General features: G+C 32.8%; 7 protein-coding genes across 15 annotated transcripts; 1 reads left to right on the top strand and 6 right to left on the bottom strand.

Moving 5' to 3' along the window:
* Positions 1–19,928: 19,928 nt before the first annotated feature.
* On the top strand, positions 19,929–22,927 carry LOC132804168 (uncharacterized). Of its 8 annotated transcripts, none has more exons than XR_009639332.1 (4): positions 19,981–20,429; positions 20,578–20,677; positions 21,080–21,992; positions 22,126–22,662. XR_009639332.1 is itself a non-coding variant. In XM_060818271.1 (3 exons), the coding sequence occupies exons 1-2, from the start codon at positions 20,362–20,364 to the stop codon at positions 20,663–20,665; spliced, it is 177 nt and encodes a 58-aa protein (XP_060674254.1). In that variant the 5' UTR covers positions 19,929–20,361; the 3' UTR covers positions 20,666–20,677; positions 21,080–22,662. The 8 variants fall into 8 exon arrangements, 1 of the variants encoding a protein (XP_060674254.1); XR_009639331.1 differs by having other exon boundaries at positions 19,986–20,429; positions 21,851–21,941; XR_009639329.1 differs by having other exon boundaries at positions 19,996–20,429; positions 21,851–21,903.
* A 364-nt stretch (positions 22,928–23,291) lies between these two features.
* LOC107430413 (aldehyde oxidase GLOX1) lies at positions 23,292–25,765 on the bottom strand. The gene has a single exon (XM_016041246.4). The coding sequence runs from the start codon at positions 25,249–25,251 to the stop codon at positions 23,539–23,541; it is 1,713 nt and encodes a 570-aa protein (XP_015896732.3). The 5' UTR covers positions 25,252–25,765; the 3' UTR covers positions 23,292–23,538.
* A 9,240-nt stretch (positions 25,766–35,005) lies between these two features.
* Positions 35,006–38,020, bottom strand: LOC107430415 (beta-amylase 3, chloroplastic). Its single transcript, XM_016041247.4, has 4 exons — positions 37,399–38,020; positions 36,920–37,130; positions 36,194–36,304; positions 35,006–36,011 (listed from the first exon to the last, which is right to left on the bottom strand). Exons 1-4 carry the CDS (start codon positions 37,926–37,928, stop codon positions 35,220–35,222), a joined length of 1,644 nt encoding a protein of 547 aa, XP_015896733.3. The 5' UTR covers positions 37,929–38,020; the 3' UTR covers positions 35,006–35,219.
* A 5,743-nt stretch (positions 38,021–43,763) lies between these two features.
* LOC107430408 (uncharacterized) lies at positions 43,764–47,411 on the bottom strand. Of its 2 annotated transcripts, none has more exons than XM_060818373.1 (8): positions 47,097–47,411; positions 46,892–46,972; positions 46,727–46,774; positions 46,518–46,577; positions 46,151–46,225; positions 45,133–45,738; positions 44,449–44,520; positions 43,764–44,165 (listed from the first exon to the last, which is right to left on the bottom strand). In XM_060818373.1, the coding sequence occupies exons 1-8, from the start codon at positions 47,208–47,210 to the stop codon at positions 43,932–43,934; spliced, it is 1,290 nt and encodes a 429-aa protein (XP_060674356.1). In that variant the 5' UTR covers positions 47,211–47,411; the 3' UTR covers positions 43,764–43,931. The 2 variants fall into 2 exon arrangements, with proteins under 2 accessions (XP_060674356.1, XP_015896728.3); XM_016041242.4 differs by having other exon boundaries at positions 45,133–45,735; positions 47,097–47,407.
* A 518-nt stretch (positions 47,412–47,929) lies between these two features.
* Positions 47,930–94,713, bottom strand: LOC107430407 (uncharacterized). The gene is made up of 64 exons (XM_048464611.2): positions 94,383–94,713; positions 92,334–92,437; positions 91,965–92,099; positions 91,833–91,883; positions 90,624–90,718; positions 90,422–90,539; positions 89,877–89,978; positions 89,574–89,762; positions 89,326–89,486; positions 88,637–88,807; positions 87,841–87,933; positions 87,411–87,735; positions 87,205–87,309; positions 87,029–87,124; positions 86,105–86,172; positions 85,506–85,626; positions 85,208–85,414; positions 84,841–85,044; positions 84,582–84,691; positions 83,389–83,485; positions 83,191–83,289; positions 81,898–82,062; positions 81,745–81,819; positions 81,175–81,666; positions 80,749–81,096; positions 80,471–80,602; positions 79,424–79,537; positions 79,165–79,349; positions 78,920–79,028; positions 76,773–76,916; positions 76,028–76,315; positions 73,671–74,321; positions 73,397–73,588; positions 72,695–72,798; positions 70,352–70,641; positions 70,171–70,255; positions 69,753–70,088; positions 68,952–69,314; positions 68,335–68,824; positions 66,442–66,605; positions 65,223–65,385; positions 64,827–65,114; positions 64,500–64,694; positions 62,628–62,670; positions 61,932–62,056; positions 61,285–61,788; positions 59,562–60,335; positions 59,388–59,461; positions 58,938–59,286; positions 58,760–58,858; positions 58,528–58,683; positions 56,188–56,369; positions 55,468–55,989; positions 54,126–54,303; positions 53,877–54,013; positions 53,086–53,212; positions 52,145–52,366; positions 51,707–52,066; positions 50,952–51,110; positions 50,584–50,868; positions 50,295–50,510; positions 50,142–50,194; positions 49,165–49,273; positions 47,930–48,689 (listed from the first exon to the last, which is right to left on the bottom strand). Exons 1-64 carry the CDS (start codon positions 94,477–94,479, stop codon positions 48,342–48,344), a joined length of 13,143 nt encoding a protein of 4,380 aa, XP_048320568.2. The 5' UTR covers positions 94,480–94,713; the 3' UTR covers positions 47,930–48,341.
* A 17,288-nt stretch (positions 94,714–112,001) lies between these two features.
* Positions 112,002–115,994, bottom strand: LOC112493297 (cation/H(+) antiporter 2). Its single transcript, XM_025078700.3, has 4 exons — positions 115,676–115,994; positions 114,303–115,295; positions 112,738–113,657; positions 112,002–112,372 (listed from the first exon to the last, which is right to left on the bottom strand). Exons 1-4 carry the CDS (start codon positions 115,826–115,828, stop codon positions 112,090–112,092), a joined length of 2,349 nt encoding a protein of 782 aa, XP_024934468.2. The 5' UTR covers positions 115,829–115,994; the 3' UTR covers positions 112,002–112,089.
* Positions 115,995–118,261: 2,267 nt separating this feature from the next.
* LOC107430409 (FCS-Like Zinc finger 2) lies at positions 118,262–119,996 on the bottom strand. Its single transcript, XM_016041243.4, has 2 exons — positions 119,495–119,996; positions 118,262–118,925 (listed from the first exon to the last, which is right to left on the bottom strand). Exons 1-2 carry the CDS (start codon positions 119,818–119,820, stop codon positions 118,739–118,741), a joined length of 513 nt encoding a protein of 170 aa, XP_015896729.2. The 5' UTR covers positions 119,821–119,996; the 3' UTR covers positions 118,262–118,738.
* Positions 119,997–144,179: the final 24,183 nt, after the last annotated feature.

The following is a 144,179-nucleotide window of genomic DNA, read 5'->3' as shown; positions in this document are numbered from 1 at the left end:
GAAATTTTGCAGATTTGTAGATCGTGAGGAGAGCAATCCAACGGGACCGACGGTGAGCAAAACGGAGGTCGGACGGCGGAGAAATCACCGTTTGAAGATTTTCGACCCCTCGCCGGAAAACGCTCCGATCCCGGCGCGTCGGTGGTCCGATGGCCGTGATTTTTGGTGGGTAGGCCGGACTTGAGGAGAGGATGCTGGGTGTATGGCGCGTGTACTGTACATCGGCCGGAATAGTGCCGATTCGCGGTGGCCGGCGGTGGAGGGGAAAAATCGCCGCCAAACTTCGGACGTCCGATCCGGGCGCGTCCGGCGGCCGTTCGCCGTGAAATTTGGAGGTTTTGCCGGAAATGAGGTGGGCAATCTGGCTGGCCGGCGCGTGTACAGTAACTAGGCCGGAAAAACGTGAAAATGGCCGGCGGCCGGCGGGTCCTCTCTCTCTCTTTCTCTCTCCTCTCTCTCTTTCTCTCTCTTCTCTCTCTTTCTCTCTCTTCCCCGAGAGTTTTTCAAAATTAAAACCCTGCGTGACACTGTTCATGCCACGTGGACCAATCAGAAACTGACACGTGGCGTTTCACTGTTCACCGACCCAAAAAAAATATTAAAATAATACGGTATCCGGTAAACTTCAAACGTCCATAACTTTTTAACCGGATGTCCGTTTTGAGCGTGCCGCTAGTCTGTGAACTCGTATCGACGAGCACTTCACAACCATGCATGAGTCAAAGCTCAATTCCCCATAAAAAAAAAAGTCAACTCCGGCACCCCTTGGACAGTTTGGACCGCAACTTGTTTCGTCCATAACTTTCAAACCGTAGCTCCGTTTTCGACGTGCTACCAGTCTACGAACTCGTGGCATCGTGCACTTCGCCACGGTGCCCTAGTCATCTTGAAATTCCCACCGAGTCTAAAAGTCAACTTTTGACCCTCTTCGGTCAACGGTCAACGGTCAACCTCGATCAACGTGCACGGATTCCGGTGCGATTTGGGACGGGGTGTTACAGCCTTCCCCCCTTACAAAAATTTCGTCCTCGAAATTTCCACGCGTCACTGGAACAAACAAGGGTTCTGATCACGCACCTGCGCTTCGGGCTCCCATGTCGCTTCCTCGACTAAGTAGTTCCTTGCCAACTAATCCATGCCCAACACTACTTCAAGTCCGGATAGATCCAACAGGATCAGGTCTGCTTCCATCACTTGATCTGTGAAATCGTCGGGCGTAGTCCTGGCTCCCTGCTGCGTCATAGCAAACACCCGACCTTGACTTGTCTGTTGGGGTCTCCTTCCTCTACCTCGACTCGATCCTGCAGACGGCTGGACTGATCCCGAAGAAACTTCTACTGGCTGACTCCCCTGGGAACTCTGTCCTGGAAATATCCCCGTATGCTGTGTCCGTCGACCTGCTTCTAGCACACTGCTGCTACCATAAGGGCAATCCCTCCTTATGTGGCCTGGCTGCCCACACCGAAAGCATAAACCATCCATCTGACACTGCCCAGAATGATTCCCCCTACAAAGTGGACAAATCCGCGGAGAACTAATGCGTGACTGCTGATACGAGCTTGTATCCACACTGATCGAATGGCGAGCTGGCTGGGGCATACGATAACTATCTCTCCTCTGGAATCTGCCTCGTGGGCTTAACCCATCACTGTCTGAGCCTGAGCTATGGCCTTTCTTAGCTGCCCCCTGTCGAGGTACTCCGCTATACGAACCTTCGAAAGATCTGCGCCTTGAGGGTCTGTGTATCTCCTCCTGTCTCTCTAGCTCGAGCGCTGCATCCCTGGCGGACTGATAGGTGGGATGTACTGATCCGGAAAGGGTGTAGCCGATGCTCTCTTTCAATCCGTCTATGAACCTCACCTTCTTCGTGTGATCGTCGGGAATCAGGTGCATGCAGAATTCTGATAGTTCTCGGAATCTCCTCTCGTACTCGATCACTGTCATGTTCCTCTGTCGCAGTTCCTCGAACTCTCTCCTTCTTGCTTCACGGTAGGCAGGAGGACAAAACTCTATCAATGGCAGTTGTTCATCCCAGCTACCACGAAACTGCATAATGCAAGACCTTAGCAGGTCTTCTAAACTTCTCTCTTTATACCAATCCACCAATAATACTTAACAAGCGTCCGGTACATCTTGGTACTCCCAGGATGCATCGCATACATCGAGCTGTGCGCCTCCTCTAAAATCTCCTTCTTGAGTCCTGGGATATCCGGAACGCAAAGTCGTCCTTTATACACGAGGGCTCCATCCCTCCTTATGGAAAATTCCGGATCAAGACCTTCTTGTACCTTGCCCTTAATTGTCCTCAACTTAGGATCTTCCATTTGGGTCTCTACTATACGATCCACCAACACCGGTCGTACCTGGAAGCTAGCCATAAGAACTCCTGAAGGGTGCATATGCATTAACACCCCCATCTTCTTCAACTCCACCATGAGAGGTAGTTGGATGACTTGGATGTGAGCAAGGGATCCAGTAGCCTTCCTACTCAAAGCATCTGCCACTACATTCGCCTAATAGTGACTTTAACTTCCCTCTTGTGCAACTTTCCTTCTCATGCCCACTAATTAAGGATAGTCAAATTGGTCCACGAGAACACGATCTACAAGTCTTGGTCATAGTCGAACGCTAACCATAAGGTGCTTCTAAAGTATGCATCCTTAAACCAACAACCAACTCTCGTGACTCGATCAGCACTTTAAAAGGTTAGATTAGAACTTAAGTCTAATTTCCTCAAATACTGGTATCACCAAGTTAAGGTTGAGATTAATTCACTTATCTTCGATTACCCTCCTAGTACTTACAATTATAAAACCCTTGCTCCTCATTGATTAACCAATAGTCTTAACCTCGACAAACATCAATCTTTCTTTTAACTAAATTCATCAAGGTCATGAATAAAATTCTCAACATCCAAATATCATTCTTGAAAACCCTAAGTTTCCCTTATTTCAAATAAATTCCATGAATCCACACCTCAAGCAATAAGAAATTTAAATCCTAATTCTAGCATCACCACCAAGACTATGAACAAATCACTAGATCCTTAACCCAATAAAGTATTCCACACTTCTCAAATTCTAACTACGTCCCAAAAATCATACTCCTGATCATTGTAAATTATCACCAACAATATCAACCACCTTGAATCGATAAAGCACCACCAATACGAACCTTAAATCTCCAAGGAAATAAGATATCAAGATCTTAGCTTCTAGAATGAAAAATAACCATGCTTAAACATCCAACCATGCCTAAGGAATCATCCTCATCTCATTAACCTCATCAACCACCAAGTAGAACTTTAATCGCTATCCGGATCTTGCTTGATTCTCTAAACGCTGTCGTACCTTCTCTTTGTGAATGATAGTTTAAGCACGAAATCCATGTTTACATCTCCCTACTTTTACTTATCGGTGACCTAAGTACCTTTATTCGGATCTTGCAACTTCCTTTATCGTGCCAAACCACCATGTCATCCAGTGAGCATTCCATACGTCTTGGTACCCTTGGGGTGTATCGCATACTTTGAATCGCGTACTTCCTTTAAGATCTCCTTTTTGAACTCAACGATACCCTGCTTTGGATTCTCGACTGGCGATACTTAACCCTTAAGTCGCTCTTGGAAAAACCATAACATAAAACAAATAATAAAATATATTTTTCAAATATACCTAACTTGCATAGGCAATTGTTAAAACTCCACATTGAAATTCATATCTTAAAATCCATAGCATAAAATAAAATATGCACGCTTGTAATGGAGGTACGTACAACACCTTCTACATGTTACGTAATCCATGATTCCAACTGTCGCCGACACTCTGCTACCAATACAAACCAGGGTGGTTGCCTATATTGGCCGTCCAATTCCCCGGGCTCGTAGGCAACATGATCATGGGGCTAGCTCTACATGGACCACATTGGTTCGCCGCCTCCATATGGTGCAGTATAATATCAAACAATATAGCATACAGATACATGTATGAACACAAACCAAAAATACTTGAATAAAACACCTTTAATTTCAAATACCACTTTGAAAAGCATTTAAATTATGATAATCGATCGGGAAAATATTTTGACGCCTTGAAATCGATCGACACACATCCTTAGGCAATTATCCTTCTTCTCCATGAACGAAACGGATACCATTCACGATGATAAGCTTGACCTTCAAAAAGAAAAGGCATCCTCGACCATCGACTAGGCCATAGGAATTCCCCGTTAGGCTAGATGATCCTAATTGACACCCTCGAAGATTAGAGTTATTCAAACTCGGGCAACGAATTTACTTCGAGACAAACAGAAAGAACGCTTCCACGCGGGTAAAACGAGAGACTAGACATGGATGGGACACACAACAATGCACAGTCCCTTAGGATTACAAGAACCTATGCTCTGATACCAACTGTCAGGACCCGTCCAGAATTCCTTCCCCGGAACCCTAGACAGCCCTGATCCCAGGGAAATACCACCGAACCTTCCAACGGAAAATCCGGCAGCACCTCCCCTAAGGGATTTACTTACCACAAATTTACCTGCACTGAAAACACACTTCAAAAATATCCCCTTATTCCTCCCACAAACTACAAATTGGTTCCACAAATTGCAGTACTTAAAAAAAATAAATACAGTAATCCAGTGCAAAATAAATACAACAAGAGTGAAAGAAATATTACAACTGCAATAAAAGAATAACAGGGTACTGCCGAACTAAAACAGCGAGGAAGATCAAGTCCGCTCCGAGTGAACACCGACAACCTGGTACCTAGAGGAACGGAATTTAAGAGTGTGAGATGCTAATCATCTCAGTGAGCGACCCTACTACTATACCATATATTATCACAGTAATAAGTATAAATAATAATTATTTGGAAATAATAATATTTTCTCTCAAAACCCTTACAATTCTCTCAGTTGGAAAGGTTCCCCTTTTAAAACAATTTCACAAAAACCCTTTATCCATATGCCCCGAAAACCAAGACATCAATTAAATACCAGAAGCGGTAACAATTATATTTTTAATTCCAATTCAGTTTCCAAACATTTTATTTTTAAAACACAGTTCTGAAAATCATTTGATGCACCCACTATATACCAGTGGCGCCAACAGTACCCAGCGTCCCAAGGTACCGCCAGACAGGAGGTTATAGAGAGAAACCGGCATACGGTCGCGTGGCGTCCCACAGCGCCGCTGCTAACCTGGTGTCCCGGCCAAAGGGGGGTGGCCGCCCTCTCCGATGGCATCCACAGGACACCCTCATAATATCAACCGCGCGCTACTCACACCCACCTGCGCGCTAATCACATCACCTGCGCGCTAATCACACCCACCTGCGCGCTAATCACAACCGTGTGCACACTAACCATATCACATATACCATATCACATAATCAGAACACCAGTACGTGCACGGTGCATCTAAAAATCATAAAATCCACAATTTAAATTATAAAACAAATTTCACATTTTTCATAAGCATAGCGGGCATAATCCATCCGCTTGAACCGGGAATTTTCCCACAATTTCTTTGTAATCAATGCCATAAATTCCATGATTTTCAAATCCACCAACTCCCAAATCCATCAATTCAAATATCCACATTTTTTCCAAGCATAAATAATTTCTCGAAATATCATAATCAAATCCCATAATATTTTATGGGCATATTTCATAAAAATTGAAATCACCAACATAACCAAATATTTTCCTTGAAATATTTGAAAATCGAATCGTGCCCAATTTACCATTAAAACCACACCAATTTCAAAATCCTCAAAACCATAAAATAATTCCACATGGCATAAATTGATGAAATACACATTTTCTTAAATCCGATAAATTCACAAATAATTCCACAATAATTCAAATAAATATTTGGCACATAGAAATTAAATTCCAAATATTTAAATCACACATTATATATTCACCAATTAAATTCCCAAAATTAATTTGAAGGTGGGTCACTCACCTTGTGCACGTATCTCAATCAAGATCCTCCGTAGGATTGACTCCGCTACTTGCACGTGCACCTAAAACATCCACAGTACCAAAACCACAAATATTAATATTTTATTCGGGTAATCCCTAAATGGGTACCCGGGGAGCGAACACCAAACGATAACTAAAATTTACGAATTATATACCGAATCGAAGCTCGAGTGATGCTAATCACAGATCCGGTCTTAATTTCCGATGATCGTACCCGACGGGGTCGGAATTTTATCGGGAAGCTTTTCGGGTTTCGGCTCCGCAATTCTCCCAAACCGTCGCGAATTGGTGGAAACGGAAGTCGGATTTGGGTTCAGGAGGTCGAACACTGCGGACTGGAGCTGGCCGGAATTTTCGGGGTACTCGCCGGAACAGTGATTTCCGGCGGCCGCCACGTCACCGGCAACCGTCGCCGGAACAGTAATTTCCGACGGTGGCCGTTTGCTGTGAAATTTTGCAGATTTGTAGATCGTGAGGAGAGCAATCCAACGGGACCGACGGTGAGCAAAACGGAGGTCGGACGGCGGAGAAATCACCGTTTGAAGATTTTCGACCCCTCGCCGGAAAACGCTCCGATCCCGGCGCGTCGGTGGTCCGATGGCCGTGATTTTTGGTGGGTAGGCCGGACTTGAGGAGAGGATGCTGGGTGTATGGCGCGTGTACTGTACATCGGCCGGAATAGTGCCGATTCGCGGTGGCCGGCGGTGGAGGGGAAAAATCGCCGCCAAACTTCGGACGTCCGATCCGGGCGCGTCCGGCGGCCGTTCGCCGTGAAATTTGGAGGTTTTGCCGGAAATGAGGTGGGCAATCTGGCTGGCCGGCGCGTGTACAGTAACTAGGCCGGAAAAACGTGAAAATGGCCGGCGGCCGGCGGGTCCTCTCTCTCTCTTTCTCTCTCCTCTCTCTCTTTCTCTCTCTTCTCTCTCTTTCTCTCTCTTCCCCGAGAGTTTTTCAAAATTAAAACCCTGCGTGACACTGTTCATGCCACGTGGACCAATCAGAAACTGACACGTGGCGTTTCACTGTTCACCGACCCAAAAAAAATATTAAAATAATACGGTATCCGGTAAACTTCAAACGTCCATAACTTTTTAACCGGATGTCCGTTTTGAGCGTGCCGCTAGTCTGTGAACTCGTATCGACGAGCACTTCACAACCATGCATGAGTCAAAGCTCAATTCCCCATAAAAAAAAAAGTCAACTCCGGCACCCCTTGGACAGTTTGGACCGCAACTTGTTTCGTCCATAACTTTCAAACCGTAGCTCCGTTTTCGACGTGCTACCAGTCTACGAACTCGTGGCATCGTGCACTTCGCCACGGTGCCCTAGTCATCTTGAAATTCCCACCGAGTCTAAAAGTCAACTTTTGACCCTCTTCGGTCAACGGTCAACGGTCAACCTCGATCAACGTGCACGGATTCCGGTGCGATTTGGGACGGGGTGTTACAGCCTTCCCCCCTTACAAAAATTTCGTCCTCGAAATTTCCACGCGTCACTGGAACAAACAAGGGTTCTGATCACGCACCTGCGCTTCGGGCTCCCATGTCGCTTCCTCGACTAAGTAGTTCCTTGCCAACTAATCCATGCCCAACACTACTTCAAGTCCGGATAGATCCAACAGGATCAGGTCTGCTTCCATCACTTGATCTGTGAAATCGTCGGGCGTAGTCCTGGCTCCCTGCTGCGTCATAGCAAACACCCGACCTTGACTTGTCTGTTGGGGTCTCCTTCCTCTACCTCGACTCGATCCTGCAGACGGCTGGACTGATCCCGAAGAAACTTCTACTGGCTGACTCCCCTGGGAACTCTGTCCTGGAAATATCCCCGTATGCTGTGTCCGTCGACCTGCTTCTAGCACACTGCTGCTACCATAAGGGCAATCCCTCCTTATGTGGCCTGGCTGCCCACACCGAAAGCATAAACCATCCATCTGACACTGCCCAGAATGATTCCCCCTACAAAGTGGACAAATCCGCGGAGAACTAATGCGTGACTGCTGATACGAGCTTGTATCCACACTGATCGAATGGCGAGCTGGCTGGGGCATACGATAACTATCTCTCCTCTGGAATCTGCCTCGTGGGCTTAACCCATCACTGTCTGAGCCTGAGCTATGGCCTTTCTTAGCTGCCCCCTGTCGAGGTACTCCGCTATACGAACCTTCGAAAGATCTGCGCCTTGAGGGTCTGTGTATCTCCTCCTGTCTCTCTAGCTCGAGCGCTGCATCCCTGGCGGACTGATAGGTGGGATGTACTGATCCGGAAAGGGTGTAGCCGATGCTCTCTTTCAATCCGTCTATGAACCTCACCTTCTTCGTGTGATCGTCGGGAATCAGGTGCATGCAGAATTCTGATAGTTCTCGGAATCTCCTCTCGTACTCGATCACTGTCATGTTCCTCTGTCGCAGTTCCTCGAACTCTCTCCTTCTTGCTTCACGGTAGGCAGGAGGACAAAACTCTATCAATGGCAGTTGTTCATCCCAGCTACCACGAAACTGCATAATGCAAGACCTTAGCAGGTCTTCTAAACTTCTCTCTTTATACCAATCCACCAATAATACTTAACAAGCGTCCGGTACATCTTGGTACTCCCAGGATGCATCGCATACATCGAGCTGTGCGCCTCCTCTAAAATCTCCTTCTTGAGTCCTGGGATATCCGGAACGCAAAGTCGTCCTTTATACACGAGGGCTCCATCCCTCCTTATGGAAAATTCCGGATCAAGACCTTCTTGTACCTTGCCCTTAATTGTCCTCAACTTAGGATCTTCCATTTGGGTCTCTACTATACGATCCACCAACACCGGTCGTACCTGGAAGCTAGCCATAAGAACTCCTGAAGGGTGCATATGCATTAACACCCCCATCTTCTTCAACTCCACCATGAGAGGTAGTTGGATGACTTGGATGTGAGCAAGGGATCCAGTAGCCTTCCTACTCAAAGCATCTGCCACTACATTCGCCTAATAGTGACTTTAACTTCCCTCTTGTGCAACTTTCCTTCTCATGCCCACTAATTAAGGATAGTCAAATTGGTCCACGAGAACACGATCTACAAGTCTTGGTCATAGTCGAACGCTAACCATAAGGTGCTTCTAAAGTATGCATCCTTAAACCAACAACCAACTCTCGTGACTCGATCAGCACTTTAAAAGGTTAGATTAGAACTTAAGTCTAATTTCCTCAAATACTGGTATCACCAAGTTAAGGTTGAGATTAATTCACTTATCTTCGATTACCCTCCTAGTACTTACAATTATAAAACCCTTGCTCCTCATTGATTAACCAATAGTCTTAACCTCGACAAACATCAATCTTTCTTTTAACTAAATTCATCAAGGTCATGAATAAAATTCTCAACATCCAAATATCATTCTTGAAAACCCTAAGTTTCCCTTATTTCAAATAAATTCCATGAATCCACACCTCAAGCAATAAGAAATTTAAATCCTAATTCTAGCATCACCACCAAGACTATGAACAAATCACTAGATCCTTAACCCAATAAAGTATTCCACACTTCTCAAATTCTAACTACGTCCCAAAAATCATACTCCTGATCATTGTAAATTATCACCAACAATATCAACCACCTTGAATCGATAAAGCACCACCAATACGAACCTTAAATCTCCAAGGAAATAAGATATCAAGATCTTAGCTTCTAGAATGAAAAATAACCATGCTTAAACATCCAACCATGCCTAAGGAATCATCCTCATCTCATTAACCTCATCAACCACCAAGTAGAACTTTAATCGCTATCCGGATCTTGCTTGATTCTCTAAACGCTGTCGTACCTTCTCTTTGTGAATGATAGTTTAAGCACGAAATCCATGTTTACATCTCCCTACTTTTACTTATCGGTGACCTAAGTACCTTTATTCGGATCTTGCAACTTCCTTTATCGTGCCAAACCACCATGTCATCCAGTGAGCATTCCATACGTCTTGGTACCCTTGGGGTGTATCGCATACTTTGAATCGCGTACTTCCTTTAAGATCTCCTTTTTGAACTCAACGATACCCTGCTTTGGATTCTCGACTGGCGATACTTAACCCTTAAGTCGCTCTTGGAAAAACCATAACATAAAACAAATAATAAAATATATTTTTCAAATATACCTAACTTGCATAGGCAATTGTTAAAACTCCACATTGAAATTCATATCTTAAAATCCATAGCATAAAATAAAATATGCACGCTTGTAATGGAGGTACGTACAACACCTTCTACATGTTACGTAATCCATGATTCCAACTGTCGCCGACACTCTGCTACCAATACAAACCAGGGTGGTTGCCTATATTGGCCGTCCAATTCCCCGGGCTCGTAGGCAACATGATCATGGGGCTAGCTCTACATGGACCACATTGGTTCGCCGCCTCCATATGGTGCAGTATAATATCAAACAATATAGCATACAGATACATGTATGAACACAAACCAAAAATACTTGAATAAAACACCTTTAATTTCAAATACCACTTTGAAAAGCATTTAAATTATGATAATCGATCGGGAAAATATTTTGACGCCTTGAAATCGATCGACACACATCCTTAGGCAATTATCCTTCTTCTCCATGAACGAAACGGATACCATTCACGATGATAAGCTTGACCTTCAAAAAGAAAAGGCATCCTCGACCATCGACTAGGCCATAGGAATTCCCCGTTAGGCTAGATGATCCTAATTGACACCCTCGAAGATTAGAGTTATTCAAACTCGGGCAACGAATTTACTTCGAGACAAACAGAAAGAACGCTTCCACGCGGGTAAAACGAGAGACTAGACATGGATGGGACACACAACAATGCACAGTCCCTTAGGATTACAAGAACCTATGCTCTGATACCAACTGTCAGGACCCGTCCAGAATTCCTTCCCCGGAACCCTAGACAGCCCTGATCCCAGGGAAATACCACCGAACCTTCCAACGGAAAATCCGGCAGCACCTCCCCTAAGGGATTTACTTACCACAAATTTACCTGCACTGAAAACACACTTCAAAAATATCCCCTTATTCCTCCCACAAACTACAAATTGGTTCCACAAATTGCAGTACTTAAAAAAAATAAATACAGTAATCCAGTGCAAAATAAATACAACAAGAGTGAAAGAAATATTACAACTGCAATAAAAGAATAACAGGGTACTGCCGAACTAAAACAGCGAGGAAGATCAAGTCCGCTCCGAGTGAACACCGACAACCTGGTACCTAGAGGAACGGAATTTAAGAGTGTGAGATGCTAATCATCTCAGTGAGCGACCCTACTACTATACCATATATTATCACAGTAATAAGTATAAATAATAATTATTTGGAAATAATAATATTTTCTCTCAAAACCCTTACAATTCTCTCAGTTGGAAAGGTTCCCCTTTTAAAACAATTTCACAAAAACCCTTTATCCATATGCCCCGAAAACCAAGACATCAATTAAATACCAGAAGCGGTAACAATTATATTTTTAATTCCAATTCAGTTTCCAAACATTTTATTTTTAAAACACAGTTCTGAAAATCATTTGATGCACCCACTATATACCAGTGGCGCCAACAGTACCCAGCGTCCCAAGGTACCGCCAGACAGGAGGTTATAGAGAGAAACCGGCATACGGTCGCGTGGCGTCCCACAGCGCCGCTGCTAACCTGGTGTCCCGGCCAAAGGGGGGTGGCCGCCCTCTCCGATGGCATCCACAGGACACCCTCATAATATCAACCGCGCGCTACTCACACCCACCTGCGCGCTAATCACATCACCTGCGCGCTAATCACACCCACCTGCGCGCTAATCACAACCGTGTGCACACTAACCATATCACATATACCATATCACATAATCAGAACACCAGTACGTGCACGGTGCATCTAAAAATCATAAAATCCACAATTTAAATTATAAAACAAATTTCACATTTTTCATAAGCATAGCGGGCATAATCCATCCGCTTGAACCGGGAATTTTCCCACAATTTCTTTGTAATCAATGCCATAAATTCCATGATTTTCAAATCCACCAACTCCCAAATCCATCAATTCAAATATCCACATTTTTTCCAAGCATAAATAATTTCTCGAAATATCATAATCAAATCCCATAATATTTTATGGGCATATTTCATAAAAATTGAAATCACCAACATAACCAAATATTTTCCTTGAAATATTTGAAAATCGAATCGTGCCCAATTTACCATTAAAACCACACCAATTTCAAAATCCTCAAAACCATAAAATAATTCCACATGGCATAAATTGATGAAATACACATTTTCTTAAATCCGATAAATTCACAAATAATTCCACAATAATTCAAATAAATATTTGGCACATAGAAATTAAATTCCAAATATTTAAATCACACATTATATATTCACCAATTAAATTCCCAAAATTAATTTGAAGGTGGGTCACTCACCTTGTGCACGTATCTCAATCAAGATCCTCCGTAGGATTGACTCCGCTACTTGCACGTGCACCTAAAACATCCACAGTACCAAAACCACAAATATTAATATTTTATTCGGGTAATCCCTAAATGGGTACCCGGGGAGCGAACACCAAACGATAACTAAAATTTACGAATTATATACCGAATCGAAGCTCGAGTGATGCTAATCACAGATCCGGTCTTAATTTCCGATGATCGTACCCGACGGGGTCGGAATTTTATCGGGAAGCTTTTCGGGTTTCGGCTCCGCAATTCTCCCAAACCGTCGCGAATTGGTGGAAACGGAAGTCGGATTTGGGTTCAGGAGGTCGAACACTGCGGACTGGAGCTGGCCGGAATTTTCGGGGTACTCGCCGGAACAGTGATTTCCGGCGGCCGCCACGTCACCGGCAACCGTCGCCGGAACAGTAATTTCCGACGGTGGCCGTTTGCTGTGAAATTTTGCAGATTTGTAGATCGTGAGGAGAGCAATCCAACGGGACCGACGGTGAGCAAAACGGAGGTCGGACGGCGGAGAAATCACCGTTTGAAGATTTTCGACCCCTCGCCGGAAAACGCTCCGATCCCGGCGCGTCGGTGGTCCGATGGCCGTGATTTTTGGTGGGTAGGCCGGACTTGAGGAGAGGATGCTGGGTGTATGGCGCGTGTACTGTACATCGGCCGGAATAGTGCCGATTCGCGGTGGCCGGCGGTGGAGGGGAAAAATCGCCGCCAAACTTCGGACGTCCGATCCGGGCGCGTCCGGCGGCCGTTCGCCGTGAAATTTGGAGGTTTTGCCGGAAATGAGGTGGGCAATCTGGCTGGCCGGCGCGTGTACAGTAACTAGGCCGGAAAAACGTGAAAATGGCCGGCGGCCGGCGGGTCCTCTCTCTCTCTTTCTCTCTCCTCTCTCTCTTTCTCTCTCTTCTCTCTCTTTCTCTCTCTTCCCCGAGAGTTTTTCAAAATTAAAACCCTGCGTGACACTGTTCATGCCACGTGGACCAATCAGAAACTGACACGTGGCGTTTCACTGTTCACCGACCCAAAAAAAATATTAAAATAATACGGTATCCGGTAAACTTCAAACGTCCATAACTTTTTAACCGGATGTCCGTTTTGAGCGTGCCGCTAGTCTGTGAACTCGTATCGACGAGCACTTCACAACCATGCATGAGTCAAAGCTCAATTCCCCATAAAAAAAAAAGTCAACTCCGGCACCCCTTGGACAGTTTGGACCGCAACTTGTTTCGTCCATAACTTTCAAACCGTAGCTCCGTTTTCGACGTGCTACCAGTCTACGAACTCGTGGCATCGTGCACTTCGCCACGGTGCCCTAGTCATCTTGAAATTCCCACCGAGTCTAAAAGTCAACTTTTGACCCTCTTCGGTCAACGGTCAACGGTCAACCTCGATCAACGTGCACGGATTCCGGTGCGATTTGGGACGGGGTGTTACATACGACCTGTAGCTGCTACTTCAACCTTCATCGCCACCTGCTGCTTCACAGCCGGCACCACCTGCTGCAACAACACAGTTGAGCTCCTCGTGCTGCTGGCAGGATCTCTCTTTCCTTCTTGTTTTTTTATTCTTGTAAGAGCTTTCTCTATCATTGTTCTAAATCAGACATTTTGTTTTTTACTTTTCCGTTTGTGGGGAGGCGTTTGGGGATTGGGATTGGGGGTCTGGGCCATCTGATATTTAGGAAGGGGCGACCAGCTCGAGTTAGGAAGATGGAAAGCTGTTGATTTTTTGAAACCGGTCGGGGGCACTCTATTTCTATTTTATTACTTTCCATTTTCTATTTTTCCTTTCTTCTAATTATTTCATTTTCTTACTTTTTATTTTTCATTTTTTATTTTGCCTCTATAACAAATAATTCTAATCCAATTTTTCCTTCTTTTTTTTTCCAAAATAATAATTTTAAAACATTTCTTCTTTAGTGATTGGATCATAGCATTTCTTCTTTATTACATTTCTTCTATTTATTTTTATCCTCACAAAATATTTTAATTTTATATTTTGCATCCGATTTATTCATTGAAGTATACTTGTTTAATCCCCTTTAATGCTATGAAATCTTTGTCTCCATGACAAAACTATATATATATATATAATGCATTTGATCACTGCGGCAAAACTGCCTTGAATATGTAATTGTTTATTTTAATTTGCTCTTACACTTGTTATCATTCAACAAAAAAAAAAAAAAAAAATATGGCCAAAGTATGTGCACTTGCTTTTTATTTTTATTTTTTATTTTTGTCAGCATCATCATATTGTGTTAATAATTAAACATGGTCTTGCTAACACTCATTGCATTATGGAAAACAAGATTGACTCTTTAGATTTTCCAAAATCATTCATGCAAGACCATAATAATTAATTTGTTTGGAAATAATATATATATCAATTAAAAAGGGAGAAAACCGCCCCGTAGTCTCCACCCCGCAAAATCTCCGTTCCCGCCCCGTATCTAAAGAAATGGGAAAAACCGTGGGGATGAGATGTAAAATTCCCCGCGGGGATGGGGACGGTATTTTAAAAACCAACCCCGTCTTGTTCCGTTGACATTCCTATCATTATCGGTGTCGGATATGGTGTTTTTTTGATATGGTTAATGATATTTTCATCACTGAATTAATAATTTCTCTTTATAGAAAATAATTTAAACTCTTTTAATTGAAAAAAGTAATGGTAACACCTAGCAAGAACATGAATGACAATATTAATAAGTTTATTATTATTATTATTATATAAATAATAAATCTTCTGCAAATAAATTAAATAATTGGTTATTCAATAAACTTTCAAGTTCTTGTATCTCGAATTTTTTAAATATTGGAATTTATGGTTAAAAGTTTAAAATTTGACATAAAACTCAATAGTACATATGATAGTTAAAGTTTTTTTTTTTTCGTTTTAATTATATTAATAATTGATATTATAACAACATATTCCTCATATATGTTATTTATTATTTGCTTCTTATTTTATAAAGTTTGTTCCCTGCAAAAGATGCATTATTAATACATTTAGCGTTTTTAAATGGTTTCAATAAAAACTTTTAACATTTTGGTAAATATAAGATGTTTCCAAAAATTTTTCAAAATGTTCATCTGACATTTGGGTCCTTAATATCTTTAATGATATCGACATTTTCTTTCTTGCACCTGACTATATATTATATAATATATAAAACCTCTCATACAGATCTAGAGCTGTGTTGGATCATCTATATCTCATTAGAAGTATGGTTGGAGCCAGTGAAACAAATATCGTCGAGACAGGCAATAAGCCTGTGACAATATCGGGTATCGAAGGTCGTCGATACCGATAAAGGGGGGGGGGGGGGGGAGGGGAGTTTTTGTCACCAGTGCTGGAGAAATATCGCTGGAGTTTCGGATTTAGGGTGGAAAATTATGGAAAACAAAGTGGAGAAGCTGGTTGTCAGTGGAATTATCGGTGGAAATCTCGGCCGGCCCTCCCTCATGATCTAATTTGGTGTGTGTGTGTGTGTGGGAGAGGAGCTGTCTGAACTGGTGAAGAAGAAGCAGAAAAAAAAAAGAAAAAAAAAGAAGAGAACGAGTGGGAGAGAGATGCCATCGGAGAGAGAGAAAGAGAGAGAGGAAGAAGACGAAGGGAAGAGAGGAATAAGAAAGAAATCTTTCTTCCCAAGTGGGGGAAAAAGGAAAAAGAAAGAAGAAAAAATAATAATAATATGATAATATTATATTGTATAAAGAATGATATATGACTTTTTATATTGTAGCATATCAATACACATTCTTTTATCTTTTTTATTTTTTTGTCTTAGTTTTTAATTTGATTTTTTCTATTCAAAAATAAATAAATAACACTGTTAGTTTTTCTGTTGTATAATATATAGGATTTTAGTATATATGGCTAATTGGATGAGTATTTTATTATTATTATATTTATATATTATTTTACTTTATTAATTATCTCATACGTCAAAATTTTTATTTTAAATTAAAAATTTACAGTTTTCATAACTTTATCGATATTTCTATCGATATTGACATTTCCATCAATATTTCTGCAAATTCATATCTTTGATATTTTTATTGACACCGATATTTTCTTAACTGGTTGTAGCTACACACAAGTTAGTGGAGCAGTGCCTAAGCAAATAAAAAAACAAATTGGTGGAGGGGACTACAAAGGCTGTATATTATTGGTCTGGACTCCTACAGGGTTAGGATAGATAAGCAAATATTGTGTTGATCCAAATAGTTTCTGGGTCGATGATCCTCACCATAAAGTCAATTTCTTTGAAAAAAAAACAAAAAAAAAATGTATGGTTGGAGCTGTGTTGGATCATTCCAAGGATGGTTGTTTTTTGCAAAAGCTGATTGTCTGCTGAATTATAATCTGCTTTCCGCTACCAAGAAGTAGAGGGAGCTCATGATAAAGTTCTACATGTTGCATCGTAGACAAATCCTTGTTTGGAATCTTTTATCTTTTGAAGTTGTTGCAATTTTTCATTCCACTTCTGGTGGTTTTAATTATGCAGCCTATGTGAAATATGTTGATGAATGCTGAACCTATTTGAAAAGCAACAATCGAGGATGGATCTTTTTTAAGTTGTCTGTTGAAATTCTATAAAGGTCAAATTCTTGGTGTATTAGATGGTTGGTCAAATGGTGTCAATAGCGGTAGATGGTGGTTGCGGTGGTAGCGGTGTTAGGACCAGATTAGAGAGAATTCCACATTACTTGGATGATGGCAATTTTAGTTGTTGTTCTCATTGGTCTCTCGTGGAACCACCAAGGATGTGCGTGCTGCAAACGGTATTGCCATGTCCCAGGAAGGAGTTATGTGGTTTTCAGAGTCCATTGGATGTTGAATTAAGTTGCCGATATCATAGTTTAGTAGTTTAATTAATAAAGAATGAACAAATAAAAAAAATGTATTTACATCTTATAAATGTGTCATTTAGAACTCTGATGATGTAATGAAGAACCTTTGTGAGAGTTTTAACTTTTAAGGCATACTGAGATTCATATTAGAAGTTCAAAAGAGAATTCGTAATCTTTTTTATTTTTATTTTTATTTTTTTTATTTTTTATTTTTTTTTTACAAATTTGATTCTTGAGAGGCAGGGTAGGTAGTAGAAACTTAAAGTCTTGTTTGGAGCATGAATTTCATTCATTAAAATTTGCCATTTTTTCCATGGACGTGGTAAGAGAGGTCTTTATTTTAATTCTTGACAAATAGTATTGGAATATGCCATTTTTCTTCAATGCTTTGAGATATCGCTTACAAGTTACTAAACCACTCAGCTACTATCTTTCAAAATAAATACATAATTAAAGTCGGTGATTGTTTTGACTAGCATTCTGATCTCTGTTCAGAGCACTTACTTTCTGGGCTTGGCCCATCTTTCATTGGGCCTTCATGATTTCTTGTATCATCCTCCTTAAAATTTTCTGTCACTAATTTCTTCTAAATTTTCCGGGAAGCCTTAATTTCTTTTTTGTTAACTCTATGGTAAATTTGTTGAAGAAATTGGCATCCCATGATTTCTGTTTCCTGGGATAAGAAAATAATAGATAAATGAGAAAATCTTTGAAAATCAGGAAGCTAGAGATTAGAATTGATAGAAACAAATGAATTTTCACTGAATAAAGTGTAACAAATTAGATCGATTAAACTACAAATTATAAGAATCTTCAATGAACCCTTGAATTAATGTCTAGTTTGAATGAACATTAGCTAACAATTCATTCTGTAGATATATAAAGTACAGTAAACTTTTGGTGATTTTACAATTCATTCTTGTTCTCAATTTTCACTTGCCAAATTGTACTTTGAATACACTTGACAATTCGCTCTTGCATTCTTTTGAAAGTGCTGTATCGAGATTTTAAAATCCTCAAATGTTGGTAACTGGATTGACCATAATCTGAGTGGCATATTATAAATTATATTACCGTAAATAGTTACATCGTAAATTAAATATTTAATAGTGTATCATATGCATAATAATTGTTAATTATCCCCGTCAGTATTTGAGTTAGAAACATGCATAGGGTTTAGCCACATTCTTAATCATGCTTTATTACTATTTTAATTATTTTTTATTTATTAAAATGTAGAGATTTCAATTCTAAATTATTGTTTTAGGAAACAATAGCTTTGTCATTAAATTATTTTCAAAATGATCTAATAATAATTTCAGAGGATACAAATCTTTAGTTTACCATATCACCATCATATTTTTCAATTTTTGTGGTTGACGCTATGGAATTTTTGATTTACTTGTTATATAAAATAAGATCAATCTTGATAGGTGTTGAGAAAGAAGAACAATCGGTTAAGGGACAGTGAATTTTATGTTTATGTATTAGTAAAAAATATATATAGGTCAAACTTGAATTTATTTTAAAACCAAAACAGGAAGAACAATTAACTGTATTAGTTAACTGCTAGAAATCATAAGGAGATGCAAATTAAGCTATTAGTTTTGCTTTGGATATTGTTTCGGTTTGAAGATTGGAAAAATAGGCAATGCGAAATTGTTACTCAAGTCTTTGCTCAAATCCTCTCTTTAAAACTGTGCATCACCTGGAAACTCTCTTGTATTTGGTTTGATGCTTATGTTCGTGGTTTTGACAATATTATTTTCAGCAGGGTGCCTAGGAATAGATTGCTCACCACATTCTAAACTAAAGTTTATCATATTCAATAATATATATCAAAATATTTAATAAATCTATTTATAAAATGATGTGACATAATAATATTTATTTGATTTATTTTTTTATTCACATTTTCTTTTATGAAACCATTTATTTATATTTTAGTTAAATAAATATGTTAACTAATAATATTTAATAATATCATTCAATAAATAAATTTAATTAATATTTTTTATTTGTTTGTAGTATTATATTTACCAAAAGAAAAATACGAGGATACTGAATAAATGTATCTGTGTACGAATTATCATGTATTAATATTTGATTGGTTTATATTTAATTATATTTATTTTTAAATGTTTATTTATTTATAATTAAATTATAATAATATATTAACTAAAATTTCAATTTTTGCAACAGTTGCATTCTTTTATTTTAAGAAGAAGATTTAGATAAAACAAACAAATTTGGATGTGAAAAAGTATGCTGATGGAGTTCCATCGTTGAGCACGACAAGATGAAGAGGAATTTGTATACTTTGAACTACCAATTTTACATTTATACACATTCATATATTTATTTGGCTAGCATTTTTTTTATTGCTAAACTATTTGGCTAGCATTACTCCTTACCAAAAATATCTTTTATTATCTTCGTCTTTTTATTTTATTTTTTATTTTTTGAAATATAGTGGAGAGCTGGGTTTACATTATTGGGCCCATTAATCTTATGGATTTTGTTTGATGCGCCGAGCTGTTGAGGGGTTCTGTTTTTTTTTTTTTTTTTTTCGGCTGTAGTACTTGTTTTGGATCCAGTACCCTTTTTTTATTTATTTATTTTTTTTTTTTTTATCCTGTACTTATTTTTCTTTCTTTCTTTCTGAATTATTACTTACAAAAAATAAAAATAAAGAACTATTTATTTCTTCAGCAGCCACAAAATAGACATTTCAATGATGAGCATCTATCTCTAACAGGAATATGAATAATAAACATTAAATTATTATTTTCTTAACTAATTTTATTTTTTTAAAAAATCTTTATAATTTGGTAATTTCTAAGAAACAAATTGACCCAAAATAAATAAATAAATTCCAAGAAACAAACAAAACAAGTGACCTGTATGTAAAATCAAATTAAAGCCCTTTAATTTTGCAGCAAATTTTTTTAAAAAAATAATAATTAAAACCCTTTGAAAACACAAAGTTGAATTTTTGTGTAAAAGCTTTGGTTCAAGTTTTGAAACCCCGGTGCGAAGGGAAAAAAAAAAAAATGGAGAAAACCTTCACTTTGCTTCACACAGTAGTCACTGCTGGAGTATTCTCTGCTGTTTCCTTCTGGTTTCTTCCTCACTTTCTCTATTGCTTTCTTGGATTTTTTTTTTCTTTTTTTCTAAAGCTTTCATGTCCCTAAGTTTTCCAATTATATATATATATGTATATGAACTAATTATTCGAATTTTCTCTGGTATGGATTCATGTTTGGTAGAGAATCTGCTCGACAAGAGCTAGGCAACCTAATCGAAGATCTTCGTCGAGGAAATCCCAACCAAAATCCACCTCCATCTCATTCTTGAATCCAATGGGTGGTATTTAATCCCTTAATCTCTTTTTCCCGCTTACTTATTTTAAAGTAATTTGTTATTGCTATTCTTTAATTCTGATTTTGAAGCACATAAAAAAGCTTCAATTGTGTGGCTTTTTATTTTTATTTTTATTTTTATTTTTAATTTCAGATATGGAGATCTTGTTTGTTTCCTGGGATAACCAATGGATTAGATAAATGTGAAAAATCTTAGAAATTCATACCTCAATTAACCCTTGAATTTTCAATGTCTGGTTTGAATGAACACTAGCTAAGAATTTATTCTATGGAAATTATGAATACAGTAATGATATATATATATATATATATATTTTTTTTTTTCGAATTTTCTAATTTTTCAGCAGACAATGCCAAATTATGGGTCAAGCATAGATATAAGTTTTAGCAGACAATGCCAAATTATTGGTCAAGCATAGATATAAGTTTTGGTTCCCTCCATTCTCCTTTTTCTTCACTTTATCCCTACAATGATTCCCGCAACACTCAAGAAAATAAGTTTTTAATTTTTGTAAATTTTAGTTGTCCGAAATGTTGTTTCTGCTAATTTTTGGTTATGTTTTGATATGACTGACAGGAGAAAGAATAATCTCTGTTAATTTTAAATTATCTGAGCATTTAGCATAAGCCTGTAAAACTCTAGAAGTTTGAGCATGGAGGAACTACCTGCAACTTTTAAAGTTAAAGTTAGACATGGGAGTTGCCTTGTGTTTGAGACAAATATATCTTTGATATCTATTACATACTATTTGTGAAAGTATGAAACTATACAGCTAAATTACAATTTTTTTTTGGTCACCCATACACACATAATTATTGTGGATGGAGGTAGCTTACAACTAAAGTCTTCATAGGATACTAATAGATTCATTCAGTTTGGGGGAAAAGGAAATGTAAATTTCTATTTGTTATTATGTTGCTTAATGCTTAAGCTACATGTCTGATGGAAGTGTGTATATATATATATATATATATATATATCCACTTGCCTTACTGGTATGTTGGTGATACGGTTGCAAGTGATAAATCTGGGTTCAGGTCTCTTTGTTCGTTTGGATACCTATTTTTGCCTTCTGAATATTGTCTTGCTCTTCGTTTTCACTTGCCAAATTGTACTTTATTTATGCAATTAACCATTCATTCTTTGCGTTCATTGAAGGTGATAGTTCGACATTCCAGATCCTCAAATGTATTGCTGAAAGAAAATCTCAGGTTTTCGGCTTGTTTGAAAAGGACGAATCTTGTTATTTGTATGCTTGGATGAAAATCTCTCAGTTTTACTTCTTTTCTACACTCTTGCCGTTAGTTTCCTTGGTTTCATTGAAAATCGATAATTCCAGAAAAAAGAAAAATTTGTTTGCTGAGTTCATATCCTCATCTTTATTTTGAAAGAGGGCAGTCACAATGCTTATTAATTTTTTGGACTTTCACCAGGTGACAACATTGGTAAACTGACGGCAACAGATAACCCTAATGGTGCTATCTCCTGAAACTATTAAGAGCTTGAGAAATCCAAATACTCTGGTTGGTTTGCATTACGATGAGACCTAGCCGATCATGACAACAATTCCCTCACTTGGAATTTCTTGATGAAGCACGAATAAAAGATGAAACCAGGAGGTCCAACGTTTCTAAAAGCCGGTGTGGTGACCTCAACTTCATACAAGTTTTGTACAATTTGTGCTACTCTTTCAGGGTCAAGTACTAACTCGTTATGATTTATTGAGAATGACTTGGTGGTATACGACGGCAATACCATCTGGGATGCGTTGCAGTTCAGTGTTCCTACTGCTGCTATCTTTCCAGCTGCAATTGCACTTTGGTAAATATCACTAGTGTTTTCTTGTGCTATCACTAACAGCAATACTTTTATCACAGATTATATAATGCTTGAATGCTTCTTATATCCAAATAGATAAAACTCAAAAATCACAGGTGTAATTATGAGCACTAATTCTTTCTTTTTCTTCTCCTTTTTTTCTTTTGATAAATCACCCGATATCTTGTCACATAGATCCAAAGAAAAGTTGCGTCTAGAATAATCAGGAGGCATTACATGCACTTAATATTGCAGTTAATTAATACGTGGATACTGGTTTCCTAGCAAGTTGAATCTAGTCAAGGCCGTGATGTTTGACCTTCGAGGCAATTTGATGCCTATACTGCTCTGAAAAGAGAGAAAAAAACAAATTCATGAAGCTAATATCAAGTGGTTAAGATAAGGCTTTTCTTTTTCTTTTCTTCTTCTTCTTCTTCTTTTTTATTTTTTTATTTTTTTGGGTGTGAATTAAGTTGAGCCTTTTAGAGTTGGTAAAGCCTCAGCATTTGTTTAAATGTGAATCCCTCTGAGCAGGAATTTTTAAATGAAAAGACAATTCAATGGTTGCATTATACTATTTTCTGTTTAATGAAAAGACAATCCAATGTATCTTTCTGTTGTTCTCTTTTTCATAAACCGCCTATGAGGTATCAATTTTTCACCAGTGAGACAGGTAGTAGGACAGACAGAGAGAATTTGAGATAGGGAATCGTAATCCCTTTATAATATTTATAATCCATTAAGTAATGATATTTATATTTATCATAAAAGAAAAAATAAATGAAGAAAATATTGAATTTATTAATAATTAAGAGAAAAGGAAATTAAAAAAATTAACTAATCAAACTTTAAAACATTTTTGTTTTGTCTAACAAACCAAAAGCAAACAAAACCCCAAATACTTAGCCTGACTAAACACTAAATTAAAATTCTAGCAACTCTAATTGTGCTTTATTTGTGCTCTCTCCGGAAACTATTAAGAGCTTGAGAAATCCAAATACTCAGGTTGGTCTGCAGTACGACGAGACCTAGCCGATCATGACAGCAATTCCCTCACTTGGAATTTCTTGATGAATCACGAATAAAAGATAAAACCCAGGAGGTGCAAGGTTCGTAGAAGGCGGTGTGGTGACCACAACTTCATAGACGTTTTGTACAACTTGTGCGACTCTCTCAGGGTCAAGTACCAACTCTCTATGATTCATTGAGAATGAGTTGGTGGTATACGACGGCGATACCATCGTCACCAACACAGAATCTTTTGCTATCGAACCACCACCACCACCACCATTACCGACCACTGTAAACCGAATTGTCAGCTTCTGTCGATAACCAAGCTTTGTATCATTAGGCGGGTATATAATAGTGGGGCGAAGATTCGAAAGCTCTTCATCCAAGTACCAGGGACTAAAGGCTTCCAATCTCAGCTCCGTTGGGAAAACCACTCCTGATGAGAAATTGTAATTCATACTTGGATTGCTTCCGCCAACAAGGACTCTGCCATCCCTGAGTAGTATTGCCGTTGAAAGGTACATCCTGGGTATGGAGCTCGGGTTCTGCAATTTGAACCCCGACCCGACTCCATATTTGCTATTTGGCCGGTAAATAACAGGCTGGAAAACCGGTTTCCGGCCCAAATTCGGGCCTGCAGTCCCAGCTTCTGCTCCGTTTATGATCAGGACGTCGCCGTTCGGAAGCAATGTCATATCCGCCATGACTCTGGCTTGAGGCATGGTTTCAATAACCCATTTAGGTTTCGGGTCGGTTATTTTGATTCGGGCACAAGTGTTTGAAGCTCTGATGAAGTTACCTTTAAGTGCCTGAGAGTATGAACCTTTCGGAGCTCCACCACAGATCAATACCTCTGCTTCTACCACCATGTTCGATGTGAGATTATTCAATGGAAGAAGAACAGCAGAGCTATAATAAGTCCTCGGATCCCCTCCACCCGGTATTTCTGGGTAAATCTTCACGACCTTATTGTTCACGAAATCGAACAGGATTGCGCGATTGTTGTTGAAAATAAATATGTTGCCATCCGTGTTGAGAAACATGAATGGGTAGACATTATTGTTGTTGTTGGCAAATGGAACCAAATTGTAGAGTTTCGTTGAAGATACCGATTGGGTTTTTGGAAAGAACTCGTAAGTGAACAGGGAACCACGACCACGACCGATGATGATGTGTCTGCCAGATGGACGGACATGATTAGTGGGATAGAATCGACGGTGTCCTCGTGCCGCTAGTACCACATCCATCACCTCCCAAACGCAATTAGAGTCAGAGTTAGAGACAGAGCAAGGGTTATAGTTCCTAACCCTGGCTTCTACACCATTCCCATCTCCGTCAGTTTGTACAAACCGTACAAAACCTCGGCCATCTGACGTCACAGCGGCGGAGGAGCACCAAACGCCGTCGTCGGCGGTGTTGATCATCAGCGGTCGGATGGTATTGGTGGCGACGTCGTACTCGGCCGAGTGTGCTGTGCAGTCGACTTTGTTGCCACGACGGTGACGGCGACAGTTTCCGGCGGGCACTGTTAAATTGGATGGACCGAAATGTGCACCGTCAAAAAGAACAACGCGATCGTTGTTGAGCAGTTGCATGTGAGTGGCGGAAATACCGATATTTTGGTGCAAAAGTCGCCAGTGGCCACCGGAGGCCTTCGTTAGAGATGAACTGGCTCCGGCGGATAGGTGGAGAATGAGGAACAAGGGAATAAAACTTTGGCACTTCATCATTTTTTTTTTTTTAGGTTTGGCTAGCCATCATCATAGCATAATCTTATACACATTTTTGGCTGCAATTTTTCAATATTTTCTTTCTTTTGACCGACGGGTTGTGGTCCAAGATCAAATCTGGGTAATGGGTCCTACGAAGCACGCGATTACGTGAGCTTGTCCATTGAGCACTTTCATTCCTTTTTGGTCCTTTCCGAATATTCACGTTCCTTTTGGAGGAGAAGTACGTGTTGCATTCAAGATTTGAAAGATCTATCACTAAGTGGGTGGCAGCCGGCAAACGGAAGCTCAAGGCATCCACGAACAAATCACCATAATTTATTTATTTATTTATTTTTATTTTTATTTTTATTTTTTGCTAAGACCAATATAAATATTACAATAAGATTCGACAACCTTCTTTCCATAGGAGAGATTTAGGCCAAAAAGATATAAGGTTGAATTAATGTACCTGTATTAGGACCGGTTAGCACAATTGCAATTTTTTTTTATCATAACAATTAAAATTAGAGAATTTTTTTTTTAGATTCATATTTTTAGTGAGAATGGATTTTTAGCTGTAAGATGACATTATCCACAGGTTGGCAATCATCCAAAAACCCATTTACCTCCAACTTTACTGCATTGTTGTTTATTCAATAATTCTATTAATATATATATATATATATATAGTGAGCGATTTTGATGATCATTTAATAATTCTATCAAAATAAAAAAATAAAAAAAAGAAGTTAAAACTTTAAAATTTCAATAACTTACAAAATAAAGATTTAGTTCCATGTATGTATGATTGGCCCATATATAACATGAAGTCATGAACGAGTGGGGATAGATGAATCCTAGTCATTGAAGAACATATAAACCACTAAGCGTTCACATCATGACTATGACTGGTAAACTTTTTTGTCTTAGTTATAGTGTTTTGGCATAGGCTTCAAAAAGGAAATCATGGCTTTTGACAAATGTCAAAAATAATAATAATAACAATAATAATAATCAATTCCACACATGTGGGCATGTAGTCGAAATACATATTGAAAAGCTTCTCCTCCGTAACTTTTTTTAAATGCATATAAACATTATATATATTGTCATATTTGATATCAATCCTCCTTAAATTATATATGATTTGGTATTTTGCAATGCATCTTGAATTTTGCTTTTTCCACTTTCATAATTTTTTTTGTTTAACTTTTTAATAGTCTTGTCACATACTTGGCATATGGAACAAAAGACAAATGGATAAAATAAAATTTTATATAGTTTAAAATGTAAAATGCAAAATTTTTTAGATGAAAATAATTAAAATATAAAAAATATGAAATAATATTATTACTTTTTATAGATGTTTATAAAAGAATAAAAAAAAAATAAAGGTGAAATTCAGTTTAGTACTTTCACAAACTTGCATAGAAAGGCCTGAAGTTTCGAACAACTTACATTGAGCCTCCAATTAATAGTTTGTGCCAAATTAGGTCTCTCTCTTCAATTTAACAAATGGAAGATTAACGTTGCCATTTTCAGTTTGTACCACATTAGGTCCCTTTGTTCAATTTAACAAACCGAAGATTAACGTTGCCATTTTCGTGCCTCTCATATGTCATCTCAGTTGAACCTAAGTCACCAAAACGACATAGTTTTTATTTTTTATTTTTTATTTTATAAATATATAAATTAAATGAAAAGGAAAACAATGCCATAACCGAATTTTAAGAGAAAGCAAAATGTTAAAGTTTCTCTTTAATCGATTCAAATACATACCTAATCCAGCCATTTAAAAATCATGCCATCCAACCACTAAAAACCATTCAATCCACCATCTTTCTTATTCTCACATCTGTTTTATCTTAAGACCACCAACTGAAGCCTAAAAGTATCAACTGACAAACAAGTTTTGACATCACCCAAAACCCAAAAAGTTAAAGTTTCGATATTTATACTTTTGACAAAAAATGGAGTTTTGGTTGGGTTTTTTTAAGAAGAAAAAGAAGGTGAGGGTTCCAAGGCATTTGGGTGACATAAAAATTTATTTTCAATATTTGGTCTTGCTTTACATAAAGGTATAAATCTCAAGCCTAAAATGTTGCTTTATGGTGATTGAGATGTCCTTTGTACATATGTGGTAATCTTCCTTTTTTTATTTTTTAATTTTTTATTTTTTTTAAATATTTGAAAATTGAGCGAAAACCTATTGAGTATGACATAGGATAGAAACCAACAAACTTTTAGATACTTTATGTGTTATTTGAATTATTACATATGCAGAACAATGGGATCCTTAAAAATTTTTGTTTAAAGAATTGATTTGTTTGAACTAGTGTGGTATCGATTGTGGACTTTAATAAGCATTATTTAAGTTTTTGAGATTGTGAATTTTTTATTTAAATTATTAAGAATTATTGTGGTCTCCATGTATGTGTCTATAACTATTTAGATTGTGATTTTTTTTTAACTGAAATATATTTTTTATTTGTTTGACTCACTGTTTAATTATATAGTGAATGATTTAATGATTGTTTTCAACTTTAAATTTCTGGGTTCACTTCATATATTTAATTACAGTTCACTTTATGCTTTAAAATTTTACTCTTTTTTACACATATATATATATATATATATATACACGAAAAATGTCATGGATTACCATTCAGATTCATCATGGTGGTTGAAGAATTACATAGTTTGATGATTATGATATTGATGATTTCAATATGATAGAGTTTGATAGCATGATAAAAGAAATAGGCTATAATGGGCATTAGGTTTTGTAGTTTTTACCCCCTAAGACCGTAATGGAATATGGATTGGGGCCTTTAGAAATTGATTTTACTGTGTTTGATGTGTATGTTGAGCATCACGAAAATTATGTAAGTGATAACACCAATGCAGTTGAAAATGTGTTTATAAACATAACTAATGATGGAGATGAAACTGTTGAGTTTGATGGTAATGAGCTAGTTGATGATGACATATTTGACACATATTACGATATTGCTATGCATGATGCTGATGAGATTGATGTTGATGAGAATGAAGTTGAATTGAATGATATTTATATAAATAATGCTGCTGTCAATGATATTGGGGATAATGAAAGGGTTGGAAACATTGGGGGAAATGAGGAAGTTGGAAATGTTGAGGGGAATTGAGTGGATGTCAACATTGAAGGAAAAAAAAAAAAAAAAACTGACTTTTTGCAGTATGATTCAGATGAGTTGCAAAGTTTGTAAGGGTCTGATGATGGTGAAATATAGGTGCTGACATGTATCCTATGGTAGAAGAGGGAGAGGGCAATAATAAATATCCATTCTCACCGAAAAAAAAAAAAAAAATCCATTGCATAATGGAATAATGTTTCCTACATGTAAAGAGTGTAAAGAATATGTGATTAATCATGCTGTTGTAAATGGTTTAAATATTAGGTTTAAGAAAAGTGCCTTATAGAGACTTACTGTTGTTTGTGAAGAAGGATGTCCTTAGAGGTTACATGTATCCAATTTCCAAAATGAGAAAACATTTCAAGTGAAGACCATGAATGATGTGCACATATGTAGTAGGACACATGACATCAGAATGGTAAACACCATATTGCTTTCTTCCATATGGCTTTCTTCTAGATATTTTGATGATTTCAGGATGAATCCAGACATAAAGTCAACATCTTTTCAAGAGAAGGTGCAAAAAGATTTAATGGTAGGCATATAAAGAATCAAACATATAAAGTCAAAGTTAAGGCATTGAACAAAGCAAAAGGTAATGTAGTGGAACAATATGGTAAAAGTCAGTATTCAAAAGGATATATATATATATATATATATATATATGCTGAAATGGTTTTAAAGAGGGGTTTAAGTGGTTGGAACCGATAATTGGATTAGATGGATGTCATTTAAAAGGTTCATGTGGAGGCCAGCTTTTATCTACTATAAGAAGATACCTTAACAAACAAATGTATTCCATTGCATATGTTGTGGTTGAGTCTGAAAACAAAGACTCTTGTAGATGATTTCTGCAGATTCTACTTGGTGATATTGGACACAACAGTTCAAGTAGGAATTTCACATTTATTAGTGACCAACAAAAGGTTTATACTGTGTTTAAATTGATATTAAATTATATGTTTTTCCTATTATTCAATTTATACTTCTATAAATATCAATTTTTCATGATAAATATTATTATGCAGGGTTTGGTACCTGCCTTGGAAGAATTGAGTCAGGTGTGGATCATAGGTTTTGTGTTAAGCATTTACATGCCAACTTCTCAAAGCTGTTTAAAGGTTTGTCGTTTAAACAATTAATGTGGAGTACAGCTTGTGCATCGACTACCCCTGATTTTATTATGAGAATGAATCTTTTGAAAAAGTTGAAGCAAATGCAATGGAGTGGTTGAAGTAACACTCTAAGCACTGGAGTAGGCATGCATTTAGGGAGAATTTGAAATGCAGCTTGCTCATTAACAATATTAATGAGTCATTCAATGCCTATATATGGGATGCTAGGTGTAAACCAATAATTACCATGTTGAAAGAAATTAGAAAAAAATTGATGGTGAGAATGAGAATGAAAAGGGAAAAAAATGAGAGCACATACTGGTGAAGTCTGTCCCGAAGTCTTGTTTAAGTTAAAGAAACTTAAGGTTGACAATAGGAATTGCCTACCAACTTAGGCTGGAGGGAATATGTCTGAAGTGGAATCATTTCCAGATAAATTTGTAGTTAATTTGAAATAGCATAAGTGCACATGCAGGAGATGGTAGATAAGTGGGATGCCATGAAAACATTTCATATCATACATCTTTTTTAACAGGCAAGACCGTGCAAATTATGTGGATCCATGTTTTAAAAAAGATGCCTATATGAAAGCATATGAACCTTTGATATTTCCTTTAAATGGACCCAACTTGTGGGAAAGGAATGACCATGATCAAATTTTCCTTCCTCCTTTCACCAAGCAACCCGGTAGATCTAGAAAATAAAGAAAAAGAGATCCATTAGAAGGTGACCTAGAAAACAAAGTGAAAAAAAGAAATTCAGGTCTTAAATGCACAAATTTTATGGAATGGAGGCATAACAGAAGAAGTTGTAAGAGGCTACTTGCAAATAGGCCAACAAACAACATTCAAGAGAAAGCTTCATGTTGTAAGAGGCTAAATCACTACTACCTTTTATATTGTAACTTTCTTTTTGTATATTGTTATATTTACTAATTTTTATGTTTAGTTCATGTTGTGTCAAGTTTAGTGACACAATCAAATTCAATGGGAGGCATTAGTACCATTACTAATGGTAAAATAGGTGGCACATAAACTTGTGAAAGAGGAAGCACTGTAACAAAGGCAGTAGAGGCAATCCAAAGAGTGGTAAAGGCACTAGAAGAAGAGTAACTGCAAAGGAAAAAGAACAATAAAGTGTTACACAAGGATATGCTAGAACCGAAAACACATGCAGAGGCGAAACTTCAAATGGAAACATTGCAATAGGAAGCACTGGAAGAGGAATAGGAAACTCTAGCAAGGGAGGCAAAAAGGGCTCCACTAGCAGGGTCAATTCAAAGTGAAGAGGTTAGGGGTTTGATATACGGCTGATTTGTTTTGTTTTGTTGATGTTGTAGTAGCTACTAATAGATAATGTTTTTAAAGTTATTTTATTGATGTAAAGTTGTCAACCTTAAATGGTTATACTACTGTGCTGTGATAGTTTTGGTTTTATGTAAATGCCAATTGACCACTTTGAAGGTCAAGTTTTTGAAGGTGTAAGTAAGGGTTAGCGTGCAGTGGCATGGGTGAACAAGTTATGTCTTTTGCTTTTTGATTTTGTAAGACACTGGTTGTGTAACCATCAAGTATCACTTGATTTAGTAATTTCATAAACCATGTGACCAACACCGTGAGAATGAGTTATATTTTGGTGATTTGGTATTGTTTTAGTTTGGTTATATTGTGTTTTAAATTACACTGAACTTGTCATTTGCTAGACATTCCATAGGTTCTAATTCTAATGCATTAATATTTAATATTTGGACATGCATCATTTGGATCCACCATATATGCCAACTGGTATAGGATCTCTAAGGTTCTATATTTGAAATAAAAAATTGATCATATAATATATATATATATATATATATGTGTGTGTGTGTGTGTGCTGTGCAATTCATTATGGAGGAGGCTTGTAAGACTTATATGAAGGAATCTAATGACCATGTAGTTACATTGGCTTCTAACAATATGTTAGCTCTAATGCATTAATATAAATTGTAAATTTTATATATATATATATATATATATATATATTGTAGACAAAATATAAACGACAAACCATATATAAAGTATGCATAGGATCTTCCTTTAAAATTTTTCAACATTCAAAATATATGTGTATATATATATATAAACCGGTTCTTTATTACACTTCATCTTCAATATTCGTAAGTCATAGACATTAAAATTCTTCCCTTGGCATGAATTTACATACATGTTTTCATAAAAACAAAAAATGCCGATACAAATTATCAATGATACGACTAATGCAACACATAAATTAGTAATTTTTCTTGCATTGTTCCAATACCTATCATCAATTTTCAAAAATAAACTTTCCAATCTGTTGCTTCGGCTGATCCATTTTTGTAGTTCTTCCATTTTTCTTGCTTCTCATTGCTTCAGTTCTTTAATCTCATCTTCCAATCTTTTAACTTCATCATCTAGTCTTTTCACTTTACCTTTTAATATGTTAGCTAAATCTTTTTCACTAGCTGATATAGTTGTATCAGCCCATTTAAAAAAAATTGCATCTCCCTGAATCCAAAACACCAAAAAAAATTTAAAAAAAAAAAAAAAGAGTAAATGGCTGTTGTGTTGTAAAATACAACTATTTGAACAAAAATAATATTACTTTGTGGGTGGCACAACAAAAAAATTTCCTTCTAGGATTTGAGTTAGACCATGATGTTCTCATCACAGGTTTTCTTTCATCTGGGCATAGGCATCTTAAGCAAGATGAATTGGAAGTAGATGACATTGTAGAAGACATTTTTTTGAACCAAAATGCAGACTTTTATTGCCTTTTTCCTTCTTCTTCCAAAGCAAAATACAGACTTCCTTTCTCTTAATACTTTTTCTCCTTTCTTGTTTCAATCAAAAAGGGTACTGTATGACATGTGAAAGGCACAAGGACGACAACATTAATTTTAAATTTGTTAAATTGAAGAGAGGGCCTAATGTGGCAATAATGTGAGATGTTTGAAACTTAAAAGACCAAATGTGCAAGTGAAAGTACAAAGTACTGAACTACATTTAATCCAAAAAAAATATATATATTTATATATATTTTTAACATAAAAAAAAAATCTAAAATATTTTTTAACATAAAAAAAAAATCTTTCCTAAAAAATAAATAAATAAAGACAAATAAAAAAATTTGCACACACACATTAAAAAATATTTTTTTTTTGAAAAAGTAAAAATTTTATTAAAAAAATACATAGTAAAAAAATGTTATAAGTACCTTTTCCTAAATAATAAATATAAATATAAAAAGTATATGAAATAAATAAAATAATATATTTTATAACAATAATTTTCCATTTATTTTAGATTTTATAAATAATTTATTATTTTTTAAGGGTCTTTATTTATTTATTTATTTTTTTATCATTTAGAATTTTTATAACATGCATAAATTATGATTTAAATTTTCGCTTTTCTTTACTAATTTTCCAAGAAACAAACAAGAACGAGAAGCCAAAATCAAATTAAAACCATCTAATTTTCAGAAAAAACTTAAAACCCTTTGAAAACCCAAACCTGAATGTTTGTTTGAAAGCTTTTATGCAAAGTTTGTGAAGCCCCAGGTACGAAAAAAAAAAAATAAAAAAAAAAAATGGAGAAAACCTTCACTTTGCTTCACACAGTAGTCACTGCTGGAGTTTTCTCTGCTGTTTCCTTCTGGTTTCATCCTCACTTTCTCTCTTGCTCTCTCCTTTTTTTTTTTTTTTGGTGCTTTCATGTCTCCCTAATATTTCCAATTTATATAAAAAACTAATTATTCGAATTTTCTCAGGTACGGGTTCATGTTTGGTAGAGAATCTGCTCGACAAGAGCTGGGCAAGCTGATCGAAGATCTTCGTCGAGGAAATCCCGAACCCAATCCTCCACCATCTCATTCTTGAATCCAATGAGTGGTATTTAATCTCTATTACTTTTTTATTGATTTAAAGTAATTTTTTTTATTGCTATTCAGTAATTGTTGTTTAAGCACATGAATTTAGTGTTGAAATTTTATGGGTTTAGTTTTCTGGACTAGTTTAAAGCATGAGGGAGCTTAGATTTTCAGATTTTGTTAGCTACATTTCATCATTTAGGCCTTCTAAATTAATATAAATTTTTTCTTTTCTTTTCTGGGTTCAATTTGTACGAGTGTTCCCTTTTCTTCTCCCTTAGACTTTAGGATTTTTTGGGTTGGAGCCATTTTAGGTTTCTCTGTAGTTATATATTTACAGTCCTGGTCCTCTTTAGAATTTGTGCACCCAGTGTCAGACAACATGTTGTTGGAGACCTCTATCATGCAACATATTGCCTGACGTGGCCGTGCACATTATAGAAAGGATAAGTCCTCTCGTCCCTATAGCAAAATTCTATATATATATATATATATATATAATATGTGTGTGTGTGTGTGTGTTGGTACAATTGGGGGCAAAAATCCAGAACTGAAAACTGCATAGGTTTCTCTGTATTTAGGAGCGGTTTAGGTGAATGAACATACAATATAGAAGCAATCATGGCAGTGAAATATAAAGAGGGAATCAAACAAAATACAGAAGATTAATGACTGTGACTTTGCCTATTCATGGGTAAATCTAATGGGGAAGGTTCATATGATTAAAAGAAATTTACACTTATGCCCGTCTCTTTTACCTCCGGGTAGTTTCTGCTTTCTCTAAATAGAAAAGAAACCATGAAAACTAGTAAGGAAAAGACCTATTTGTTCTGGAACGTAGAAAATTATACTTTTTCAAACACCAGTGGTCCAATTGCTTTCTTTCTTTGTTTTCTTAGCTTACTCTCAAATATGGATTTTATTTAAATTGAAGAATATTCAGGTACTTGGATTGTGGTTTGGAGACATAAAGTCAGCTATGAGGAAACGGGTTTAATCCTTAAAGATAGGGATCAAGTCAAGCAATAGTTCTTCTTGGCATTCAGATCTTTGTTGAGAGCACTTGCTTCCTGGGCCATCTTTACTGGTTTTATAATGAGTTTTTTAGATTATCCTTTGACTATGGAATGTTCTTACATTAGATAATCAATCACCTCAAATTATTGGCTTTTTGTTGACTTCTTTTTGAGGATGAAGATCTGTTGTTGTGGCATAGTTATTACATATTAATTTCTTGAGTTTAATTTATTGCATTAATAAATGTTATGCAGAGCATATATGCTGCTAATAATAGATTATTTGGCTGCTGTTATGTACCAAATGAAGAACCTTTGAATTTTCTTGTATTGGTTCTTCTAAATAGTTTTGGAAGCCTTTATTTTTGTTCACCCTTTGGTAAATCTGTTGAAGAAATTAGCTTCTAATTGCAAATATAGATCTGGTTGCCGGGATAACCAAATATGAGAAAATATTTGAAAATTGTGATGAGATGTTTAGAATTGAGAGAGACAAATGGATTTTCCATTGGATAAAGTGTGACACATTGGACTAATTAGTCTTCTGGAGAATCCTAGGAGGACTCTTTAAGTGATATCTGGTTTGAATGAATACTAACTAACAATTCATTCTATGGAGATATAAATACAGTTATATTTTTGTGTTTTTTGAATTATCTTGGTTTTTGGCAGATAATGCAAAACTATAGGGTAAGCATATAAGTTCCCTCTGTTCTCCCTTTTCTTCTCTCTATACTCATATTACACTAAACTATATCTTTTATGCATGAACATATAGACATGTACAAGTTTTACACAAGAGCAGCCTCCTTCATTGTCTTCACATTCTTCTCTTTGACAAATCCAACGTAAAGGTTTGTCCCAGTGGAGTCGGACTCTGAAAGTCTTTTGCTCCTACCACCTTCGGACATGCTTTTCGTAAACTCCACCAAGTGCCTCCAGTTATCCCCTTCGAACAGCTTCTTATTCATTCTTAGATATGTGAATGCACTCAAACCATTACCTGAATCGGACCTACTTGTGGCCAAAACTTGTGCATATGCACCGGAATCATACCTTTCTAATGCATTTTCCCCTGCAAGTTCAACTCCAGCTGTGCGAGTTGCCATCTTTACTTGCCGGACTAAACCCTCTGGCGAGCACTTTGCGTGTTCTGGCTGCTCTCTGTCCTTCATTTCCATGCAGGTGAAGTTAAATACAACATCATGTTTTCCCAACATATGTGCTATTGGAATGTAACCATCATGATGCCTGGTGTTATAGTATCCTGCTGTTAATTCAGCTGCATGAGATCTTGTTCCATAATGCCAATGGATTCCGGCTACTTTCCCAGATAGTTTTGCTCCAGTTCCTTTGTACACTCCTTTTGCTGCTTCCAGGATTTTATCACCATGTGCTAATAGCTTCCCGGAGTACCATTCAAGGAAGAATTGTCCATACTCGGTGTTCCAAGTTCCTTCTCTTTGGAAAAATCCGGTTTCTTCAGGAAATTGATTATACTGGCCAGAGTCATGGGGTCCGCTTCTTCCCCACTCTTTCTTTCCGTTGGTGTCGGCTGATGCTTCCAGGGAAGCTCTCATATACTGCATCACGTGGAAAACTTATTTACAATAAAATTTTATACCATAAGTCCAGGTCTTTTAGGGTTGCTAGATAATTTATATATCATGATATTTAAATATATATATATATATATATATAGGTCAGTTGTTTGAATTGTCCAAACTGGTTAATTGTTTGTTTTTGAATTGATGACAAGGATTACCTTGTCATAGCATTGGAATTCACCGACCCCAGGAAACCTCCAAATTCCGTTGCTTTCTGGATAAGATGGATATCTCAGCTCGCCACAGGGACCCATTCCCACTTGAATTTCCTGTAGAAGATCAAGAATTAGAAGTTTGAGTTTCTAAATCTAAAAGAAACAATTCCTTAACTTGCAAGGTTATAAAATCAAATAGATACTAAATAATCAATAACAAGAGGAAGCAAGTTTAAAAATCCCTTCAACATAGAGGGTTCACTTTATAAAATCTTAAGATTAATTACTTATTCCAGTCAAAAGAAATTGAAATTTTTAGCACTTGTGCTCTAATTTGAAATATTTTTCTTTATTTATGGTGGGCTATCCTTTCTGTATTATTTATTTATAATATACTTTTTAATGTATCTTTGTTTTTATTTTTTGTCATCTGGTTTAAAAAAACGTGTGTGGCTGGAACTGTTCTTGTTTACCAAAACTTGCCTAAACCGTTTAGTGAAAAAAGAGATATATTTTTAGTTTGACAGGTATACGCTTCTCGTTTTGTACTCAGGAGAACACCTTTCATGACTCATACAAAAAAAGAAAAGAAACTCTTTCTTTTTCTTTTTTCTGTCTATCCAAACACGTATCAGCTGAAGCAATTTGAAGCAATTGGAACTACCTAAAATGACCCTTATGACCCTGAAACCATAAATCTCAAATAGAGAATAGGATGGATGTAATTACCACAATAACATCTCCCAAGTAATCTCTGAACCTGTCACGGAAGCTCCTCATATAATCAGCATAGACTTGAATCGGCGTTCTTCCTTTGAGAACAGGCAATGAATCACAGCCCAAGGAAATGTACTCTGGGTTTCTCCTCCCTGATCTGTCTGTATATACAAGATCAGGGTTCTTGCTGATTTCTTCAAGCACCCATGGAGGTAAAGGAACGCTACAAAATCATTGACAAAGATGGTTTAGAGAAGATTTTAATTTACTCGGTTTCTAATTATCATTAACAAAAAGTTACTAATGAAACGAAAAAGAACCCACAATTTGCATGAGAAAACTCAAATATTTTCTATCTGGAAATCATAACATAAAACACTGATATCGGATAACATATAATTAGAAGTCGTTCAGTATCATTTAGACATAAAAAAGAAGACATGTAGAAAAGGAAAATGCTAAAAGAGGGTGAGAATTTATTTGGTATATACCTGCATGAGTCACCAACATTTCCTCCACACTGATGAAAAGACATAACTACTTGGAGCTTCAAACCATGTTTGTGTACCATTTGAACAAGCTCTGCATAACCATCCCAGTTATACTTCAAAGGTCCATCTTTCTCAACCAAACCCCACCAAGCATCCACCATGACTCCTTCAACTCCTGCACTCTTCAAAGCCATCAAACTTGCATTCATGGCTCTTGGTTTGTTCAAATTACCTTCCAGACTAACCGTGTCCAGCGGCAACATCACGAACACAGGAACTCTTGAATCATTTTTGTGGGTATGAGGACCGGACAGTGCATGGAGCTTCTCTATTTTCTCACTGGCGCAGGTGGAGATTTTCTCCGGCGAAAGCTGTGCTTCTTGCATTGAACCCTTTGCACGAAGACGGTGTGATATTGGTTTGGTTTGTGGGAAGCATATTGTAGGTGCAGAGAAATCATCAGGAGTTTTGAGACCCTTGGTTTCTTGAAGGTTGATGAAAGAAGTTGAAGAACGTAACGTGAGAGCCATTTTTTTCTTTTTTCTTTTTTGTGTAATTTTTCTTTTGCTGAGTTTTTTTTGTTGAAAAGAGAAAGAGGGGGGAATTAGAGTAGGGAATGGATGAGGGAGTTTTTTATAGAAATAAATTCAAATTCTTATTTTCAAATTTTTTTTTTTAAAGAAGACAATAATGGTGGGCTCCTTGGTTTAAAAGAGAAAAAGTGCATAAAATAAAAAATAGTTAGCTTAACTTTTCAATGTCATTTTCATTAGGTTCTTTTTTTTTTCCCTCCAATTCTTATCATCAATATGAAAGACATCAAAAACAATTTTCTTTTTATTTAATTTCAGTTTTTCTTGAAGGCGTTTCAACTTTTTCATCCATTCCTTTGATTATAAAAACCAAAAAGATAAAAAATGACTTTATTAATTTATCAAATTTTGAATTTGACTTTATTAACAAAAAAGGTAATATATGATTGGTATTTTAATTGTGATAAATTTGCTTAGCATATAATCATATGCTTTATATTTATAAATTTTGATTAACTACGTTAAGGGATATAGTATTATTCCTATATGGAAATAAAAAAACTCTAATTTTATTGTAAAAGAGAAATTCAAAATTTGAAAACGCGTGGAAAACATTTATTCATTAAGATTATTTGTTTTGGAGAAGAAAAAGTAAACAAGTAAAAACTTTAAAGTTGACCTAAAATTGCTTTTTATTTTAGTCTATTATAATCAGTATATAGATGGTCCAGAAACAAATTAAGTATTTTTCTTCGTGCACCTTGAAATTTAAAACTAGTAGAGAAACAGGAAATATCTCTACGTTGATGAATACACACACACACACACACACACACACACGACCATTATGATATTTTGACTACCGCAACATGTTAAATATGCATGTACCTGTCGTAGTCCAAGGGGGCTTTTTCTTCTTGTTTTTTTTTTTTTTTTTTTTTTTTTTTCAAAATGAAAAAAAAATATATATATATATATATATTTAAATTTATCTTAATATTTTTACGTATGGTTATAGATGTACAGTTGGCAATACAATAAGATTATATTACAGAATATATTACTAGAAGTCACAACATTTATTTTTCAAATTTTGGATACCTATTTCACCCCAAAAAAAAAAAAAAAAGGATACCTAACATGAAACAAATACTTTTTTATTTTTATTTTTTATACTTATATTCATGCAATATATACATTAATAGTTTTAACAGATTAATATAACCTAGATTTATCAATAAGTAAATCCCATAAAACAATATCGCATTATTTTGTGTAAATCCCATAAAACAATGTCACATTATTTTGTGTTTTCTATATAATTAATCATTCATATATTATATAATATCATGATTCTCTCTTAAATCTTTTGTATTTAGTTTTTCTTCTTCACTACGATATCGACTTTATGAGCTTTTAGCCTTTAAGTAATCTTAAGGGGTTAAAGGGTTTATTAAGACAATTAATTAAATATATGATGTATTATCGTGTAAACTAAAAACAAATTTAAGATCTTTAGCATTTGTTGGATATTTTTCTTTCCGATGATGTGTTATAGTGTAAACTAAAAACAAATTTAAGATCTTTAGCATTTGTTGGATATTTTTCTTTCTTTCTTTCTTTCTTTTTTTTTTTTTTTTGGATGATAGATATTATTCGTCGATATAGGTAATTGGTTTTTTTACATACGACTTTGAATTTGTATTAGGATGATTGACTTTTCTTTAATTGAATATCAAAATGAAAATCACTACATTAAATGATTTATAAAAGTTGAAAAATAAAGAAATATAGGCTCAGATGGGGAAAAAAAGAAAAAAAAAATTGAAATCTAAGAATCCTAATTATACTCTCAAATCCTATCTGTATTTCTTTGTGATGATGTGGTTTTGTTTTCCAAATATGACAAACCCCACCATTTTAAGGTCGGATCTCTTTGGTCATTATTCTCCTCAAAAGAATAAAAATTCTTTTTATGTGGATCATAAAATCTTAGAATTTTTCTATTATTATTTTTTCTTGGTTTTGGCTGATTTAGGATAAGAAAGACCAGAAGGCTCTTCTCAATTGGAAAAAACATGTGGTTGCAGCAAGTCTTCACTTATAATTTTCAGTGAAAATTCCTTTCAATATTCTTTGCTGATTCTGCTCCCGTATATAATATATATATATATATATACATATGTATATATGTCACTCAATATTGCTAAAACAATATTTATAAACAAAGAAATGTATGTATATATGTCACTCAATATTGTTTTATAAATATTTTATAAGTCATTATCTCATAGACTGAGTATCTTATCATTAGCTTGGGATCATATAAACTGTCCACATTTTTCTATTTCCATACCATTATTAACAAGGAAACTTTGAAATCACATGTTTGATACTTTTTAATATAGACTCGGTTTAAGGGAAATTAAATACCTCAAGGTAAAGACATGTTCTTTGTAAAATGTCAATTATATGTCAGCATCTTAAGAGATGCGATTTGATATTCCGTATGCAGCTGGATTTGAACACGTTATAAGGAATTGAGGTACTACTGAATTTTTTGACCCCAATTTTGTCTGCTTCATATTATAGTTGTAATTTTTATTTTTATTTTTCTATTTTATGAGTTCGTTCAACAATTTATTTGTACTTTTCTAATTAAAGTCATTTCTAGAGATCATATTATATATATTAGAAATTCTTTCTTTATCCATTGATGATGTTGGATGAAATTTTTGTCCATGATTAATTTATATCGGACAATAAATCATTTTTTTCTAATGAATAAGTGATTTTTTCAATGTAAGTTGATTTTGAATAAATTTTAAATAAAAAATTTTTAGATAAAAAATTCATTGATATTACACAATAGTGATTTATATGGATTTAATAAACTACTTTTATAAACATTTATAAAGTTTAATGCGATTTAAAATCTTAATCTTAATTAAAAAATTGATTGAAAATTCTGTCAAGATGTTAGCGTGCTCGTGTATGTATATACATATATAATATAACATTATTGTCCAAGGTTTCAATTACCTTCGAGAAGATGATATTTGATAGTTTGTTACCAATTAATTAGGGTTACTATATAAATGGTGATGATAAAATCTACGTGGAAATGCATAAATAAATATTTCAAAGAAAAAGCATATATACAACTTTTCACAGATAAGAAATATAAAAAATAAAATCAAATAAAATAACTAAGCAAGTTTGAAAGAGAGTCTAAACAAGTGGGATAGATTCGAATCTCTTGCTGCTTGAGGTTGATGGTTTGGTTTTTTATTCAAATTGAGCTTAGCTGTGGTCATGTATGCTTTTTAGCCCTACCATTACAATTTTTGTGGAGCTCATCAGACCTTATCTCTTTAATTCTTTCCCTCTCTCAATTTATGAGAAGAAACAAAAGCGAAACAATTTTTTTCTTTTTTTTTAAAGGGAAAAAAGGAAAAGGAAAAATGGACATGAGCTTATAAATGGGGCCTTTTTGTTTTTGTTTTTGTTTTTGTTTTTATGTTCCTTTTACTTGTTAAGACTTCAAAGTATCACAACCTGATATGTGGTAGAAAGTGCGTTTTCCAATTCTTATTGTCCATAAGGACTTTAGCGGTTTTCAGCTAAAAAGAAATTGGGACTTTAATGGTAAAAATTGAAAAGGCAGATATAATATTGGTGAGTCATAGATTCAATAGTAAGCAGTTTTTTAAAGAAATAGAAAATGATGCATATGCAATTACTATATATTTCCAATGGATCAAAATTACATATATATCATATTAGGTTGAGTTGATTGTAAAATTTATCATTATTTATTTAATTAGCTATTTAATCATTTAAATTTAAAAATGTTTAGTGGTTTATATTTTATCAATACAGATTTTTAATTGTTTACTATATATAAATTTCGGTCTATTAAATATGATTCAATAATTAATTAAAAAAGTTTTCATGATAAAAGTAAAACTAATATTATAACAATTTTATATGAGTCTGATTATATATACATATCATTACCCAAAAAAAAAAAAAAAAAAAAGACAAAAACAAAAACAAAAAAAGAGTATGTATACATATAATATGTGGCCAATTCTTTGCAGGTGGAAACAAGTGGGATAACCTACTAGTTCATGCAAAGATACAACACATTAATTCAAAACGTGAGATGCTGGGATCAAATTTTGTTTGGATAATATTATCTCATAGTTTCGTTGTCATGATGGGGAATTTGTATATTGTTTGAAGAGAGAAAAAGTCATTTTGTTTTGTGGGTTTTCATACTTGCACTACGAGAACTGTATTTGTCTTGTGGCGACTAACATGAAGAGGTCCCCTACAAAAGTTTCAAAAACTTGCTTCTCTAATTCCTTTTAATATTGCTTGTGTTCTCCATTGCTGAAACGTAAATCATTTCCAACCCCACATCTTAAATCAAAACCCTACCACCTTTCTACCTATGTGGCCATTTACGTGCCTAGCTCTCTCCTTACCAAACAAGCAAATCCGTTTTAGGAATTGGAGATTTTATTTCTTGTTTCCTTTTTTCTTTTTTTTTTTCTAAGAGAAAAAATAAAGAAATTATATTTATTTTTTCAAGAAGAATGGTAAGAAATTGAAAAATTAGCTTGACATGTCACTTAGAGTCTTTTTGCTTTAACATGGCACCGTAATAAGACTAAATTGAAATGGCATCAAAACCTTTATCCTGCAAAGAAAAGGGATTAGAAAGAACATAGGCTAACCATAGATGATCGACGCTATAAAAGCCATTCATACAAGAGGTCTAGGCTCCGTAAAGAGGCACGAAGTATAAATGTGAGTAAATTAGGAGAAGAGCTTTTAGCTCCATATACATTGGCATAGCTTCTCATCTTTTGTGAGTAAGTCGATTAAAAAAGAAGAGTTTTTTATTCAAAAGTCATTATGCCTTTTAATGGAAACAATAAAAAATTTCAATTTTAAGGAAGTTTTGTAATTTTCAAAAAATAAAAATAAAAATTATAAGGATGACATTGGACAAAATGAAAGACGCCCAAAATTGAGTTTCTCCAAAAAAGCTTATTATTGCATAATGCTTGGGAACCGGGTTCTAATCTCCTGCTTCAGATTAGAAAGATAAAAAAGAAAGAATAAAATAACGACCAATATACTAGAAGCAAAAAGCAAGAAAGATGAAATAGATGAGAGATAGGATGGATTTATTTTTGCCTACAAAGCCAATAACCTCGCTTCAGACATTAGCCCCCACCCCAAAAAAGATTAAAAAATAAAAAATAAAATATAAAGAGACTTCAAAAAATCTAGTAGAGCTAATAATATCTTTAACTAAAGAAGATATTTCAAAAAATTGGTCATGTCTGCTTCTGTAAGGCTCTTGATAATCTAATATATATATATATATATATATTATGGAAAAGGAATCTCCTAAAAAGGTTCTGTATCTTATCCTTTTCACAGGTCCATTTCCCATTTATACAATCCTGTAATTAAACTTCAAGTAATAAAGTATGGCAATGACCAAAAACCACCTTCTCTTAAAAAAGTAAAAAGGCTGAGGAGGTAGCTTCCCGGTAGCTGTTGCATTTTGACCATTATAAGTGGTGGCCCTAATAAGGTTCACTTGCAGATACACATCCCATGAAGATCACAGAAATCATAAGCCTTATACATATGTATATATACAAATAGTATGAGGTCTTAAGGGAAAAATTGTACGGGAAAACTTCAGCCCATGGAATACCAGTCTAGCTTTTGGGGAAAAGGTAACAAAATGAAAAAGAAGTAAAGAAAATAGTTTTAAATATCAGGAAAATTTTCTGCAAGCTTCAATAAGATCAAATTAGTAAAATCCTTTATGATAAATATGATCATAAACTATCACTACACATTTCCATGCAAATTATTCCAAGTATTTCTACACTTACAATATTAAGTTTTTACTTAATTATATGACTAGGGGTTTCACAGTGAAATAGATGGATCAAATCAGAACTGAATTCAACACTCTGCAATGGGAAAAACTGACCCGATTCTATCTCCAAAACGGTAACATTTGATATTCACTGGATATGGACCTAACTCAATGTAGTTATCCTCTCCACCAACAAAGTAACACAGAGTGTATAATGCAATTTCAAATTCTGGGCTAACTCCAATCAAAGTGCTGGATACCGATTTCAGAATACCATTCCACTCGAACTGTAGTGTAAGTACTTGGGTTTGAGAGTCTGGCTGCAAGTTGGTTGGAAGGAAGCATTACAAAGTCAGTGCAGGACCCAAAAAAAGGCACATAATATCTTGTCAGGAGAGATATAAAATAAGAAGATGATGCATGATTTTACCCCAAGATATTATGTTCCATAAATTATGCAAGTCACATACACTCGAAAACGAAATATATAGCTGCCCATGATTTTCTCTCTTAGCATGCATTTGCTTGTTCTCTCGTTAGCCATTCCATTGCATCTATTTTCCGGGTATTCAATTCAAATAAAATGAAGGAAAAGTCACTTACAGTATGCCCACGTCGCCGAGGGAAAATATAACCTTGATAGTCAACCCTTCCTTTCGCTTCTTCAAGGTAAAACTGGGAAGAAAAATAGCATAAACTTAAACCTCACCTTCACTATGAAAATAAAATAATTAAGAAAGACTGAGAAGAATAAAGATGATAATGCAACTCTCCTCCCTCCCAAAGGAAAAAGGTTGTTTTGGTGATCGACGTTCTATTATAGTATCTTCCATTGTATTCTATAGTGCAGTATCAGAACCTAGAAACTTTATGAAGCATCAGTACCAACTAATTGGTGTGAGCTTTCCCTCAGCTATAGCATTATGTGATTAGTAAGGGCCACTATAATTTTTCTGTAACTATTTCTACTTTATAATTAAAATTCAATTACATAATTCTTATCCATCAATAATTAGGAAGATCTGCCCATAATACGGCTAGATGAAAATCATTAATTTCTATATTTTAACCTGTAGCCCAAATTAACTTGGCTGGCCCCACATCTAACCCCACCCCACCAGAAAAATAGAAAAAGTAGAAATAAAAAGAAAAAAACTTTTTAAAGTAGTCAGTTGTCCCCGTTCTCCTCTTTTCATTGCCCTATTGAGTAAGGGTCCAGAAAAAACTTTAGACATAAGTTCACCACCATACAAGAAATATATGGAAAGAACAACTAGTGATACACACCTGAAGCCAATTATGGAAGCCAGAAATCTCTTGTTCTCCCTGTTGCTTAACTTCTCCAACAAAGACATGCTCAAAAGCAGAGGAAGAATAGGATGAACCACCTCGGCCATAGAGATCAAACCAGAGACGAGTCATCAATCTCTTAAAATCTTGGACGTTTTCAGATACAATGCGCTTGGATGCAAGGTACTTGTGAAGATATTTAATGGGCGCAGTTCTGCTAATTTCTTCTATGAATGCAGCTTGCTCTTGCCTCTCTTCAGATGTGAGAACTTCTTTGCATCCTTGATTTGGGTTGTAGTTATCTAGAAGAGAACAGAAACGAGAAAAAGTAGGTCTTCTGAATACATCTTCATTTAGCCATGTAAACAAGCTTCCTTCTGCAACGTCGCCCCTTTGGCGAACCCTCTTCCCTTCACCACAATCAATTTCATAGTCCTTTCCAGGTACCAAGCGGTTTATATCAAGCTCCCATAGTCTCTTGCATGCTTGTGACAAGTCATTAAGCTCTTCATCCGAGGGTTCTATACCAATGTCAACCTCATCAGAATATTCTTGCTCATTTGCAGGCCGTTTATATCCATGCCACTTCTCCGTCTGAACCTGCTAATGCTTCATTTTATCATTTATGGAGAGCACTGAACAGTGATAATAAATGACGCTTTATACCTAGGTCATACTTATAACTATATTATCATACAAAAAGAACTGTAGGAATATTGGGAAACCAACTATATGGCAAATTAACAATGGCAAGTAGAAATTAGGAACGTGCATGCAAGGTTTTCAATTAATATTAACTTAGTATTGTTTAAACCCAGAACAAGAAATGGAATTCATAAGGCCAAAAAAGTATAACTAGAATGATTTTTGTTTAAAACCCAGAACAAGAAAAGGAATTCTTATACCAGAAACTGAAACTAGAAAATATTAAGATAGTAAGATAGTGCCATCCAGAAATAATAAAGCCTGGCATGATGTTCATGTGCTTTTTGATGTGTGTGATGAAAAAACAAACCTTATATTGTCGCCTTTGGGGTTTTTTGCCAACAGTCTCCCAACCATCATCATTGTTTCTTTCACTGTCCTCCTCCTATGTGAAATAGTTAATGCAATCCAAAAATAGTTCCAAGATGGATTCCATTAAACTATAAAACACACCAAAGCATTAAATATATATATATATATATATATCAGTCTATGGTGCGGACGGTCCTCATGCACACTACAATATTGGTGATAGTTTTTCATAGTATTAGTGACGATTTTCTAAAAAAACATCATTAATACTATAAGAAACCATCACTAATACTGCGGTACTCATGCGGACCGTCCTCACCGTAGAATTTCCATATATATATATATATATATAATTAAAAATAAACCTTTCGGCTCCATTGGCTTTGTTCATAACTCCCTTCAGTCCTTCCATACTCATTTGTAATCTGGATTTGAATATCACAGATAATGGAAACGTTACATAGAAAAACGTTAATTTAATTTTAATTACTATTATTTCAATTTTAAATTCAAACCCAGATAAAAACCACAAAACAAAAATTAACAATAATAATAATAATAATCATGAATTCACCTTCTGGGTTCGCCTCGGAGGATCTTCATGTCTCAAATTACTCGGTTCCTGCGAAAAACAAAATTTATATTTATTTATTATTATTATTATTATTATTTTTCCTTAAAAATTTAATTTCAATCAAAAATCCAAATGTAGAAATCGAATCCAACTCAAAAGTCAAACCTCTGCATTCCATCTATTACAGCCATGTGCGCGACGATCAATGCCTCCTCCTTCATCCTTATCGTGCTCACCCGACACCACCTGCGTATTTTATCACACCACCACATCAAAAGCAAAACAGTTAAACTGCAACACCAACTGCTAATATCAGAATTTGAAAAAATAAAAAAATAAAAAAATAAAACATTTTTGCGGGGACGCTAACCTCCGACCAAGTGGATCTGGACCGTTCCTCTCGGGACTCTGGACCCGATTCTTCTTCCCGATCGTCGCCGTGACCGAGCGCCACGTCTATCAAACCCTTGATCAGACCGTCCATTTTTTTCTTTATTTATGATTTTTTAGAGAGAGAAAAAAATCTGTGAAGAGAGAGAAAGAGTGTGAGTGAATGAGAGAGAGTGTGTGTGATCTGAGAGGTTGGAGAAGGTCGTTGAATCAAGTACAGAGCGATGGCGGGTAATGGCAGTTTTTGTAAAAACAATAGTTGATTATTGCCGACAGAGTTGGGCTCTCCCATTAATTTCTTGACACCTGGCCCAACCTTGGCTTTAGCTATCCTCCTTAGCTTTTTAATTAAATGCTAGTTTTCTGTTGTCCAAATAAATTTTTTGACCAAGCTTTACAGCGACAAAATAAATTTATCTTTTTTATTTTTTCTGTTTTTCATTTTTATTTTTATTTTTATTTTTGGGTTAATACCATAGTTCCAAATAGAAATTAGCTCCAATTAAAGATTTAATAAATTATACGTTTACTTTTTGATCATAAATCACTTGAAGGTCTGAAAAATAATTTCCTAAAAAGAAATAAATAATTAATATGAAGAAAGTCATCTAAAGTTTTTCATTCAATATATTTGACTTTCCTTACCACTAAACCTCCTTCCTACCAATCTAAATAACACCACTTTTTTTTTTTTTGTTTTTTTTTCTGGTAATGTGCTTTTGACATAAATCAGGCATGTAAGTCCATAATATGTTTATCCACATTTATATAAGCTTAAAGTAACTGAAATCAATAGAAACAACAGAACACAAGTAAAGCAATACAATTTCACCTTTCATTCTTATTAAAAAATAGAGAAAAAAAATTGGCAATGTTCCACTCAAGAGAATGGAATATACAAGGTTTATCAAAAATTATAATACAGTAAATGTACACTGTAATATTACACTAGAAGACGGAATCCCTGACAACAAAAAAGGACTCCTAACAGTGGACACAACTTGCAAACACAAAACCTTATAATTTTCATTTACTGCACCCTATGATAGCTGAAACTGATAGCGAGGTCCAAAATTTTCTGATGAAATTGAATTCACATCCAAACTGGATTTTGACAAAAGAGACACATTTCTATACGCTGTACAAGATTATTGGTCTTTTTGTTTTTCTTTTTCATCACCAAATCAAATTGAAAATGGGTCTTCTTTCTCGGCAACATAAAAATTCACTGATGTTTTAATGATTCCAAGAGAGGCTGAGGGTCATCAAGAACTCTCATAGGTTTCCAGTCCGATTCTTCTTTGCTTTGCCTTAGAGCCACAAAGTGAAGAGCATCGCTTTTGATTTGATAAATGTGACATGTCCATGGATAAGAGTCTGGAGCAGACCAAACCTTTTGCTCTTCGAATTCTGTTTCCTCAGCCAGTGATTCGGCCACACAGTATACATCATCAGGTGCCGGCTGTTCAAAACTTGCGACAGCAATGCATCCGGGAGAAACGTACCCCTCAGGTGCCCTTGGATGCCAAATTGATATTGGAGTGGTGTAGTCATCCATGCAGTTCCGCCATACCTGCCAATGGAACACTTTTGTTAGAAATCTTCGAGGCACAAGTGGTCCACAAGTCGATGCATTTTAGAATATGCCCAACCTAAATGATGAAATTCACAGTTATTTACTTTTTATCATCACAGAATAACATTGATCCACAATACCAGCAATGGCCAAGGTCGGAAATGAAATAAGTTGGGACCATTATAATCCCAGAGCAATATTGGCAAAAGATAGTAGAGAAATAAAGAAATTAATAAATCCCTCTCCCTAGAGAAATAAAGAAATTAATAAATCCCTCTCCCTCTCCCTCTATGTCTCTCTTTGATGGATAAATACCGAAGGAATCTCTCCCTATATAAAAGCAATTACATCCACAATTTTTAGGTATAATAGGAGAGATGCCAAATTAAGATAAGACCTATAAATTTAATACAAAAAAACTTTAAGAAGGATTTCTATAATTAAGTTATTTATTTACTAATATATTTCTTACCAGATCATAACCCATGGGAAGAGCGAACAACTTGTTAACATTATGGTAAACAGCAGCCACATTAGGAGGATGGCTCCCAACACGAGCAATATCCCCAACGGATACATATCTGAGGAACATAATAGATGTCAAAAAATGATAAATGTTAGTGTAGTAGTATGTGGTAGTAAATTTGTACTAATGTTCTTGTCATATTTCAATGAAGTAAGCTTAGAGTTTACAAGGAAGATAAAGTTGTATAAAGATCTGGGGCTTTGCTTGCCAAAATAATGAGCACCATTAAATGTGTTAAGTTCACATTTCAATAAAAAGAAAAATTCAAGCAACAATTCCTTTCAGCAATCAACTTGGTTCATGACAGATACAAGAAAATCTTAAAAATTGCAATAGATGCAAACTTAAGAAAAAAATGTCCTCAAAATTTCATAAACTCAACTTGATGCAAATGATAACCTACAAAGATAATATTTTATAAAAAGGTTCAAACTAATTACATCCACATTTGGCTTACAATTGAAAACCAAAGTATTGCAGTCATATGTTTTGCCCTTGAAAACTAATTTTGAGTTTAATGGACAACCACCTTGGTGGAACCATTTGTTGAAGTTACTCTTGAAAGCAGTCTACTTTTATTTCTACTGAAATTATATGGAATGGTTTTTGAATCTCCCATGACATGCATTTTTGGATTGAAACATGGATTTCAAAAACCGTTAGAATGCACCTTCTTTTTTTTTTTTTTTGTTTGGGATATAAGACAACTGAATCATAAACCAGACAAATTCAAAGTATTAAGCAAAGCAAACTCATAAAAAGATTCCAAACTAAAAAAACCCTCCAGTGTATGCCCTGGACTACTGCAATAACATAGTTGCTGATAAAAAAATTAAAAAAAGAAAAAAAAAAAAAAAAAGAAAAGAAAAGAAAAGAAAAGAAATAAATTGAGTGATATTAAATAAGGAAATATTTGCAATTACCCTTCCGGACAAATAGGTCTCCAAATGCTACACATTTCACCATCTTCCAAAACCTAAAAAGTAGAACAAGTTTCCAATTCTTACTGCAACATAATGGGAATATAAAAATCAGCATTGGTAAAACAAAAATCCTTGATATGGATAAAAACACACCTGCTTTCTGCACAATGTGCATCGACCTTTTGATTCTTGTTCACTGCTCCAAATTTTTGAGAAGTTGATAGTGTGTTTGACGAATCTCCTTTCATTAGATGCAGAACTGTATGATGAAATCTCTCTTGACTGAACAATGGCCTTTTTTATTGTTCGCGGTTCTCTACCATCACCTTCACTCCAAGCAAAGTACACATGTCTCTGGCTTGATGGAACCTGGGAGTGGAGAATCAAATCAGCCTTCCATATATTATCCTTTCAGAGAAATTAAAATTTGTGCAGTGCTAACCTTCAAAATTAGGCATTTCATGTCAGACTGGTAGGCTTTCCACATCTTATTGATTATTGAACAAATCCTAACAGCTTGGGGTACTCTTCCCTCTATCTCTTCTTCAGGACTGCCCTTTATAACTCGTACAAAACTTTCTGATCTCCTAAAGTTTTTCAGATGAAGGATCAAGTGAGATGGTCGATTGTGCCCTGCTTTAGTTAATTCCACAGCCATGAGTTCTTCCCAAGGTACGTCCCACATAATTTTGCAAGGTTTCTTATCCATCTTGTCTGGATCCGGGCACTAAGAAGCAAATTGTCATTGGTTACTGTGAATCTGATAAAGAACAATTTTAACTATACCAAGGGATGGTTTCTTTCACTAACCTGCAGCAGCATGACTCGCTTATTTGTCACCAAAGCAATCCTTTTGCTAGGCATGACAAAATGTTGTTCATAATAATCAGACCATGCATATTTTGAGGGCTCTTTGAATATTTCAGTACAGCCAAAATGCCTACTTGCCTCCGCAAGGTGAAGTACCATCTAGGATACAACAAAAGAAAAAAAAAATAGAGAAGTAAGGAAAATGCTGTTTATCAATTAGAAAATAGGAATACACGCCCAGAATGATACATTCTGTGTTGGTAGCATGTGTACTTGCCACATTCACAACATTAACAGATACTTCTACCTCACGTTATAGACATGCAGTCATAAATATTTTACAATAGTGCTTCAGATTGATGTAGAGAATTACAATAATGAGAACTCCAGAAACTTTATTTATATCAATAGATAATTTATGGGACTTAGTTTATCCGAATTATAATAACAGTGGGGCAAGTAGATCTTATGATCCCTCAATTCTCTTCTTTTACCCCTCAAATATCAAAACCTTGGAGCTGTCTCTTTCTCAATCTTCCTCTGTCCCAGCTGCCTCCAAATTAATGATTACCTATTAGTAACTTATACCCCAGCATACAAGGTTTTTTCTTAACTTGAAATACTCATTGCATTCAAATGCATTACTCTTTTTGTAAAGTTTACATATTAGAGCTTCTGCTTTTTACTTTTCAGTTTTATTCGAGCAGAAATTTTCAGCATTGCATATATATTAAGGCAAATGTAATTACATGTACCTGTCCAAGAGCTTCTCTCTCACAATACTCCCTAAGTATACCATCTGCATGGAAAGCCCGTGGATTTCTAACTCTTTGGAATGTGGTCTGGCTACTTAAAGCCTCTAAGCATTTAGAGCAACTTGCTCCAATTCCATCAACAGTCAGTGAGAAGAAATCTAAAGCTCCACTAACTGGTTGTACAATGAATCCCAAAAAAGCTTGTCCAAGTCCATGTGCAAGTCCTAATAGACCATTCTGTCTGGCACTCTCCACAGGCTTTTTTACTACTCCAGATACCCCAAAGGCGACACCTTGTGCAAGGGCTTCTGTTCCTTGGATTATTCCATCACCCACCCCAGTTATTCTCCTTGACCATACCTGATCCCATGTGAGAGTTAGGTTTCAAACTTTACCACAGCTGTAACTTCTTTTTAAGACTTGGAGAAACACACTTACTTGCTTTGACCGTAATTGAAGAAATTGTCCATCAGTTGAAAGTTCAGCAAACCCTTTACTAAGAGAAGCTAATGTTGAACTTGTCATCCCTAGTACATCCACTGAAAATATCAAATGTAAAGGATTATGTATCAGATCCCTCCAGATACGGTTAACAATAGCAGTAGCAATAGAACTTTGCCGCATGAATCTGTCTCTGTGCATCACCCTTCTTAGGTGCACCTGGAATAAAGGAACATAATGTCATTTCTTGCCGTATCCTTGCATTCAAAAAGGTAAATGACATTTATGCATTTGTTCGGTAATATGAGAAAAATCTGTTTTGCAGGTTTTTTTTTCCTTACAGAAAACGTCATAAGCATAAGAAATAGTCGATGTAACAACTTTCAGTTATAGAATAAATAACCAATTTGGAATCCTAGGCCAAATGAAAGTACAAATTTGGGTAAGAAACAGAACTTTCACTAAAACCTAAGAGCATGTTTGGACTTCAGAATGCCGGACTACAGATAAGCTGGACTAAACAGTCTAACTCAGTGGCTAGTGTGCATCAGAGTTGGCACAAATGACTACAAGGAAGCGAATTGGATAATGCTGGAATGGAGTAAACCAGTTCCAAGATTTGTCTATTTAATTCCTCCTCAATTGCATACTACCCATGTCAGTGCTAACTGAGTCTGTCCTCTCTGGCTACAGTCTTATGTACCTGCTAGTCACCATTACCCTTTCCTCACTCACTGCCCCATCCCTCCTCAATCTGCTTCCATCTAAGCCCAAGTATTTTCCAGACAAGCATCCCTCCTTATTCAGAATACTTTGGTTAACAACATCAATCCTAAAGTATAAGGCAGCAAACCCACCTAGTGCTAACACAAAACACAACAATTCCAAAATGGCAAAAAAGAGTAGATGCAACCCCACGACAAGTAAAGAGACTCAACCTGAAACTTGAATGCATTTCCAATGGCTGATAGAATAGGGCTCCAAACACCTAGAACCCCATGAGGTCTCTCAGCTGGTGCTGTCTCCAATGAAACCTTCAGCCTTATTTCTGAAACATCTACCAAGCTGGAACAATCAAAAACATAAATATCATTATGTAAGCATACTGAATCACAAAAATTATGTAGAGTAACAAAGAGAGTGAAGAGAGAAGGAAATAGACAGACTAACGAATAAGAAAATAGATGGAGTAGAATTAGATGAATACGGAGATCATTAGACAAATATTCAAGAAAGAAGAATAACAGAGAGAACCCCTAAAGGACAAATAACTTTATTCAATTAATTCATAATCTCACACTTTGTCTGATAGGGTTCTAGTGTTACTTATATTAAAACCACCTACTAATAAAACATCATAATATTAAAATAACAGATCCCCTAATTATTCCATTCTTACTCTCACTCAATAATATTGTAAAAATAATTTTGCAATACATCCATGTGCTCAACGTAAATGTTCATGCAGCATCTAGCACACATGAAACTGTCAGATAACAAAATTATTTTATTTCTGGTAACTGGTCAAGGAGATCAATTAAAATGATGATAAAATGGAAGTTGCTTCAACAAATGTAAGGAAAAACATAATGGACCAATGCAGAAACTGGTAATGATAAAAAAATTTTTTTGCAAAGCATCATAGATTATACAGAAAATCAGACATATATTTCAGCAAGTACAATATAAACTGCAGTTTCACCAGACAAGAATGGTTCAAGATACTTACCCAACACGTATTTCTGGATCAACTTCTGTAACATTAGAACTTTTAGGAATGCGGTCCAGTTGAAGAGTATTGTAGAAATCCACCAAAGCCCAAATTATTGGTTCATGAATGTTAAGTCTCCAGCATTTCTCAGTTACCTATGATGACAAAACAACTTTTAAACAAACCCACATCATTTATCACATGTACAATGTAAGAAATAACGTTTGTTTCCTCTAAATATTAAGCATTGCATTAACAAAGCATTACCCGTATATACACATATGGGTAAACCTGGATGCCATCAGTATTCTCATTACGCATTGTGATAGTCATTTTGAAAACTGGATGATTAATATCTGAGATTGCCTCAGGTGCTAACAGCACTGGCATCAAAGTCAGAGGGAGTTGATTGTCCAGCTGCAAATGTCCCAATATGAGCTTGAACCTGGCACAAAGGAAACTACACACTCAACTTGTTTGCTTGAAGCATCATAGTAACAATTAAATTATGGGAGTAATCGTGGATCTGAATGTGCTAACTTATATGGGGAAGATGCCTCAATGCTAATTGTAACAAGAAAAAAGAGAAAGCCCATGCCAAACCCTTCTTCATGCTTTACTTTAAAAACTTTTAAAATAGCTCCTTGATAGGTGCAGATTGAGCCTCTCATCCCAAACAGTTATAAACATGCTAATAGTCATACAACTAGCTTTTCTCATCCAAGAAGGTAAGCAATACAACACATTTCTCTCTCTCTCTCTCACACACACACACACTCTCTCTCTCTCAAACACAACACTAAGATTGATAAAGCAAGCAAGTTGGTTTTCTCTATGTTTTCACCAAATTTGCCAGAAGATCTCCTTCCCCACCCCCACCCCCCCCCCCCCCCCCCCCCCCCCCCCCAAAAAAAAAAAAAAAAAAGGGAAAAGAGAGAGAGAGCCCATAAGGTCAGTAGAATACAACTTTTCCATTAAAACCAAGGTACATGCTTATTTAGAGTGGTAGGTAAAACCATTAAATAGTGCCAAGGGTGTACAACCGCCATATATAACATGGAATAATAAATGCAATCTCGGGCAACATTGAAGGATATTTTGAAGTACTCAAATAGAAAATTCAAAGGCCCCATAAAAAGCTTCAGGCAGCTAAATCTCACTGATACTAATCACAGCTTGCAGTGCTAGGGCTTTCCTAAATAGTGAAAATTTAGGCTCAAATTGAAATAATCTTTAGTATATTTTCTCTAATAAATAATATCTACCAATAATCTTAGGATATTCTCTCTATAAATAATATATACCAATCTATGCAATCCTACTTTCATTTCCCTCTCAAGAACTTTCTTCAATGTTAGTTCATAAAATTCTTATTCATATCATCAAAAAAACATTAAAAACTTGGCATAAATGGAAAAAATTGCTATATCTTCTCATTATACAAAATGTAAAACAAATTTAGAAAAGATTGCACTCAAAATTTCATGTCTTTTGTGAAGGACAGTAAAGTGACAATAAAGTGACTAAACTTTGAATGGTACTTGAAATTGAGAATTGCAATATGCTGTGGAGCAAAAGCTATTAGACTGAAAGAACTTGATGCTCTAACCTGCTTGTTGTACCACCATCATAGCCAGTCGAATATGATACGAAGACTCTCTCGAAATACAAGTACGAGACTTCCTTTGGTCTATGATCTACAATAGAAATCCCAATGACTCCCAGCTCGATTATAAGCTCCAAAGGGGAGGCATTGTTCTGCGTCTTACTCTGCACATGAGAATGACCCCAGTTTCCAGCAACCAGCATACACCTAATTTCTTCATCTTGATTTGACCTTGAAGTCCTATCATCTGTGAACCAAACAACCTTGATATCACCCATTTCTACAACATGGAATTTCAGTCCTAGTTCCTCATTCTCTGCAGAACACAATCCAGTTCTTTCCAAATCGAGCTTCCAAACACCACTTTCACTTCCACTATCAACGATAACATCTATAAATTTTTGGCCATATGGATCCTCCCAAGAAAAATTTGTAGTTGACAGAGGTTCTACGCGAATCCATGCATTTTCACCAAAACCAGACTGGCAAAAGCTGATTGGCTTGCAAATTGTTCTATTTTCGATTCTGCTCAATAAAGCTTGATTAGGTTAGTCAACATACAGTAAATTGTGCTTACAAAAGAAACAACTTTGGGTATTAGTTAGTACGGGAATAGCATGGATACATAAGCAGGTAAATGGAGAATATGGCATAATAATATGTATTTTTAGTAACATCCATTGACTCACTCAGATATATAAAACTATGCTCGATTTTGAATACCTTATAGGACCATTTGTTGATCCAACACGGAAAACAATGATGAAACGCGATCCCTCTTCAAAGCCTCTGATCTCTGTCTTCAATGAAATCCGAGAACCATTATGCCTCCTTAAAGCAAGATAAAAGGTGTCCTCCTTTACAATTTGAACAGGAAATGACCAATTGGTTCCTTCTAAACGAACCTAGATATGAAACAGATAGGATTATATTAACACTAGACTAAAATACTAATGATTAATAAGAATCACAATATTAAAAGAACAATAAAGTGGAATCAATTAATTTCATGTCAAAATTATTAAAAGGGTTTATTGTATTATTAGAATTAGGTTGTTTATAAGGGTGTTTTAGTAATCCTGTCAAACTTATAACTATAAAGTTGATACGTCAGACCCCTCTAATTAAGTAGTTGTTACCTTCTTCCAACTTTGCTTAAACTCTCTATCCCAAGTCATGGCATCAGAGCCAACGATTTTGTAGGGAACAGGATATGTTCTTTTTTCTTGGTATCTAGAAGTTCCCTAAATTTGCTTCTAATTTAATAACAGAGTTAGAATCTTCATTTTTTACTTTCTCTTCTCTCTCCTCCAATTTGTATCAGTTCTTAGACCCAGCAGCCATGCTCCATTCATTAAGCTTCTTTCAAATCCTGCCATCACCATATTAAACATATTTCCCTCCAAAACCACTAGCAGATAATCTTCTACTGCCATCATTCAAGATTTTCTATTCTAGTTATGATCCACTGCTTCTCTAGTTGAAGTACTATTTCCTTTGCTTAAAGAATATGCTGGTCCTTGGTTATGAACTTATTTCTTCCCCATAAATTGCTTAGGCATGATGATCCTTACTGCCTTGACAATCCAGCATCTCATTTCCTAGCTGCGGAGGCATGATGGTCTTTACTGCCTTCATTAGATCCTAGAAATGCTTCCCCTAATGGCTACCTAAATGGAATAATTTTTTGGTACTTCAAGAAGGAAGGAGTACAGGTATACCATGCAGTGTCAATAAATAACAAACTTGTCAGTTCCATATATGGTAATCAGATCACTCAGTGATTGTTCTTAAAAAAAATCAGGTACGGTGCTTCTCATAGTCCACAGGCATTGAGCGAGAAGTTAAAAACTCCAATTGCAGAAAATGTTATTGTTATTGTTTATTAAATAACAAAAAATGCTTAAATTGATGTCCAATATATCCCTCTGTGTATATACATACATAAATGCAGATACACAATAGGCATTAGAGATATTCATAATTTCAGTTTTGACATGGTAAGGATTTCATGAGGAACTTAAAGAAAGTACATGTCGTGTCAACTGCCATATAGGAAAAGGAATTTCAATCAACCACTAATAATAATTAAGATTGGGTAGGTTTTATGAGTTATGCTTTCCCTATTTAGGTTTTGTTTTTTAAAAAACAATATGTCATTGTTTTGATGAAGTGGGTTGACACATAGTAGTCACAGGAGTTCATCTATAAGTCCTTCATGATATCCTAACCATATCAAATCCCTTCATAATTTTCAAATCACAAGGTATACTTAGCAAGTCAATCATGACTCATTTTGGGTAGCCATATGATAAAATTACAACCTACAAGCACAGGATCATAAATCTACTACATGTTACAAGGGGTAGATACTTCTTAGATTTTGTTAAAGCGGCTGATTTTCTTGCAAATACCAGTTACAGCTGCAATTTAGGATTTTATTTTCTGTAGAAACCTCCTAAAGGAGTTGGATGTTTTGTTGAAGCTGATTGTATGGGTGTCATGGACACTAAGAAATTTTAATAAGGTTTCTGGGGTTATACCCCCAGTTTAACCCAAAGAAAATAAAAAATAATGTATGCTTTGTATGCCTTGACCATGAAATATAATATTTCTAACAAGTATTTCCATGCATTTATTACAAAACAGACGTAACATATTTACGATTAAAACATATAAGCATATTTGATGTTAAATCATGCTACATGCTCATTGGTATAGCATTGAATATGTAAGAGGACTAACTAATCTCCTCTACATAGACTTATATTGTTTCTTTAACTTCCACTACCTCGATTCATTTTCAAACCTATCCTCCAACCACCTTTATCTTTGTCTGCTTGCGAGTCCCTTGAACTAACCAAGCCTTTTCATTAGAAGTAGCTAAGATGCTAGTTAATAGGCTCAACTAAGACAAGTTGATAAGCAATATAGATCCATCAATTAGTCCAATATTTGAGTTCAATTGCAAGTAAGGTAACAGGTATTTCTTGCTTCAATAGATAAAAGACAGTGACACAACTTATATTGTTAACAATAATGTAACAAGAGCCAGACACTAACCTGGAGTTTATCAGGTTCGCTACCTTCATGAGATACAAAGGAAACTCTTGAATCTGATGCATGAAGAACCTTCGGTTCATCTTCATCACATAACTTTATAAATATGTCTTGGCCAAGTCTGTTTGTAAAAGTCATAAATGGTCGGACAGAGATCACCTATAAAAAGAGGCAATGAGTCAAAACACCTCATATTAGAGTTCTCATAATCCAATAGTCATACTTCTATAACTACCTTTGTTGGTACGGTTTGATAGGGGCATGGCTTTGTGGTAATAAAAAGACGCATGCACTTGCCTTCAGCATTATAAGCATAGAGATCCAATGATCCATCCTAAGAACAAGAAAGCAATGCTCTTAAACAAAAATATTCAGAGGGAGAGTGGCTACATTAAAGTCTATATTGAATCTACCATGTCACCAAGGGGCGAAAGATCTTTAACAGGTCCAAACTGCTCCTTGCCAGACTGAGAAATAGATACTGAAAGGCCCAACAACTTGAAGTTTAAGGCTGAAGCAATTGTATGGCCTTCATGTATCTCCTCTTCAGTTATTTCCTCAAGAATAAGTTTATTGTTCTTTTTAGACTGAAATGGAATGCTGATCTTCCGTGTATGTCCTTTTCCCATCATATCTAGAAGCCTATATGTGAGTGGGGGGCATCGAGCAACATCAAACCAATAAGGAGCATAAACTCTAATGATCTTAGCCTCCAGAGGTCGTTCTTTCTCAAAATTTTGTTCAAGAATGACTTGAACAATCCTACATAACCCACAATTATCACCACATCAGTCTACAAGAAAAAAATGAACTTACACAAAGACTAGACAATAATGGGCAACAAGATTCAAGAAGTTTTGAACCTTCCAGATATTGAACTTCTCAAACTTATTGTTTTAGATGGAACTTGGTGAGGGTGAGTTAAAACAACGGCTTCCTGTGCAATAAAGAAAAAGGGTCAAACATGGAAAACATTCAGTGCAAACACAAATAAAATTATAGGAGTAATCAGGAACTAGTTTGGCATTAAGTCTCACATTTACAGGGAGCCACCCTCTCTGCGGAAACAGTGAAAAGAACAGAGGGTTTCTTATGTCAGCGTTATAAACATTCAGAGTCTTTCCAGGAGAAAATACGCCTCTGGAGCAGACAACAAAATTACCATTTGTTTGCATCTCTAAAACAGAAAACTCAGCTGCAAGGGGAAGGTAATTGGTGATAGATAGTGGGGACTTGACCACAATTTTCCAATCCTGTATAGGATCAGAATGAATGTCTTTTGCAATCTCTGTTGCTTGTACACTTACACAAAACCACAATTTTTGTGAACCGCTTGAAGAAGTTCCAGTTATCTCATTACAATACAACAGTTCCTCAGTTTCAGCGAGAGCTGAGACAGCTATTTCAGACGTTACAATTTCTTTGCTCAAATCCTCTGATTGACCAAGCCTATCCACCACAGAACTCCAAGAGTATTCAATAGGATTACCAAGACTGGAAGGCCTAATATGCAATGTATATGATCCAAGTTGTGTTGACCCAAATAGAGGAAGAGCCTCAATGTCTCCAGGTCTCAAAGTTCCAATATGTATTTCCTTCTTTAAATCACCTGATATACATTTCCTAGTCCTGATCCATCTCCTTTGCCTTGCATAGTTTACAAACCTTAAAGGATCATATGACTCAGGCCATTTCAGATTTTCCACATCAGGAGCATAGACCCAACCGTCAGCAGTGTTTACAGATTCCATATCCAAATGCCATTCATCAATCCATTCCCAGCCTGATGGTAACTCAACTCCGGAATTTACCTACAGAACTAACAGTAATTAGAGACAAATTAACAGCACCAGAACTAGTAATTGACTGCTCTAGGGATGCCTAGATTTTGAAGGATCTTAGCAAACTCCCAAGATATTATATATCTAAAAATGAATTGATGCTTAAATAGTTTGTAATCATAACATTTCATATACTAGGTACTTGACACTCAAGATAGGTTGAAATTATTGAATTGAAAACACTACGAATAAGAAAGGTCAAAGAGAATAACAGTCGAGGAATAAGTAAAAGATTCCATCATTTCACAGAAAGCAATGCAATATAGAAGGCAGAGAAGTCAACTGCAAAATATTCACTCATTACGAGGACAAATAAGATTTTCAGTAAAAGCACAACATACATATAAAAAACCACCCAAAAAACATGGGTCCACCGTATAAAAAAGATGGAATGAAATTGACATGCTTCTGGCCATAATGGATGTTTCCTTGAAGAGGATACACAGAAGAAGATATCTTAACAGTAAACTGACAGGTGGAGTAAAAAAAGCAGATCCATTCAAAAGTAGCAATAGAATTCTTAGTCACGTTTTAAAGAGCTTTAAAAGCAATATTCACATGAATTCTACAAGTTTTATTATTAATTTTTGGTCAACCGACAAATTTTATCATTGATCAACAAAATATAGTGTGTGTAAAACTTGTACTATAGAAAGTTTGGTTTGACATCCTGGAAATAATCAACAAAACTAATTAAAATAAAAATGAGAGAATAAAATCTTGCTGGTTTGAGTCTCATGTGAATCCTGTTCTATGTAATTAGCATCATTATGTCATATTAAAGTTGAAAGTAAAAAATTAAAGATCACATTTCAATAATCAGAAACAGTTGATAATAACACAGAAGAGAACTGTGACTTATGCACCTAAAATGGCAGTTATGTATGGCATGTAAGAAACTACTTATCTTATAACTTACTTGATGGGATCCTCCACTTTCAGAGTTGTTTTGGTCTTTGAAGCCAACCCAACCGATGGTTGGGCTATACTTTTCAGTTTCAAAATATTCGTCTGTATGTAATCTATTACAATCAATTGGTAAGCCTTCAGGAGTACTTGCATCAATCAATGGCTTTATGTCTTCTCCTGAAACTTGGGGTACAAGGCACAAATCAAGTATGAAATCTGTTTTGTTACATACTGAAACCAGAGACCTAATGTTTACATATCTGTTGCCATCCTTCACACTAACTTCGCTGGCAACAACATCATTGCCTAATCGCCAACAAGCAGCAGATGCAGCATAGTTTAGCCTAACAGTCGTCCAAGGGCCTTCCCTGCTTGGACTTATCTGAATAAATCCAGATTTTCTTTCACTAATAGCAGATTGATCATTGTTCCGAACATCAGATCTCGGTGACAAGAGTATGGCACATCTCATTCTCCCACATGACCTTTTCCAATTGTTTCCCTGACTCATATTCTGCATAAATATCATTCAGACAATAAGATTCATATTTAATAGTGGAAGCTGAAGAAACTCAACCTTATAAAAGCAAGACTGCAATCTCATAAAAGCAGATTACAAGTTTAAAAGAAAATTCTAGAAAGTTGACAGAACATCACCATAGACTCTGCAGGGGATAATTCTAGCCAAGTCCATTTATTCAAACTTTCATATGGATATGTATTCTCATCAATGTTTCCTGCTATCTGAGTTAATGCAGCAGAAAAGAACCCCACAGGTACACCTATAAATCAACATGATCTCATGATAAAAGACAATGCACAGGTTAACCAAACAAAAGAGCCAATTATCTAGAGTAGAAACTCTGCAGAAAGAACTTTACCAAGAGAGAGAGAGAGAGATAGAGAGAGAGAGAGAGAGAGAATAGAAGAAGATATCCCAATCACATAATTGGATGAAGAGAACGAGTCCCAACCTAATTGATTTTAATAAGCTGAGAGTAAGAGAGAGAGTAGAAAAGCAACAGAGATCAATTGGAAGAGGTGGTAGAGTTTTAATGCTAAGAACAATATGGGCAGTTTCGATATTAAAAGTCCAGAGAAAATTTATCTAGGCCAAGGGTTAATAGCCATTATAGCATATATTGGCCAATAATTAGGGGCATCATAGATTCAACCAATTCTTATGTCATATTTTAAATTATTCATGGTGATCCACTGATGTTTGAATTTACTAACGATCTCAGGATTTTTTCCTGCTGATTATTTAAATGAAATCCTTTAGCATGCATATCAGAACCCATATACACCCCCTCCCACTTCCACTCCCAGACAAGAGAGAGAGAGAGAGAGTACCTTTTCCCAGGTCCGTCACAATCAATTCCAACAAATAGTGATCCTGTACAGAAAGGACTGAATGTAAAAATAGGACCATCATGAATAAGCACGGAGAAAATCAAACTTTAAGAAGGAAATGTTAGTGTTACAGTCAATCCCCAAAAGGGAAAATGGATATACAGAAATTTCACAATGATAAAAAAGACAATAAACAATACAAATCTTTAAAAACATAGAAAGAGATGCAATTCTAAACACAAGACTCATTATATCAGAAAAGACCATATATACAGATCTGATGTTAGTTAAGGTTGGTTAATGCATAGAAGGGTGGAAGTAGCAATATAACAGAGGGGGTAGACTTACTTTGGTACAATCCAATATTCCAGGAAACAACCATTGAGGATTAGTGAAAATGTAGAAAGATTAGAGAGAAATTTCTGAGGAGCATAGTGGAGAAAGATTCAAGAAAAATTAGTTTCTTGGGAATTCAAAGAAGTGATAATCAAGCGTTAAGGGAGGGTCAGCAGGGGGCGACATCAAGAAGATGAATCCAGCTTTATTAGGAAAACATTTGTAGAGGATTTGGAAAAGAATTTCCTTTATTCAAGGTAATTAAAAGCATTCACAGGCTTCACTCTAATAGTTAGATCAGTTATGGTAACTAGACGAACCTTTTGGAAGTCATTGAAAATTTATCTCTCAGGGTTATTCTCTTTTAAGGAAGCTGTACATCTTGGTGTGTATGGATAAGGGGAATTCTATTTGTTTTGAGAAGATGTGTGAAGGGAAGATTAATCTTCGCCCTTGATATTTCCTCATCTTGATCAATTACTAACACTTATTAGTTGGCTGTGTGGTTTCTTTGGATGGTCCAAATGATTCAATTTCTTTCGCAATCTAAATGATAGAGAAGATTCTTATTTTTGTTCATTGTTAAGTTTCTTTATGGGATGATGATTAATCCAAATATGAATGATAGAAAAGTGCAGAACCTAAGTTTCACTAAAGAATTTTCTAGTAAATCCTACTTCCCATTCTTGGTTGATGACCCTAATCTTTTAGTTTCTAAAGCTTCTTACTAAATTTTGAAGCTAATGCACCAACAATGATTCAACTGTTTGCTTGGCTTATCATGCATGGTAAGATAAATACATGTGATATAATACAAATAAGAAGACCTTAAGCTTGTTTGTCTCCTTATGATGCATGATGTGTAGGAAATATTGCAAGTCCATTAATGACTTGTTCGTCATTGTGATGTGCTAGCTAATTTATGGTTATGGTCGGAGGAAGAAGCTGAGTGTATTTGCGTATTTCCCAATCTAATTTATCTCTATTGATGAGTAATTTCAGAGCTTTTTGAGGGAGCAAAAGAGGGTAAATTCTTTGAAGTTGTGCAATATTGGCTTTGTTTTGGACAATTTGGTAGGAAAGAAAATGAAGAAAAGAGCCTAGATAGAAGGAATCTAAGGGGTTATATCAAGTTTCAAGCTTCTTGATAGGCATCAACTTCAAAGAATTTGAGGATATTCAAGTGTCTCTTATTTTAATCAGTTGTATTCTACTTGCATTTGAGGATTTAACATCCTCTCTTTTCTATGTATTCTTTTCAATAAAAAAAAATATAGCAATTACAATTTTGCAGCTACAAAGCAAAAGATCTTTAAATAATTTTAAGTGGCAATGGTGGTACAGAATCTTAAATTATGCTAGAGGTGAGGATGAAGTTCTGTTAACGGAGACCATCAAGAATCGAAAAGCAAAATTACAAGTTAGTTCATATGTTAGTTAAACCTCAAATGATTAAGGGTATATCAACCATAAAATAGTTAACTGAAGGCATAAAAAGGACAGAAGCAAATATTTCCATGAGAAAAACTTACATACCGGGGAATCAACTTTAAAGAAAAATACTTCATTCCAAGTGACCAATTCAACCTCAGAAGAAAAGGAATCTGAGCTGCTCCCACAAGTGCGTGCACTTTGTTGATAATGCAGTGACTCACTACCGAAACTTTGATCATGAGTCAGACGTATTGCTACAGTATATTGGGGAGAAGTTAAACCTCCAACTCTCAGGAACTGCATTACATGTTGGTCAAGCAAACAAGTAAAATTAGTAAATCTAAACCGTAAGGTATAATGGAAAATCCAGACCCACATATTCATTTCTTGGATAATCAGCATTCTCGCCAATTGAAGGTAAAGAAATACCTCGGCATCAGCGATAATGACAGTCACCATCATTTTAACTTTTGTACAAAGCTTTCCTTTCAAGTGTGAGTCCAACATATTCTTTGAAACAGGAACTTTTATGGGCTTCATATCCCCAGATGGCATCCTAATTATATTTGTGAGTCCTCTTAATTCGGTAGCTCTAATAAAAATATCCTGGCCAAGTTTGTTCTGTGGGATGATATAGTAGTTTCCCTTGTGATGAATGTCCATGATAGATCTTCCACCATAAGTTGCAGAAAATGCTTCTTGTCTGACATTAAAATTCTGCAAAATATATGCAAGCAATGCCAAGTAAATGTAAGAGGTGAAAATAGTTATCACAAAATGTAAAAAGTGAACAAACAAATTAACAAGTAACCAAAAGAAATTTACACTCTTTTCAGTATATCCACGGACATGACTCAGATTATTCCAGCTTGCATAAGCTTGAATTATCATATTAGCATTAGAAACAGACACATTTAAGTTTAGATCCCTTGTAGAGGTCAGACGTAACTGAGAAGCTGCACCAGGAGCATTGATATCATATTGGTACCTGAAAGTGACACCAAATCAGCCAAAAACTAAAATTACATTAAAAGGTTTAAATTGAATCAAAAGTTTACAAGTACTGCCATATTAATGATGAAATTTTCCTTATTTCTTCTCCTCTTAATTGTCAACAAATTTTTCCCTCTAACAAATTTTTCCCTCTAAAAGAATCAATTTTTCTCCTCTAATTTTCCTACAGGCAAGACGAAACGAAGTAAGAAAATCCATCAAACTAAAGTATATGAAGTTCAAGAAAGACCGAGTATGTTCCCCTCCTTCTATTATGTTACATCAGAGAGAGACAGGGAGGATAGAGGTAGATAGAAATATGTAAACATAAAAAAACAGAATTTTACAGAATTATAAGGCAGGAAACAACAGAATGGAATCAAAAGGGAGGTTAGAAAGAAGCTACTCTTTTTGCATTACCAATACTAGAATGGAGAGGTAAAGAATGGTAATCAGAAGGAAAAGCAGGGACCCAAAAATTTGTTTTCAGAGTATAGAGGATTGGTTACTCGTTATCCTTAGAGTGGACCGACACGATTAAGAACACAATTATAGAATTATATCATCACAGTTTTCTTCCTATTCAATCCCCTTCTTTTTCCCTTTGAACCAAGAGCTGGGAAAAATCAAACTCATCTCTTGCTGTCTTTATATTTTTACTATGAAACTATTCCCTTCTCCTAAACAAAAAATGCTGTGCATCAACTTTACACAACTCAGTCCACATCAGAGTTGCAGCAGTGTGAGAGGACCATATCAATCTCTGCAGGTAACAGTGGAGAATGAAGAAATTGACTTGATTTTCATGCAATGTGTCAGCTTACTATTTGAGCTAATTTTTATGCAATGGTATTATGAATCTTGCAAAATCTGAATAGAAAGCAAAAGTGCAAGTAATTTAGAAACACAAAGTACGAAAAGGCAAAGTACGGTTCAAGATCCTACTTTCAAGTCCTGAAGTGTATGTTTATTAAGTAAAATTCAAATTATGATCGGATTTTGCCCAAATGTTCATCATTGAATTTAAGGTTCAGAAAGTAGGACAGATTACCTTAAAAATCCATCCATTGGCTCTACAAGGGGCTCCCAAGATTCATATTTATCATTGTATGATCTAGCAGCCAAAGAAAAGCTGACAGTAGAATTCACGTAGTCAGTTCTTCCATGCAAACGGAAACCAATTCCACTTAGAGAAATGTTGAACAATGGAACCATCTGCAAAATTCCAGAAGACAGTCATTAGGAAAAGAAAATAAATTTACATTGTTTAGTGGTGTCTCATTGTTCTCTTAGCTGTATCATATTAATCTGATATTATATCACATACATACACAAGTGCATAGCCAATTCAGCACATGTTCCAAAGAGATTAAGATGGGATGAGGAATAACTATGTGTTCATTTAGTATAGCTGTTAAAGTAGAGCTTTTGCATGTAAAGCTTTTGTCTGTAGATCATTTTCAAGAAGAGTGATTATTAAAAAGCTGTGGTCAATTAAAAAAGTGCTTCAATAAATCTATTGGAATAGATTGCTTGGTAGACTACTACCACCACAACTGCTGCAACTGGTAATACTATATTATTGTTATTTTCTAAATTCTCTACGTTATACTAAAGAGAAATATATTGAATTTCTTTTATATATAGTACTACTATTATTATTATTTTCTAAATTCTCCTCATTATACTACTTAAGTTTCAAAAGAGATATATAGAATTTTTTTATATATTTGAATAAAAATTATTTACATTTTACATCTCATAGTAACTATTAGTACATAATTTTTATTTTTTATATTACAACAATTTTAGAGAGCATATTTTAAAATTATTTTTAAAATCATTTTTATGCTGTTATCCTCCAATATACCCACCCTTTTCAAGCAGTATTTAAACAAATTTATAACTAAAATTATATATATAATAAGTTATCATTATATACAAGAATTCACCCACTGATTCACATTCTTTCAATTTCAAGCTGTGAAACACTCCTAATTACCCGAAAGGTTTCACCCTCAAGCATCCATCCTTTCTTAATAAAACCTCAAATTAAATAATTGAGCGCAATAACGAAGAAAAATTTTCGACTAGCAAAAAAGTGGCAATGATAGGGAGAGAACATTGGAACAATTATTCCCAACACACAAAAGAAGCAAAGAAGGCAGAAAATAAAATTAAAAAGGAAAAAAACAATGCACTTTTCTAAAGTCAGATTTAAATTGAGAGATGAAAAGTCAGATTTAAGTTGTTGGAGATATAAGACAATTACTTAAATAGAAAGTTATAATGTTGAAAACTCAAATAATTCGTTAAAAGGGTTAAAGAACTCCATGCTTACTGCTCAAATTTTGAGCTTCCCTCAAAGTCCAAAAACAGATTTTCAGGCATTATTAGAAAAGCATTTTTGTCAATTGTAATTGTCACAAAACACCTAAATTTAATCCTAAGAGAGCTTTCCCTTAGAAGTAATTCTGAACATTAAAAAGACGTACCAAATGATACATTATGTATATCATATCAAACCAAATTAATATATATACATGCTCCCACACATACATAAGCTGATCCGCAAGTGGGTTTAACTGTGGGCCTTCCAAGTGTAAAATAAAAAATATTGGTGAAACGAAGAGCACCAAATCAACAAGCACAAGGGTTGTAACACCATGCAAAGTAATTATTGCACCAAAATTAAGCTATCAAGAAGTGATCCAATAATATATGTGTTATATTAAACCAACAGAAAAAGGTAAAGAGATGCAAAGGGTGATGAACCAAAACCCTAGAGAATAATCCACATGAAGCACAAACCAGAGATAGTAGTTGCTGAATTTGCAATGAGAAGGGTCTAAAACCAGAGATCTTATACCTAAAATTCAGTTAAGGTAGTTTTAACAATTTCTAATGAATGCATATGAAGAACTTTGGAATAAAGAATTCTTACCAAGCCACCATAGTCATCAAAAAGTGCAGCAGAAAAGGTCCCAATTTCTGCATCAACGACAGTATCATCTGAACCACTCGGTACATTTGAATCAGCAAGCTTTAGAGCAAATCTTCTCGGAGGCTTTTTGAAGCCACTGCGGACAATAAAGGTCCCTAACTCATTTCCAACTGTCCATATACTAAATGGCCCAGTCATAAGCCTGGAATCAGACGAATCCCAGACACTTTCCTCCAGAAACTGATCCCCAGTGACCATATCACTCCGCATGCATCTTAATGTGCTAAAATCATTTTGCTTTGGACTCCCCTTACATGCAATACAGCCCAAGGATACAAAGCCTGGGGGAGCTTGAGGAAGCCAGAAAGAAATGTTCTCCATTCCCTTCTGTTTCTTAATTTGCCCAACAAGCTGGAAATCCAAAGGAGCTTTAAAAAGCCCTTCATCCCCAGTATCATGAAGAACAATGGAGCTATTGGGGGGTTCATACCTAAGTTCAAAAATCTCACAAGTTAAAATTTAAAATTTAAAAAGAGGAAGGGAGGGGGGGGGGGGGGGGAGGAGAGAGGTAACACAGTTAACAAACAATTAACAAAACAATTAAACAAGTATTATACCCTTTGACCGCAATATCACCAAAATATATCATTCCCTGAGGAATCACAGGACGCCAAATGGACAGCTTTTTCCTAGAGTTTGAGCCTTGATTCCACCAGATTAATCGAAAACTAGCAACTGCTTCAAAACGCCAGCCAGAGTTCACAGCTGTTGATCTATCTGATTGCAGGTTGTGACTGTTACCAGACTGAGAAGCTTGAATATTTGAAGTGCTAAATGTATTTGAAGAGACTCCCCGAAACCCAAATACCATGTGACGAAAATCATATGCTCTACCCATTAAGTGATAAGTAGTGGGATCTGCAGGCAAGAAAGTGCCAACTGAATTATCCACACGCCAGAATGCTACACTTGGCATGCATCTGCAAGAGAAAAGGAATTATTACTCAAAAAGGCGATTATATGATAGATATTTATCTCAAAAGTTTAAGCTACTAGAAAATGGATTTGAAACATAAATCAAACATAATGTCATACATATACTTCAACTTAAGTATCAAGGAGACTTATTTTTTATTGATATTATTCTTTTTGTCCAATAAGTAAACCAAGAAAAACTTAACCGAAGTAAATTGCACCAAGAGCTCATGTAGAAGTTACATATCAAGTTCTGATATATTACAATTAGACTCTTGCCTTACTTGGAAAGAATCTGCTTGATTTTCAATTTAATCTAATAATTTAAACTCAACCTCCAAATTGGATTTGAATTGAGTAATCTAAATACAGTCCAATAAAATTTGGATTGCTTTTGGATGTTAGTTTTAAGTGTTTAACACTTTGACAAGCATAGCACATACGAAATGGTTGTGTTGATTGTGATGCAATCCCTCAAGGAACACGAACAAACTAATGAAGCCGAGATACAGAAAGCTGAAGCCAGTGGTGGTTGAGCTCTGCCTGATGAAACCACACAGCCTAATGCAACATAACCTTTGGGTGCTTCAGGGAACCAAATTGAACAGCCATCTCCTTCACAAAAGGCATCATTTGACAATGTGCCAGTGTTGTTTAAATCATGATCAGGAATGTTCCCAGAGTGCAGTACTGGCCAGATAAGTTTGAAAGATATTGGTCTCTTGACTCTTGCAAAATTGGTATTCACGACAAGAACACCTTTTGTAGGGGGCTTGTCCCTGACATACAAAGAGTGATATCTCAGATAAAGAATCCAGTACCATCAAAGAAAGAGAAAGATTTCAAAGAGTTGGCACTAACAATGGTGTCAAATAGTCACCGAGAACCGCAAAACCAGGAGGTGCATGAGGTCTCCAAAAGGCATATACTTGGTCACTACAGGGATCTGAAATGTAAGAACCAGGCCAATAAATCCTCAATATTCCAGAGTTGCAGTTCGTGCTTTCTTGTATTAAGACAAAGAAAGAGTGTATTGGTATACCTTTTATTGTTCCAATTTTGTCAAACTGGGAGCAGACAATTGTCATTTTCCTTGATGTCGTCCTTAAAAATGCTAAAATATCCTCTTCAACTGCTAAAAACAGTCTTAAAATGCTAAATGAAAAATTCATGAATATATCTGAAACAGACAAATGAATATTGGTCTTTCCAGAAGCTTTTGAATAGTTTATAGAGGTGTCAAAAGGCTCCAAAATCCTGATTCCATTACTCTCCATGGTTAAACCAAGTACATTTGCATTCATCTCAACGGTTTCACCCTTTAAGACAAGCCTGCAACCAGCATAAGTACATCAAACATCAACTTTGCATCTCTTGTACTTTCCTAGAAGCTAAAAAAAATATATATATATGAGATCCATATATTAACATGACATGCAACTAAAAAAGAGATACTGTTTTACTGTTTTGATATGTTATCTGAGGAATTAATTGAAGCAATATATGACAAAAGTTTCTGGACTTGCAAATCATGTTGATAGTTTATACAACAGATGGCTTTTGCCAGCACTACCTTTAACATGTAATTTACAAACATTATAGAGTGAACAATATAATCATATAAGGTTGCTAGTACAGTTGTCTTGATCATCATGGACCACAAAGGCCAGACAGTTTAATCCATATTGGTTCACTAGCAAAACAGAAATGTTGTTGACATGTAATGGAAAAGCCCTAAAATGAAAGCGAGAACCAAAAGTCTTATGTAATATGAAGCATGGTATATTTGAATGGAAAGAATGCAGGCAAATGTTCAAAGGAAGCGTAAAACATGAAAAACAGCTAAAGTTTATTTTAAGCATATAGATAACAACATTAAATAGTTTTCAAATGCTCAGATCAGAACATTATTTACATCCATTAAGTCTTTCAATTCTCAATAAAACCATATAAAAAAATCAGCAGATATTTAATTAGATAAAGTTTATCTTTGGTGTTCAACTCTTAAAAGAAACCATGGGCTTCAAAGTAATAAATAGGATTCCAACATATTAATCAAGGGTTATTACCGATGTCCATATAATTTGTATAGAAGGAATTGTAGAATTTCTCGACATAAGGATAGCTTGTGGGAGAAGAAAATAAAATCAGATTCCAAGAGAATCACTGAAGGGGAATGAATCTTTTGTTTTTATGTTCCATCATTATATTGGCTATCTAGATATCATGACTTTTCTACAAATTTTATGCTTCCATTTTCTGAGGGTAGTTTCCCTACAAACTGAAAATTTATTTTATTTCTTTAGGCTTCACTTATTCGATCTGATGATGGCTAAGTTAAAAAATGGGACTTTCTGATAAAAGAATGTGAATTATACAAATGATTCTTAATTTGAGCATTTGGTTGATGAACGTCATTATTATTTTGAAACCAACAAAGTTACTCTGGAATGCTGCTGCTCCCAATAAAGTTAAAAGTCTTTGCCTGGTTAGTAGCTATACTTAAGGTTAATACTCAAGATGTGGTACCAAGTAAGAGACATTACGTGGCTTTATCCATATGTTGGTGTCTTATATAGAGAAATTGAAGAAAATGACAACACTGTTTCAAGGATAGCTAAGTTTCACTAAAATTTTGGTTTGGTTATCATGATTTGTTGGAGTTTCATGGGCGGGATAGGGTACTGGTAAAAGAGCAAAGGTTCCATGCAGATGTGCCCGGCTGGAGAAAAATCACAAGATGAAGAATTGGAACATAATTCATTCTAAGCGTCATGATGGCTTCTTCAACCAAAAAGATATAAAAGGCCTTAGTTTGTTATTTTTGTGAAATGGAAGAATGTGGTACAAATGGATCTTGAACAATCAATTATTATTTCTGGGGAATTTCTTGTCCCCTAAATCATGTAATTTACTTTTCATTTTCTTAAGTTATGCTCAACTAAAAAGTAAAAAAGACAATTGTTTGTCGGAATACACAATTATGTGTTAAATGCATGATAAACATTTATACATAAATATGCTCCCAGAAAATACTTCTCATTTTCTTAAAAGTTATGCACAACTAAGAGTAAAAAAGACAATTGTTTATTGGAGTACACAATGATGTGTTAAATGCATGTTAAACATTTATACTTGAATATGCTCCAAGAAAATAACCACACTTTTATCAACATAAAATAATGATATCAAATAAATTCTCCTAGCTAAAATTATCTCTACTATAGAAATAGTAAATTAAACTATCTTGGAATGCTGCTTTGACAGTAAAGATGCATAAAATTTATTTGCATTTATTAAATATAAATATAAGTAGTTCAGTAGATCATCCACCGATCAATTTAATTTAATTAAAGACATAGAGGACAGTTAAAGAATAATTTACCTGCAGAATGCATCCAACTCCGCATGCAAGAGTTGGTTAGAAAGGATAAGAGACTCTCCAACATCTTTTGATGTATTATAGAATGTCAGCTCTGGGCCTATAGCCTACAAATATTAGGTAACAAAAGATTTAGTAAGACAATATCAAGACTCCATTTAGAAGCAAAAACAAAAATAATAACTGGGCATTAACGTAACAGGAATATTGCTCAAACATATATATATATATATATATATATCGAGATATATATATATATATACATATTTTTAAGAACTATACAAATGTTATTGAAAAGAATGAAATATCATTGAAGCCAGATGAGGGAAAAACGATTATGTGATCTACAACTTGTACTATTACAGATTTAGGATTTTAAAGAGTTCACATTAATTAGATCCTTCGTTGACTTGGCTTGACTTAGTTTCCTTATTAGGTTATGTTTCTTTACTAAGAATAGGGTAATTTGTGGCACGGGATAGACCTCACTTGATTGTTGAACAATGCAGATGTGATAATTTCATCCTGTTCAACACAGCAACCTCAGTCTTCCCTAATATTTTAATAATATATCTTCTCTACAGATACAAGAAAATAATAGCTGCAACATAGGAATTCCACCCGGCTCTGAATTGAATCAAGAAGTAAACAAAGACAGGTCATAAAGTATATAGAGAATTAATCTGGAATGAATAAACACTTAACCTGCAACTCAATAATATACTCTGTGGGTCTCTCAACTGCAACACTAGGAGATGCCAGATCACTAACACTTTCTCTTGCAGAGTTTAAATCAGGACCTTCATCCCCACCCTCCAAGAAGACCTGATCCTCCTTCGAAGCAGAGTAACTACTGTTGGCTCCCAGAGAAATACATGAATCCAGATGCACTCCATTCTACACCAACAATCAAGCAAAAAATTAGCGAAATTTCCTGAATTATGGAACAACATAAACAAGAAAAAGGATTAAACAATACCTTGATAATAACATTTTTGAATTGCAACTTTTTCCCATTGCCCACGTATATAAAAGCCTCTGTGCTTGCTGCTGTAAGATTGAATCCTTGCCTATCTCTTAGATACAGTACTCCACCATCACCATCATACACATAATGGTGATATCTTTCATCATCAACGATTAAAGGTCTTTGAGGAGAGAGAGAGACTTCTGCAGATGGTTGCTTGTAAATTGACTCATTTAGAACCATTGCATCCATAACAGGGAAAGAGCTCATGTCTTCTCTATTGGACAATACATTTCCAATCGTTGGTACAAAAAACTCAACTACAGCCAGTAGAAAATCAAGTGCGACGAGTAGTTGTGGCCTTTGAATGCATAAAGAAATAAATGTTGAAAGCTGACTAAATTTTGCATCAACAATGAGCATGGTTGGAACTAGTTTAGCATCATCATCTCTTGTAATAAGATCAACCTTGTCCTGGGACTCATCATTATGAGCCAAAGAATGCAGAGGAATAGAACCGATGTTCTCAGGCTTTCCAATTGCCAACCTAAATTCTGGTGCAATTCCTTCCCGATCATCACATACAGTGAAACCCTTTAGTGTCGCAGAAAGAAAGCCTTCTCCTAGTGAATTGGATTTGTAAAGCAGCCATGCATCACTAACCTGTATGATAAAGAGTTCAAAGCGAACAATATTCATCATATATCCTGTCGAAACTACCTCTTTTTTTAAATAGGAAACATAACTTTTATGTAAGCACAAAAACTATATAGTATATAAATAGACAACAAAAATCCTCCAATATCGTAACAAAAACAAAAAGTAATTATCACCTTAGAACAAAAGATCCTTCCAACATCAATTAATCATGAAAGATGGATAATTTTTGAATTTTTTAAAAGATGATGCACAAAATGAAGCCACCAATGTTAGCTTGTCCATAGTTCGGTTCACTTCCTATCAAAATAAGCTTTTGAGATTATTAGTATCTGGACATGGTATTACATCTTGTATTCAAATTCTGTTAGCCCCATTTCTGTTAATTAATTTCTGCATGAGTGAAATCAAACTTTCGTCCTCTGTTAATGGATAGACCTACACATAGAAGGGAGTGTTGAAACTACTGTTGTTAGCTTGATATACATAGTGAAGCCCACTTACTATCAACCTAAGCTTTTGGGATCAGTGCTAACTTAATGCCTCCAATTATAATGACATAACTGAAAAGTTTTTAATGCAACACTACTCCAGCTTCGAAGCATCTAATGGAGAAAATATATCATAGCACCCAAGGTACATTCACAAAAAGAGCTCATTTGTGTAGGATGTCAAAACACATCATACAACATGCTTGATCACTAAAGACCTAATCCTACCCTAGTTTGAATTAAAATATGGAATGGAACAAATGTTGCATTTACTTTCATAAGTCACATTAATCCAGGTATATATGGAATTCTGAAAACAAAAATACAACTTTTCCAAATATGAACATTTTCATTTAATTTCTGTAAATCTAACGCACAAAAATTTATGGAAAGAATTTAACCAAGTCAAAGATGATTATATATATATATATATATATATACAGCTCTTCTATTATCCGGGACACTTTTGTCCAGGACAATGTCTCTCCACATGTGGTATGGTGTGTAAAATTTCGTATAATGCCCCACCACATGTGGAGAGGCATTCTCCTATACAAATCTTGGATAAAATGTCCTAAATAACTATATATTATGTGTATATATATATATAGCTTTTCTACTATCCAGGACATTTTTGTCAGGGAAAGCACCCTACTACATGAGGTGTGGAGGATAAAATTTTGTATAATGCCCCCACCATGTGTGGTAGGGTGTTTTCCCAAAACAAATCCCAGGCGGAATATAAGAGAAAAACTACATATAAATATATATATATATATATATATATCAAGTTTATTTATTTTTTGAAAACTATGTTTGAATCTGATTCCAACCAATCAGAATGGAGAAGGATAATGATTTTAGATCCTCTTTGGTTTACATTACTTCAATTTATACATGCACACAGAGAGATTTATTTAAATTTGGTAAGTAAAAAGAATGTCATTCCCTGCTAAATACTAAAAAAATAAATTCAGGATAAAAAGCAAACAAGGACTTCAAAAGGGTTGGGGGGGGTGGGGGGAGGAGGGGGGCAATAGAGGAACAAGAAACGAATAAAAATTTAGTTAAAGAATGTATGTGCTAAGTAAACATTCAAAGACCAAAGGAAATATCAGATGACTGTACGTACAATCACTCGGTAAATTCACATCTCAAAAGTACCGAAGGAAGAATTTGAGTTCCCAATGGTGAAATAATCTAGAAACAATGGAAAACTACCTGAACCGTTGCTAGAGATGTATCACTTGCCACTGCTGTATGCAAGCATAACTCAATCAAGCTAATGACTACAGAGACTTTCATCACAATCCAGATCTCTCCGTTTGCATTTTGAGATTCAGGGCCACCTTGATCCTGATGAATGATTTCTACCACATCAGAAGATGATTTGATAGTATCATGATTCAACGGAGGAATGACATGTGGAGTCTCCGAGACATTAGACACTGCACATTCAGTAATTATCTGGTATTCCTTGTTTGAGAGATATGCTTTCAATTCCCCTATCTAAAAAAGCAAAGTGTCAGATACAAAAACAGATTTCTAGTTTATTTAACTTAAATATGCAGTCATACAGGTGAATACAAAAAACAAAAACAGTTGAATTCATCAGCTTATATTTTTATGAAGTTCTCATCAATGCTAAAGGATTAGGTTCATAAGAATGGGACCAAACAATGCATATCCTAATAACTGTCATCTCACATAAAGAACTGCCTAATAACTGAAAGCAAATAGGTCTGGCATCCAGAATTGACAAGTTTACCATAAAAAAGGTTTACTATGAGTGAAAAATAAATCAACAAAAAACTAGCAATCACCACTTTAATTCCAGTCATATCATGTCAACTTTAAGTCACCATTATTACAAAATGTTACCAAGAAGTGAACCCAACAAGCTTAAATCAAACCAGTAGGAACATTAACATTTCCTATAGAGTTCAACAAAAATGCAATGTCTTACCTTGATTGCGACTTCAATATCTGGTATTTGATGAAACAAGTCTCGTAGTGACCTCCGAATCACAATAGAAATCCCTTTCACATCTTGAATTATACTTTCACCAAGTTCTGTTCCAAATCCAACATTTAGATGGATGTCCTCTACCTGCATTTGCAATTATTAGCAAACATGTGAACAAGGGAACATAAAATATATATACAGTAGTTGCATGTAGAAGAGTAGAACTAGCAATAAAATTATAAGCCATCTGCAGGACAGTATTGACAGATTCTAGGAGTAAGTACATCCGATCATAAGGCCTCTCTTTCAGAGACTACTCAGGCAATAAAATAGCAGTTAGATAAGGCAAAGTCATCAGGCAATAAAATCTAATGACCAGACAGATAAGGCAATTTGGTGAAGGTATGGCAAAGTCATCTATTTTCCAAACTCAGCCTATGGTTTGTCCACATGATACTCAACCTAATTGTCATCCTGAAGAAAAGGAGGTGGGCAATGACGAGTACTTGTCACCAAAAAGGTTTATTCAAGGAGGAAGCAGATCATTACTGAACTTCGCATGCCCATGATGTCAAACCTGTGACCGGTAATGACTTGAAACTTTAACTAAGAATGAAAAACAATCTTATTCTGATAATAGTTCTAATGATTTAAATTTGCCAATAGCTCTTAGAAAAGGTACAAGGAAATGCAACCAACAACCAATGAAGCCTTTCTCACTCTGTACCCACTGAAATAACCCAAAACAGCTCAAGTGGCATTAGGGTTAAAAATTTAATAGTTGTCATGGATAAGGAGATGAAAGCACCTTTCTCTTGCTACTAACCTTCATTGGCATTTACAGCAATGTGATGTCAAGAATGCTTGCTTACATGGAGACTTGGAGGAAGAAGCATACATAGAGGTTCCTTCTAGATTATAAAAAAGTGTAATGACAATAAAGTCTGTAAGCTAAAAAAGGTGCTATATAGCCTTAAACAATATCATATAGCATGGCATGGAAGATTTACAAAGACTATGTTGGGGATGAAATATGTCAAGGAAATCATACTCTCTTTATCGAGCGTTGAACCTCAGGAAAAGTGACAAGATTTGATTGTGTATATTCACGATAGTATTGTCACCGGAGATGATTTAATAAGGTGGATTGAGTGAAGAATAGCAAAGACCTTCGGAAGTTAAAGTATTCCATGGGTATTGAGGTTGCTCACTCCAAAAATGGAATTTTAATCTCACAACAAAAGTATATCTTTGATCTTCTCAAGGAAACTAGAATGGTTGGATATAAACCAGCTTATACTCTGACTGAGAATAACCACAGGTTGCGAGAAGCTAAGAACATTCTATAGTTGACAAAGGTACATATCAAAGATAAGTAGGAAAACTAATCCATTTGTCACATATTCAGCCAGATATAGCTTATGCTATAATTATAGTAAGCCAATTTATGCATGCACCGGAAGGAAGAAAGAAAGACTGGATAGAAGCATGCACCAATGCAGATTTGGCAGGATCAATTGTTGATCATAGGTCAACATCAGGCAATTATACATTTTTAGGAGGAAGCTTAATTTCAAGCAATGGTTCATGGAATTTGTGAATCATTATGGCTAAAGATCATACTTTGAGACCTTAGAATCAGATGGAAAAAAACAAATTAAGTTATATTGAGACAATAAGTCAACTATTAATGTAGCTCATAACTCAAGAAAAAAGTGAAATTCAGCATGATCAAACCAAAAAATGCAAATAGATGACATTTCATTAAAGAAAAATTGGACAGTAGACCCATTTGTACACCTTTCGCATAGATAAATGGACATCATGCAGAAGTACTAACCAAGGGTCTTGCAAGTCATTCACTTCAAACGATTACATGCAAACTGGGAATGGAAAACATCTATTCACCAGCTTGAGAGTGGGGGTTGGAAATATGTAATATTTAGTTTCTATATTCATCGAGTAAGAATAGAGATTAAGTGTATTGCACATAATTAGGAATTATTAGTTTTCTTTTCTCATGTGCATCTTATTCTATATGTTTATAACTGCTTATAGATTGAATAAGAAACACTTGACATATAAAGTGATGCATAAGCATAGATACTGCAACAACCAAACTAAATCATAAATGAAATTGCTACGACCTGAACTGTTAACACATCCAAATGCACAGCATTAATTTCACTTTTACTTCCATAACACCACTGGAAAGTGTTTTGGATGGTTATATGAACAACGTCAAGCTTCAAGTAGCTGCAATGAAGAAGAAATTCAAACAAATACAGTCAGTTCCAGGGTAGAAAAATATTTGTTCATTAACAGAAAATATGTCAATTATGGAAAACTACACGCAGTAAGTCCAAGTCTCTATAACAACAGATGAACTTACTCAATGGTGTCAGTTCTTCGAGGCATTAATATAATAGGCTTTCTAAGAGAAACATCCAGCTTTACAGCAGGGGATCCTTCAATTTCACTTGTGGTGAACAACTTCTCTGAATTTGTTACTTGATCTTTTAATCGAATGACACCTTTTGAATTGTTAGGAACAAGACCCACAAAATAGCTAACAACCTACATACCACATTGCATGCATATGAGAAGAATTCAGTTAGAGCAAACACTAGACAAATCTACAAGAGCATTACCTCCTGAACAAACCGATTTAAATACACAATTCGCACTTCAGAAAGCTGCCCAAAAAGGCTGTACTCATAGCCTTCATAATCTTCATCATCAGCACTGAATGAAGTAAAAACCAACTGCATAATGGCAAGAGAATGCATTGTAATAATTATTATGCGCCTCAATGGAAAAAAGAAAAAAGTGCATAAGACATAAAATTACCATATATTAATATCTTTTCCTTCTTTCTGTTCTAACAGATACCATGTTTCTTTCTTAAATAATAGCATCATTAAAACAGTAATAGTAGTTACATAAAACCATAATGATTAAAAGCATAAAACCAGTAATTATAGTTACACAACAACATAATTCTAATAAAATAATAGTAGTAATGATGATGATGAGCAACATGGGAAATGAAATGCCAAAGAGAACACAGGTTAACAGGGAATTGTGGAACTCTACCAACATAGGTTAACTGGCAATAGACAAGTTGTGGAACTCTATACGAAGTTATGGAGACAAATCATTTCGGCTGTCTGTTTCTCTTAGAACGCCTATTCATAAAACTTCTTGTCATTTTCCCAAGCTTTCAACTTTTTTGAATTGCCGCCATTCCCAAAATCCTAAACTAATGGGAGGTAAGCCAACTATATACTTATATTATCTTAATACTCCTCATCATGCCATCTTTTGTGCTCAAATGGAATCTTTACACATCATATTTTAAAATGGTGGGATTAATCAAGTTTTGAACATAAGTCCTCTTGGATCTTTGGCTCTAATACCATATTGAATTACCACTACTACCAAAACTCAAGCTAATGGGAGGTAGGCCAACTTTGTTTTATATTATCTTAAACAAACTTCAAATTTTAATATGCTCTGTCAGGCTTCATCTAACTAACATCTACCTAGCAGGTTCCTGCCCCATCTTCAGCCATCAATTTCATTTATAAGAAATTTCTTTTTGTTGAAAATAGACATACAAAGTAATAAAAGAAATACAAGTAGTTCATCCACACATCACTGAGAGAGAGAGAGAGAGAGAGAGAGAGAGAGAGTACCTCAACAAATGAACTGCCCCCAGGATTTCTCATATCACAAGCCCAAAAGTACATGTGGCTGCTGGGAAGGCTTTCATCACTAATTCTAAGATTTCCTAGGGCAGCCTTAATGCTAAAAGAGGATGGGAACACCTTTAAACAAAAGAATTAAAAATGAGGAAAATATATATTTATAGAAACAAAAATAATAACAATAATTAAGTAAAAAGGTATTATGTTTCTTTTTATTAACAAAATAAAGTTTTCTATAAACAAATAAACTAAAGTATAGAGCATACCTTGATATCTGTGAGCAAATTATCTTGTGACAAACAAGCTAGTTTAGTTTCATCATCGTTCATTAATAAAATCTGGGCAAGGGCCATATTCAGCGTGACATTGAATACAATTCTGGACTTTCCCTTTCCTAGCAAACCTTTGATAACAGCCTCCTGGGTGGTTGTTGACAGTTGGTCGTCAACAGCATTTCCTCTGGAGCTGTTATTTCTCATAAGGGCTGCAGAAGAGCTGTCACTGAAAGACTCACAACTTTCATCCTCAATGTTAATGGCATTAACAAATTCCATTATGGCAACAATCATCCGTCTACGACAGAAAAATGACAAAGTAGCCAAGGTCACCGTGATCTGAAACCAACATTTGCAAAATTAGTCAGAAACCATAACCAACTGAAGCCAAATTTTGAGAAATAGAAAAATACCCACCTGCTTATCTATGTTAGTATATAGAGGAGAATTTTGGTCATAGATGACTATTTGAGCTTTTACAAAACTATCCAATGTATCAGTTTGTTTGATATCCTCCTTGCTTGTTGGAAGGGTATCACCAGGGAGTAAACCAGTAATACGGGTAAAACTTGGGGGCTTCAATGTTAGATTCTCATATCTGAGAGAATCTTGGTGACTAAGGTGACCTGATAGACTTTGGGGTGACTGTGATGAAAAATCAGCAGAGTCAACCAAGTTCTCTGGTGCCTCATAGAACTTATCATCTCCTTCAACCATAGGTATATCATCATTCTCGAAACTCAGACTCCTAGCATCATCAAAGGTTGAATATGTATCTGCATTATGGATGAAAGATCTAGCAACAAAACACGGCTGAGATCCACTACAGCCAGAAACTAAGTCCTCAATCTCCAAAGATTTTAAGACAGTTCCAATGAACATGTCATTTGCCCTTACTGATACCTCAACCTGTTCAAATATATAAGTATTTAAGAACAGAAACATCAAAACCATTTAAACAGGAGTAAAGTCAGGCATATAAATTACCTGACCACCAATAGCTCGAAATTCAAATAAACGTTTCTCTTCAGTTAGAAGCACCTCCATGAAGCTGTTGTTATGCTAGAAAAAAGCAGCTCAACCGTCAGATCTGTTCATTGCAAGGCATCTTTTACATCATAGTATATAGCTTAGGCTTACCTGACAACTATAACTGAAGCAGATCTTTAGTTCATCAAGAACACCAGTAACAAATACTCTCTCCATCTTTAATATATTAACAATTTCGTCATTGTCATTTTGTTCTATCTCTGAATCCTCAGCATCTGATGAAGTTTCAGATAGGCTGGTTATAGGTGCAGAACCCTGCATAGGAAACTTTGAGATATTAATTTTCCTTACTGATAATATACCTAACCAAATTTAAGACACCTTTCTTCATCCTTTTTTTAATCTTTTTTCACTTCTTTTTTTTTTTTTTTTTGGTTTTTTTTTTTTTTTTGGTTTTTTCTGATGCCTTAATTGTTTTTTACCCTTGCTTATTGTCTATTCTTCTTCTTCTTCTTCTCTCTCTCTCTCTCTCTTCCCCCCGCTCCCCCCAAACCTCATATTTTATTAAAAAAAGACCACTTTTCTAAAATTTAAGAACGTGATCCTGACTCAAGTTTAATAAGTAGAATGGTAAACCATGGGACTCCTTTGCTAATGAAGTCCATAGCGAAGACTAAAAGTTTAACTAATTCCACAAAAACCAAGATCTTGAACACCCCATCCGGAATTCTTATATCACTGTCCATGCAGATGAGAAGCCATTACAGAACATTTCCATACCTCTTTACCCTTCTTCCTACCTCCAAAACTCCCATGAGAAATGCAAATTAACTCTTAAAAAAAAAAATGTTCAACAATTAAATTGAGACATGGCTCGAAGTAGTGGATATTTCATAAAATGAATTTTAAGAAATTTGAAAAACAATAATTCGAGCTTTCCATCAAAATATGTGGTAATAAGACTACTATAATTGAGAAAATGATAATTAAGAGATATTATGCTAAAAAAATTTCAGTACAACACTTCTCAAAACCCCACCTTTCAGAATTTTAACAATATAAAAAAGGTGAAACCAAGAAGAAGATCACCTTACTATAAGAGTTTCAATAATAAGGAACAGAGTCCTTCATAAGGAGGCAAAACTGTCTATCCCATTATTATGGGAATGGGAAGAGAGTGGAAAGAACAAAAAAAGGGAAAAAAATAATAATAATAATAACCTAACATTACCAGACTTAAATATCTCTTTACAACTGAGAATCCCAATCATAAGATGAAATTAAATTAATATCCCCAAACTAAGTCAATGCAAGTCAACATGCCATATATCATTTTTTCTTTACTACCATTAGTGGCCTTAACAGATTATAAAGAGATGGAGTCATAGCGAATAATACAATTAAAAAAACAGAACTCGATGAATTGAACTACAAAAGTCTTACCGATGCACGATAGATAGCCCCTTGCAAGCGGCTCTGCCAAGTTTTCCTTGATTCATCAGAATCACACTGTAATATTAGTGCATTAACATCCTCCACAACCTACATCAAGGTAACATGACAGTAACAAACTTATTTCAAAATCACGAGGATAGTTTCCATAATTTATAGTTTAAAAAATTATAGAAACATAACTACCACCTTGTTATTCGATCGCACACTATCACAAACAGCTAATACATGGTCTGCACCACCAACAAGTTCTGGCACAACTCGAAAGATCTGCTTTCCTCGTAAGCTACAAGAGCATATCAATACAAGTATAAATTACATTGAACATATAAGAAAGTTTGAACAGACTTCTTGACTGGCAATATGAAGGTTTACATTATTTACTTGAGGGGTGCACCATTGTGAATTTCCTTCGTAGTTTGGATGCACCCCTCTTTGGCATCAATAGTTTTATTTAACTAACAAAACAGTATACTCCCAATGTACAACAAGTTCTGTAAAAAGTTACCATCCTAACGAGGCAAGTTAGAGTTCTAAAGTGGACAAATAAGTTGTATTAGATATGAGAACGAGAAAAAAGATATAAATATTAGCCAAAGGACAGAGTATGTCCAAAAGAATTCCAAATTTCCAAGATGTATCTGTTTAAGATCCTAACTGGATCAATCGTCCTAATTCAATATGGATATGATAGGTTCTTTTATATGGAATACGGGAAGGATCACGGTGGGAACTAAACCAGATATGAAGATTGAGAAAGTATCTGATTTCAAAAGTAGACTTCAAACCCATTTAAGCCTCTCTAAAACATCCCGAAAGAGGATTTCTCACCCTCGGAAGCTTGAAACATTGTATAACTCTTTTTAAGTTGATTAAAGTTATGTTAATTGTCAAAAAAGGGCAAGTTAATATTTTATAAAAAACAATAGTAACAAAATTCCCCAGACTGCAAGGTACTAAAAACTAAACCCTAAAATAAACAATCTTTTTTTGGTAGTAATCCTACCATAAACTAAACTATTAAATGCATATTCAATGTATAGAATACTCAAAATATGCTATGTGCCAAGTCAAGTGGAGAGAAGTTCTAAGAAATGGGAAATCATGGAAAACCTTTCAATTAAGAAAATACAGTACCTCAAGGGTACTTGGATTTACAGGAATCAAATACCTTATAAAAAGATAAGCCCCATTTTGTTTCTAACAGCAGTCCTATTTATCAGAATAGTTTTCCCAAGTGTGGTTCATTATTTTACCAAACAAGCAAGAAAGCCATATCTAACTTGATCAACTTGGATTAAGTAGAATCCTTAGTATGTTAAATTATGTTAAGACACTGCAATGTTGCTAATAACCAGATTAAGAAAAGTTCACATCCAAACCTGATACACTGCTTGTATGATTTAGAACCAGGGCTTTCCAGTACATAAAGAAAAGGCCCAACTAAGAAAAGGTATCGCTGCTGCCATACCGCTTCCCTACTTCCAACACCCTATCATATGGAGATAAAAGGGGGAAAAAAATGGAAAATACAATTAGCACAAAATTAAGCTATGAAACTTTCCACACAATTTGGAATTTTCTTATGTTAAGGAAGCGAGAGAGAGAGAGAGAGAGAGGGAGGGAGAGAGAGAGATAGACCTTCCAATTAAGAAGAGACAACCATCCTTCAAAGTCAGCATAACTCCAAGGGCGAAGTAAATCTGAACTTTCATCACTCTCTCCCTGAAAGATCTTTGCTATTTGCATAAACCGATGATATCGTGCTGGAGAAAAGTGAAACTTCAAAGATGGCAGCCGTACAGCAAGTCTTGTTGAAGGATGGGATGGACTCTCCAATCGAATCTTAATATGATAACGAAATAATGTAAGCTTTAATATTTAAAGATGTCATCATAATAGACACACACAAAACACAAAAAAAAAAAAAAAAAAAAAAAAAAAAAAAAAAAAAGTTGGTAAGGAGTTATGTTGCTCCAAATCCAATGGTAAAAATGTCAAGTTATACCTGTTGAAGCTTGACAATTACGCCACAATTCTCAATAACAGGCAAGAAACTAACAGCATTTAAGTTGGCAGGACCAGAAGACTTATTCCAAGGAACTTGACTCCAGCTGTAGTCACCATCAACAAGAAACGCAGAAACATCACTCAAAATCAAATTAAACTGCAAATACATGTCCAGCTCTTGAGATGATCTGCTTTCAAGCTCATCCTGCACAAATTTTACAATCTCTTTAAAACTTTAGAATTTATAATAAACTAGTCATAAGTTAGATAACTAAGACACCATTTTGCAAACTAACCTTTGTATTAATCACCAAATTGCCCAAGTCAAGCATAAGTTTCGTTGAATGTTTATTATCAGGACTGAAATCTGTAGGAACCGTAATCTTTGGGGCAGCAATATCAAAGTCCAACAAAAACCTAGGAAAAGTAAATAAATGATTATAAATGATAAAACCAAATCCAACAAATTTTATTAACCATAAGACTTCGTATTTGCTAACCATCTGTACAACAAAAATATACGTGATTTCCATACTGATACAGTGTACACACTGACTTGGGCAGTTGCATATTACAGAAAAATGTATGTTAGGGAATAAACGGATAATTAAATTCTACAACTGTTGAAAAACATCTGCGTCTATAAGAGATCGCATTCTCTATAATCAAAAAACTTGCAAGACAAAACAATCAAGGCTAACAGATATGTACTAACCAACACTTTGCTTGATCCTTTAAATGTGAACCCAAGACACTAAAGGAATATTCAAAAAACAAATGTTTTCTTTTCTATCACTACATCCAGATGGACCACAGGCATGCAAAACCACAGCAGTGTCTTAAAAGAAAATTTGCAAGTACCATAATCTAACTCAAAATCAAAACAATAGGAGACCTGGACTGTTCCTTTAATGCTTTGTTCACTTGTTGCTGAGCAGTGCGCTTGACTTCATCAATTGTCATCTTCAAATAATGAATAAGAAAGTAGAAAGTTAGCACCCCCAAAAATTGAAACTAAACTATGCTAACCGTACTTGCTGGAAGAGAATAATAGGAACCTCCTACTTTTGTGAGGTAAGGTAAACTCATATTTAGGTGGAATCCCCACATTCAAAATCCTTATAAGTTTCCCAAACATAAGCAAATTGTGGGTATGTAAAACGATTAAGAATTAAGACACTGGAAAATACTTCCACCTGGACATGTCTATGAAACAAGGATGAAGGTTGCTTTAGTAAAACGATTAAGAATTAAGACACTGGAAAATACTTCCACTTGGACATGTCTATGAAACAAGGATGAAGGTTGCTTTAGTAAATTTAACATCCCAGCAATTGATTTCCACCTTAAACATCTATTGAGAACATGTGATGAATATAATAGCAAAACTGTATATGTATATATAATGAGAGAGAAAAATTTAAAAAAAAAAAATATCTTGCAGTTGACTAAATATAAATTAGGAGGACCGTCCATGTTATCTTGAATAAATCTAACAAATGCATACTTCTTCAATTCCTTGCATGATTTTTTTCCTTGAATTCTCTTGTTCTAACTTATTTCCAGATTTTCCACAACTAGCAGACACGTCACATATTTTCCCAAATTATTACAGAATACCAAAATAACAATAAGAAGAAAATGGCAGATATCTCTTTGAATATATCCAATTAAATGAAAACAATAATAACCATAATAATAACCAAATATTAACAACCGGTTTCAGTGGTAAGGAAAAAACATGTCCAGCAAGCCTGGTTAGCATGTGAAGCAATTGATTAATCATTTTCTCGAAGATATAGCATAAGTTAAACAAAACCTGAACAGCAGCTGCAGTTTCCAATGCTATAGTCTGACTAAAAGCAGTATTACTTTGAAAAAAGTTGATGATTTGATCAACAGTGTCCTTCATGTACTGCCGAAGACAGGAGGCAATCAGAAAATAAGCATGCAGTGGAGGAAGCAGGACTAAGACAATAAAGAACAGACACTTACAGTCATGTAACAGGGAGAAGCTTTAGCAACCATGCTCCAATCTACTTTAGTATCAAAAGGCTTGTAGCAGAAAATCCCAACTAATGAATCATAAGTGGTTGCACTCTGCATGGAGATGGGACAAAATACTCATGGTTCTGGTAAAAAATTGCACAAATGAACAAACTCAGTAGAAATTTTACAAATGTATATAGGAAAATCCCTACCTCCGCAAGGAGACCATTTGGTGATGATAGCTTATAAGAACCCAATTTCACATCAAAAACTTTGGTCTCAGGATAAAGCTTTATGGAGCAATCAAGGCCTTCACATGACAATTCAGCAAGGCTCTCCATGGACTCATCAAGAAGCTTAGAAGCATTATGTTTCATGTGAATGTTCAAGGAAGTATGAAGAACATCCACTTTGTCACTCACTATAACTGACTGCCTATCATCACCTTCCCTATACCCAATGATTTTATTTAACTGTTCCCAATCTTCCTCACTGAAATTAAATGGCTCACTTTCATCTTTAGCAGATTGACTATTCCTGGAAAGTATCACAAAAAGGTGAAGACCTTAAACTCCAAAGCACCACATAAAACATCAGGGTACGAGAAGAATTATTGCAACTTTCAATGTAAAAGCTATTTACCATCCAAATGACCACCAGGATCTCTTCGACTTCTGTTTCCTCAAATACTGGTCTGATTCTAATGATTGCTCCACAAACTTGTGGGCCAACATCCTGCACGACATCAGTATCTAACTAAATACTTGACGAAAATGTTTTGGCAAACTAGTCTGAAATTATAAATAACAGCTTGCATGCAATGCAGATAACATGCAAATAAGGAAATTCTTAGAAGATTATTAAGACCAAAAAGTTGGCAATAGAAACAGAATGGTAGAACAAGCTACAGGGAAGCAATAGTTGGGAATAATATACAATGGCAAATATACACTGGCAATGTTATTCCAAAACCAGTTCTAATGGTGGTAAACACCCCAGTCAAATGGCTAAAGTGCCATTATACTCATGAAGAAGATTGAATAAACAAATATGCGAAAGACTGAAGTAGGAGGCTTATTCAGCAAAAGAGATCAAACAATTTTTCTTCATTTACAATGTTTATAAAAATGAAAAAAAATGCGGTCTAATCAGGACAAATAAGTAGAATTTTTTGCTCTGTTTCGTTTGTTCCTTTGCAATAGATTTCCTTGTTAGCGGATATTGAAATTCATGCATATAATAATATTTACATGACAATAAAATAAATTTTAAAAAAAAAAAGGAAAAAGGGACGCTGTGCTTGCCTATTCACAAACCTCAAAAAATGAGCTGAAAAAGATGTATGTAATTATTTTATACAAAAAAGAACATATATGTACTTCAAAATTTGCAATTTTTACCACGTATTGTTGTGTCACATTTCTGACTGAGAAATTACCTCCACTGAAGTATGAGTTCAATATCAAGTCCACGATCTAGTTCCTCAATGTCATTGTTATCATCAACTACAGCCCGACTGGGGTCAGATTTAAGCAGTGAAGCATATAGAGAGATATATTTTTTACGTATACTTGCATATCTCAGAACTTGCTCCCATGACAATTTTCCACTGCCACAAAGATAATGTTCAAAGATAAATATGATAGAAATCCAAAATAGTGTTTACAAAGCTTCAAGATTAATAATTAATAACATTTTCTTTTTGGTTTTTAGTTTTTTGCTCTAAAAGCTTTTACTTCAGCTATGTAGAATTAGGCTTACAAACAGACAATATTGAAAACCATCTACAGCCGGTTTTAAAAACGAGCTCATTTTAATATTAATTGTTTTCTATCTAAATGGCTATTATAATAACCATTCGTCATTTATATATATTTTTGTTTAAAAATACTCTTTTAAAAGCAAACTAATAATTACCAAAAGAGATATCACTGATAAAAATATACAACTATAAAATCACTGAAAAATGATCAAATTATTTAGTGATAACAACTATATAAACAACTATTAATGTTATTAATTATTAATTGTGTTAGCTTGATATAAAATAGTTTGTATCCAATTCCCAATAACTTAAGCTTTTAAGAAATTGCATAACAGCACTTAAGAATCAACTAGTCCAAATACCTGGCCTTCTTCATTTGATCAGAAACAGCTCTGTAAGCATACTTCCACCACAATCGAGGATCAGATTTCACAGACACATGTGGCCGATAATGAGCATATTTTAAGCGTTGATTAAAAGCAGCAAAATTATCAGCTAATTTTAAAATGTCCCTGTATCCATCCTGCAAGTAGAAGGCCCTCAAAATTTCAATCAATCAAGTCATGGCTCCCAGCATCATATCACAATGAAGAGGAAATATTAAATGAACCTTTGACAAACATAGAGTCACATCATCCAAATTCACAGCTGCTTTTTGCAAAGGTTGACCACTTTCAGAAAATTCATTCAACTGTAGCTTTGAGTACTTTGCATTGCCAGACACCGGTTCAAGAACATAGGTGTGCTTTTTGATAAATCCATCAGCTGGTTTGCCATCTTTAGTACCAAATCTAAAAACCTGGAAGCTCAAAGTATGTGATTATGTTCAAATACCAAGAACCCACATATACCAATATGTACCTATATATAAATTCTCTGAAAATGACAGTATAAGGGAACTGGCTGGGCATACCTGAACCCACTCAGAAGGAAGCAAATCCTCCCATGGCTTGTTGACATGATATGGAACGATATCAGAATCAAGATAAAGTGCAAGCCGATCGAGTTCAACAGCCTGTAAAGCAATGATGAATATAAAATGAACAGCAAAACAATAAGGATCAGAGTAATGATGAAAATTTAAATTTATTCAGCATGGGCAAAAATTTTTTGTTGAGGCTTCCTTTCTTTATTGAAAAAGTTTTAAAAGATGATAAAAATTAACAGGCATGAGAAAAGAATTTTTCAGAAGTGTCACAGTAAAAATAAGCAAATTTTATCTCTTTTTTTTTTTTTTTTTTTCCCTTCCTCTCTAAATATGATATCAAATTTAAGAAGATGTTAAGAAACATTCTGAAAACTTGTGCTAAATTTCTCCAACATAATTGAATCAAAAAATGAGGTGCATGCAGTAATAACTTTTTTTCCAAAGATAGGACATTTAAGTTGAGGACAAAAACAAATAAGTAAATAATTGCTATTGCACCATTTAAAACCCTACAAGGTATAGATAAGAACCTTCTGAATACGGTCTAGCGCTCCCTCAGTAACAAAAGTCTCTTTTCCATTATCATCAACCGTCACCGCTAAAAGTTTCTCCAAGGTTATCCCAGCTGCAAATGGGTGCCCAGGATTGCTAGAAGATAGCAGACATAAGATTTCAACAAAAGTAATAAATGTCATTTTAATAACTGCTTAAAAGGTTTCCGTTCTTTCTCACCTTTCAGAATCTTCGTATCTGATGTGAACATTAGAAATGGAAAGTTTCAAATTTCCAATTACCGTGCTGATCAGGGAACCCAACCATGATTTATTCTTCAATGAAACAAAATAGAAAACAGCTTATTGTTATGATAAACACAGCACACATTGGACATCTAGCAACAACGACAGAAGGAAATTTAGGTGTAACCGTTCAGCACCGCATTACAAAGTAATAAAACAACAGGAAATTCTAAGCCAAGATGCAAGGAGGACGACAAGAAGAATTAGGAAAAAAAACATAGCTTTAAACCAAACCACACGAACAAATAAAGCTTGTTAAGTTAGAGTAAAGACCAAGCTTCCAATCATTTGGAATGTTATACATGCTCAGGTTGCAACTCATAAAGCCAAGAACAAACACATAATATCTAATTTTTGCCAGCAAGGGCTTGAAACTAGCTAATTGCATCACCTCCATAAACGTTTTTTTTTTTTTCTCTTTTTTCTTTTTTTTTTTTAATAAATATCCTTCAACTCTGATACCTGAATCAGAAAAACTTCTCAGGTGGAAAACCATATCATGAAAGATTAATTGTTCTCACATTTTTCAGAATAGTGGTAAAAAAGCAGGTGAAGATTTTGCCAAATCATTATGGTCGAGAATCACCATTTTTTTATAGAACACCACATGAATTGAGATATAAGTTGTTCGCCAATTAATCTGCATCTTAATGGACAATGATTTGGGGAGGAAAACAAACAAGGAGGCAGACTCCTTCACGGCTTGCATGCTACAAAGCGTTCATCGCTAGTCTTCTCTTATTCATTATGCCAATACTTCTCCCAACTATCAGCTACTGAAGGATATTTCACCTTTTTCTTCCCCTTTCTTATCATAATTTACATATCAAACTAAGAGTGCACATATTATTTCTATCTTCTCGATTACTTCCACAAAGTGTTTTGTCAAACTTTGCATTACCATTTACATAATACACAGAGATAGGCAAGTATATAGATATCACTCAACCCCTCTGGATACTCAATATTCATCACTGTGAATCTGGACTGAATGCATAACATAATGGATCAATTGCATACAGGGCATACATATTCATCCATGCATGGTGTATGAGTCTGCCCATATGCACAGAAAGCCAATTCGAATCAGTTCCAAATTTACTTTAATTTCAAATGCATTGAACCATAATTATTTCAACCATACCACTTCTGACTCTAATTGCTGCTTCCTCTCCAACAGCTTCATTTCCATTTCCTACTTACAAGAGGAAACAAAATGGTCATTCAAATGCCCAATGGTATATAACATTTATTGACATAGATCACCATGCCTTACCCGCACTCGGCTTTTCTTAGCTTCTTGGACAGCATCCTCACTAGATCCCTCAACTTGTGTTGCAGGTTCAGCCAATAAAAAAATGCGATCAAGAATAACTAAAACTGGATCTTTGCCAAGCCTGCTCCATGGAACCTAGTTTTAAAAAACTAACTTCTTCAGAAAAATGTAAATAATAGGTAATATCATAGAAGTACACAATGTGCTACTCAACTCAAACTAACTTATACTGTTGGAATGATAATAAAAAGCAACTAGACACAATAGAAACCAGGAAGCATAAAAAGCATTTTTTTTTGGTAAAGTAGCTATCGTCATGAACCAGTTTTGAAATTAATGGTCAACAACGATGCCATCCCTAATACTTACCTTAAGTTTCACAGAACCAAGAAATCCCGCCTTAACCTTCACAGGCAATTTTAGTGCATTAAGTGCTTCCGGCTTGAGCTGCATATTTGTTAGCTCGACATCACCTGTTTTGCAGATGGAATGTGACGAACAACATTACATCAGGAACACAAATAAATAGTGCGTAAGGAAAGGCTTAAGCTGAAAAATAAGACACCCATGATGATATAAATGCATGAGAAGCTCTTGCCTAATTTGAGGTCTATGCTTCAGTCATGACCACAAAAAATGTGAACAACGAAGCTAAATATTTTAAAATATAAAATCTTGAAAAAGAAAAAGGATAAAATGAAGAAACAGATAAAAAGAAAACGGAGGTGTAGAAGTAAACAGTAGTTAGCCTTACTGTTCATTGATAAGGTTTTTTGCTTGTCCCATTTAGATCACGTTTCATGAGTTTTTATGCTGGAAGGAAGATTTGTTTCAAAGGCATTGTTGGTTTCCGTTTTATTGTTTTTTTTTATTTTTATTATTATCATCATCATCATCTTTAAGGACATCTCATCCTCAAATAATCTGCAGTATGATTTATATTTTCACTATAAGTTTTGCTTCTTTTATAAAAATAAAAAATAAAAAATACAAAAAATACAAAAAAAAAAAAAAAAAAAAAAACTTAAATCCTTAATACACCATTGTTAAAAAATAAAAACGAGGAGTTATCCAGATGCAAAAGCCATTATAGGCTTTCCCTTTCATGTTTCTCTAATATTAACTTAGTCATGGTGCATTATGGACTGCTACAATCAGAGATTATCTATGAGATGGAACTAAATAATCAAGGGTTTGTCAGAAACAATAGTGAGGTCCAATCTTAAGTTGAGCAGCTTGAACACAATCTCTTCACAGATAAAGAAAACAGACACAAAGGGCCGTTTCGTGAACCACCATTGAAGCAGTATTATAAATATAGTACATCATCACAGTCCAACATTTTGTTCTCTGATATTGTATGTATATAAATAGCCATAGCTGAGATGAGAATTTAAGAACTAGCAGACCCAGTACTAAAAGATGATGATTCTCAGCACTAAGTTCCAGATACTTCTGAGGACACAGAGGTATATCGACGAGCTGAAAGATATTAATTAGATATATACAGTACTTGGAGGCTCAAGATGTTAAGGAGACTCCACTCAAATACACTTTTGAAGAGTGATATACTGGTCTTCTGCAATATCCAAGTCCTAGTATAGAAGACCGATGCATTCTACGCTTCAAAATGCTATACATTTTCTGTTTTCGAGAATGAAAATCCCAATGTGTCCAATCATACATACAAAAAGAATCAATCCCAAAAGTTATTCTGCTTCCTTTCTCCCTCTTTTCCAGTCTCCTCGGCAGTTAAGCATTGATCAATCTTCAAATAAGTTTCCAGATTCTCACCAAAGTAGAACTCACTACTCGTTTGCCACATTTCATTCCCACTTTGCTCTTAACACCAAATCACTTTGCCCCAATCTGCCAATCAACATCCAATTCTAAACAACCCACCTCAAAAGCAATTAAAGTATTGATCAGTCTTCAAATACGTTTCCGAATTCTCACCAAAAGTAGAACTTTCACTACCCATTTGCCCCAATTCATTGCCCCCCATTACAAACCACTATCAAAACTAAAAGCCAACCCATCCTATCGTTATCGGCTGGCAACCACTACTCCTTTTCACTATCAATTTCCTCCAACTCACCGATTTTCTAACCTAAAACCTACCCCCCCCCCCCCCCCAAAAAAAAAAAAAAAAAAAAAAAGAAAGAAAGAAAGAAAGAAAGACACCCGCTCAAACTATTCCTCTCACTCTCTCTGTTAAGCACTTTGTTCACTAAAATTTCCATCCCCAAAACACACATAAACTTCAGCACCATTTGAAACCTTGCATAGTAACTCTTCAATTTCACTCCACTCATAAACTTCTCGACATTCACAAAAACAAAAACAAAAAGCAAACCAAACAGTATTCGAAAAATAACCCAAAAAAAAAAAAAAGAAAGAAAGAAATGGAATAAAAACCTCGCCAAACACTGATTTTGAGAGCCTCTTTGTTGAGTCCCCTGACGTAATTCCCAAGGTACCTCTGCAAGAGGTACGCCACCTGATCCTCCAACATCTTTGCCTCTCCTTTTTTATTCCAAATCACTTTCTCATTCCTCCTCCTTCTCCAGAGATCCCAAACCACATCGAAAACCAAAGCAAAACCATAAACAACGACCAGATTTTCCTCCCTGTTTTCACAGACCGACTCTGATAGAAAGTTTGTCCGTACAATTTCAGAGAGACAGAGAAAGCTGATTCGAAGCTTTGTGGCCACGTCTATCAAGTCCGAGAACACGCTAAGCGTTGTTTGTAGAGAGAGCTTTTGTGTATATATCCCCCTCTCTCTGCATGCGAGTCTATACTAAATATTTAACTCCCAAATCTCTTGGCCCAATGCAATCTCGCCACGTTCGATTTTAAAATTTTAGAGTCGCCGAGTCAACGAAAAGATTGCTTGCTTGCAGGGAAAAGAGGATGTGGATTTTATGGGGATGTGTGCACTGGAATCTAACTCAGGAAGTCCAGGTGGCAATTTGACTGGTTGGTAATTTGTGGAATTACGAGATTGCCATTGTGAATGATTTCTCCAGTTTGGCGGTGGAAATTACTGGAAGGAATTTTTATCGACGTGACGCGTGTGAGAACGTTAGAAAGGCCTTCCCTAACGAGGTTAAGACAGACACGCAGGTTGTGGTGACGTGTTTTTGATAATACGGATTTGCTTAAAGCCAAAAAAAAAAAAAAAAAACAGTGCGATTTATCTATTTTGAGCATATTCGTCATTAACCGTTAGTTATATCTTCGAGGTTCACGTGAGCTACCACGTTACGTTAAATTATCCGTCAAGGCCGTCATTAAGCGTAATTAAAGCCCCCCAAACCTCACGTGTTATATCACGTGAGGATCGTTATACTTAGTGATTTTGAGATGGCTTCGTAAACAGAAACATATTGTGGATACACTACGTGCTGGAGAAAATGTTACATGAAGCCGCGGTACCAAGTATGCTGGTCCCATTTCTTACCATGTCACTCAGGAGAAGCTAGCTCACTACCAACCCGTTCGGCCTCTACCGAAGCCTAATTAGGAATGGCAATTTGCCCATGGTGTATCGCTCCTAATAGGGTGGTTTTTTTCTTAAAAAATTAGAATTATGGGACAAACTAGGAGCAAAGGTTTAAAATCCAAACCGGAGATGGGCTGGGAACGGGGAATAAACATCCCAGAATCCGGTCCAGTATATATATTTATTATTTTCTTAAAAATTTTTTCTAATTTCATTTATATAAAACATCATTTTTTTTTCTTATAAACTCCAATGTTAAATCCTTAACTTTGGCTGCCAACATCGATATATTTTATTATATTTTTATTGCATTTTAGTCACTTTATTTATATTTTATTTATAAAAAAAATTATACAAACTTTTTTTTAAAAATTATATGAATGATAAAAAAAAAAAAAAAAAAGCAGGAAAAACCATCCTGTCCTGTTCCCGATTGGAGAATCCTCATCCTTGCCTCACCTATAAAGAAATGAAAAAAACCACGGGACGAGATAAAAAAATTTCCACTGGAACGGGGATGGAATTATAAAAACCGATCCCGTCCCGTCCCGTTAACATTCCTAAGCCTAGTTCTTCATGTTAGAATGAAGTTTCAATGTAATGTCAGTAATTCATTTGAGTTAAGTAGTAAATTTTCTGTGAATTTTTTTTATGGATGTGAAACTTTATTTGAATTCTTCTAATAATTATCCCCTCAAATCAACTATCATGTATATCCATTTTTCCATTTAACATATCCTCAAACTGATAACCCTTTTCATGTATATTTCCATTGTGACACCCTACCCCCTCAAATTGACAATCTCTTTCATCCCCATCTAGTTGAGTGATCTCCTACAGCGACTATGTGTCCTCACCACATCACCAAAAATATTATGAGATGGCCTCCTCCACACGAAGCCTAGCATGGAAGTTCCCTTTGTCCCACCACTTCAATACGAAATTTTCTTAATCAAGTTTCGATCATCAATTAATCACCATCAGAATTCATTGCAGGGAGGGGCCACCACGTTACGTGGAGTCTCCACATTTGCACAAATTTCTGTCATCAAGTTTTGACAGTCAATCATAGAATTTTCCTCCATCCCGACATCACCATATGGCCTACCACCATTCAATTCATTAGTCCATCCATCCGGCAATCTTCTCTAGCTCTGATACTACTTGTAGAGAGTTTGCAGCCCTTATCCAAACACACTTATCTTGGTCCAAAAGAGGTTTCAATCCAGAACCAATTAATTTTAGATTGAAATCTTAGTTGAGCCTGGGTAAGTGGGCTTGATCAGCAGAGACTGAACACTCTCTACAAGATATATATCTCTTTGTATCTCATTAGATCAAACTATGTTAGGCCACTTTTAAACGCCTTTCTCTGCAATAGCTGTATCAGCTTGGATTATAGTTTTAAAATGGCAAACTCTTGTCATGGAGAAGCCAACCACAATGAATGAAAAAGAAGAAACCAAGGTTTTGCAAACAGCCAAGAAAACCATGCTGCAAATATTTATCTTTCAAAGAAGAAGAAAAAAAAAAAAACACGAGTTAATGAGCTGGCTTTTCATATGATATTGCACTTCTAAGCACATGGCATTTAACCACCAACTAACCATTTAAAATAGTACTACTTGATCTGGTACCACTATTTCATACAAGATTTTCTCTATCGGGCATCAATGCGGTTCGATCTAGTTTTTCTAATTTTTTTTTTTAATAAACCAAGCCAAGCCAAGCCAAACTATTGGAAGAAAAAACAACCAAAACTAAACTGACCAAGCCAGGTGGTGTTTGGTTGTAATTTGAGGAGTGAATTTAATTAGACAATATATGGAATGAAACTGAGGATGAAATGAAAAGAGAGATGAAATGAATTCCTATATTTGGTTGAATATTGGAATCAGCACATAAAACACCAATGAAAACAAAATATTTTGACAAAACTACTCTTCATTTCATTTATTCAATAAAAAATTAAATTAATTAGATTAATAATAATACTTTTCCACTTTTTCTATCTACTTTCTCTTTCCGCTTTCCCTCACCATATTGCATGCCCACTTTTTTTCCATTTTGTCTATTTTTCAATCTTTGTTATACTGCGATTCTTCTCTTAGTGTGTATATCATAATAATTCTCAGTAGTTTTCCTTTGACGAATGGGCTAACAATTATTCGTCCTTTTTACCTTAATTATTTTTTAATTTCTTTCTATTCTTTTATTATTATTATCTTAGTTATTCTCTATAAATTGGCAAGCTCCAGCTTTGATCTTATGAAATTTACTGTGCAAGCCAATTGGCAATTTTTCTTTTAAGCTGACAAAAAAAAAAAAAAAAAAAAGAAGAAGATGCCTCCTGGATCATCCGAGCTAAAAATAAGATTTGTCAAGACTCGAATCTCAACTTTTGAACTTACAAATGTGAAGGCTGAATGACTTTTTTTCGCTAAGTTATCATCTTCGGTGGTGTAATAAATTGGTAAATGATGACCTAATATATATATATATATACATACTTAGACATAATCCAATAATTAATAATTGAAGAAAATATGGACTTGGCCATTAATTTTACTGGCAACATTATCGTTATCATTGTGCCATATAGCAAACAAGAAAAGGAAAGTATGGAGGATAAAAAAAAAAAAGTAGATTGAGAAAATACAGAGAGAAAAATTGGAGAGAGAAAATATAGAGAAATAAAGTAAAGAGAGAGCAAGTGAAGAGAGAAGATAGAGTGAAGGTATTTTTTTTCTTAGTAATAACGTAGGGAGTGATGGTAGAAAGAGAAGATGGAGTGAAAAAATATAAAGAAAGAGAGTGGGATTAAAAAAATAAAGTTAATTTTAATTTTTAAGAGAAATAATTAAAGAGTACAATGCTACATGCAATATGTATAAATGATGGAATAGAGAGAGAAATAAAATCTCCATTCCAACCATATCTTATCCAACCAAACAATGAAATGAAAATCCCAATAAAATATGCCCATTTCATTCTCCTTCTATTTCGCCAACCAAACATCAAGATAAATTCATTCGTTCAAATCTATGTATGGTAGGTTGGTACTTTTCTAATAGCCAATGAATCTCTTTCTCATACACGCAGGGAAAAGTTCACAGAGATTGGTTGTGTATATATTTTTATGTTCACTTGATATTTTTCTACAAGATTGGCAAAATAAAAAATAATTAGAAAAAGGAAATGAAGATAATCTTAATTATGATATTACAAACTTGATAATGTATTAATGATTGAAAAATTAATATAAATAAGTCAATCTCAAACGAATAAATGAAATATAATACAATATGGACCAGAAGAACATTGCGGGTAAGTTATAAATATTTTGTGGTAATTGTTGTTAAAGTATAATTAATAATTTTTCTAAACATATTGACAAGCCTCTAAATAATAAGCATAAAAGAAAATAACATTAAATATTTTCCATTAAAATATAATTGGGGAATTACAAGACGCATTTTATACTTTCAATCAAGTTTTAATTTGGCCCATAAACTTTCTTTTGAAGCAACTTCCCTCGGAAACTTTGACATTTTATAAATTTACCCCCTAAAATTTTTTGATAGAATTTGAGAAGACTCACTACTTTTTTTTTTTTTCCCCAAATGAAAGATGATTTTATTAAGAACCAATAGAAAAACAAAAATCATCCTCAATAGCTTATTCCAATCATTGCAGGCCAAATTCTATCGAGGACTTAAAAGAATCATATTTTATAGCATGCTGTGCCAAAATATAAGTTATATTATTTGATTCCCTAAAAGCAAATGAATAAACAAAATTCTCATATATGCGTAATAGTTTACCATAAGATTCAAAGCTTGAGATACATTATTTTATTTTAACAGTGTTTGGGAAGACTTACTAGTATTCAAATTGATTGTTTATATATAACTAAAGTACAATTAAATCAAAAGTTTTCCTTTTTTTTTTTTTTTTGATAAAAGAAAAAAACGATAACATGAGAATAAATTCTTTTATTTTATTTTTCCTTTTGAGGAGTGTTAGGTGTGAATGCAATCTCTTCTTCACTCACCAGGCACTTGATGCCCTTGGATGCTGCCACATTTTCTCATTATTTTTTCTACAAAATCAATGTAAAATAATTACCCTTTTTTTAGAAACAACTATGATATTGCACTCTTTCAAATGATATTCAATTTATCTTCTTTTTTATATATTAAAAATTTGTACTGTTTAGTATATATAACAAAAGAAAATACCAGTGAACTAAAATTAACAAAAAATAAAATTCAACTTATTTGAATAATTGATTTCTTAAAAATATTTGGTTAATGGAAAAACCAAGAAAACTAACATATATTTTTCATATGTGAATAAAAGGTATTTACATAAAGCAAATTACTAAAAATATTAGAAAAATAATATCTTAAAGTAAAATATTTTATATGATACTTAAAAAATCAAATATTGTAAATATTAATTTTAATAAAATAAAATTTGTCTTTGTTTCAATTATAGAAATAAGTTACGTTTTATTATTTTTTTCTCTGTTAATTTGATTTAATTGGTATCTTTATTTCTTATTGAGCCAAAAAAGATGATATCTTTTTTTTAAAAAAAAAATTATAAAAAAAAAACAATAACCATTTTTAAAATATAAAATAACTATTGATTGTTTATCATTTGGAGGAGTGGGAATATTGTAATCGTTTAAAAATAGATAATTACTTTACATAGGTTTATGTTACTACTATTGAAAAAGTGACTGAGCCTCCAAAGGAAGCAGAGTGCCAAAGCAAGTAAAAAAGTGATTGCACTTAGCACCCCTTATTTTTTTTTTTTTTTTTTTGGTAATACTGTTGTTCAAAAACATTTTTGATTTAATATTGAATGGTCAATTTCATCAATTTATACCAAAAAATTGAAAAAGGGAAGTAAATTGACATTATGTCAAAGTAATTAGGGGGCAGTTATTTCAGAATAAAATTTTAGTTGGCAAACTGAAACTTTGACAAAAATACAACGAGGTCTTTTGTAGTTTTTCCTACTATAATTATACCATGAATAATAAAACATTATCAAAACAGTTAATGTCGATAGGTATCATTTAAAATAAAAGATGCACATTTTCAAAAAAAAAAAAAGAAAGAAAAAAGATGCATATACATTCTTTGGTAAAATAAAAAATAATATATATATATATATATAGTGCAGTTACTTTTCAATAATCAGGTCGCATAGAATCTCTTTTTTATTTTATTGCTAGGCAAGATGAGATGCTTTGCACATGTATCAAAGTGTATCGTTGTCTATAGCAATATTATAAGTCTCAATAAAAGATTAAATGGTAATTATGGAATTTTTTAACTTTTTATAGCTTTTTATTAAGCATGTGATGTTACTATTTTTTGCTTATTCTCCTATCAATAGATAAGAAATATTATAAATTTGTTCTTTAAATTTATGATTCTAAATGGATAGTTATGATTTTTAGGTAATTTTATTTTACTTGCTTTTGCATATTTATATTTCATATACATGGTTATAAAATGAATGAAATATGTTTTTCAGGTATTTTTAATTAATCTCTTCATTTATATATATAAATGCCTATGTTAGGGTTGGTATTTATCAAAAAAGAATTTGTTTGCGTTTTCAATCTTCTCAATTTTTCTGGTAATTGTCATTTTTCTCTTGCTTCATTTTTATTTTGTAGTTCAGAATACCTTAAATTAAGAAAGAAATTGTTTGTGTTTTCAATCCTCTTCATTTTTCTAGTAATTGTCCTTTTCTCTGGCTTTATTTTCATTTCGTAGTTTAGAAACCTTTTTATATTGAAATTTACTTCATATGCAACTTCACTAGCAAATTTATCACTCTCTTCAATATTGTCCCCAATTTAACCATTGCATTCGGTATAAAGATTTTTATTCAGAGGTTTTTTGGAGGTTATCCATTTTAGAATTGTTCTCGCTTAAGCACGTTTAACTTTGAAATTTTTTCAAATCCTGAAGCCGACCGCTCTGAAAAGAATTTGGCGTTGTGAAAGTGAATCTATTACATTTGAATCATCCCCTGATCCACACTCGAGCGACGTGATATTAGACACCAATCAGCCTCCTACTATCAAGCACCCACCCACATTGGTAGTCACAATCCATCTCTTTAAAGCCCAGCATCCTCGCTAGCACACTTCCAGTCAGGTACAGGTTTGATACCATTTTCAGAGCTTTCAAAAAGATCACCCATCATAGAATTGTTCTCACATGAGCACACTTAACTTCAGTGTTCTTTCAAACCCTAAAACCAACCTCTCTTAAAAAGCTTCAAAGTTATAAAAGTAATTATTGTTACATTTGAATCATCTTATAATTTACACCCAAACGATGTGAGAATAGATACCAGATAGACTGCTAGTGCCCTACGCTCATCCACACTAGTCGTCAAACTTTGAGAGTATGGAGAACTAATGGCCTTCTAATCAATATTTGGCCCTACAGTTTTTTCCTTTTTTCGTTTGAGCATAACATGCAAAGCCCAACGATATTCTTTATTCTATATAAACCAACATTGTTATATTAATCAATTAATTAATTTTTTTTAAAGAAGGATATAGATAAAATTTAGGTCGAAAGGTTTATGACCACAACATGTTTTCCTACATCCTTTGTCATGTTCCAAATTGAAATGACAAAACATATTATCAATTCCTTCTTAGATAAGTAAAATTTGAGTATTACTATAGTTACTATAATTTAAAACACCTAATTCAATTTTATAATTTTTATGCAAAATACCTAAATATTCTACATCTCCTTATTGAGTTTGAAAGCAAACAATTCATTTACTTTATACAAGTTCGATAGGGAGAACGTCAGTTTTTCAATACTTTTAATTTACTTTCATTTCTTAGCAATAAAAATCCATAGATTGGATAAAAATAATTTGAAAATGATTGATTTGGTAATACTTATTATTATTATTTTTTTATGCCAAAAAAAAATGAAAAATGAAAAGAAAAATTTGTTGAATTCTTTTCAAAATCTCAAAAATATATTTTATGGTTTCAAAATGTATTTTCAAATACTGAATACTGATATAAAAATAAATAATGTTAGCTAAAAGTTAGACAAGGAAAAATTATAATAAGGGCAAGTTAACTTAAGTTGTATTTACGTTAAAAGTATTAATGTTCTTATAACACTACCATAACTTATTTTCATAGTTATATATATATATATATATATATGTATCTATAACACCTTGGTAGGATTGACCAACGAGAATACACCTCAACATCTAAATATGGTTATTTCCTATTAAGCGAATATTGTAAATATATTATATACTAAAATAGTAAATAAAGTTTAAAACACTAAATTACTAAAAATAGTGTGATTTTTAAAATAATTAAAAAATTAATAGTTTGTATAAATACTATAAGAAGTTAAATATTACTCAAACTTCAATCCTAAAAATTGTAAGGTGGTTGTATTTATTGCTTTCATAATTCTTTTTTTTCCTTAATTTTTTTAAAAAACTCACCGTCAAAATATAATTTTAAATAATAAAGTTAGAAGACATTGTTTTTTTAGTTTCTTAAGAAAAAGAAAAATATTATCAAACAAAAAAGTAATCAAATAATCGAGTTTGAAGAGCTTGAGGAAATCAAAATACATTCTAATAAAACCTTTACGCTTTGACAGAAACATCTCCTTCTTCTCTATCTTCTTCGTTATTCTCTTCCAATTTTTTTGTTAATGTATAAAATCAAGTACACTTGCGACTAAACCCCAAATATTGAACAAAATACATATATGCATTTACCACTAAGGTTTGTAAATTTAAAATCCTCTTTATTAAGTATATTTTTATGCAATTTAACCAAGAACAAAGGAGATGAGTATTATACTCACCAATGGTGAGAAAATGTGTCAAATTTAAGATAAACAAATTGAAAAGAAGAATATTAAAAGGTCCCAAATCACACAAAATATGAAGAAACTAAATGAAAAGAAGAATACTAAAAGGTCCCAAATCACACAAAATATGAAGAAACTATAGGCAGGAACAAAACAAAAAAAAAAAAAAAAAAGAAAGTAAGAAGATTGAGTACCAATTTTGAAGTAAACTACAACATTCTACAGCATAAAAGGTATTGTACATTGCATTGCAGACTGGAAATGGAGGAGGAGAAATACTAGAAAGATAAGGAAGATTGACAGCACTAACAAATTTTTTCTTCATCGATGGCAACCCTAAACATCCATATATATATATATATATATATAGGAGATGTGATTAAATAAAAAAATTTAAAAATCATATTATATCTATTTGAGAACCAGAAATATAAAGGATAAATATATAAAATCAACATTAATTAATTAGAGAGCAAGTAAATAAAATTACCTAAAAACCATATTATATCGATTTAGAACCATCAATATAAAGAGTAAATGCGTAAAATCAACACTAACAAATTGGAGAGCAAGCAAAAGATACGCAACCCATGCCACTTGATAAAATTGACAGGTAATTACCTATGAATGCGGTTGGAGGCTTTGCGTTTTTGAGCTTCTTCGAAAGCCAGGTGAAAATAAAAAGCAGAGAAAAAGAAATGATTGGTGAAAATCAGAATATGTACCTCTTTTTGTGAATGAATAAGAATATGTAGTTAGATTTCTTAGTTTTCTCTTTATATGTACCTTTTTATTTGAATGAATAAGAATATGTGCTTAGTTTATTCTTAGCTGCTCTTTCTTTTCAACACTTTTTTGACTAAACAAAATAAAATAAAAAAACACTTGCAATGCTGCAACTTACAAGTTCAAAATAGATACCTTGAGTTTAATATAAGTATTGAAACAGACAATTGGTGAAAAAAGAGATTCCTGTTCTTTTTTTGGAAAAAAAAATTGAATCAACTTTTCTATATAACCACCATTTTGACTTAGCAAAATAAATATCAAGCTAGCCCTGCAACCAAACAAGCAAAACAACATCCTCAATTTTGCAAGTTCGACATTTTATTGCTTTATCAAATCAATTTCTCAAAAAAACAGAATCCGAAACGATTAAGGAGTAAAGTTGAGGATGGACCTGAATAAGATTTTTGTCTCTCTTATGCCCATTTTGTTGTGTTTGGTGGGGTTTAAGCATCAAGGAAAGAATGCTTCAGCCTTTGATGCGCATCCTACAGGTATGGCAATTTTTTGTGCCATTTTTGTTATATATGGAGTTTTTCTGATAGCAGACGAGCTACCATTATTGCCTCAACATGCAAATGATGCTGGAATTAGAATTAGGGGGATGGTTAGACTCTGTTCTGGGAGCCTTGCCTTGATTATACTGCTGCTCATCATAGTTCCTGCTCTTGGATGGTTCATCTTGGCCTTTTGGGTTGTTTGCTTTCTCATGGCTGTTTCTCAATGGCTATATAAGACACTTCATGATCTATTGCTGCTTCACATATTGACAACTGAAATTCATCGGGGTTTGTTCAGACAATCAAATAGGCTTCCTCTGTAGCTGGGCTGGGTAAGAAATTTATATGAATTTAAGCTCGTGTGTTAATTCATGTTATGTTTGTTTGGTGGTTAATGATGCTAAAACGATATTGTTTGGACTTGAAATATTAAAATATGTGTGGCAGTAATAGATAGTAATTGTAGAAAATGTTTTACTTTACATGCTTGAGAAAAAAAGAAAAGAAAAAGAAAGAACTTTTTCAAAGTTTTTCATGAATCTTTCTTTTTTTTTTTTAATTTAAAACAAAACATATTCAATCATATTACTTCTACAGATTTTTATAAAAAAAAATAATTTAACAACAGTCCTCTAGCAAATATATATATATATATATATATATGAACGTTTATCTATTTTGGAACTAGTACCGTTTTAAAACTTCCTTTTAAGAATATATTTTTGAAAGTTAATCTTTCTAAAATACAATAAAGCTAATAAGTTGATGTAAAAGTTTATTATGAACCTTCATTTTCTATTTGCCACACATCCCACATGTTATTAGATTTTATATTTGCCTTTTATTAACTAAGTACGCTTTCTACTCGTTTTAATTGTACATTTGAAACCACTATTATGTAGTCTAAATTTCAATTACCATTTTTTGGTTGTCTTAGTAAATTATCAATTACAATTCTTAAATGTTGTTGGAAGCCGTTAAAGAAACTTTGTATTTATTCGATCAATAATTAAAATGTTTTTTTTTTCTTTTGTAGAAACTTTTGAATTTATATTTATATAAATATGATTGTAATACTTTTCATATTTAATGACTTTGTATTATTTAAATAATCTTATATACTTTATCTTGTTAAATTATCACATTATAAATATTATATATTACAAAGATAAAAAATATATATATCACACATACTTATAAAGCACAATACACATATTTATTATATGAGAAGTTCTACTTACAATACTTAAAAAAAAAAAAAAAAACAATACCAAAAAATCTCACTATAACCCACAATTTTTTTATTTCCTAAACTATCCTTTTATTATTATTATTTTACATTTTTTTCTCCATTAAAATTTATTTTCTTCTTTACTTCTTCACCATATTACATGATAAAAGATGAGTTAACAGTGATATGAGACTCCTGCTGCTCTATTGATAATGATTTCTGTTTTTCTTTTTCTTTTTTCTTTTTTCCTTTTCAAAAATTTTCAAACTATTTTTTTATTACATGCTCTGCCACCACCATCTCCTGCTTCTTCTCATCTCCTTATCATCTCTTGTTTCTTCTCCTCTTTCTATTCCCTCTCATCCTACAACCTTCATCAATAATCTTGACCAATCTGAAATGGTTTGAGGAGCTTTTGAAGGGAGGTTTTAAAGGATTTGTTGATGGATAAATGAAAATCCAATATCACATATTTAAAAAACTGGTCTGATTCAAAGGTGGGATTTTTCTGAAGAGTAAGCTGTCTTGCAGGTAAAGCATGTATAAACGGCAAAGCTATCAAAAATACGGCGATGGTAGAGCAACTAATAAATTAAAGGATCCTGATCCTAAAATAAATTAAAAATATATAAAAAATAAAATGAAGGAAGATGATATAGGCTTTTAGATAAATTTAATATTTATGGAACTGTGTATAATTAATTTAGAAGTGTGAAAAGAACATCTCTTTTATATTTAATATTATAATTCTGTAATTTAGACTCGTCCCCCAAAAATAGATGATTGTTGCACCCTGCCAGTTTGTTAGCGAACATGGTATCGAATATTGAATGATTTATCTTAGCCATGTGGATTTCTTGTCTTGTGAAGGCTGTTCTTGAAGGGTTTTATATGCCACTTCATGATCTATTATTCACAAATTTTTTCTAACCATTGGCACATTTAACAGGGGAATTTCTCGCCCTCCTTGCACTATGGCCAGAGAACAAAACCGTTTCCATGTGTAATTATGTTAGCATGCAGGATTGTATTATCATTCTACGATATTTGGTGCATATTATACAATAAATTGAATTGTTTGGCATATGATCATTTAATGAATAATGTTTTTGTGATATATAAATATTCTGATTTTTTGATGTGGTGAAGGAAAATGATATTGTTGGGGGCTGATTTCCTTATAAGGTTTTGGATTTTTGCTTCGATTTCATTTCTGCATAAATTTGATCCATTGGCTTCAGAACAAAACTCATATAATGCCTCTGTTTCATTAGTGAAACGGTAAGGTTGCTGTTTTTTAGCATTTTTCACTACAATTAATTAGAAAATTATTGCTTTTGCGCAAGCGTCTTAGCAACTCCTTTTGTAAGTAAAATGCACAGAAATCTAAAATAACCTTTCATCTGTGACTGACCCAGCTGTTGGTACATATGAAACCATGGTTAGGAAGTTTTGCACACTACCACTCTACTAGAAAACTAGACTTTTGGTCACAATACGTTTTTTTGGTTGTGAACAAAAATGGTTATTTGGTGAATGTGGACGCATGGATTTCATTTGAGAGAGGCCTCATTAGGGGTGCTACAATACACAATAATTATTGCTGGCCTTTTCTCACAATGGTACATGCATGTGTTTTGTTTCAGATGGTAGCAACTAAGCTTTAGTACAATTACCAAAAACTAAGCTTTAATACGTTGTTAAGTTGGTAAATAAAGAATTATAAGATATGATAAGTAAGAAAGTTTTATTGAGAACATAAGTTTCCAACTAAATGCATTTTGAATGTGCTTTTTTATTAAGTATTAGTTTGTCTAATTAATGAAGACTTTGCCAAGTGATTCTGTGACTGTGCAATATTGCCTAGAATTTATTTATTTATTTATCATTTACATTCAGTGTGTTTATGGTGTGCTTCCAGGTAATGTTTAAGCCAATAATAATGGAGATGCTAAATGCTTGATGATGCTTTATGGGCGTGTGGTGAACAGAACTTATCTTCAATAATACATATTGTACTTTTGAAAGAATACATAGTTTATTTTGTAAGCGTGTGATGAACTTATACTTTAAGAATACATATTGTACTTTGTAACTTTTTTGCAAAGAATACATATTGTACTTTATAACTTTTTTGCACTTTAAGGCATGACGAACCATTTCAAGATATATATTCACCCAAAAAAGGAAAAAAAAATTTCAAGACACATTTTGGATTGGTTATAAATTCACATAGAACTCAAATTGAACATTCTTTACATGCTCTGGTTTATCTAAAAATCACAGTTCTAACATTTCTCATGTACTTACATCCCATTATTTTTTACCCAATATATTCAGACGATGTCAAAAGAAAAAAATAATAATAATAATGATGAAATTCAGTTCACAGAATTTTACTACACTGAAACATGCATGCTCAGTGATGAATTAAACTATCTCCACTATAACAAACAAAAATGAAATGTAGGAAGGCAGCCCATGATTATGACACGTGGCTGTGTGGGATTCATTGATGTAAATACAATTGCCCATTTCCCTCCTAAGTACAATGGTAGCCCCTCTCATTTGGAGATAAGTACAATTTATGTCTCCTCTCTAAGTTGTTGATGGATAGCTGCAAATTCAAAAAAGAAAAGTTGTGGATAGAATATAATAAATATAAATAATATAAATAAGTTGTAGATTTTCACAAAAGCAAATGCAGATGGATGTGTCAAAATCGGGTATATTATATTGTATATTTTTAATTATATATTTTTATAAAGTTATAAAAATATAAATAATAAATATTCGATTGTAATAAAAAAAATAATTTAAATATGCAGTTATCATTTTTTCTTCTTTTTTTTTTTTTCTCTCAATTTTTTGCTTTCTATCTAAGTCCATCGATCTACTTTTTCTTCCATATTTGTTCCCTTCTGAATTTAGAATTTCTTTATGACGGACACCATCATTAGAAATTGATAGAAAATATTTTGAAAATATATATTTATTTGAGAAGAAAATAAGAGAATTATAGTTTAGAAACAATTTTTTTGTATTGATTTATTTTCAAATTTCAATTACAAGACGAAAGAAAGGTGGAAGCAGAAATTCTAAATCATATATTATTTTTAAAAATTAAATATCTAAATCGTACAATTTACAATTAATTTTTTTGTTACCAAGCATTCTTTCTTCATCCAAACAACAAATAAAACGGAATTTGGGGATCCTAAATCAACAGTCATTTTGGTTGCTTAGTAATTAAAAAAACTGGGACAATTGGTCGTCCACATGGTGCTCCAAGACCATGTATTGCCAGCCACAGATCCATCCTTTACCTTCTGACACCCCCATTTCCAATCATGTTCACTTCTGCAATTGAGTTGCAAGGTTTGGCAAAACAACATGTTCCTGATAAATGGAAAACAAATTAAGATCAGAAATAGTAAGACTAGTACCCCAGATTTCGAATGGTTTATTATTATTTAGTATACAATTTTTTTAGAAATATAAGTTTGGATTTTTTTATTAAAAAAAAAATAGAACACTATGTTAACTTTATTGAATTATATTTTTGTTAAGATTTCTAAAAACTTTCAAAAATATTATTTTTTGTTTTATTTTTTATTTTTGTTTTTCTTTTTTATGATTTAGAGAACAATTTATATATCTTTTTATATGCATAGAAGTTATAGATATCAATTTGCATTCATAATTTTATGACATGTCAATATAATAAATTATTATAAAAAAAATCAATGTAATACATTTCGTTACTTAAGACACATGTAAAGTTATGGTCTTCAAATTGTAAAGTTATTTAATAATATTAAAAATGTTAATTTACTTTTATGTTACGTGGCGAAAAAATTGAAAAAATTCTTAAGTGCACACGGTATCATAGTGTATTGCCATGGAATATGATATAGTATACATGACCAATAAAAAGAAAACATCTGTCTCATTTCCACACGCTGAAACATTTACAAGGACCTCTCGCCGTATATGGAGAATCACTTTAATTTGCAGTACTCCACGAAATTTTTACACAGCCATATATGGAGAAACAGAATCAACTTGGGTGCCCTTCACGAATCACCAGGGAAGATGGGGATAGATTTGTTTGGCTGGTTGGAAATCCAAGACAAGAACCCATCTCCACAAAAAAATTTTTACAAGAATTTTTTCTTTCCTTTAAAATCTCACATAAAATATCTAGAATTTTAATAAACAAGATACTAAATTATTTAAAAGATAGCAATGGCTTTATGATTTTTATGCGCATCTTAATATTATCTTTTCAATCTACTTTAAATATTTAATTTTTTATCTTATTTAACAATGGATTTATGATTTTTATGCGCATTTTAATATTATCTTTTCAATCTACTTTAAATATTTAATTTTTTATCTTATTTATAATCTTATTAGATACTCAATTTTATTGAGCCATTTTTAATTTAAATTTAGAAAATCTATATTAAAACGTTTAAGATCCAATAATCAAATTTATAGTTTAGGTATTGAAATGGAAATGTCATTTGGAAAAAAATTATAATAATTACTTTGAGAAATGATTTGTAAATTCTCAATAGTTGATTTATTTTTAAAATGATCTGTACAAATTGCTCGCTTGAATTTATTAAATTGAATAACATTGTAGCATGGAAGTTACATAAAATTAAAAACAATAATTGCACCAAAAATATAATTTTTTAGTATAATACATTTCATTTTTTCTTACTTATATGATGCAGATATGTTTGTATATTTAAAAATTAAATAAAAATATAAATATAACATTTAAGTAGAAAAAATATATAAATATTTAAGAATTATATGATGTTAAAAAACAAATAATCATTTAAAATTTTATTGTTAGATCATAAATTACGTTGAGGTAAAATATATAAATTAAAATAACAAAATATTAATGGTTTAAGGAAAATGATATTTTCAATATATATTTTGCAATTGAAATATTACAAAAATAAGAAAATATAAAATAATAAAATAAATTCAACATATTAGTATAATATTTACTAATTTTAAGACTGTTGTGAAATGGTACAATTTTAACCTTTAAATCTAATTTCTATAGATGGCATTAAATGGTTAAACTAGTTCGAAATTCTTCACCCTATACAAATAGAAAAGATTGAAATTGTTCAAGTAAACCCAAATTACTAGTTTATTTGTATTTTTTCAAGTATAAAATAAGTTTAAAAAGTAAAACTATGTTAATTAATAATAATAATAATAATAATAATTTTATTAAATTTTCATACACACAATTTACAAGGATTTCTCCCATCCGATGTATGTACGAATGAGTTACCAATTAAATCAATCTTATTTGATAACAATAATAATGATAATTAAAAATCATATATATAATTTATTTTTGTTTTGTTTAGAATGTTCAAATTAATGTCTATTTGCAAATCTCTTCAGTATTATAAAATAAGACACCTCTGATCCTTCATTTTTGATTCATTCACTTGTTTGACGTTGAACTTCTTGCAAGAGAAAATGGAAAGCAGGTCTAATATATCTAATTGGACATTGTTTATATATAGGATGTGTTCAATTTAGCAATTTCTAATTTATCTTTAAATTTTGGGACATTGTTATCCTAATATTTTATTTAAAAAAAAAAAAGAATTCGAAGAATTTTGCTGCTTTTATCATATTATTTTGTATCAAAATTTTATAAATATATAAATCTAAGAAATATTACAGGCATTACATCTTTTTATCGAATCCCACAATACAAAATTGCCACCACATATGTTACGTTGCTGAGGTGGTAATGCAATTATTTTATGTTTATTATGTTACTATCATTTTTCTCTATACATACATGTCATAAAAGAAATTCATTACCCATTACAAATTAATAACTACAACAGTAAAAATCAATTCCTACACATTATTGTAACAATGATGTTCATATAAATACCAAGTTTAATCTTTTTACAAGGACATACCTAGTTTTTTTTTTTTTTTTAAAGGATATACCAAGTTAGTTAATGAATATTCTGCAACAATCAATAATGTACAAGTTATATATATATGAATAAATAGATGGAATATTCAAAGAAACAATGATTTTGCCAATTGGGCTGTTTTTAGAGCAACAATAATGTACAGTTTTGTAATTTACAAGGTAAACAACAATAAAATAAAATAAAATTTAGAAAAATTTCTAGTCGTCTAGAAACTCTTTCTTGGAATGGCGATATTGTTGGACGACCAAAACGGAGCCATTGACATTGAAATCAGAGGAAGCTAGGAGATCACCAACAGTTCCAAGTTCAGGACATTCTTCCCAATCACTCATGCCGGTTGTCAATGGTGAGTGTCCTCGTCCACCTTTCCCTACTATAAACAACGAGTACATGTCCCCTATGTCCACAAGAGCTGCCACTGTTTGTGCTCCATTGTTCACATACTTTTCTACATATCCAACTTGACCTGAAGTTACAGACCTACATAATCAATTAAATAGTTACTTTGTTACTGGCAATGTTAATAAAAATCCATACTTGTAGTGATATTCATGCCATTTTGATAAAATTAATATTAATTTCTATCGTCTTTATATAGACAGTCTAATAACAAAATTACTATTTTTTCTGATAATGATATAAATAAAAATTAAAAAAAAATATAAGCATCAAAATTAATTGTGAACATGAGTAAGATAATAAACTAGCATCTTATTTGTAAAATATTAAATTAGCATTTTATTTGTGAAATATTTTTTTCATTTCTAAATAATATAAATTGTGACCAATCATATAAAATTTAGTTATGAACCCAAAATGCCATGACAATAGATAAGATAAATTACCGATTGTAAAAGTCATTGAGGAAGGCATTGTCGACATCATTGCCAGTTTCCAAACTCGCCAACGACATGAAAACCTCGATATCATCTCGTTCATCCACCCTCTCATTTCTCGTACTCGACGATTCCGTGGACAGAAATCTAATGACAGTCAAATTTACGAGAGGATGACTAGCAATTCTTGTACTCCAAGCAATGGCCTCTCTATCATCCGGACCACCGAAGAACAAAGTAGCAACTTGTTGAACACTCACGTAATCAAGCAACTGCGAAAACCCTGGAACCCCAGCTTGTCCCCTCTCAACAATTATACCAACAGAGCAAGGAGCGTGGCGAAGAACCTTCTGGTTTGTAATCCTCACACCTTCTTTAGCACTCTCCATTTTCCCATCAATCCTCTGATGTTTATGGAATGGAAGAATCACAATTGAAGTGTGCATATCCTCGGCAACGTTACAAACATCCTCGTACAAGTTTGAGAAGGCCGATACCGCTTTGCTAATATGGACAATGATCTTTGTCGCTGTGGTGAAAGCATCGACGGCGTCATTGATCTCCAAAACATCATTTCCTCCATAGTCTTCGTTGTCGCTTTGTTCATCGTCTTCTAGCTCGTGATACGACACATTGGTCCTTCGCTTTTGGATTAGTTCGATGAGATGCATCATGTAAGGGATCATCGGTGTTGGTTGGGACCCGCTTATTGCAGCCATAGTTGCAAGAACACCAGAGACATGACGAGGGCCGTAGACACAAGCCAGTGTTCGAAGCTCACTCTCAGGGTTGTGATGCTCAAGCGTTGTGTATGTTTGAGTGAAGAGTTTGTCCTCTCTTCTCATTAGGAGAGCGAGGACTGGCCCTGATATCACTGTGTTGATCACAATTGTAATTAACAATAAGTTGTATGCTTCTGAGTTCCAATCCTGCCACCAGAATAGACAAAAAAAAACTTTATGGCTTAATTAAATGATTGAGCACCAGCCAGTACAACTTATCTCATTCAGAGAAGCGAAAAATATATATTAGCTATTGATTTCACTTAATAAAACAAATAAATTAAAATAAAAAAGAATTAGCTACGAAGTTCTAGCAACAAAATTAAAATTTATTAAACTATATATTATTTTCCATTATTTTTGTAACCGGAGTGATAGTAATTTGTGGTTGAAAAGCTTTTATATTAAAAATATTATTACATATCTTATTTATCTGTTTTCTTATCTGTCTCATCATTTATAATGAAATAGTTATGTAAAATTTTTTTAACTATATAATTATTAATGTGTTAATAATTATGTATAAAAAATTCTAAATGAATATAATTAATATGCACCATGAAATTAGTGTAATAGATAAATAGACAAATAATAAAACACATAATTTGAACTTATGAGAAACGAATACTATGAAAATTTGAAACAAATAAGTTTCAATAACAAAAATATTAACGTATAGCAACAAATTTATAGTAAAAGATCATTCACTTGGGGTTACTTATTGCATGATCAAGTAAAATTGTCATAAAACCCATGATATGAAAGAACGAGAAAAGGAAGAACAAAGCTTACAACTAATGAATTAGTGGCTTGGCCAATGAATACAACATCAGCATGTCCTTTCAAGTTGAGACAGAAACCAAGAAAAACCCCATGATTCAATGGAATTTTCAAGTAATGACAAGCAGCAAGAGTACCACTAATCTTGCTCCCAATACTCAAAACCACCATAATCACAACAATAGCAACGCTGCTGAGACTATTCAAACGGCTAGCATCAAACTGAAACCCTAAATACCCAAAATAAACAGGAAGTATGAAATTATGAACACAATAACTCAGTTTCTGCACCAAAGTCCGAGCGGATTTCCCTTCTTTCGGAAACATAATCCCGATAACAAAGCAACTAATCACACTATTACTCGTATACATTTCGATGATCATCGAATTCCCGATCAAGAGTGACAAAATGAACAAAAGCTCAGGGTTTGTAAGATATTTCTTGTTCCTATTCCTTCTGTTGAACCAAATAGCTACGAACTTGTTGATACCGACCACGACCAAAGTGACAAAAACAGTGAGAAAAAAATCACCAAAGAATGCCATTTTATGTATACCAAGTATGAAACCAAATACTATCAAACAAGTTATCTCATTGATGATGGAAGAGTATATTGCTAATCTACCAATCTCCGAGGTAGCAAACTTCAAATCCGTAGCCACACGAATCACAACCGGACACGCAGTATAAGCCGTCATGAGCATGATAACAAGAAGGAAACCGAACTTCTTCTTGTCGTTCAACATCAACTGCTGGTGCAAGAAGAAAGAAACTGCAATGCCAAAAATGGCACCCACCATTGCACCACCGTAAGCTATCGTGCTGGAGATTTTCAGCTTTTTGAGTATGTAAGAGAGGTCGGTTTCCAAACCAATCAAGAACATGAAAAGCATGCGGCAGAAGAATCCGAAGATTTCGTAGTATTCGGCTGCCGAAGCTTGGAAGAAGAAGTCTCTCACTTTGTGAATATTTGACAAACCAGTAGGACCAAGAACAAGGCCTGCCTGAGAGTGAATTAGATTTTGTGTTAAGTTTTGTTTACACAACTAACTTTTGGAGATGTGTGCAAAAATTTTAGGTTTTCTTTTTTTTTTTTTTTTTTCCCATTTATACCAACTTTGCACCGATGTATTTTATCCTTTGTACTTTGCATTTATCATCTATACCCCTTAAACAGTAAAAGTTTTTATAACTACATCTCTATATCTTGGGAATTTAGATGCAAATTTCCACAAAATATAATGGCATAGGTGCACATTTCTATAAAATTTAAAGAGTATAGGTGATAAACATAAAGTTCAAAGGAAAATTACAAATCTTTGCGAAATTCAAATTATTTAAATATAAATAACCAAAAATTTTAACGATAATGGAAGAGACTTACAAGGATTTGAGCAATGGGTCCGGGTTGACCAAGTTCTTTGAGAACAAGGTTGAAGAAGTGTGAAATGACCAGAATGCTGGACATCTGCAATCCCATTGAAGTGAGAGGGTTGAAGAAGTCTTGTCGACATACCATTCGTTGTGTGGCATCCATTTTTGCATGTGAATTTTGGGAATCAACCACAGTCCAATAACCAGGATTAAGAAGATGATGATGATGATGATGATGATAATGAAGAAGATGATGAAGAACAAAGGGTTTGTGAGAAAAAGAACAAAAGAGTGAAAGAGAAAATCTTTGTCTAGGGTTGAGATCCCCATTTCACTGATTGTCACCCCTAAAAAATCTAAAGGCATTTTACTTCTTCTTGGTCTAACTCCTTTCATTTCGGTTATTGCAAAAATTAATGTTTCATCCAATATCATAAAACGAAAAGACAATAGTAGAAACAAATGTTTCATATATATATATATATATATATATATGTATATATTTATATATGTATTTGAAATATAAATTAAATGTTCCAACTACAACATAGTTTCACAATAATGTAAATAAAATAACATAAAATAAATAGAAGACCGAACATTGTATAAATAGATGCAAGCAATATATGTCCTTCCCACCCATATTCTTGATATGTATAGATGGATATGCAGCAATTGTGGGCCAAATATCAATCCCAAACAGCAGCTAGCAACGAAATCAGACCCAAAATACCTATAAGTGGAAATTAGTGATTTGTAAAAAAAAATTGACATCATTTTTCTGTTTATGCAAAAGCCTTTATGGACAAATCTCAAGGTCAAATGTTGGGCCAAGTTATTTGAATAAGAATGTCCAAAATCATGATCCAGCCAATTCTAACACCAAACTTGTATGCTTAAATTAGCTCACGAGGACCACCATTGAATAGTCATTCATCAATAGAAGCCGCTTCCAAAATGAGGTAAAAGCACAAAGCCTAGTGCTGCAGAAGTAAGAAATAATTGCATCAGAAATATTTCATATGGTAGATATCCATAAATGGGTTCACGAAGACCATCGATATCTACCGAAGGGGCAGAAATGAAGGCAATGAATAATATATGTGGAACAGCTCAATAATAAATTTACTGTTTTTTTCATAATAATCCCAAATTTAAATCCCAAAACTTCTAATATCAAAAAAAAAGAAAACAATATTGCTTAAATCTCTCGTAATATACAGAAAATAGTAAATAGAGAAAAAATTTCATTAATCTTTCTTGTTTTATAATTTCTGTACAGGGCACAGTTGCATCCGCTTAAACATAATAAATTATGAATTAATTGTGCGCCTATCACCTACTAAACACAAGAAATACAATTTTTTTGCTATAGTCCAATAGTAGAAGTTACTGTCTCTTCTTTAAGCAATAATAAAAAACAAAACAAAATAAAGAAAGAAAGAAAAAAAAAAACATAATTAGTTGCATAGAATAATGTATGTTAATTTACAATGTAATTTTTGTACTCCATAGGAAACAAATGGTTTTAAACTATATCATTTGTCATTCTGAACTTTCACCAATCAATTAAATTCATAAACTTTATTATATACTAGAATATAGTTTTCAGATTCAAGGAAAATCTGTAACCAATTAATTGGAAGATATAAAGTGCATCGTACAGCTAAAAAGTACTAATTAACCAATGTTTTACGACCCGTTACTAACCCTCCAAACCCCCAGATTCAAAAAATGATCATAAATTCAATGCAAAAACTGACAACTACTGATTTCTCTAGAATCCAAGGAAAGAAACAGAGCTTGAACAGAAACTTTATACTCGAGAGTACACTCAACTGAAGCAACCTACATATAATATGTATCTAAACTATTGGTATGTTTTTAATTCTGATTAATTCAATTTATCTCTCTTATTGGAACTGTGTCTTAAATCTTTCATTAAATGTGGGATTGTCACATTTTTTATTACTAAAATTCATTTTCAAAGAAACAGAGAACGAAAAAAAAAGGAATGAGTCCACTTTTAAATGCTAACAAGCTCCTACATACCACCCATCCAAAAGATTGAACTAGTAATTTGCATTATATGAATATTTTATAAAAACCATATGAGATTGCTGATACAGAACTGTAGCATAGTGAAATAAATAGTATGTGTTTTTCTATCCGAGGACTCCCCTAAGCTTCCAAGAATGAAATCACTTTTCCTGCTTCCTAAAAATGCTTTCGTTTTGTCATTAGTTAACACAGACCGGCCTCTTCACACTTTTGCCACTATCCGACCCGGTAAAGAAACTCCAGTTGGATTCGGAAGAAAATATTATAAATAAACAAAATCAAAAACAGATTTAAAGATTTCTTCTTCTTCTTTTTTTTTCATTTTTTTACAAACATATTTCAAGAGCTTGTTCATGGAAATGCGAATAAAAGAAAACACCTTGAAACTCCAAATTCTCAAAATTTCTTAAATTCATATTAGTTTACTGTCTTGTACTCTAATATAAACTAAATCCTAATGCGAGCGTATGAAGTTTTTGCATTATAATAGGAAAAAAAAAAAAAAAAAAAAAGGTCAGCGAAACAACACCAAGAATCAGAAGGAAAATTTCACTGTTATTATATGTATATATATATATATATATATATATTTCCAGACCATTCAAGGCTGATCAAGTTTTTGTACTACCAACAAAAAAGAGAATAAAAAAAAAAAAAAAAAGGAAACAAGCCCAAGAAAAGAAAGAGGAAATAGAAAAACCCAAAAGAAGAGCCATCTCATAGAGCAGATTCAAGCAAACCATACACACTTCTCCTCACACGCCCTATCATATATATAACATCACATTTACCCAAAAAAAAAAAAAAAAAAAAGCCCCAAAATTTCCCGCAGCAGCTCTTTTCCCTCCTGCTTCACCATATTTTCATCTCTCCTTGGCCCCTTTTCTTTGTGGAACATATATACCAACCACGAGTTTTCCTTTCCTTTCTCTTCTTTTCTGGGAAAGTCTTTTCTCTAACCTTCTTTTGTCTTTTTTCTTTCGTAATTTCTTTTTTCTTTCATTTTCATTGGTTAAGCGGCCGCAACCGTGCCTGTACGGAAAGCATAGCCTCTTGTTTTGGTAGGGGAATTGGATTTCCTCTGATCATTCTGTCTCAATGCCTTTCTTGAAGAAGAGACATTCATGTTCTTCTCCTCCGCTTCATCCATATCCATCTGCTCCTTCCTGCACTCTTCGCTACAGAATGGAGTATCACCTCTGCAATTTACCAATCAATGAAATCCATTAGAACCCAAATTACTCGAAAGACTAAATCTTTGAATATAAATTCTAAAATTAACGTCTTATCAAAGTTGAAAAAACAAAAAAAAAATAATAATAATAAAAAAAAAAAGAATTAGGTATGTTGGATTTTCTTAGATCAAGAACATTAGTCCAAAGAAACAATCAATCCCCATCCCCTGTTTGGTTACTCAGAAAGGTAGGAAATTTAGCTGGTGGCGACTGAGAAATCAATCTTTATTAATCATACGAGTTCTTTATACGAAGGTTTTGAAAATGGAAACGAAATATTTTCTAAAAAGTTGCTCTTTGTTTTTTTTTTCCCCATCTCTTTGATAAAAGATTTCAATCTTTTATAATTGGAGGAAAAAAATTCAATCAAAACGCAACTCAAATCCCCAACACACCATCTCAAATCTCCAACACTTCAGAAATCAAACACATGCAATACAAAATATACATATACATACACAACCCAAAAAAGGATTAAATTTCATTCATTTATTAAAAAAAATAATAATAAAAATTGAAAACTAGGGGCTAACCTGTACATGTAGATATCTCTGCCATCCCCAAGTGGTTTCTTGCAAAGAAAGCAAGATTCCAAGAAATGGGGCTGATGATCTTCAAATCTTGCATCATAAAACCAGCCACCAGATCTAGGCGAACTAGTACAAGAAGAAAAAGATGAAGAAGAAGCGGCCAAAAGGTTCCTGAAACTACTCCTCCTTGAATAGCACAAAGGCCTAGAATAGTAAAAAGGGTGATGATTCCCCGAAAACCCAGCTTCCATATCAGCCAGTGAAGCCAACCCATCATCCTCCTCCACAAAACAAGGTCTTCTAGTACTCGTCACAGACTCCATTTTCATTCGGAAAAAATATCTTCAGCCAATTTACAATAAAAAAAGAAAGAGAGAGAGAGAGAGAAAAAGACTTGGGAAAAGAATAGGGAAGCCAAATGGGGTTTTTATAAAGAAAAGGGTTTGGTGAAGAAACTAAGAATTGAGTGAGAGATATTACCCAAAAAAAAAAAAAAAAAAAAGAATTGAGTGTGTGAGAGAGAGAGAGTTACAAACAACGGCAGGTTTCAGAAATCCGTGCCAGAGAATCGATTGGCTCAAAAATACCTGCATCTATTAGTTCCAAAATATTATGCTCCTTCTTTTTATTTTTAAAATGTTACCCCTGATATTTTACCAAATTCACGGAAATGCCATTCACGTTGAAGTTGATGGGGCTTGATATTTTAGTGGCCTTTTTGTAGTTTTGGTGGTGAATATGAGGGTCTTTTTGTAATGTGAGTATGTGATGAGAGTCGTGACCCCACTCGCCAACTAATCTCACATGCTTTCGCTCTCTCCCTACGTGCTAACGTCAATTCTCAATTGTTTTTATTTTTTTATTTTTTTGTACTACACTACCAATAAGGAGAAAATTTGGGTGGTCCCACGCGATTCTAATGCGCGTAAGTGTAACGTTCACACCGCCAATGTCATTGTCTCAGCTTCGCTTTTTAGGCCATTGAGGGATTTTTGTAGCTTCGCTTATTATTGTGGGGACCTCTTTTTCTTTTCTTTCTCATGTAACATCTTCTTGTTAACGACTTCTTTATTTTTTTCCCTTTGCTTACTCTTCAATAGAAAGAATTTTTTTTTTTAAATATATAAATTATTTCGTATATTGTTTGGTAGTATTTTTTTTTTTTATTAAAAGAAAAAGTGTTGGCCCCATTTAACATAAAAATCTCTTCATAAAAATTAGTTTGTTTATGTTACTTCTGAAATAATTTGATAACTTTTTAGAAAATTAGCATGTATTTTTTTATTGTTTTTATTAGGTTTTACTTCCTTTTTTTAAAAGTAAATTTATCCATATTTAATTTACATATGAATTTCTCAACCTTTACCACTTCAATTGTTAAATAACTTAAGTTTGTAGCATTAATATATACAATTTACATAAAAGACTTTTTACTGGATAATTAGTGTATAATATTTATATTTATATATTGTTTATAGTTTAGGTGAATTACAGTATATACATACATATATATATATATATATATACACATATATAATAGTGTAATTAATATATTTGAAGTGACTTAATTATTAAAAAAAAGGACGAAAAAAAAATTGATAGCGAAACCAGTATGGTGGGGTAATTATGCCAGAAAGTACTAGTGGAATGGTGGGTGAGTAGCACATACGCGCGATGAATGCAAGTTAAGGAGCGGAGAAACCCAACTAACAAAAGCAAGCATTAGTACGTGTACTGCAAACTCCAAAACCCACGGTTTCACTTTTTCCCACCTTGTCCCTCACTCAAAATAAATTAATTAATTTCAAAATTAAAAAATAAAAAATAAAAAAACCACCTCCTCTCCAACGTCACGGTGGGCCCCACTTCCCCTTCCCCCTCACTTTTCCCAGATTCTTTTTGTCGTTTTCCTCCCAAAACTCCATCTCCCGGACCCCACCTTCCTACGGAGCCCATCTCCCCGAAATAAAATTAGATGGTTACTAAATAATTTATTTTTACATAATTCTTTGAGATATAAAAAATAATAATAATAAAATTATAATATTAAATTTTTATTTATTATTTTAAAATTATATCTATTTATTTTATCATATTCTTTAATATCATATCAATTTATGTATATATTACAAAATTTATTAAAAAAATCATATATAAATATATGATCCAAAAATCACCAAAAAAATTTCTCCCCCATAAAACACGACACGGTGGGCCCCTCGGCCCATGATGGCCATGGCGTGAGCTTTGCTCCCCAAGTGCGTTATTTAAATATTTTCCTTTCTTTTCGGGATTTGTTATTATTATTATTATTATTATTATTATTATCAGAGAGAGAGAGAGAGAGAGAGAGAGAGAGAGAGAGAGAGAGAGGAGCTCTTTCCGAGGTTTTATTGTTCCCTTTACGCACAGCTTAACTGCCCGTGAATATCGGGCAGCCTTATTCTGCTGCCCCAACTGCCCGTCCCTTGATTATTCATTACTGTACACGTGTGCCGCGTAGCATGGTACCACGGTACCCAGTCGGATCTATGAAACTTCGCCGCGTGGTTAAGAAAGGACAGGTGTAATAATACGAGGCCAATGTCGTAATCAATCAGACACCGAAGTATTTACACTGTGCGATGTTTTTCAGATCTAGACCCCAATGTAGCCGTTAGATAGGCTGACTTCTTGTGATCACCGTCAGACTTTATGCAAGGGTCGGCGTTTGTGGGCCCACTTTTATTTATTTATTAACTTTTTTCTGACCGTATACATATATATATATATATATATTTTTTTTTTTTTTGCAAATGACCGTCTATAGTTTAGTAAATAATATTTTTTTTTTCATTTTTGTTATTTCAGTATTATGTATGTTGCTTTATAGAAAATTGTCTAAAATAGTATGATTTTACCAGCGAAATGGTCCAAGCTTGACTATAAATAGGCTTTAACTAGGACAATCAGATTTGATTTGATGTCCCATCTGCATTAATTTAGAAGTTACTGTAAATCTAATTTACTTTTCTTTTCTTTTTTTCTTTTTTTTGAAATTTTTTATAGCCGATTTTACAATGTAATTTTTTTTTTAATAATAGTTGATCTTACACTTAAGAAAAAAATTGCAATTTCAAAATTTATAAAAATGGAACTTTAAGCTCAGTGAAAATGTATTTTATTATAGTTTTTGACCTAAAAACATTTTTGACTTTACTATATAAAAACTAACAAATGTTTTATGTTTTATCCCAAAAAAAAAATGTTTTTATGGAGTTGGGTTAAAATCAACAAAAAATGCAAACTTACAAACAATTTATATAATATATATTATATATTGAAAAAAATTTAATGTGAAAAAATACTGATTCATAATTATTAAATCTTATAAATTAGATAAATTTAACAATTATTAATTACCGTTGTTCATATATATTCTTTGGCAACAATAGAAACAGAGCATTTATAAGTTTCCATGTCTAAGCCTCTTGGATCCTTTCATTCAGTATCTCAATTTTTATTTTTGTCCATTTTAACGCGCATCTATAGGGTCAAGTACCGATTACTGTTTCAACAACCTTCATAAATGGGCACTATTTTTCATACATCTTTGGGCCAATTCAGTCAATATAAATAATTATTGTGTCTTTATACTAAAACTATATATAAAAATATCTTAGTGAAATTTTACTAATTTCTTCTTTAAAGCAGCAAATTTCCAAGACCCATTTGATTAATAATATTTAATGATTTAGTTTTTAGTTTTTTTAGTTAACAATTGTACAAAGGAGAACATGGGGGCTGGTTCAGTCAGGTGGGTTTGTTGGTTGGCTATCAGATTTTGCCACACAATAAACTAGTTGTTACGAAATAAATAAGGCCTATGTTTCAGACTGCTCACATGGAGTCAATTATTTTATGCATGATCTTACAAGTTGGTGGTGAAAGAATTATTATTTTTCTAGTCAAAAAATAGGGAAAAAAAAAAAGAAAAAAAGAAAGCAAAAAGCTTTTTTTTTTTTTTTTTTTTTTGTTTGGAAGAATGCTTTGATTCTCATGAAATAATTGAGCTTTGAAGTGACAATCTCCTTTTTATAATGTCTACTTTTTTCCTGGGAGTGGAGTCCTTTTCTTGATTAACTTTTTTGACATGCTTCGAAAGTGCAAAGTTATTTGTGGGTTTAGACTAATGCACCTTATTTTGTTTTTTTCTTTCTTTCTTTTTTATTTTTAATATATTCGTGTTGCATGAGGAGAAAGAAATCTTCTTTCATCCCCAAACAAAAAAAATAAAAAATAAAAACCTTCCAGAAACTAAAATTGAGTGATACCAATTTAAAATCTAAAAACAAGTTTTTACAATAGTTTATTGACAAAACCATGAGACTATTATCATTTTTTGTTTTTTTGTTTTTTTTTTTTTGCTCTGACCATGAGACTATTATCATTTGCAGCGAACACTCAAAGTTTGAATCCGTTCATTTTTTTCAATATTTTTAAAAAAATGATATTAATAAAGTATAATACTCTCTTCGTAAAAGATAAAACTAAAAAGAAAAAAAAAGAATATATACAATATTTACAAGATTTATTGATAACTATATTCTAAACGTTTTCTAATCAAGTTGCAATGTTTATAGGATACAGGTGAAAGCCTGAGTGATCCCATATATATATATATATATATGAGGCTACCAATCAATTTTCATAGATGGATACAATTTTTGTTTTTTTAAAAAAGGCTCTATTAAGTTTAAACTAGGCTCAAAAGGAGATAAATGATATTAATTTATAATTTGTTTGGTACAAAACATTTTATATATATATATATATATTTTTTTTTTTTATATAGCTTTAAAAAAGAGTATACTTTGTTGTAAATAATAATATATTAACTTTTTACCTACCCACTAAATTCCGATCATCTGTTAAAATTTACCACCTCAGTGTAATTAATTGTTGAACCGTGTAAATTGAAACTTGGGCTCCACCATATATCAAAATCAATGTATGTAAATTTCATGGGTATTCAAAGTACCACTTCTTTAATTGATTTTGATCTGTCTTTATCACGGTTGTCATCATCTCTCCCTCAAATAAATATATATATTGGAGAAATTCCTCAAAAATATTTGAACCGTCCTATGCTATATAACTCAGCTCAATGATAAAAGCCATTAATAATATATTTTTAAATTTTAAATTCAAACCTTATTTAGATAAAATTCCTTCTCTCTGCTACAATGAATTTAATATTGACTAAAGAAAACTTAGCTCAACTAATTTATTTATTTATTAATTTTAATAAAAAAAATAAAGTAATTTATATATTTTCCATCTATTTTTTCATTAGTAGTAATATGTACGCCACCGGAGTCAAAATCTCCATATGACAATGAGGAAAAATTAGCACCCACCACTTGGCATTATTCAATGGCTTTAACTATTAGGCATGAGGGTGTAAATTGTACCTACAAAATTAATTCCCAATTCTTTTTTAATCCCTCTTTCATCATTACGGGGAGTCAAATTTTTCACAAAAGTGTTAAAAGAACTCCAATTCCACCACTTTTCTAGTTTCAATCTACCTCTTTACCATCTAACACAAATAAAAAGCATTGTGGAAAAAAAAAAAAAAAAAAAAGATAAACACAAACATACAAACAAAAAGCAAAAATATATATATATTATTTTTTTTTTGGGAATAATTAGGTTTGGCTTTATTTATTCTACCGCCCAAAAAGACTTCTGGGTCATTGATACGGCACACTGATAGCATTGGAAACAACCCACAGTTTTTGTTTTTGTGTGGGTCCACCATATAGCTACAAGGTGGCCACCTAATATGTTATTATTGGAATAAGGACATGTTTGTCAATTGTCTTTTTAGGGAAAACAATTTTAATCACTTTCAAGCAAAAAATTAAAAAATACGACAAACAAACAAGTTTAATCGATTTGTTTCCACCAGCCGTTGAAAATTTTGGGTAAAAAACCTACCCTTTAGCCTTGATGTCACGTTCGTAGAAATAGTCGTCCCTACTCTTTACCTCCCTTATATTTCAATTGTTTTGTTTTTGACCATTCGCTTCTATTGTTTTGTTCGGACTTTTTGAAAGCTATACAATTTGAATGACCTTGCATCAAATTAATATACATTTTATAATTTTTTCTCGTACAATAATTCAATTGTCATCAAAATATTTACTGATTGACGTGGTTAATAGTATTATTTTATTTTATTAGCGTACATTGAATTTTAAAATAAAGGGTTCATTTATGTATATATAGTTTATATAATTTATCAACTAATAAAATAATATTGATAATCAAACTTATCATTTTCTGTTGATAACAAATTGTTTACCAAATAATATGAGAAAAGATAATATATCATTATTTTATTTGTTTGCATGGAGTTTTATTTATTTTTTATTTTATCATATTATTTGGTAAATAATTTGGTACTTGTAGGTAACTAATTTTTTTTTTATTTTACCATAACTATTACTTTATTACGTATGATTGGAGTTGAACTGTTATTGGAAACAAGAAATCAGGGAAAAGAAAAATGGAGGAGAAGCAAAGCACTTATTTACAAATTTATGGAATTTTAATTAATTTTCAGAAATTATGTTTTTAATTTCTATTGCACCTTTTTTTTTTTTTTGGGGTATGAAATTTCATCTATATAGTTTACATTATTAATTTTGGATTAAAAGCATAATATATAAGCGATTGTAATATTATTTAACCATGTTCAAAATAAAATGAATTAATAAGTTACACACAATAAATAATTATAAACCAACAGTATGAGTGTTTTATTTTATGCCATTTTAAAGATAAATAATTTTACAAGTTAAGGGAAGCCGGGATTCCATACGTGAAGGCCCACGGTCAGTTACCAAAAGCAACCCAATCTTGACACGTGCCAAATATATGCGGAACCCACGTATGCTTCCTAGCAACCAGCATGCCTCTTAAACATGAAACCTCTCTCGATTTCCGTTCCAGATTCTTTTCCGCTTCCTTTCTTTTCTATTTTTAAATTTTTTTAAATTTTCCACGTTTAATTAAAAAGTAAAAAAATTAAAAGAATATTATTTTACTTTTTTCTTTTCTTTTTCTTTCTTTTTTTTTTATTTTTTATTTTAAAATTAAGTTCCTTACTTTCTTTTGTTGGATTATTAAGTTGCAAGGTGGCAGTCTAAGCATTTTGCATTATTCCCTATAAACTTATTTATTAAATAAAAATGAAGCTAACTTACTAGGAAAAAAAGATATTTAAAAATGATTTTAATATATTAGCCAAATCTAACTTTTAAAGATTCCCAACACTGCCCAATTATGTGACACGTAAGGACCAAATTCAAACACGTGTAAAAATGCCACGCAGTAGTTTTTTTTTTTTTTTTGTTTTCTTGCGACAAAATCTATGCTCATATGCTTTTGTAAGATTTTGCTTCCAGATTGTTTATTATTTTTTGGGATTCGATTGAAGAAGTAGGCATGTGAAGCTCATTCCTCATATGAAACAAAGGCTTTTACTTTTCAATTTTCACGATAAAAAAAGCGAGAACAGAGGAAACAAAACAAAACAAAATAAAACAAAACAAAAAACAAGAGACAGTCTCGAATTTTTTTCAAAAAAATGAAAACAAGTAGTTAATGGGTTTGGAATAAAATGTGGGGCCAATGTTTCACATGAGAAATAATTATATATACTTTAATGAGAATTTGTCAGGTTGGTGCATGCATCTAGATGTTTGATTTAAATTAATGAATAGCATTTTCTTTATTTATTTATTATTTTATTTTTTTGGTAAATAGCATTTCCTTTACTTGATATTGAAAGTATTGAGATTCCCCAATTTATCAAAAATAAAAAAAACTATTTTTTTTTCTTTTTAATGCATTTGGTTTTTTTGGAATCTAAATTTGAAGCTACAATTTTGGCCTTCATTATGTGTAAAAGGATTACATGAATTTATATGATTTCTTAAAAAAAAAAAAAAAAATTAGAAGCTATATGATTGAGGGAAAATTTTCCCATCAAAACATTTTGATAACTTTTCATCAATATTTTATTTTTCAACTTTTGAATTCCTTCAAAATTTGAGATATAATTTTTATTTTTAATAAAAATAAATTCAACTAAAGTTTTTTTTTTTTAGTGATTTAGACCAATAAAATATCTATAAATCTAAACCAATGAAGAGATGTAAAGGTTGATAAAAAAATATTCTAATAGAAAATTCATCAAAACATCTTGATGCGATATTAACTGTATGATTAAGTGCGGGAAAATAATACATTGTATTTATATAATATATTTTTATATATATTGAGGATGGGGGAAAATAATATCTTTTTATTAATTGGGACATTTTCAATTATTTTAAAGGTTTTTTGAATCAATACCTCCAGTTGTTTTGGTATTTTTTTCTCAGCAATATTGAATTAAATCAATGTTTTTGAAGTTTATAAATAATGCAAAGTGCAACTTTAATCCAAAACTTTCACGCCATAATTTTTTAAGTGTTACAATTTGATGTGCATTGCACATAAAAAGATTATCTTTTTTCCCCAATAAAGTAAAACCACGATGCAAATTTGGTTTTATTTAATATAATTTAGCGGTTAAAAGATTAAGGTGGGAAGGTTTTAAATTGATATTATTATTGTTTGCAAATTTCAAAGTGTTATGTGCAAATTTAATAGTACAGGAAATAAAGTTAAAAAATTTGAAACTATAGAAGATATTGTTGAAACTATGGAGATATTTGTGCCAAAATATCTTCTTTAATTACTTAAAAGCATTTGTGACCCAAAAAAAAAAAAAAACCACTTAAAAAGCAAGTTTAGAAAACAATGTAATATACGGTAATCCGTATGCACCCACAGGATAGCAATTTTAACCAATATGAAAATATTCTATTAAGGCTTTGAATTATGCTCCTAATTAAAGATTTTTTTAATAGACATTTATCTTTTTTCCTTTTTTTTTTCTTTTTATATATTTTATTTCTTCATTTCTCTTTAAGTATACTCATTATTTGTTTTCTTTGTTGTGTGATGCTTGTCCAAATTTCTAATTTTGTGCGCAGCATCTAGAAAGTTGAACAATGTATTAATAAAGTTTATTATTTTTGGAAGGTTTAGTTACACTTTATTTCGTAAGTTAAACTATTACTTGGTTTTCTGTTTATACTTAAATTATAAAATCCATCCACCATATTATTCATGTTTAATTATGTCATATTAGTCTTTATACATGCATACGTACATAATAATTCACAAAAAAACATATATATATATATATATATATTAAAGAAGGAGAGGAATTTAAATTTAGAATCCTTATCCTTAAAACAATGATTTTGTTAATGGATATATATACCCACGCATATATGCCATATGGACTATTCCCACAAGTATATGTCATATGGACTATCCTCACACGTATATGTCATATGAGTTTAATCATGCAATTATAGGCTAATTTAATGACATATATACGTTTTTTAGAAGAAATTATAAATAATATGTCTTGTGGAAAGATGTCCAGGAGGATTCATTTATGGAGGCTTTGAATAAGACTCAAATTTAGTTGGAAATATTTCAGAGAAACAACAAAGAAAAAAAAAATTAGTTGGAAAGAGTGGAGTGGTAAGATTCAGTGATTCACAATCTCCAAATTAGAGGTTTTGTTTAAAATAAAAGCATAGAATTTTTTTTGAAAATAAGAAAAAATATAAAGTTTATTGTAAATTTCATGTGTGCACCTAAAGTGAGTTATAAAGTTATCAAGTCCATTGAGCTAGCTTTCTACAAATTTTAAACTTTAAATAATATTGATCATATCCTTTTGAGACAATTCACATGACAATAGCTACTAGTTCTGGATTCATAATCTACTTAAATCTTCCTTTATCAATTTATCAAAAAAAAAAAAAATCACACTAGAGATAATTCCTAGATCTTGGATTTAAGACTTAACGCTAAATTTTAAAATCCCCTATCCAATTAAAAAAAAAAGGAAAATCTCTTATGCCTGATTTATTATGTCTTAACCATTGAGTTATCATATTAGTTTGGCCTAAGACATCTAAACTCAGATAAAAGTTATAATTTCGAGGATTTAAACTGGAAATTAAAAAGAATAAATGAAGTAGAAAATTTCATTCCCCCCCCCCCCCCCAAAAAAAAAAAAAAAAAACCAATTTCAATATGAAACAAATAATAATAAATAAAAATAAATATGAAGGCAAATTTGGTACTGCTGCTTAATATATTTTAATATATACACTGAATCCTCTAATGTTGTTGATGGGTTTGTTGGTGTTGTCAACAAAGGTGTTGCACTTTATCTTTGTGGTAAGCATGTAATTAGGTGACTCTAGGAAGGAATATTGAATGAATGGTAAGGCAAAGAAAATAAGGGGCCCAAAAGAGAGAAAAGGAAAGAAAAGAAAAAGAAAAAAGAAAAAATCTGATTACCTTTGAATGCATGAAGACTTCTCAAGTAGTCTTTTCTTTAAATTCTTAATTAGTTTTGTTGACATGCTCACAAAGCGTAAGATTTGCGTAGTGTAGTTTGTAGCCGACAAACGTATCAAATATGTTTCATTAGTTTGAATTTGAACTTCAAAATATAATGGTGCCAATTAATTTAAACCTTTGTTTGAATTTTTTTTTCCCAATGTTTGTTTGCTTTATATTTAGATTTTGCTTTTTTAATAACATTAGAGTTACAAAAATATTTATTATATTTATTGAACAAATAATTTTGATAGATGTTGTAATAATATTTAATTAGTTTATTTTTAAGTTATTTATCCATTTAATAGTATATTTTTTCATATTTAAATTATATGAATATGATTTTTTAATTTATTTATATGTTAAAACTTTATTTTTTTATATTTAAATTTTATAAATATGACAATTAATAATGTTTTAATACGTTTTATTTGATAAATATTTTGATACCTATAGCATTATTATTATTTTTTTTTCAACTTTATAACTAAACTTAATATCATTTTGTTCTCAAAATATAATACCTTTCACTTTGTCCACAAAATTATAAAAAAATTTCACATTGTTTCTTGACTATTATTTTTTTTTTGTCTAGTTTAATCATTCCAATTTATTTTAAAAAAAATTTGGCCAAATTAGTGATACATATTGCGTAACAAAAATAAAAAAATAAAAAAATAGTTTTTGTTAAATAAATTTACACGAGTTGTTCATGCATACTTAGTTTCACTAAATTCATCCATCAAATATGTAATTAAGATTCAATTAAATTGATAACAAAAAAATAGTTTATGAGTAATATAACATTTTTTATAAAGTGGAGGTAAAGTGCATAATATGTTATAGTTTGGAGGATAAAAATTATAAAGATTGAACACTTGAAAAATGCCTGTTGAAGTATAGCTGGAGGAGACTTAGGAGATATTTTCATTTTCTTGATGGGTACTTGAATTTTGAAAAGGATAAAACTTGAAAATATAAAAAATAAAAAAAAGAAAAAGAAAACGAAAGAACAAAAAAGTTTTTTTTTTCTTTTTTTTCTTTTTCTTTTTTTTTTTTTTTGGGAAAACGTAAAATAAAATTTCGGTCGATTATTTTTACAGCGAAATTTTCAATGGTTTTTTTTTTTTTTTTGGTTAATGGGTTCGTGTAAATAATGTTGGAGACTTTGATAGAGACGTTATTATTTGACAATAAAGATATAGACATTGAGTGTTTGTTGGTTCAAAGTCGATTGATAATGGCCCATAGATTTTTAGCTACCATGTGTAAATGTGGTCCATCCATCAACTTGGTTTTTCTTTTTCTTTTTTCTTTTTTAATGGGATTTTTGGACTTTTTATTTATTTATTTAACGTTTTTGATTTTTTTGAGCACTACTTGTCCTTTTCTATTCTTTTGGTTTTTTTTGCAAAGAAATTTTTATTGATTTCCCCACAAATTGATGAATATTCTCGGTCTTTTGATGCCCTGAAAAAGAATAATTTTCATTGGTTTCATATTTTAATTTGGTGAAACCGAAGGGAAAATCTAAAGGGACTATTTACAAGAATATCGGCTTAATGTTGGTAAAATTCGTTGATTCTACCTCTCTGGTCAGTTTTCATCCCCAAACAAGAAGGTTCCTCCCCTCTTCCTCATTAGATTGTAAATTTTGAAACTTTGTGCTACTTGCTTCTTTCGACTAACGGACATAAATTTTGTGTAATTTCAAATTCAATTTTGAAAAGCCACATAAAATACTGTATTGCGAGACAAACATGAGTGATGATTAATTAACATTTTTAGATTAGTTTATCGGTGCTTATTTTTTTATTTTATTTTTAATCATTTTTGATTGGGAGTTAAAAAAGGAATACATGTACCACAAAACTATCTAGGAGTTATTGTTGTTGTTTTCCATTGTTATTATTATTATTATTATTATAATGAGATGGAAAAATTCAAAATTTCAATCTTTATTAGAGAAGATGACGGCTTTACCATTTATATTTTTCCAAGTGGAATAGCTGACATGATAGTTTACCATTGCTATTGTGCCAAAGATTTGATACAGAGTACTAAATTCATGCATGTCACATTTTGTTTACCCTTTTACTTGAATTATTGTGCTTTTTAAGTATGTATATAACATATACAAATTATTTCTCTTAAGTTTTGGAAGCATGCTATATTGAACTCTAACAAGTTCCTTTTTTTTAAAATTTTTCTTTTTTAATCTATATGAAGTTGTTGTAAATGATAAAAAAAAAAATATATTTTAGGAGTAATAACATAGGAAAATTCCGATAAGAAATCAGTTTATTTAATTTTTTGTTCGAGCCTAATATAATATGAGTTCGGAGCCTATGACATAAAAACTAAACGTATACGCTTCAAATATATCATATATGTTTTTTTTTTTTGATAAAAAAAATATAATATATGTTAAGGCATACTTATTTCAGATTTAACTATGCAATTGAAGAATTTGTTGACACGATAATTTAATAAATTGATAATACACGTCTGAAAATGAAAGACAGATATAATTAGATAAGCAAACATCAAAATAAAAATAAGTAAAGGAGAGATAAATTTCGTGCTTTACCCCTCAACTTCAAGTAGAGCAGGAGCTTAGAATTTATGACTAAGATGGGGCAAAGGAAAAGACGAAATGAATAGGAAAAATTAAAAATAAAAATAAAGTTATCTATAAAACATATTTTTCTTATCACGTTAGTGAACAAATTTCTATAAGAATTTAGAAAATTCAAACAATTTTAATATAACATCTTAAATTATCCCGCCAAAAAAAAAAAGTCTTTTTATCATGTTAGTGAACAATTTCACATAAGAATTTTATAAAATTCAATAATTATCTTAAAAAAAAGGTATTTAATGAAAGAAATAATAAGATAAAATAGAAGTTATTTTGTTTAATATGGTAATGTTATTAATATATTAGCATTTGATTTTCAAAACACATACATATACTCAAATGATGATAATATATAAAAAAAAAAAAAGTAAATTCTTTGTTATGGTTTCTTAGGTGAGGAAGAGTCTTTTTTTCTTTGTCTTTTTTTTTTAATTATTTTTTTTAGAAGATTAGTTAAAGAAGAGGTTTTCTTCTTCTTCTTCTTTTTTTTTCCCCTAAAAGAAGATTAGTAAAAGAAAAAATTTGAGAGTTGAAGAAATTTAAATGTATATAAAAACTAAAAACTACGAGAGATAATACAAAATTGTTTTATTTATTATTATTTTTTTTTGGATTAGTAGAAAAAGATTTTCTAAGATAATTACTTCACAAATGCTCAAATTTATGTTCCTTCATTACAGGAGAGAATTAAGGAAGAGATCAAAAGTAATTAAAGAAAGACTAAAGAAGAAAAAAAAAAGATTACAAAAATTTAAATTGCAATTACAATTTGACCCTTGCTCATTCAGGTTCATATGATTTCATAATAACAAAAATAAAAATAAGCATGTTACATCAAAATTATAAACAAATTTTAGAGCAAAGATTTTAAAACTTAGCTGCTAAACTATAGCATGACCTAATTTGGTCATTATCAATAGAAATACTCAGTTTACTAAAGATAAGGAAAAGTTTAGCTTCAACATAGCTAAAAAAGACCATAATATATATTATTATTTAAATATTATATTTGATAGGATAATATTATCTGCCTCATTTAAAGTTTGATTTAATAGTAATGCTAAGTATATCAAAATGTTTATTAAATTTATTTATTAAATAATATATATTAAAATATTATTAATTATCATATTTATATAACATAAATATAGAAAAATAAATTCTTAAATAGATAAATGAATTCAAAAAAGAAAAATTGAGTTACACTTCAAACTTTATCCTTGTTGACACTTTACATTCTAAAAAATTTTTCCTTGCATTATAGCATAACCTAATTTGGCCATTATTAATAGAAATACTCATTTTACTAAAGATAAGAAAAAGTTTAGCTTCAACACAGCTAAAAAAGACCATAATATATATTATTATTTATATCTTTATCGTAAAAAAAAATACTATACTTGATAGGATAATATTATCTACCTCATTTAAAGTTTGATTTAATAGTAATATTGAACGTATCAAAATGTTTTTTAAATTTATTTATTAAATGATACGTGTTAAAATATTATTATTTATTATATTTATATAGCATAAATATAAAGATAAACTTTTAAATAGATAAGTAAATTAAAAAAAAAAATTTTTGAATTGCACCTTAAACTTTATCAATGTTGACACTTTACATTCTAAAATTTTTTTTCCTTGCATTATACCATAACCTAATTTGGCCATTGTTAATAGAAATACTCATTTTACTAAAGATAAGAAAAAGTTTAGCTTCAATACAACTAAAAAAGACCATAATACATATTATTATTTATATCTTTATCATTAAAAAAATACTATACTTGATATGATAATATTATTTACCTCATTTAAAGTTTGATTTAATAGTAATGTTAAACGTATCAAAATATTTATTAAATTTATTTATTAAATGACACATGTTAAAATATTATTAATTATCATATTTATATAACATAAATATAGAAAAATAAACTCTTAAATAGATAAATGAATTCAAAAAAGAAAAATTAAATTGTACTTCAAACTTTATCCTGACACTTTACATTCTAAAAAATTTTCCTTGCATTATCGCATAACCTAATTTGGCCATTTTTAATAGAAATACTCATTTTACCAAAGATAAAAAAAAGTTTAGCTCCAGCAAAGCTAAAAATGACTATAATATATATTGTACTTATATTTTTATTATTAAAAAAAATACTATAATTGATGGGTTAATATCATATATCTCTTTAAAGTTTGATTTAATAATAAAATTATAAGTATTAAAAGATTTATCAATTTTATTTATTAAACTTTCTATATTAAAATATCATTAATTATTGTATTTATATAATTTAAATATAAAAAATAATTTCTTAAATAGATAAAATAAATTAAAAAAATTGATACAGTCACATCTTAAATTTTATGGAAACTGACTCCTTACACACTAAAAAATTATTTTAACATTTAAAATCCTGAACTCACAATTATTTATACCGTTGGTCCATGAGTTAAACAAAATTGATTGTGCGCCAATCAGATGATGCATTATCAAGGGCATTTAATGTCATTTCCCTTTTTTTTTTTTTTTCCCCATTCAAAATTGGTTTTTTTCCCCCTTCCATGATAATGTAATTACTTTAATATTTTGGTAAAAAAAACATTAAGGAAAAAAATAATGATAATATTAGAATTATTAAAATTTTACAAAATTTATTTAATAGGTAATATAAACAACATTTAATTGATTTTTTTTTTAAAAAAATTCATTTATACATTTAAAGTTTACTAATGACTAATATTTTATTCATTATCATTCAATATTCAGTATTTTTTTAATTTTTATTTATTTATTTGTCTCTGTTTTTGACAATGACGATCTTTACGATGTCTGGAGCAGAGAAGACAAGAGCTTGCCCAGTTGGTATGAACTGAAACATAGAATCCCGGTGATCGTCTTCTGACGCAGGAAGGTTAAGATCCAAACCCAATATATTCCCGATGACTGAAAATTTTCTAATTAACAATGACCACATTACCACAAACCATTCATTCCATTTGTTTTCTTCCCCTAGAGCTCTCTTTTTCTATTAGGTTTATGAAAGGAACTGAAAATGGATACCCTTTTTTAACATAGTGATTGAATATATATATATATATATATATATTTATATATTTATATATTTTTGCCTAAAGATCTGAAAAAGAAAAGCCCAAGTTTTTTGGTGGCTTTGATTTTCTTGATCGGCTTCACTTCATAGGTCGTTGCTTGCATAGAAATATTCTCCAAGTTGAGAGAAAAAAAAAAAAAATGATGAACCTGGCCTATGCTCGCACACCCTCTTTCATATGATATTCAAAAACACTTTCACTAACTTTTTTTTTTTAATATTTTCTTTTTACTTTAATTTTCATTTTTCATTTTGTTTTTCACTTCCCTTATTTCTTGATCATATTCGAAGAAGAAGAAAAAGCAAGATTGTTGCAGGTTGTTATTGCTGATGGTGAAGCTTTCTTGTCTTCAACAGTGGCAGTGGTTCTAGGCTTTACGATGACATGGTTGCCCACCTAAGTGCTTTTAGGGAAAGTCCGATTACATGTTTTAAGAGGAAAAGTGAAATCACATTAGGAGCAATAATGGATGATGTGACAAGCACATGATCAATTCCGTTTGACTGATGGACCATTGTTGCAAAAATTTCGTGAATTCATATGTAAAATGTTAGAAAAAAAAAAATTAGAATGTAAAATTTCGACCTCATCAAATTTGTCAAATTTTTTTAAAATAATAAATAAATTAAATATTATTTAATAAAAAAATTTAATTACTGTTATATTATTATTGATTTAAATACAATTAAGCCACTAAAAGTTTCAAAAATATTATTATTCTTTTTTCAAGTTTTGAAAATATATTCTTTTTTTTTTCCCTATCATTTCATTAATATCTCTTGTATTAATAATATTTATATATTCATATTCTTTAGAAAAATGCTAATTGTAATTTTTAAATTATGAGGAATTGTAACTACTGTATATCTCAGTGGGTCAAATAAATTAAGCCCATACACTTGACTTATTACATTTTTTTTTTTTCGTTTTTTTAATAAAGAAAGACTAAATGTCAGATTTCTATTTTTCACATGAGAGAAAATTACAGTACCATAAGAATATTCAAAATTTTACTTTTTGTAACAGCACGACACAATTATTTTCTCAGGGAAAAAAGATAAATAGAAAAAAATAAAAAAGACACGTTATATTGTGGTACAAGCTAATATCAGTATTGATATTGCCTCTTTTTCATGTCAATACCTTTTCATCCAAAAAACGATTTTTAAGTTTTTGTGTTGGAATATTTAATTTCAAATCTGCTAATTAAATTATATGTAATCCTTTAACAAACCATTAATTTCAAATCTGTTAATTAAAATATCGTGTAATTCTTCAACAAGCCATTAGTTTATTAAGCTCGACTATAAAATTGATTTTTTAAAATAAATAACAAAAATTATATCAAAAGTAGTAAAACCAACATGATCAATACAAAATTATATTTAATTAATTATTAGTAGTTCAAAGAATAATAATATAAAATAAATATGTTTACAAAATTAAATATTAAATAGATTAATTAAAATATTACATATAAACATAATAGAGTAATAAATATTTAATAAATATAAGATATAAGATTTGACATGATAAGGGCTTTGTGAGAAATTTATGGAGAGGGCATCTAGGGTGGCTTTTATGTATCAATCTAAATAGTTTTAACAGAAAACTATAAAATACATATGAGATCCAATACTAATTATTAGTTATTGTTGATTAAGGTGATTGAAAAAAAAAACAAAAAATTCCTATTTGGCATCTTATATGGCATCCCCCTTCATAAGTTCCTTATAAAGCCCTCATCATATTAAAATTTTATAATATGAATATATTTTTTGTTAAATGATTGTGATTGTATTTCACTATTAACAACTTATTCACTAACTTGTATTATTATTTTAATACTGTTATGGATTTAACATTGTTGAATTAAATACAAATACTGATAATATCTTATAGGTTCGTATCATTTTCAAATTTTCCAAGTCATATTTGTGTATTCCAGCAATATTATGCTTCCTTTTGTCATAAAGCCACCCTTAATATCATGGCTCTAATCCGTGATTCTTTCTCCTTATTCCTTTTTTAATTTTCTTTTATTTTTTAAATTACTTTTGTACTATTCATATAAATATTTTATCCATATATATATAGTTTAATTCAAACAAGGATATTAATTTAATGATATCATAAATTTTTATATTCTGTAATATGTTATGAGACCATCTTATTTACACAGCATGTTGCAAAATGTTATAAAATTTGCATCTTCATATGTTTTTAAATTAGTATTCTTATTGAAACCTAACTATATGTATACATGTATATATTTTTTTCTATTTTCATTTCTTCTAAATTTGAATATTTTGTATGTGCTTGGAAAATTTAATTATTTCGTGCTCTTTCCTAATGTTTAAATTTTTAGTTTTTATATTACAAAAAAAGGGAAAAAAAAAAAAGAAAAAGAAAGAAGAAGTTACTTTAGTTATGAATAATTGGTTTATGCTCAAAAGATACTTGGGTTTCCCACCCAACTACAAGAGAATTTAAAGAACCAACAACATGATTAGAGATGGGGGGACCAAATTTTAATATATAGGAAGCTTTTATATATATATATATATATATATACAGTTACATGCGCACTACAGTATTAGTGACGGTTTTTCATAGTATTGGTAATAATTTTCTAATAAACCGTCGTTAATACTATGAAAAACTGTCACTAATACTGCGGTTCTTATGCGAACCGTCTTCATCATAGAATTTTCGTATATATATATATATATATATTTATTTATTTGTTTATTAATTATTTTTTTCTTTGTTATGTTAAATGACTATAGCAGTCATTTATTATTTATGTATGCTTGATATCTCAAATAAACAAGGAAAACAAAAAATAAAAAACATTAGCCTGTTACCAAAAGATGGGTTCTTTCATATTATTATCCCAAAGGTAGCATTGCAAGGACCTCACTTTTACTTTTGTTAAAATTTTTTTATCAGTTTAATTAATTTAATCATTTCTTAATACCACCTAAGGCTTTTTAGGCACAGAACCAATTAACAAAGTTTTTGCAATTATTTTTCTCGATCATGATAAAATAAGAAAAACATGTGGAGCATACCATGCATGATAAATGTCTTCAATAAATTATGCAAATACCTATTTAGTTTATGAGTGTACATGTATACTTTGAGTTTTTTGGGGTTTCTTTTGGGTCTTTTTCCTATTGCTTTACGGTAAGATAGAGAAAGAGGCATGTTCCCACTCTCTTTTTCTTTGATAAATGCCCCACTCCAATTTTTTTGATTTCCAAAGGTGTGATTTTCCATATCCAAAGAAAGAGGAAAAGCACAAAGGAAAAAAAAGGTAAAAAGAAAAAAAAGTGCTCTGCCACTCATTGTAATCTGACCCCTAAAAGTTAAATACGATACCAAACTACCAAAAGAAAGTGACAACTACTGCATATTTGGAAGCGGGCTTGCAAATGAACCATCCAAATTGTACATTGTTGATCAAAGTCTTTTTTCTTTTTGTCTAAATATAATTGTAATTAAAAAGACGAAAAGAAAAATATGACCTCGAATTTCAATTCTTCCACTTCCATATAATAATAATAATAATAATGGAAAGTGTGGCTTGTGCTTTTATTTACTTGAGGGGATTCTAATCCCATATTACCACCATTTCGGGTGTATTTAGAAATTGTCACTATGGCATATTGGAACAATTGAGAGAGTGAGCGTTCATCCTGATTGTTTTGATCGGGCCCAATTAGATATAAGGCTGAACATCTGAACTCGTTCAATAAGTTGACAGCATTGGGCTTCTAGTGGCCCAATAAATGATCACCCATGACATTGGCAACTGGGCAGAAGCCCAGGATAATCAACAAGGCATATCCCTTTATTCGGGAACACCGAAATGGATTTGTTAAAAAAATAAATAAAAATCTAGTTTTTTTTTTTTTTTTTTGTGACTGAATAAAAATCTAGTTAAGATGCCTATAATATGAAAAATATATCTTGAAGCATAATTTAAATAGTTATTATTAATAAAAAAATTATTTTTAAAATTTTTTGTTAAAAAAATTGACATTATTGTACTCCAAACTATATTGCTTCATGCACATTGTATCATAATTTTTTCTGATATTTTAAATTTTGAAATAACAAAAAGCTTGCAGATCCCTTTTATACTTTGTGTCAAAAAAAACTAACAAATTTAGCATGGGCATATTTAAAACAAGGGTATTTGTGTCTTTTCAATTCCATTCCAACCCATCTTCTTTCTACCGTAGAACATAGCCACAAGCCATCCCCGTGAATCACGCAATAACCCCATAACAGGTCATCATGTCCAATCAAAGCCAAACAATGTTGGGCTCCATAGCCTTTCATGAGAAACACCATGGCCATGGTCAAACGACCCCAAAACCTCATTGCATGAACCCCACAGCCACCCTAAACCCAACAAGCCACCACCATCACTTCAATCCAAAGGTGCCAAGAAGGGATCAAAGGGCTTGATGAAGGAATGACCAATTCCGCAAAGTAAAACCACCGACCCTCCACCCTATGGATTTAAATTGTGAACATGTGCTTGAACGAGTGTTTAAATTTTGGAACATACTTTGGTGGTTGTGAACATGCATCTAAAAATAAACAATTTTAGATACAAATTTTCATTTGTTAATTTCATGCTTTGGAATATTACTGTTTGGACCATAATATTAATTTTTCAAATTAATATTTTCAATTTATTAAAATATTATTTTTGAAAAATTAATTAATTGACATTGGTCTCATATTGATTGGAGATTAAAAAGTTATATAATTGACATATGTATAAATTGAAATATTAAAATTGGAGTTTGTAACAGTGCCACATCGAAAGTGCATGAAGCAAATTAAACTTCCCTATGTACATAAGTAGAAGCTAAAAGTTTTATTAGATTTGAGGATATACATCTCTACATACAACTATAAAACTCTAAATTGTTTAGTTTATTTTTATTAAAATTTACTTTAATCAATTGTTTTTAGTTGAAATTTTATTTTTTAAAATTTTTTTGAACTTTGTAAATTATTTTTTTTTCCAATAATCAATATAATTGTATATGGCATGCCCGCATATTTAGAAAATAATAGATTGTTGAAAATTTTTCTAATAATTACTCAATGAGATGCTTATACTTGTTAAATTTCCCCAATAATTACTCAATGGGATGCTTATACTTGTTAATTAGCTTCCTGGGTGTGGTAAATATCGAATTACTTAATGGGATGCTTATAATCTAGAATTAAGTATAGCTTGCTTCTCTAAGGTAGTACCCTGCCGGGTGCACTTTAAATGCTAGTTTTTCCTAAGGAAAAATAGCGATACAAAGAGGATAACTCATAGAGATAATGAACGTTTTCCTTCTCCAGCGCTCCCTCGGGGAGAGTATTATTAAAGCGATATGTTACCCCCCCCATGTCCCCCTCGGGGAATAATATAGAAGCCGTAGACCCTCCACTCAATTCCTTGAACAGGAATTGAAGGGTTCGTTAAATTTCCTGGATAATTACTCAATAGGATGCTTATACTTGTTAATGAGTTTCTTGGGGTTTGATATATATAGAATAAATCAGGAATTTTGTTTTTTGTTTGTAAATAACCATATATAAATAAAATTCTAATTTGGTTATGCAGTGGCATTTCCCTGAAACCAAAGGGTGCATCATATAATAACATCTATAAAAATATCACCTAATATGCTCTGCTCATTAATTAGAGTGAGAGGATTGATGCAGGTCCCAAAGTCATTGAACTCGTCTTGCACTTTCTCGTAAACAAAGACCCAAAAATAGTAAAGTAAAATTTGGTTGTAATTACTCTTATATTTGCGCTTCTGTTTCAAATCTTTTCTCTTTTACTTTTTGTTTTTTTGTTTACCAATATTTCACTAAAAAATACATAAGCTTGCTTCAATATTTATTTGATGTTTGATTGGACATGATAACTTCTTTGAATTGACGCTGGCTATGGAGTTATTGCACGATGGTGGCTTCAGTTTCATATTCACGGTGGTGGCATGTGGTTGTGTTTTACAACAAGGGGTAGATGGGCTAGCTTGGAAATTAAGAAGACACAAATGCCCTTGTTTAAATATCAAGTGCAATGCACATGCTAAATTTGTTAAATTTTTTTTTTGATGAAAAATGCAACGGGGACTAATGTGAAAGTTTTTGTTAGTTTAGAGTGCAAAATATTATAAAAAAGTATTTAGAATGCAATGTGCAATATTCGATATAGTTCAGGATGTAATAGTGCCCATTTTTTTTTAAAGAGATCAATATAATTAAATATCTCCAATTAAAATTTATCATATAAGTTGGTGATTATCACAATAACGACAAATAGTAAGATTTTTATAATATGCAATGCGTTTCTAGTGCAAACATTCACATTTTTTAAAATTCAAACATGATTTTAGATGACGGTTTTAAAAAAACTATTATCAATAATAAAATTTTAAACGATAGTTTTTGAAGTAACAGTCATTTAAAATGATATTTGTACTTTTTTTTTAAAAAATACAGATGTCCACATTGGTGACTCTCAATATATATATATATATATATATATATAGCTTTGATTTGCTGAGAACTTTATGGCCTTTTGAAAAAAGATATTCTCATGTAAAATATCATATAAGAAATCACCCTTAAAAATGTTTAATCAACAATAAATAATAATTAATAATGGACTTACCTAGATTTTATTTTTAAAAATGGCAACAAAAAATTAAAATATATTATTATTTAGATGTGTGGATTGACATATAGGAGCTAGGTAACCCTTTCCATAAGTTGCCCCAAAGTTTTTATGACATCAAATCTCTCTCTCTCTCTCTCTCTCTATATATATATATATATATATAATTCTCACATTGGAACCATGTTGATAGAAAACCATGAGCATTTTCTTTATTAACCTTTAGATATTGTTAAGTGTTGAGATTTAAAAACATTTGAGGCTTATATGAGTCTTGATAGAATTTACTTTACCCTTCTAGTATTAGTATTTCACTAGACCCATATAAACCCTAAATGTATATTTAAATTTCAATCTTTTTAAGCAATATAAAAGTTAATAATGAAGGTTTTGATAAAAAAACTGATTGTATATAATATGTATATGTGTGTGTAAATATATATATTCCAATTTATATATGTTCAACACTTTAAATTGAAGACCATATATACCTGATATTAAGAATATATATTATGATCATAACTTTTTCTTTTCCTTGAAAAGCACTATAATGCTAGACTTACCAAACTATTTACTAAATTTATTTATTGAATGATATGATAAATGATACGACAATATTTAATTTGTAACATCTTGTCTATATAAATGCTTGGAATTTTGAAATTTAGATCAACTAGACCATTTGTGGATCCTAAATTTTAAGTTTTATATGGTCAAATTTTGAGTTTGACTGGTATATCATTAGTAGAGCATGTCAGTACGAGTCCATAGACTGATAGCATTGCTTATTAGATTACGGTAGAAAAGTTATTGTTTTAAGAAGTTTCGTGCATCAATATAATATCAATGTTCAAATTAATCATGAATTTTTATCTGTTAGTGATTTAAGACTATACATAAGTTGGGAATCATACCCAACAATTAGCAAATTTCAAAATGTCCAAAAAGTCTCAAAAACCCCTTAGACCCACAACCTAAATATGAAAACGGACCGACCCACATTAATCAAATGCCACCACTGGACCGTCACTAATTGAGCCATTTTATGGCCACAACAAGCTACACGAGCCAGCAAAGGCAAGAGTCCACCTACCAACGACCCCACCTTCTAATTTTTTGACTGATCTATTGTCAAAAACACTCAGATTTGACTGAAAAAGTCGGGAACAGCGAGCTATTGGGTTTTCGAGGGGTTGGCCATTTTTCGGCCGTTTTAATCGACCCTCTACACCCCTCCCCCCTAACGTTGAACTTCTAAGCTCGAAGTCTGCCTCTATTTGTGAACATTCTTTACAATTTAAAAAATCCATCAACATTAAATTTGATCAAATTTTTCAATGTGTTTTTTATCCACCAGCGATACTTTTGAACTAAGGTAAGTACACCAATACATTCCCCATCTCATGGGCTTTCTGTTGATATAAAATTTATAAATTTTGATTGTTGTTTGATAATATTTCCATTTTTGAGTCAATTAGTCAAATATTTGATAAATTTAAACTGTGTTTGGATAATTTATTATTGAATTGGATTTGAATTTGTGTAATTAGATGTTAGTAGAATCCATTGGAAGGTTCAATTTCATAAAATTGGCTTTTGGGTGAAAATCTCAATTTTGGGTATTGGATATAAGGGTCACAATATAATCGGATCATTTAATATCTAATTTATGTGATTGTATAGTT

This window comes from Ziziphus jujuba, chromosome 6 (assembly GCF_031755915.1).
Source record: "Ziziphus jujuba cultivar Dongzao chromosome 6, ASM3175591v1".
In the NCBI taxonomy this organism is placed as follows: Eukaryota; Viridiplantae; Streptophyta; class Magnoliopsida; order Rosales; family Rhamnaceae; genus Ziziphus; species Ziziphus jujuba.
The sequence above is the reverse complement of the archived record's forward strand: the minus strand, read 5'-3'. Positions and strand labels throughout refer to the sequence as shown.

Coding starts and splice junctions, on each gene's coding strand:
- LOC132804168 (XM_060818271.1), top strand. CDS start 20,362: ATGGAGAAAACCTTCACTTTGCTTCACACAGTAGTCACTGCTGGAGTA. Junction 20,432..20,558: donor CTCTGCTGTTTCCTTCTGGT/TTCTTCCTCACT, acceptor ATTTTCTCTGGT/ATGGATTCATGTTTGGTAGA.
- LOC107430413 (XM_016041246.4), bottom strand. CDS start 25,251: ATGATGAAGTGCCAAAGTTTTATTCCCTTGTTCCTCATTCTCCACCTA.
- LOC107430415 (XM_016041247.4), bottom strand. CDS start 37,928: ATGGCTCTCACGTTACGTTCTTCAACTTCTTTCATCAACCTTCAAGAA. Junction 37,131..37,398: donor AATGTTGGTGACTCATGCAG/GTATATACCAAA, acceptor ATGATTTTGTAG/CGTTCCTTTACCTCCATGGG. Junction 36,305..36,919: donor ACTTGGGAGATGTTATTGTG/GTAATTACATCC, acceptor GATCTTCTACAG/GAAATTCAAGTGGGAATGGG.
- LOC107430408 (XM_060818373.1), bottom strand. CDS start 47,210: ATGGACGGTCTGATCAAGGGTTTGATAGACGTGGCGCTCGGTCACGGC. Junction 46,578..46,726: donor CTCCGAGGCGAACCCAGAAG/GTGAATTCATGA, acceptor ATTCAAATCCAG/ATTACAAATGAGTATGGAAG. Junction 46,226..46,517: donor AAAGCCAATGGAGCCGAAAG/GTTTATTTTTAA, acceptor TATTTCACATAG/GAGGAGGACAGTGAAAGAAA.
- LOC107430407 (XM_048464611.2), bottom strand. CDS start 94,479: ATGTTGGAGGATCAGGTGGCGTACCTCTTGCAGAGGTACCTTGGGAAT. Junction 79,029..79,164: donor CGAAGAACTGACACCATTGA/GTAAGTTCATCT, acceptor TCTTCATTGCAG/CTACTTGAAGCTTGACGTTG. Junction 55,990..56,187: donor TCAACAAATGGTCCTATAAG/GTATTCAAAATC, acceptor TTTATTGAGCAG/AATCGAAAATAGAACAATTT.
- LOC112493297 (XM_025078700.3), bottom strand. CDS start 115,828: ATGGATGCCACACAACGAATGGTATGTCGACAAGACTTCTTCAACCCT. Junction 115,296..115,675: donor GACCCATTGCTCAAATCCTT/GTAAGTCTCTTC, acceptor ATTCACTCTCAG/GCAGGCCTTGTTCTTGGTCC. Junction 113,658..114,302: donor AAGCCACTAATTCATTAGTT/GTAAGCTTTGTT, acceptor TTCTGGTGGCAG/GATTGGAACTCAGAAGCATA.
- LOC107430409 (XM_016041243.4), bottom strand. CDS start 119,820: ATGAAAATGGAGTCTGTGACGAGTACTAGAAGACCTTGTTTTGTGGAG. Junction 118,926..119,494: donor AGAGATATCTACATGTACAG/GTTAGCCCCTAG, acceptor GGTAAATTGCAG/AGGTGATACTCCATTCTGTA.